At 36.3% G+C, this 144,179-nt stretch overlaps 1 long non-coding RNA gene and 1 pseudogene across 2 annotated transcripts; one reads left to right on the top strand and one right to left on the bottom strand.

Annotated features, from left to right (window-relative positions):
* Positions 1–18,073: 18,073 nt before the first annotated feature.
* LOC306666927 (large ribosomal subunit protein eL32-like) lies at positions 18,074–18,482 on the bottom strand (annotated as a pseudogene). Its single transcript has one exon. The product of its transcript is annotated as a large ribosomal subunit protein eL32-like (transcript).
* Positions 18,483–32,354: 13,872 nt separating this feature from the next.
* LOC306665209 lies at positions 32,355–83,715 on the top strand. Its single transcript, XR_013764942.1, has 3 exons — positions 32,355–32,423; positions 77,514–77,561; positions 83,411–83,715. It is a non-coding gene; the product is annotated as an uncharacterized lncRNA (long non-coding RNA).
* The last annotated feature ends 60,464 nt before the right edge of the window (positions 83,716–144,179 follow it).

Below are 144,179 nucleotides of genomic sequence, written 5' to 3'. Positions count from 1 at the left end.
GGAAATTGCAGTTAGTTTGAGGTATAAAAGCCAGAGGAGAACAGACCAATTGCAATTCATTGCTGTTGAAACTCTAGCTAAAAGTTGATGAAAATTCCAATCATAAAGAGACAATTGTGCTATATTACAGTATTTGAGAAAAAGAAGTAAATATATAAATAAAATTATTTTACTGACTCTGATAGTAAGTGCTAGAATTGGCTCAAGAACTCCAAGAAGAGGGGTGCCTTTCATTAGACGAGTAAAGACAAAGTCAGTTACATTGGGCAATACCACCGAGAGGCTAAAGGAGGCATAACACAGGATCGAAGGTGGCAGGCAGTGGCATCCAATACAACATGCTGCAGATATGGTACATGAAGTTACTCTGTAAGAGATGTTCAGACATCTTTCAGGCAAGACAAACTCTTCTCTGAAATGTTGAAGGCATTCAAAATTATTTTTAAAAATGCATCGTAGTCTTTAAATGAAACATGTTCTCTCTCATTCTCTACAGGGTGTTATTACTTTTAATTGAGAAGCTTCAGCAGATGATCACAGCTAGTCCATCATTTCTCACAATGTCAATGTCAAGTCTGATGTGAGTAGGGATTAATAACAAGCTAAAGAAAGGAGATGTCAGAAGAAATCATTGCTAACTTAAGAATTACTTCTGCATTTATCATATGAAACTAATGGGTAGCTTTGACAGGTGTTTTTAATGCTAGCTGTCAATAGCTGAATGGTAAGAGGGAGTAAATCACATTTGCATTAGTTTGGTAGTTCTTGAAGAAACACGTCAGATTCCAATATGAACTTTAATTGAGATAAAATTTTCTAGTGTATTCATTTCTTTTTCTAAAGATCTCAATTTTTTGAGACAATGAAAAAAATCTCAGATGCAGATAAAATGATATTTGAGGGATTGCTGATATTTCAGGAAATAGACCAAAGGGATAAAATATGAAAAATATATCAGGACAAGGAAAAATGTATCAGCATGGAAAGTAAGTGAAACAGAAGAAATAAAAAGGTTGATTAGTGTTCACTAAGAACACATGGAAGCAATATAAAATTCAATCAGCCTTTTGATACCAATGCATAAGGATACGTCATGATTTTGTTGTGCTCAGTGGTAGTTCAGCATATAACATCTCTACAACTGGCTCATTGGTTGGAATGTCATAGATATAATGTATGTACTAAGATCAAAAGACTATACTAATTCCATAGAGATTAAGAGATTAGACAGGTGGAAAAAAAGAGGTAATAAAACAGAATAAAGTCTAGCAAAATAGGATGGCATAATAAATATTGTTAAAAAAATCTTTTCTTCTAGTGAATTAAAAAAATAGAACTTGAGCAGATCACAGAGTGGTATTTCTATGTCCCCAAATTGAATGGAAAATAAATTTATCAATAAAATTATAAGCTTCCAAGCAATTATCATTAACAAAATATGACTTAAAATATGGGAAACTTAATTTCCAGTAAATGTAGATTATATCATTTAAATTAACCCTACCTGGGAAACAATAAAATGTAGACCAAATATTAATATTTTTTTAAAACTACATCAATAGTTTCAAAAAGCTTAAAAACCAAACAATTTGAAGTTAAGATCCCTTTATTAGAAGAACCAAAAATTTCAGTAAACTCTTAGAATTAATTTGAGTGCATAACAAGTTTACTAGATACAAAGTAAAATACTAAAATTAACCCTATCTTTGTACAACAGTAACAAAAAATTTAAGAGAAATTTCTTAAATGCATACAAATAAACTTAACAAAATGTGTAATGCCTTTACAGGAAAAATTATAAAATTCTATTGAGAAATTTCATGACAAATATAAAGATAGATTACATTCATAATTTGAAAAATTTGATGCTATAGATAGCAGTGCTATCCAAATTGATGTATAGAGTCAAAGTAACCTCAAGCAAAGTTCTGAATGTCTTTTTGAGGTAAAAGAGAGTAGTAGGCAGGGGGGGTTGGTTCTAAAATCTGGATAGAAATGAAAAGGCCAACAAAAGCCAAAAACACTCTTAAAGCAAAGAAATATTGGTGGGCTTGATGAAATAATTATCAAGATTTATTATAAAGACACGAGTCTCAAGTAGAAACAGAAAACATACAGAAGAGAGCCTGAAAACAGACCCACCTCTATAGGAACACAAAGCAGGACAGGGCTGACATAGCAGAGGAGGGGCAAGGGACCTTCTTCTCCATCAAAAGGACAGAGGGGCCTCGCTTTGAGCACTGGACAGTGACTCTCAGTTATACTGCCAAGTGCTACACTCCCTTCTTGATTAACTTTCTGTGGGGCTCTGCCTTTGAGAAGCACAGATGGAAGCTAGAAAGAAGAAAGGAAGTAGGCAGCATCTTTTTCTCATCCATAAATAAGGGACAGAGACAGTGGCAGGAAACATGAGCAGCAGCCGCAGGTCTCATCAGTATGGCAGGAGGTGGGCTCCTGGTGTCTTGCTCAATTCCAATATTGATGGTAGCAGGGAGCCTTCTTTAGGCCATTAATTATGGACTTTGGGCTGCAGCAGAGGGAATTTAGGCAGCTTCCTGAAGTTTGGTTTTAAATCCATTTTACTTTTGCTACACTAGAGACCTCCTTCCTTTTCCTCCTTCACTCCTTCTAAAATGTTTCTACTAGATCATATAGATAACTTCTGTATGGACATACCTGGAGTGATTTATAATTTTTATAATGAACACACACAATATTTTGGAACTAAAATGAAAATTAGTTATAGTTTAGTTTGAAGCTAAAACAAATATTAATTTTCCAAATGTGAAAGGAAACCCTATAAAGCTTTTAGAATACAAAGTAGGCTAATATTTTTATGACCTAAGGGAGGGAAGAATTTTTCAAATAAGACAGAGTGTTAAGTAAAAAGAAGAAGATTGATAGATTCTACTTTAATTAAATAAGAACTTCTATTTATCACCAGACACCAAAAAGGAACTAAAAGACAGATTAGGAAATGATATCCACAGCAACTGATAACTAAGAAAAAATACTAGTTTGAAGAATATATGAAGAACTTCTGTGTCCTGCAAAGTAATACAAAAAGATAGAAATTAAATAAAAAAGAAAGGCAAATTATTTGAATGCATCTCAGAGTCACAAAAATGAATCCAAATAATAAGTTAACATATGAAAGAACACTCCTTGGCACTTTCTGGTCTTTAAATATTTCTTTTTCCTCCTCTTCCTTCTTTCTCTTTTCCTTCTCCTCTTCCTTTCTTGCTCCTCCCTCCTTTCCCTCCTCCCTATCTTCTCCTTAATTCCTTCTCTCTCTCTTCCTGCTTTCCTTTCCTCTCTCCTCCTAGCCTCTCTCTTCTCCACCTCATCCCCTTCTTTCCCTCCCGCTCTTTGCCACTTCTCTCTCCTTCAACTCCAGCTCCCTCGCTCCTCCCTTTCTCCTCCTCCTCTTTCCCCTCTTTGACAGATGAGATGACGTAGCTGCTGTATTTCTACACACCAGAGGCCCCAGCTCCCTGTGATTCTGGGCAGGTCTCCTTCTCCTCCCTCCCCTGCTCCAGGTCACCTTCCTTTCCCTTTTCTCTTCTCCATCTTCTGACTCTTCTAAAACCAATCCCCTCTTTGAAATACTAACAGAGGTTCTGTCTTCCAAATTGTACCCGTAAGTTGATTGCTTTGATGAACTCCAATCATACTGGGGACTGACATGAAGTCAAACAAGTTTCTGTTAAAATTATAAATAAAGAAAAATGACAGTGATTTCTTCCAATGATTAACGTATTTATTCAACAGATATGTACTGAACAGTTGTGACAAGATTACATAGTAAGCTTGATAAACTTGGAAAGGAAGGAAGGAAGAAAGGAAGAGAGAGGTGGAGGAGGAAGGAAGAAAAAAATGTAGACAGACTTGAGTTAAGGATGAGTAAGGAACATAGAATCAAACAAACAGTAGTAACTGAAATTTGCCAAGCCTTAGCTTCTCTATCATTAATGTGAGAAAAAGTACAAGACAGCACAAGAACATTGTGAGCATTTTGTGTATTACAATTCCTCATTCTAGAAGGGCTTTGGCATCTCCTCCCGCCCTTATGCCTTCTCACATGTTAGTCCATCCTCCTAGATGACAGTCCTTTCTTCCACTGTTTCCGGTTAATTTTTTTTAAGGGTCAGATGAGGAATTACCTACTTAACATTTTCCTGTCTTCTCTAGGCAGTTTTAGGTGTTCTTTGGGTTTTTCTAACACTTTTTTAAATTATCTAACTCTGTTGCAAGACTTAACAGTTTACATTTTCAGTCCCTATCCATGCATCTGTCTTTCCCACAACCTAAGTGCCATTTGAGAACAGAAACTGTGTCTTATTCATCTCTATATTTCATACTATACCTTTCAAGTTGCCAGATATGTTAGCATTATATCTTACCTGAATAAACAGATAGATAGAATTTTTGGACTAAAAAAGGAAATGCAATCTTGATGAAATCATCAAGGAAACACTAGAAAATATTAAAGCTAATAACAAATTCACTGAGTTTTAGATTGAGAAGTAGTATAAAAAGGACAGCCAAGACCATGGTGAAAATGTAGAAATCCCAGAGGTTATCATCAGAATGGGTATAGGTTTTTCCACAGATTTCCCAAGCGATATAAATATTCTCTTTGGAAAAAAAATTGTTTCAAAGGGACTATTGCATGCATGTTTACTTGGGAGACAGTTCATTAATATTATAAGGTAGTAGCATATTTTGCTTGTTTGTTTTTTGTTTTGGTAGCAGGGATTGAACCCGGGGACACTTAACCACTGAATCACATCCCCATTATTTTTTATGTTGAGACAGGTTCTCAATAAGTTGCTTAAGGTCACTTGAAGTTGCTAAGGCTGGCTTTGGACTTGAGATGCTCCTCTCTTAGCCTCCTGAGCCGCTGAAATTAACAGGCTTGTGCCACCGCGCCCAGACACGCACATTTCTTATCACAGAAATCAGGGGAGAAGAATCAGAGGAACGTCAAACAAGATAAAAATATCAAGAGTGCTGAAATCAATCATTGTGAGTAAATATTGATCTTTAGTTTACTATTAATCTCTATGCCAAAAAAATAATTATCACATTTTCAGGAAAACTAGGTGAACACATTTTGTTTAGAAAGACACTTAATTTCAACATTTTTTTTAACTTTGTGTGTAGCACATAGAAGTTACATATTTTAAAAAAGTGAATCTTCTAGATAACCACCACACCATTGTTTGAACTGGAGATCTCCCTTGTCTTATGCTGCTATCATTCTGGTATTTTCTTTACACAGAAAATTTTCAAATCAAAGAGATTATATGGATATATGTTGAAGCACCATTTTCTCCTCTAATTCTAATATACATAGGGAGTGGCAAACTAAAAATTCCCTTATGTCACTCTCCACCCTTATCTCCTCCCTTCTTTCTTTTCTTCCTTCATTCATCCATTCTGCCTTTCCTTTCTTTCTTCTTTCTTTCACTCCCTCTTTCCCTTTTTTTTTTTTTTCTCTCCCTTTCCCTCTCATTCTTTCTTTAACAATTATTTGTAGATCACCAACCACAGATCTGTCACTGCTTCAAGTTCTAGAGATGTATCACGCACACTTGGGCTGGGGTGTAACTCAATGGTGGGAATTACCAACCACGGGCAGGGCTCTGCTTTCAATCATCAGTACTGCCACATGCCCAGGCACGTTCACGCACGTGCGCGCGCGCGCGCACACACACACACACACACACACACACACACACACACACACACACCTCTGCCCTTTTGTAGCTTACAACTTTTCCCATACCATAAAGATTATTGCCCAGAATAGGGATATGACAGGGGTTAGAGACTAATGGATATGGGGATTGTAATACAAAGCTGCTCCCCCATCCTTTCCATTGCATCACAACCTAGCTTGTCTCTCCCCGCCCTTTCCACTGCAGCCATTTCCCCGCATCCCAACTACTGTCAGTCTGTGAACATCCTAGCTAGCTATTGGTTCATCAGTCAGCTTGCAAGTATCCTTCTCCATTATTGGTCCCCTGTTAGCCCAGCAGAATTAAAATGTTTAAGGATAGCATCCCTGCCATCTTTTCTCATGCTTTCTCTCCCCCTGACTCACTTTCTTTCTCCTCCTCGCTTTTCACACTCTCTCTTGCATGTGCCCTTTCTCTTTTCCTCTCATTTTCTTACACTACAGGGAGACACTCTGTTTGCTTAATAAACTCCCTTGTGTGATTTCCTGTGTCAGGTGTGGTTTTCCTGGGATTTCTTACAGGGATATCTACCACATTATCCCAATATACTTCATAAGCAAAAATACCCAACATGGTTTTGGCACCATTATGTAAACACAAATAACTGGAACTGAAGCAGACCTCAAATGGATTGGCAAACTTTCCTTTATTCCACAGTGGAGTCAATCAATTGGGCACTGGAGGGGCTCATTTTCTGTGTAGGAAAATGACTGCTGGTTACAGAAGGAGTATGACTTTTACAGTTTGTAATGAGGGTGGTTTAATTATTGGAGACTGAAGCAGGATGTATTGGTTTGGACAGTCAGGAAAGAAGTTGTAAAAAGCCCGAAGCTCATTGTCACTGGGAAAAGTTCAGAACTTGGTGTTCACTGTTTATCTTCTTTCTCTGGGATTCACTGTTTCCCAGGCCTTCACTAGTTACAGTTCCCTCCTTTCAAGTCAGATTGACAATGGGGGATGGTTAAAGTCCAGGGCTGAGTGCTCAGTCCCTTTAGGGACTCATAAAGTCCAGGGCTGAGCACTCAGTCCCTTCAGGACTCATTGTTACTGGGGAGGGTTAATATTTGTCTTATTTCCCCTCCCTCCTCCTGGGCCACACTGCCCTTTTGTTCCCTTGGGGGATGTTATTTTCCATAACCCTTCATACTTCAAAATTCATGGCCCATTTCTGAATATGTATCTTATTTTCTGCTTCTCAAAGAAAGGAATTAGTTTTTTTATTGGTGTACATAGTCATTACCAGACATATTTGTTTATTTTATGTTAGAATATGTTGCCAGTAAAATTCAAGTTCGTTTTCTTTCTTCGGTTGTCATTTTAAAGTCCCAGACCTAATATTTATCTTGGCTTATTATGTTAACAATAACTTAGCACTTTAATCATATAGTACATGACATACTCTAATTTTAACCTTTAAATGCTCACTTTGTTAAATTTTTATGTTGCACACAAGACCTATAAGTCCCTGCTGCTACAGCAAGTCATTTTATAACTTTATCTAATAAAATATCTGGTAGTGGTTTTCAGTTAAATTGAGGCCCTCATAATGTATCAAAGTAAGTGAATCTGAGCCAAGATTTGCTGATTCCACTTATGGTGTAGCTTCACAATCATGTTGGAGTAGAAGCCACCTCAATTCCCATCTCATCCTGACTCCCAACAGAGTAAGCAAGATGTAAATATCCCATAAATAAACTAGAAGCTTTAAAAAAATTTTTTTAGTTATAGGTGGACACAGTGCCTTTATTTTATTTATTTTTATGTGGTGCTGTAATGGTTAATTTGAATGGTCAGTTTGAATAGATTAAGAGGATGCCAATGATCAAGAGGTTTCTGAGTGTGTCAGTGAGGGCCTGTCTAGGAATGATTGGAATGTGGGATAGCAAACTGAAGTGGAGACACCCCTAGGCTTGGGCAGCACCACCCAGTAGGATGGTGGCTTGGATGGAGTAAAGTTGGAAGAACAAGGAAGCTGATGTAGATACAAGTTCAACTCTTCTTGAAACAGGTTTTTGATTGCTGCTTCGATCATCTGAGGATGTCAGACTCTCACTTCTTTACTCTTCCAAAGCAAACTCTTCCAGTGCTTCTTTAGGTGGTTCCAGAAGCTTTGGTCTCAGACTAGGGTATCTCTGTGGCTTCTGCCTCTTGGACTGCACAGCTACTAGCTCTGCAGTTCTCTAGTTCTTCTAGCTCCTCAGCCTGCAGATGACCATCGTGGACTATCCAGCTTTTGGTCATGTAAGTCAATCTAATAAATCCCCTTTTTATAATCATACTTCCTATTGAGTCTGTTCCTCTAGAGAACCCTGACTAGTACAGGTGCTGAGGATCTAACCCAGTGCCTCACACATACTAGGTAAGTACTTTACCATTGGGCCAAAACCACAATGCAAACTAGAAGCTTTTTAAAAATAGAGTATTTCATCTATTTTATGCACATAAAGCATTAAAAAAAAAAAAAAAAAAACAGTCTATGCTCAGTACTCATGGACCAGTCTTGGATTCCAGTGACTTATTTATGTTGTGGTCAATCACACTCATCTTTTGTGGACTTCTTGGTCAAGGCAGAGAGAACTGAAAGGAATCTAAGGATGCTATATAATAATCTAAGAAAATTGATTAGTGACCTTACTTTGAAACATTTGTGAACTGCAAGTTAGTATCATGTTCTAACCTCTTTCCTGCCATTCACTTTCTTTTGCTGTCATATCATCAGATATTAGTGGAAGAGGACAGAATGTGGCATAGTCATATGATTACTCTCTCTCTCTAAGATACTTGCTATGTATTGAATCCTTACTACATTTTCTTACCAACTTAACCCTTACAGAAACCCTAAGTTGCTAACACCACTAAATTTATCTTAACTTACCAATGAGTTTTAGCTCACAGAGATTAAGAAACTTTCCCAAGAGCAGCACTGTTTTTCAGCCCCACATGCAGCAAAGAACACTCTCGTGTATGCTGTTTATTTCAAGAATTCACGTGCTTTGGATGGAACCACAAATCAATATGTTAAGTGGAGTAGGTAAGGCACGGAAAATCAAGTACTGAATGTCCTCTCTCAAATGTGGAATCTAAAAACCTTGATCTCATAATAATTGAGATAGAATAGTGGTTACCAGAGACACCAGGGAAGGGAGGGATATGGACAGGTTGGTCAATGGGTACTAAGGTACCCTTGGGGAGGAATAAGAATTTCTGGCATACTGTTACAGAGTAGTGAAGCTATTGACAACAAAGTACTGTGCCTTCCAAAAAGATAGAAGAGAGGATTTTGAAAGTTTTCACCATAAAAAAGATAAATGTTTGAGGAGATAGCTATGTTTAACTTAATTTAAATATTACACAATGTATACATGTATGGAAACATCACATGGTACCCCATTAATACACATAATTTTATTTTTTATGTCTCAGTTAAAAATAAATTCTTTTAAAATCCATATGGTAAATTAAAGGATCAATGGTTTACCTTAACAAGAAAATAGAAATTTTTCTCTTAAAGAAATCATAATAATAACTCAAGGTTTGTGAAAATGAAAATGAATAAAGGTAATAAAACTAGAAATTTAGGATTAAGTCTGAAATTTAATCATTTATTTAGACAATCAAAATTTTGAATTTGATATTTGTTTGAATTATTCTGCTTAATTTCAGTTATATGCACTAGAATATTAAAAAATCCTTATCCAGAATAGCAACACTATTTTGTAAAAGTATTATATGGAAAGAAAGAGTTTGTCATTTATAAAATAAGTACATGGGGAGGGGTGGTATTTGCACTGGATGGTCTCCATGGGTCCTTGCAGTTCTTTCTTTCCCATATGCAACAGAATTCCAAAATACCAGGGTAGTGTAGGAAAGTGGAATTGGATGACTTCTAAATTTCTTCTAGCAAAACCATATGAATATATAAAAGTTCTTAAAATTATTTTTATGACAATTAACAAAAGTCAAGTTGAGAAAAGCAATTAGTCTTTGTTCTAGAGGTAAGAAAGCAATCCAGGAAATAAACTCTGAAAATTAAAAGATAATAGATTCAGTCAATCACATGATATTGGGGGTTTTGCATTTGCCTTAATAATAAAACTGATAGTTAACCTCAAACACATATTAGTTATAACTCCAATGATGCTTTATATTCTATGAACAATTCAGTTTTCACACAAACTATTCACAGAAGAAGGCATGGAACAGTCAAATTGTTTCAAATAAATCCCTCAGAAGACTCACTGTATTGACTATTGTTTTTGTTATCACTCATTTTTGGAAAAAAAAGCATGCTGATATATGTGTAGACAGACATGACACTAAACAGATAAGATAACACAGCAGCAATTTCTCTTCTTATGGTTGGATATCTATTCTATACATTGACTCTCTGAGTGCTGTATAGATTGTTAAAAACTTTAAATATCATTCATGTATACATGTACTATTAAAAGCAATGCCTATTGTTTGTAATAACTGTGACAACAATTTATTGAAATACATTATTTAAATTTAAATCAGGGGCTGGGATGTAACTCAGTGGTAGAACTCTTCTTGCCTAGTATGCCTGAGTCTCTGGGTTCAATCCCCAGTTCTGGAATAAATAAAATTTAAATTAGACACTAAAATTTGTAATAAGATTAAAAATTTGAATTTCATGGAGATTTCAAAATTGAGAGACCACTTCAGTGTCAATTTTATTTCAATCTTTGTTGACTAGAGAATAAAAGTCACCACTTTTATCCTAGGGACTACTGGACATAGGTTGTGTATTAGCCTGCTTGGGCTGCTGTAACGAATGAAATGCCACAGGCAGAAAGGCTCAAATAACAGACACTTATTTTCCCAGAGTTTGGAGGTTGGAAATTTCAGATCAAGGTCCATTAGGATTCAGGTAATGGTCAGGGCTCAAATTCTGGCTGACACATATGGCTGCTATAGTCCTCATATGACCTTTCCTCAGAGCATTTACAGAGAAAGAAAGAGGTCTCTTTTTATTAGGACATCAATCCTAATAGGGTATATTTAACTTTAATTTCCTCCTAAAGGCCCTATCTCCAAGAAGTGTCACCCTGTGGGTAGGACATCAACATGTGGATTTTGAGATGATAAAGTTCAGTCCATGCAGGCCAACACATTCTATTCCATCAATGCAACCACAAATTCTGAACTGGAAACCAGAGCTTTGTGAAAACTATTTCATTAACTTAGCTAAAACCATATGATTGCATATTCAATTCATAAGTAAGGAGGCAATCTATGGGAAAATTTGTTGTTTTACATAAGATAAGATGACTACATAGATTTTGAGTGATGGGAGCCTGGTATCTATGTATCTGATAAAGTAATTAGAAATAAATAAAATTTACACTTCATTTTTATCAGTTACTATGCAGAGTTTAATAATCTTTCTAAAATCTTATACAATACTTATCCTTTCAATGCAGATTGATAGAGAATAATATGTTGAAATCTAATGTGTTTTAAAGTACAATAAACATCTGGATACAGTCATAATTTAGCAATATATCTGGAACTTGTAATAGACATTTGGCTATCCTAGCAAACAGATAAAAACGATATGGTAATTTATAGTACAAACATCCCATAAAACAAAATGAATATCACTTTCTAGGAGAGCTACCAAAGAAAATGTGAAAAATAAAACAAAATAAAACTGAAGCTACTGAATAATTCACCTTAGCTACTGAATAATTTCTCACAGATTCATTAGACATTGGTTGGACTACTTCCATCTCTTCCAAACAAGCCATAAAACACTCTTCTGGACATTTTCTGATTTAGTAATTATGTTTACTATTATATTAGCATGTCATTAATATAGTACTAAAATTAATACATATAGTTATATTTTAATATTATTCTTTAGTTTTTCTTTTAGATCTATAAGCTTGGGTGAAATAAGACAAAGAATAAAAATAAAATTGGGAGCAATTTGTCAATTTCATTGTGCAGTTTTCTTATTTTCGAGTATTGCATATGATTGTGAGCCCAAATTGTTAAAAATTGTAAACTATCAAAATAATTGGTCTTAGAAGAGATAACAGATGCAAGACAGAAGAAGTATGGGTATTTAAACCTACAATATGATAGAATATCAATATTCAGCGTTGCAGATTTTTGTGCTTTCTGCATCTGACAAGGGTGACTGAGAAAGACTTGTAACATTTTAGGAGGTACCTGAATTTAATATGAGTGTGGAATTGGTTCACAGCAGGGCACACACCTGCACCAGAAGTGAAGTTCCTATGAGCACACAAAGTAAATTCTTACTATAAGAAGAATAATAAAATAGTTATATTGTCCCCCAATAGTCTAACTTAAAACTTGGGTCCAGAATCACAGTTACTATAGAAGGAAGAAAGCTAGAGATAACAGTTTTTTGTTAACTAGGACATTTCAATTTCAGCAAAAATTATTACAATGAATGGTATAAATAATCATGTATTATTAAAAGATACTTTATACCATATTTTCAGTCATAAAATCATAATAGCAAAACTTACTCATGGAGAAAACAATAAATGATGTTGCAAATTAAATTAAATTCTTAAGCACAAGTTCATGAAAATAATAAAGAGAAAGCTTTCTAGAAAAATATGTTAGAAATCATTTCCAGTTCAATAAGAAACCTACCTTCTGGGAGTCATGGAAACCCATCCTTTCTCCAGATAGTCATGAGAAACATGTCATGGACTCTGTAAGCATGTGTCCATGCACCATGGGGATCTTATTATCCATCCATCTACACAAAGACTTCATACTGTCTCCTAAGAAATTAGCTCCTTTGCTCTGGATTATTATGGTCCTTGTCCACAAAGAATCTTTCATCTTCACCTTTTCTCTTCCCAATGCCCCATCCTCCCATTTTTCCTTCCGTGAGCTTCAACATATTACCACTGATAACTCAGTCTGAATTTTTCCACCATTCATCACATTCTTGCCTATGTTTGGTATAATTTGGTCCAATGGTAATAGTATTATCAAGATTTTCCAAGTTCACATTGTAATTCACTTATATACAGAAATGCTCAGAAAAATAGCCCAAAGATCATTCCAGAAGTATATATGAATAATGAATTAAAAGGTTTTCTGAAAACAATTTAAGAATTTATCTTAAAGGAAGACTCCATGTGCATAATCCTAAGACAGTACATTAACCTGTAAGAAAAGGGAAGAGAACTCCTATTCTAATGGAAATGTTTATTTCTGAGAATTTCATATACCAAGCTCCAAGTCCATGGATTTGAGCTTGATTCAGGGTATGACAAAAAAGAAATAAAGAAAAAGTAGCAAAAGGTATACCCTCCAAATTTCCAGGGAGGAAAACTGAAACTGATGGACAATGATGGACCCATCTAAATGTATGACATCAATTACCTAGCATATAAAACAACTCCCCCAGTTTCACATTTCATATATTAAACAGTATAAAACTTCACTATTGAGAAGAAGAGCATTGTCATGTGTACCTCATATCCTTAAATGCAGTGTTGTATTAAAATGTCACTGTGAGGAGTTGTTATTTTTAAAAATTCAAGAGAGTTTATCTTTGAGATATTGTGGGAGCTCCAGTGGTGCAATTGGTTAGCACGCGGGACTTATACAGCAGTACATGCAGAGATATTGTGACTATGGTTCACAGATCTTCATATTTGAACCAGGGAAAAGGGTGGCCAATTCCAATTATCAAAAGTTCCTGTTTACTATAGATACTTGAGAAGTTGGAAGCTGTGTCTATGTAGTCATTTGCCAATGCTGCTGTAACGACTATGATAAGTGGAATGTATTCTTTTGGTTCTAGAGGTCAGAAGACAGAAATGAGTCTTAAAGGTATAAAATCAAGGTGCCAAAAGCTTGACTTCTTCTGGGGGTTCCAGGCAAGAATCCATTCATGCCCTTCCCCAGTTTCAGAGTCTGCCAACATTACTTGACTCCATATCATTTTAATTGCTACTTCAATCATCAATTACCTTCTCCTCTGTGTCATTCTATCTTCTTCTGACTGTCTCTCATAAGGATATACAATTACATATGTGGCCCATCCAGATAATCCAATATAATCTCCACATCTCAAAATGCTTAATTTAATCACAACTACAAAGTCAATCTTGCCATTCAGAGTTTCCAGGGAGGAATATGCAGATATCTCTGAGGGCCATTTTTTAAGCTACCACAGCCCATATGCTAAAGCATACCATGGCTGTTCACAGAAAAAAAACATCTCCAGTGTCAGTGGCAATAGCAGGAAAGCCAGATATGCTGCTTTCTCAGAATGACTACATAGTAGGGACTCACTAGGTATTAATAAAAATGTGGGCCAGTATCAATGGCACTGGCAATGTGTTTGGCCATCCATACTCTGCAATCTGTTGTATCCTATTGAAATTTTGTTTTGGTGAGATTTCTTTGTCCTGCAACTAATAATTGCATGTCCTGCATCTACTATACTCAATTTCAGATGTGCCTTTTCATTCATTTCTTCTCATCTCGTGAAATTCCTTCCTTTTGATCTTCTACCTCTTCTAGTATTAGCTGTCCAAATTTCCAACATTCCCTTAGATATTATCTGCCTTTTACTCCACTTTCTGATTTGATCTCCTCATTCTCTAAATTTCTTATTTCTTAGAATCACCAACTTATAGTTTGTCATTTCTTATCAGTTTTTATTTTAGCTTCTTAGAATAGCGTATTTCTCAGTTACTTCTTTCTTTCTACAGAATGAAGTAGAAAACCAGACCAACAAATACCACATCATTCATTAGTTCAAATTTCTCATGAGATTAACTGAAGAAATGTGAAAACTTATAAAATTCCAAGAACACATATGATTTTGGAGAAATTGACCAATTGCCCATATAATAAAGTAAAATCATATGTATGTGGACTGTAAATAACAACATAATAGCAGTAATACTTATTACTTAATAGGTGAGACAGCAGCTCCACTTGGTACACTAATTTCAAAGGTTCAGGAAGATATCCTCCACAAAGTCCTTGATGAAACACTTGATTCTGACCTTGGAGAAGTTTCTATGTGGACCATGTAGACATTAGGTTAGATACTGAACCACCAAACTTTATTGTTCTTATCTTACTATACATAAAGTCATACTTCAGAATCTCTCAGACATGGGCTCCATTTGTTCAGGATAATTTCTTCCCCATGAGATAGCAACTTCTAGAATCATGTAGAATTTGCAATAAATAACTTCAAAAGCTGGTTAATAAACAAACATTATTTAACTTCTTTGAAACCAAATGAAATATTTTTCTCAATGAGAACCAAAAGGTGGGGAATTCTAAGTATGGATTTCATTTTATATCAAAGAGATTTCCTTTCATTATTTGTTCTAAGTACATAAAAGCTATTCTAGAAAGAGGCATTATTCTTGTTTTGTGGAAAATATAAAAAGAATAACCAAGGCTGGGGTTGTAGCTCAGTGGTAGTGCTTGCCTAGCACCCCTGAGGCATTGGGGTTCAATCCTTAGCACCACATAAAAATAAATAAAATAAAGGTTAAATTTTTTTTAAAAAAGATTGATTTACAAATCAGTTCATCCCCTCTATGGCCCTTACTTAAAAATAATCATTTATCCTTAATTTTGCCATTTTATCTTATAGGTTTTTCAATAATAGTTATTTTTCCTAAATACAACTACTTTTTGTGATCCTTTCTAAAAAGTAAGTATAAGAGCTTGCAAGAGTTATTCTACTTCATGTTTTTCTCAAATTGCATTTTTTAATGATTTGAATAGATTCTTCTCATTATCTAATAGATTTTTTAGAAAAGTACATTGAGAATTTTAACTGTTTCAAAAGAGTCTGTTGGATCTTTGATTCTAAAATGGGTCAATTCTGGAACTGAAAAACATGAAATATGAAGTGATGGGAAATATGCATATAGTAATATATGGGTGTATATAAATACTAATAACATAGCACTATATAAGTAGAAGATTATACAAGTGAACCAGAAGTAAAAATATTTTTATTATGTTACATGCATGTATGAGTATGCTACAATGAAAATTCATTAGTCTGTATAAGTATTATGAACCAATAAAAGTTTTAAAAGTCAAAAAACAATTTAAGATTACATATTCCCACAATATAGAGGCATAGATTATGGAGCTATGATCTGGGAACTTATTTTATCTCTTCACTCCATTGTTTACCATCACAAATTAAATATAAGAAAGCTTCTCTGAGGAGAAACCCACACATCTACAGTCATCTGATCCTTGATAAAGGTGTAAAGAACATACATTGGAGAAAAGACAGCCTTTTTAATAAATGTTGCTGGGACAACTGTATATCCATATATAAAAGAATGAGGCTAGATCTTTATCTCTCACCCTGCACTAAAGTCAACTCAAAATGGATCAAAGACTTAGGAATTAGAACAGAAACTATGCAACTCCTAGAAGAATATGTAGCAAATAGGCACAGGCAACAACTTTCTCAATAGGTCCCTTGAAGTTCAGGAAATAATGGCAAGAGTAAATAAATAGATGGTATCAAGTTAAAAAGTTTCTGCACAGCAAAGGAAGTAATTACGAATGTGAAGAATCTACAGAATGGGAGAGAATCTACAGAATGGAAAAAAATCTTTGCTAACTACTATTCTGCCAGAGAATTAATAGCTAGAGCATATAAAGAACTCAAAAACTTAAAACCAAGAAACCAAATAACCCTATTAACAAATGGACAGATGAAGTAAACAGTCACTTCTCAAACAAAGAAATATAAATGGTCAACAAATACAAGAAAAAGTGTTCAACATCACTAGCAATGAGGAAAATGCAAATCAAAACCACACTGAGATTTCATCTCATTCCAGTCAGAAACACAAATAATAAATGCTAGAGAGGATGTGAGAAAAAGGAACACTTCAACACTCTTGGTGGGATTGTAAATTAGTGAAACCACTGTGCTGTACTAATTCCTATTAGTACAATTGTACAATTCCTAAATAATTTAAGTCATCATACTCTAGTGATACACGCATACCCATATTTATAGCAACACAATCCACAATAGCCACATTGTGGAACCAGCCAAGTATCCCTCAATGGATAAATGGATAAATAAAACGTGGCATAAATACACAAGTTTATTTGGTGATAAAGAAAAAAGAAAATGGATTGTTTTCAGGAAAATAGATGAAACTAGAGACCATCATGTTAAGCAAAATAAACAAAACTCAGAAGGTTAATGGTCATGTGTTTTATCTCATATGTGGAAGCTAGAGAGGCAAAAGGAAAAGAAAAGTGGGAGACAGCAATCTCATAAAAATCAAAAGAAGATTGATAAAGGAAAGGGACTGAAAGTGGGAGGGAGGGAGGGAAGTGATAGGGATTGATATGGGCCAAATTATAATGTTACATTGTATGCATGTATGAATATGTAATAACAAATACCATTATTATGTACAACTATAAGACAATGATAAAATGCAGAAAGAGAAAAATAAACAAATGATTTTTTTAATGTTTTTTTTTTAAATCCTCTGAGAATGTTAAAAATAAAGTCTTAGAAATTGAAACCACAACCTTAAAAAAATAAACAAAAGATTATATACAATATAGTGCATGTCAGTATAGATATTAAAATATAGATGGTTAAGAAATGATTTAAGGAGAATTGCAGACTTTAGGACAGCAGTCCCCTGTTTCTCCCTTACTAGCAAAGCAATAAATCATCTTTTTTCTTTTGCTCAAAACTGTGTCCTCATTATTAGATTGGCATCTGGAATAAGGACTGAGCTTTTGGCAATAAATTTGGCACCCTAGATGGAACCTGAGAGCAGCCCTTGCTCCAACTTTCTTGATCAGGCTTCACCTTCAAGTGACTCCCAAATCCATGAAGAGAATACAAGATGACTGGTGAAACTGTTTTGCCTGGTGTTTAAACTTAAAAACATGATGAACAATGCAAAAAAGTAAAAGGGACAAGGAAAAAGCAGCCAGTATTTTGGCTTTTCAATCTAAAGTCATCCAGGATTCAAAGAATGACAGGACCCCTCTCTGGGCCCTGCACCTCTGACATCTTCATTTTTCTCCTATATGATGTCTGCAATGTGAAAAACCTGTGGCCAGCATGAAGTGAGAAAGAATGATCTACTTTTGGACACTTCCTGGTTGGAACTTCCTGCTCCCACTCAGGGAGCCCCAGGTTGCCCTGCTGTGCAGGGGCCGAATAACCGTAGGGAGAAGGACTGGCTCCTGAACACTCAGAAATGGAGGGTTTAGATTTCTTCTGCTGGAGTCATTCCTTGTTATAAACTGAACCAGGATTTTCCCAGGTCCTAGAGAAGAACCCCCAAAACAATCAGCCTGGCATTGGGATTGGTGACTCTGATGGCCAGTTGGGCTGCTCTTTCCACTATGGCTTTGCGATTCTTGGAGGAAACATGTGAGCAATCTCAGCACAGTAAGATTTGTTGCACATGAGCAGAACTTCCAGCTCCTTGACGTTGTGGACCAGGAACTTCCAGAAGCCACTGGGCAGCATGTGCTTTGTCTTCTTGTTGCTCCCATAACCAATGTTGGGCATCAAGATCTGGCCCTTGAATCTTCTCCGCACCCTGTTGTCAATACCTCTGGATTTCCGCCAGTTGCGCTTAATTTTGACATATCGGTCTGACTGGTGCCGGATGAACTTCTTGGTCCTCTTTTGACCATTTTGGGCTTCACGAGAGGTCTGAGGGCAGCCATCATGCCGAATACAGATGGCAGCCACCTCCGTAGGCAGCGCCGAGGAAGAGAGAGGAAGCCCGATAGAACTTTCTAAAGAATTTGTTTTTGGCTGGGTGCAATGACAAATGCATAAAATATCAGAGACTCAGTTGGCTAAGGCATAAAGATTGCAATTCCAAAGTCAACATCAGAAATTTAGGTTGAGCATAGGCAACTTAGAAAGACCCGTCTCAAATTTTTAAAACACAGATTGGGTATGTAGCTCATATTTAACATGACCCTGTGTTAAATCCCCAATACCATAGAAAAAGACAAAAGCAAAGACTTTTGTTGTTGTTATTATTTATGAGAATTTCACATGATAGAAAAGTAGAGAAAAATCTCTTGACCCTTGTAAAAATATGTGCTTGTATTCTTTTGTCTCTCCAAGGCCAGATACCTTGCTAAAATATCTTTTTCTTGAGAGTTCCCCTGATGGAATTCATGTGAGAAAGTTCTCCTTCCCTCTCTGATATTTTCCTGGTACTGTGTTTAAGAGCTGTCTGATATAAGGATCCCACAGCTGGCACATCTAATGTCTCTTGAGTGTCTAGCGAATATCAGTACTTGAGTCTTATCTTGTTAGACAGCAGACTTAATTTTGGTGGTACAGTTTTTCAGGGAAGTAGCTGAGTGCCCTAAAGCTGGAAGAAATCTCCTCGGGTACCCTTCATCCCAAATGCACATCAGTTGTTTCCTGACCTTGGCTACTGTGAATACTGCTACAGTGAGGATGAGAATGCAATCATTTATTTAACATACTGATTTCAAATACTTTGGAAACGCACCCAGAATTATTATTATTGTTTTACTTTTTAAAGAACTTTCAAGGCTTTTTAAAAATTGGTTTTAGTGAATTCATTTCTAGCAATTTAAAGTGTTTCTTTCTTACATATACATATAATTGGGGTACTTGTTATTCTTCCACTTTTTGAAATAATCATTCTAACAGCTGCATTCAGGTCACAGAAGCTCTTATAGTTGAATGGTGCACTATATTCATGATGCAAGTTTGTTAGAATCGAGGCTGCCTTATACTCATCAAAAGAAGGTGTTGTGATACTATTTTAGAAATAAACAGGGATCTGTACTTTTGTTCCCCTTTCTTCACTCCTGGTGGGGATTTTAGCACATGGAAATGCTTGTGTACAAATATGGAGTCTCTTCTTTGTGATATACTGAGATAGGCACATCTGTATTTGTCATTGCTCCCAAAGCATGGAGGTTTAGAATGTAGTCCATTGAATGGAAAAATTTGAATTTCAGACAAATTTCTTACGGAAAGAATTGCCTAGTCCTGAAGTTATTAATGAGGTGAGTTGAGGAAGAGGGGTCATAAAGTACTTCACTTCCACTTGGGCAGCCAGTCATGTACTGTATTTCCCTTGTTAACTCTTTGGTGCTGCATAGATAGGAGATCAACTGTTAGCAACAGACTTTTGCATATTATGCTGGCAAATGTCTTTTAGGGAAAATTGGGACCCTTGAGTTTTAACTCCTCTTCTTCCCTGGTTCCATGAAATAAAATCCAGGGTTCTTGCATTTTTCTAGAAAACCACTCCTTTTCTCTGATCTTTATACTCATGTATATCTAATCTTTTTCTCTGTGTGCACCAGTTAAATTAAAATTCAAATGACAGGAAATTTAGAATTAAATGTGCTATATTTATGACCCTGTTTTCCTCTACCCAGGGTGAGAGTGAATTTAAGTATCCCATCCCAGTTATAAGGATCATTGCTCAAGGAATGCTAATGTTCTAGTATAACCAAGCTTCCCTACTCATCTGATGGTAATATTTTGTTTTATATGCCTCTAATTAACTTATAAATTTAAGAAAGTTTCAAAACAGGATTAAAGATTGATTTGGTGTATCCATGAGTGGATCAAGAGTCAAGAGGTTCATATTTTGTATATTTTTATAATCATTCCTCTTAATATCTGCTTCCTGGTGGGTGGTGCTGGGGTATCATTCCAGTATTGTACACATTCTACACACAATCCCAACCAGTGGTCTGGGCCTCTAGTTTTAATATCTACCTTTTGGTGGGATTGTATCATTCATTCACAATAAATACTTTTCATGATATGATTGTATTTTATAGGCCCTTTATTGCACTTAACAATAAAAACCATATTTAGATACATATGGATTTACCTATCTAATTTTCTCTATTGTGATTTCTTTGTCTTTATATTACCACAATATTAAAATTTTATAACATATATTAGCATCAGGTAATGATAGCTGGTACTTTGCTTTTATATTTCAGAGTTCTTGGCTAATATATATGTATAAACTTCCTGGAGAATTTTGGATGTTTTTGCATTGTTCCCTTCTTTAATTTCATTGAGATATTTTATAGTTGACTTGGAGAAAATGGTCATCCTTATGATAGTTTTACCATCTATACATAAAGTGAACAATTGGTTCTTTGATGTAAAAAAAAAAAAAGGAAAAAGAAATAATTTAAGTGCTAACCAGAATAAAAGTGAACTTAATAAAATCAAAAACTAATTACTCGGTATTTTAAATATATTAATATGTGCAGTAGGTGTAACTTGCCAGAATTTTTCAATTTAATTAAAAAGGCAATTTTAAGTGTTTCTTTTCATAAATTAGCTAATAATTTATATTTTGTTAACCCATAATCAACATTTTATTGGAATATATTCAATTATAACAGTTTCAGACTAATTGTTGAGTCAAATCTCAGTGAAAAAGGAGGGAAAGACTTTAAAAATTTCACTAAATCATCTTGCCTGACTTCTTTATTTGTAAACTGAAAATACATCATAATCTGTACATATATAAAAGCAAATATAATTTAAATATCCAACCAGCAAATAAATGTGACTGACTGATTTCTCAATGAAAGTCTCTGAATGAACACATGCTTTATTTTTACTTCTTCCTAAAACTTGATTAAAACTTCAGTGGAGAATTTTTAAAGATATGAACCTATTACAACAAATTGAATGGGAAAAGAAGCAGAACAATATTTTTATAGGCTAGAAGGCAAATGGAAAAATGGTAACTAACTTAGCACACTGAGAAAGCAGAATCTTACATCAGTAGTACAAATTTCAAGAAGCAATTTCACTTAAAAATAGACCTTGAAACACCTGAGGAATTGGTGGAATAAGGTATTTTGGGGAATGGATTGAATGTGACACTAAAACATAAAAATTGGTTGAAAGCCTGCTTAAAGAGAAATAAAACCCACATATCCTTTTGTATCTCAAATTCTCTGGGTTACTATTTCTCTCTCATACTAGCAAAAGACTTTAGGTGTATGTTTCTAACAGTTTTGTTGAGATACAACTCACATATCATATAATTCATGCTTTTAAAGTATATAACTCAAGAATTTATGGTATACTCAGAGCTGTGCAAATATTACAACAATTTTGGAAGATTTTTATTACTCCATAAAGAAACCCCATACCTATTAGCTCTACCCCACAGGCTTGCATCCCACCCAGCTTTAGAAAATCATTATATAAATCTATCCCTATGAATTTAGCTATTCTGGATATTTCATATCAATTGATTAACACAGTACATGCCTTTTTATAACTAACATCTTCTTTTATTAGTGTAATGTTTAAAAAGTTCTGTGTTATAGCATGCAGTAGTACTTCATTCCTATTTATTTATTTATTTATTTATTTATTTATTTAGTGGTGCCGGGGATTGAACCCAGGGCCCTGTGCATGCAAGGCAAGCACTCTACCAACTAAGCTATATCCCCAGCCCACTTCATTCCTTTTTATTGTCAATTTTTCCATTGTATTCACAAAACATATTTTGCTTACTTATTTTTCATTGATGGACATTTGGACATTTAGGTAGTTTTTAATTTTTGGCTGTGATAAATACTGTTGCTATGAACATTTGTATACAAGTTTTAGTGCAGATAACGTTTTCATCTCTCATGGTTACATACACAGGAGTAGAATTGCTGGGGCTTATGATAACTCTGTGTTTGCCCTTTTAAGGAGCTAAGAGGCAGTTTTCAAATATGTATGCACCACTTTATATCCTAACCAAGGTATGATTTCTAATTTCTCCCCATCTTCCTTAAAGTTTAATACCTATCTTTTTCAATACAGATGTCCTACTGGATATGAAGTGATAGCCCTTTGGGACTTTGCATTTTACAGAGTTTTTTTATTTTTTAGGTAGTATCAAACATATCCTATCCTGGAAGATTCCACACATATACAGTGATTAAATAAAAGTTGACATAGGAAATATAGAGTCCTCAATCTACTGTCCCTTTATGCTCTGAAAATTCTGACAGCTGGATACATATAATCTACACAAGTAGAAAAAAATTTTAGGTGGTCTAAACAACTAAAGAGAAAAAGTCTAATATTCTGACACCAAATATTCCAAAAATAAATAGCCCACAAAATGTTCAAAATAGATGATCCCCATCTGTCCTCTCAGAGCTTCCAACCCACTTTCTAATGCACCACTTTTTTCACTTAACTATTGGTCAGTGGTTATCAGATACTTTAAGAAAGTCTCTAAATTCAAAGACAGAAACCAGACAACACAGAAAAGAATCAATTTACATTAAAAGTGAAAATTTTAAAGCTACTTAAGGAGAAAAAAGCTAAAAGACAATAAAAATAAATCCTAACCATTAATATCCTCAGAGAGAAAAGTCATTGCATCCATTAACCAGGACCAGATGATGGATACAACTTTCAGAAAACAAAAAGTTATAGTTCTCAGTATTTACACAAAGACGAGTAGATATGCAAAACTTGATGAATGTTTTGGAAGGAGGAATTGAGAAAACTTTCCTAGAAAGTATGCCAAAGAATACAAGAAAAGGAAAATAGGAGAGGGAAGTAAAATATAGAAGAAATCTTCAGTAAACTCAATATGCAAATAAAGAAAGATAACAGAAAACAGAAGGAAGGAAATCAATTAAATCATTTAAGGCATTTAAAAGTACATACAGACACAAATGTCCAGTTTGAGAGAATCCACAGAGTACCCAGGAAAAGTACAAATACAGACTCACCCAAAGGAATGCCATCATGAAATTTCAAGCCACTAGAAACAGAAGAGCCTTTACGTATTCAGGGGAAATAAATGCCAAGACAAGCTCTACAGGAAATAACAAGAAACAGACATACAGAGGCAATCAAGAGACTGCAGTATGTTCTGTGATCTCAAATGCTCTTATAGAACAACAGAGTAAAAAGACAAAGTGAAGGAATGGGAGAAGATGACCAAAGACAGGATGGGTAAAATTATTGATTATAAGGAATCCTCATGAACATTTAGGTGGGGACAAAATACCAGTACAGGTAAAGCAGCACCCATAGTTATACAGTGCTAAAGGTAAGAAAAATCTGGAAGGTATATGAGTCACAGCACTCAGTAGGCATCAATAAACACTCTCATGAAGTGAGAACCACAGGAACACTGAATGGAACCCTATATTAGTGTACTTGAAAATAGCCAAAGAAATTTGAAGTTCTCCTAAGCTCCAAATTAGATGTTAGTACACAAGGGCTCTAGACACTACTATGTCATGAGAAATTCATATATTGCATAAATGGTCAAATCACTGGTGGAGTCCAAAAATATCCAACAAACTCTCCCTCTTAGAAGGAAAGATCCACTCTGAAGTAAGACTGGCAGGATCAGAGGTAACTTTAGGAAAGCTGAGAACACTGGAGATCTGAGGGGAAGTTAAAGTTCAGATACTGTCTGGCAAGGAAACTAGAAGAGTGAAATATTTAATAATAAGACCACTGCCTAGGAAAGCAAGCTGGGGGAGTCTGCACTGCAGATATATATATAGAGAGAGAGGCTGGAAACTACCTGAATAGATCAGACAAAGCTCTGAGAGATGCCTAAGTGACTAAAGCAGATTGATTGATTAATTGATTGATAGACTGATAGACAGGTGGGCAGACATTGGATAGGTAAATAAAAAGAAAGAAAAGAAGGGAGGGAGAAGGGAATGAACTAGGAGTGAGGAAAATTGGCTTTGGCCTATTGGTGCTAATAATCCTAGAAATCTTATCTCAAACATGTGAGACAAACAATCCAATTACATTCAAAACCCATGTAAAGAAATTGTAATGAAAATAATCCAAATTATGTTTCAGCAGATAATGAACACACACTAAGAAAAATGTGACTGCAAAGAAAATGAAATTATCATAATACTTCAAAAAGGGATAAAAATTAAGAACACTATCAAAGCTCGAAAATAACAGCATGAATCAAAATTTAAAAATTAATATTTATTTCTCTCCTGTGTCCTTTCACTAGGATGTAAATGCCTTGAGGATAGGGTCTTAAGCACTTTTGTGCATTGCTCTATTTCAGAGATAGAACAGAGAATGGAAGATCAGGAAATATCCATTGAATTTGTAATCCTGAGGCACAGTGAATATTCTGTTCAATATTTTATAGATGAGAAAATCAACTTGAGACTCAAAGAATTTGTTCAATTGATCAAAATCATACAGTATCCACTAGAAAAATCCAGTAGTCTAGTAAAGATAGCTTCTTCCTTTTTTTTTTAATTTTGCCTTGAGCCAACTCTGCACAAATTGTCATTGCAAAAGACAGGAGGGAAAAATCATGTGAATAGTTTAACTGCTCTTAAGTTACTTTTCAAAATGCAAAGAAAATGAGGATAAATTGAAAGAACTGGGAAACTTTCCAAATATTAACAGCCTTTGTCCAATTTTGTGCTTATGATGAGTGTGTAAAATGAAATTCATACAAAGGAAGAGTTGTGTAGCCAACTGGTCTTGGTTTTTTCTCTTGCTTTTCTCCACATGACTTGCCTGATTCACTCCAGTGGAAGAGTACAGATAATTCACTGAACTATTTGATATGGATAATGAACAACTAACTCAGCTGAATTTTTCACAGGTTGAAAAATGAAAGGAAATTGCTTTGGTAGAGGAGACGAGTCCAAGCACCACATCAGCAAGCTGGGAGAATAGAGATAGGAGAGATATTTGGAATGCAAGTAGACATTCATGCCTGACAGATGCCTTGGAAATCAGTGTTATTATTGCCCCACTGAGATCCTGCACTGAAGAACACAGACCACTAGCCATTCTAAAACTAAAAATATCTAGGTTGTATCAGTAAGATCACTTTCATTATTTGATTCCATAGCATTATGAATTTTTGTTGAAAGTTTAAGTTTTGAATTTATCCATAGTACTCAATTATTTACCAGAGATTTGCTCAATAAATTTTCTACCTGAGGTAGGAGGCAGTTCTGCACTCATCCTCTACTTTAAATAGTTAATGCCATAACTGCCAACTCTAGGCTAATGATGTATTTAAGTAATGATTTCAAAACCACGAAGATGTTGCAAATGATTTCATTTTAGAAATTACCTTCATTATGGTTTTTGGTTTCATTTTCACTCTGATAGTGCTGACAGGACTACTTCATCTGTTCACCTTGCCAGCCCCTCACCACCTGATCTAATGGTAAGTTTCCTCTGACAGTGAAGAGACAGAGGGAAACAAGGAAGACTTTAAATATTGTGAAGTCCTATTAAAGCACAGGACTATGGACCAGTCCCATGAAAATGTCCAGAAGCTTGAAGAAAATGAGTAAGGAGTTCAAGAATAAGTCATCAAGATGGGAAAGAGTACAACCAATCTCAGCATAGTCTCTTTGGTGGTTAAAGAGTAAGCCCCACAGCTGGGCTGAGTCTATAAACCCAACTTGCAAATAATTATGGGTAATCAGTTCTCATTTCTATTCTGCAACTTTGAGTTCAGGAGCTGGCCTGGACCAGACTTTGTAAGTCTGGGGAGGAAAAACATTCATGTTTGAGTGTTCTGTTTTTGTTAGTGCTTACAGCATATATTGTATAACCCTAAAATTTTGAGACAGGTATACCCAGTTCAGTCAAGGTCCTCTCCTAGACATCCAGTCTACTTTAGGCATGGTCTATAGGATGTTCCAGCCTCATCTGTGGTATATAAGGCTGGCTCAGAAAGTGGAGTGTTGGCGGTTGTGATTTTGAGGTTTTGATAGGACATCAGGGAGCTAACGCCTCCATAAATAGTCCTGAGAACTGTTCCTGATTGCACCCACTTCCTTCTATGTCACTGAGAAAGCTATATCTTATTTGATTGATATTGATTGGTATTCACTGTCATTCTGTGAGTGCAAATCTGCTAGGACAATTGTCAATACAAAGCTTACATATTGCATTAGAGTTTTGGCTGACATGACAGGAAAACCCTGATTTAACCACTTCTACTTTATAAACACACAAAAGACACATATTAAATAAGTCAGGTAATCATATGCATGTAACTAATACATGAATATAAAATGAGTGTATTTAAGTTATAAATAAATGTGTACATATATATATGTGTAATTTATGATACATTCTAAAAGACTTTCCTAATTCCCTTATGTTGAGAATTCCCTTATGTTGAAGGAATTCGACTCAATCTTTATAATAAAAATGTCTTATTAAGCATTTTAGTTATAGGTTTTCATATTTTCTAATTTTTTTAGAAAAATTAGAAAATATGAAAACTTCACCTACACCAGATGTAGCTGGTGTAGGTGAATCCCCAAACTTTCTTAAATTTTATGTGAAACTGAGACAAGAGCCCCAAACTACTAATTCCAGATGTAAACTTTAACTCTGCTACTTATAAAATATCCAAGGAAGGTTTGCCAAATAATAAGGAATCTGAGCATCTGGATGAAATTAATAAAGATAATATATTTAGAAAACAGATTGAAGTTTTACACTAAGCTACACTGAGCTATTAAAGATCATTCACCTCAATAATTAATCAGCAAATGAGAGCTTGATCTATAAACACTGATTATTTAAGATGCAAGGAATTATCTCACAAATGGAATCAGAGGAACAGCACTAATTCTAGTCCTGTGTCCAGTTATAGATTTAAAAAAATTTTTGCCCCAGGATAAAACTCCTTCAGCATAGGTGTAGCTGACAGGCCAAGGGGAAAAAATGGAATGATCAGTCCTGCACAATAAGCCTAACAGGAAGGATTAGTTTGCCTCTGTTCCTAGGAGGATGTGATATACAGGGAGAGAGACAGGACAGCATTCTTGTTTGACTTGGCACATGTGTGGCACCTTGTGCCATTGTCCAAACCCCAGCAGAACCTTCTGCTACATCTTCCGATGCCTACTTGAGAGAAATACTACAAAAACTTCTTTAGCTACATTTCTTAGGCACAGAGATGCCCTCCGACCTCAGTATTCCACAGCTTGCTTTGCATTTCCATTTTCATAACGTCTTTCCCTTCACATCTGAAATCACTTCATCTGCATGATCACATCACAAGAAGTATGTGGTAGAAACTCTTGATAGCTCTTCTTCCTCCCTTAAGAGAGTCCACCTCCTCCTCACCTCCCTGTTCATCATACTGCTGCCTCTTGGGAAATGATGCACTATTTGCACATCCAACCTCATCTCCTGGAATGCCCAGTGCTCAGACCCTAGGAAGTGGGCTCAGATGGGCAGATGTGTATGAAGACCTTCAAAGCAAAGTTTTTCTTTATATACAGTATGTTTCTCAAAATAAAATAAAACTGTGAAAAGACTGAGTGCTGCATGAAGAATATCTAAAATTCTAATGGCATATTTCAAACATCAGTGTCTGCTCTTATTCCCCATTATTTCCCTGTGTTCCCCTTCTGTTCTTTTTCACAGTGTGTACGTGTGTGAGTGGATATGTGCACACCCTTCTTTGTTCCTATATTTTTGCTTTCCTCCTCCCTTCTCTTTTATCCGTTGAAGTCAACTGATTCTGGGGATCTGGAATGCATTTTCCATCCTCACAGTAAAGACTGTGATTCCTCCCATATAACAATGTACCACTTCCTTGGGATAAGATATGAACTAGTACTCCTGAATGCGATGAATCCTACACAATTCAGCCTCATGAATCATCCTCAGGCACTGTGTTGTCCTTGAGATGAACACTCAATCCTTTAACAACAAATTACAAACTTAGAAGTAAAACTATTCTCAGACATTCCCAATTAAATTATCAAAAAAGAAGCTTGTTATCTTGCAAAGTACACATCAAGTAATATTTTTAGTTACTGAACTGAACTGAAGATTACTTATTAAAAGAATTATGGTTTATTAATGTCATTGTCATATAGTATTATTTTAAAAGTCACTAAGTATGCCAAAAGGATGGCAAAGTCTACCTAAAAGAGGAGCACGATAATGCTTTCCAAATCAAACAAAGGCCATTAATTTGACACTCTTCTGGAGTGCTAATTAAGGCAGTGTTTTTGTAACAGTGAAGAAAAATGCTTTATATATTAATATATATGATAAAATAATTGTGGTTGATGATTTTTATGTTGTTAATAAAAACAGCACTGAGAACAGTTTCACATTGGTCTGCTCTATATTGCAGTGATAAGCTAAGTGAGGGACCAGAATCAGCAGTCTTCATTTCATAAATGTTCCAACACACAACTTTACACTTATATGTGTATTCTTTCTTTTAAGCCTTTGTTAAAATTTTCCTACTATGTGCCAAGTACTAGAAGGTATCCTAATTCTCATGAAAGTCTATGAAATAGGCCTGATTATTCTCATTTCTTAATGAGAATGATGAACCTTGGAACGAGCAGATAACTTGAAGTTCTCACACCTAGTGAGTGACAAAGTTGTAACTGAAACTCAAATGCTGGTTGTTTCAACACACCTGTTATTGTTATATACATGTATATATTTTATTTTGCATGACTATGGAGAATGAAAATAATATTTGGAAAGAGCAAATGTAGGGGTAAGTAAAACTGAGCGTGTCTCCTTTTCCCTCTGTGTCCCTAACTACCCTCTGCTGGCTAGGTATATCATTTGGCACTGAAAAATATTCACATTGCCCAGGATGAGGCACAGAAGCTGAAGGTGAACAATGAGGATTCTCCTATATCATTAAATACTTTCATAATAGCTCTGCTTGACTAGCAAATACAAAGAGGCTTTCCTGTGACATCCATCTCATTGCCTAGCACCGCTCCAAGCTTGGTCTCAGTGACAAATGCTTCAAGTTAATCATCCATTTGCCTCCACCTTTCCTGTGAGGACATTGATCAAACTGTGTTGACAGCCTGGATGAAATATTGGATTCTGGGAAATGCTGAGCTGGTTTTGAATCTACCATTATTTGAGCACAAGACAACAGCTTGAGAGACATCTGTCATTTTGCCTCGACATTAACTATCCTTTTTTATTTGAGATCACATGTGTTTGGTCAGAGTAGATTCAGTAAATGTTCTAATGTCTATTGTGAAACTTATGACTGACTATGGGCTAAAACAGACTTGCATGTTAAAAATAATATCATTTAAATAGCCAAAGGTCAAAGCACCATTAGGTTGGGAACATAGAAACTCATTTAGTGCTCTATTATCTAAACCAATAAAACATAACTCCTTTATATACTAAAATGTTTTCCATGTAATACAAAGCATCACATAGGTTGTTCTCTGAACAATTTGATGTTTTGGTTTTCAAATGTTTTTCAAAATCAATTTTTTCTTATGCCCTTAACCTAGTTATTCCCCTCTCCTAGGCATACGAGGAAGTGCACACAGTTTTTCAGACTGTGTGAACTGAGTCATGCTAGTAAGTCAGAATATTTAGACTAAGATATGATTTACACTGGACCCCTGGAGAAAAGACAGCTCCCACAACTTACATATACTAGAAAGAAAAATACCAGGAGTCAAGTGGTTGCTAGCTCTATGTAAACTCTCCCTAACTCTCAAACATACGACTTTTCACTTTGATCAAGCAAAATTTTTACAATGTAGAAAACATGTTGTAAGTATTGCTTAGGTTCTAAGACTTTAGAAAGGCAGTTATCCATAAAGTAGCAGTGTCACAACACTGAAAGACTCAATGGATTTCCAGATACTAGTATTTAAGGGCACATAACATTAGAAAGAAAAAAGAGAAAATGTCCTGGCCTTGTATTCATGTACAGAGCCATTCCCAGCTTAAAAAAAAAAAAAGTAGTAGGCAATGGATCTTTGCATTTCTCCCAATGTCCTCCTTCATTTATTGCCCTAACCTCTTTCCAGTTGTCCAGTGCCATCATGGTACCCTAAACCTTTCACACAATCCCAGTTCCCAGAATATTTAAAACTGAGAGTTCAAGTCAAGTTCTGCCTCCCAACATACATTCAACTTTATGAAAGTAAAATCAATCTTCTCACTGAAGATTCATACTAGTACGTGATATCTCTTCACCATTTCACAGTTGTATTTTTTAAGCAAATGCTTATTTACACACATGAAGCTCCAATTTTTGGACTTTCAAATGCTGAATTTAATTTAAATGAATTTCAATTATATTATAAGAGATTTTACAGCTCAGAGGCAGCCACCTGAACACATGGACTACTAGATCTAGCAAGCAACCCACCCATCTAGTTCTGCTCAGGAAGGTGGCTCTGTCCTTTATTCTTTTTCTTCTTTATCTTCTTATTCCTCACTTAATTCATTCACAGATATTTGATAAATGCAATAATTAAATAATACCAAAGAGCACATAATATGATTCTTACTTGTAATTTAAAATTGACTTGGGCACTGTTTCTCCTACCAATGGGTTCATGAGGAAAAATGAGATAAAACTATAAATGTGCTTTTTTCCTTATTTAGGATTTAGTGTGTTTTTAGCTAGCTTATTATGCTAAGCTCTTCTCAAAATAATTTCTCCTGAAAGTCAGTGGTCATATAAGATAACTAGACATGGATCAATATTTCTAAACTTGGAGTCAAGCCAATAAATACCTAGTAAAACGATAATAATCAAGAGTGAAAACTGTGAGAGAAAGGAACTACAGCAGGAGATATAGTCTATTTTGCTAGAATAGGAAGATATTTCCTCATGGAGCCAAAAGAGGATCCTCATGAAGAAGGAAGCATAATTAGGGAGGATATGAATTTCATAGGAAGCTGTGCAAAGGAAATACTCCTATACAAAAAAAAAGTTAAATATTTATACAGAAGTGGAGTGTTGTGGTTTGGATATGAGATGTCCCCAGAAGCTCCTGTGTTAACATGGGAAAGTGAATTGTGAGAACTGTCACCTGATCGGCCCATCCTGCTTTGATATACTGACTAGGTGGTAACTGTGGCGAGTGAGTTGTATCTAAACAGTGTGAGTCACTGGGGGTGTGCTCTGGATGGGTAGTTCTTTCTTGCAGTCCTTTCACACACATCCTATTTCCTGGCTGTCTTGAGAGGAGCAGCTTCCCTCCATGATGTGCTGCCTCATCTTGGGCCCAGAGCAATGGAGTTGGCAGTCTATGGACTGAGACTTGTGAAACCATGAGTCAAAATAACCTTTTCCTCCTCTAAGTTGTTCTTGTCAGATGTTCTGTTCACAACAGCGAACAAGCTGACAAAAATGTGGAGAAAAAAAAATTCCATGCCTGGGGACAAAAATGTTCAGAGAAAAGGTCATGAGCATCCAGGTCACAGACACACAAGTCTGCTGACAGTAGGGAAGTTAAGGAAGTAGCTTGACTTCTTTTAGTCTCTATTTTCTCTGCTGCAAAGTATATATGATGCTTCAAAGAGTGACTGCATGAACTAAATTACAGAAAGCAGTTGACATAGAGCATTTTGTAAGTTATTGTGTCTAGTCTTCAGAAATCATAGGAAATATATTTGAAAATAGAAAATAAATTTTAAAAAGTGACAGATTCAGATTGTAAGGATGTAAGGTGTTTGAGAACTTTTTTTCCTGTAAACTAATAAGACATTAAATACTTAAGGGTAACTTAATGTAGACTTTTATTTTGCAGTGCTACAAAATGTCCTGGGAGAACTGACTGCTGTAATACAAATAAAAGAGAAAACAAAAAGAAAAAGTAAGTGGAAAGTATTGGACTCAGGGTAGTTTTGTGGGTAGAGGGGGAAAGAAATCCAATGAGCAAATTCTGAATGAACTGATCCTGAAGTTTCCAAGAGTAACATAGAAACTGCAATGAGGCTTGCTGAAATAAGGTCCTAGAAAGTTGAAGGCAACTTATTAATTGTGTACTTGTAAATCAGAGACTCACTTTATGTTTACTTTCGTTTCCCAGTTAGAAATATTTTTGATCCAAATTCTACAAGTTCATTTCAGCCAAATTGTTATTAGCCAGAACTAGGAGTACCAACCAGCATATATTTTTATTATTCAAAATAATATTTGCAGTGAAAACAGAAAAATCATCAAAATTAATTTTGCTTGGGGCTTTATTAAAATATTAATACCCAGAATATTTTTATTTTGCTTAGAATTCATTTCCTATTGTGCCTTACCATGAAATTCCTACATAGACTGAGTTTATATTTGATTCAAACTCAGACTTACAAATTTAATCTGGAAAATTAAAATGATGCAAGAAGGCAAAGGTTTCAGGAAGATTGAAATAACCTTGGTCTTTCTGTATTTAATAAAATAAAATAGGGGTTTTCAAGATGGCAGAGTAGAGGGTGGCTGCATTTCATGTTGTTCCAGGACTCAGGATTCAAAAGAGGAGATATTGAGAGACTTGGGACCAACTCAAAGAAGCCGGGTGAGTCTCTTCCATTGGGGAGGCGTCCCAGAAGGGGTGGTAGTCCCTCAACACAGGGAACTTTGTGAAGTAGATCTGCCCAGCGAGACACCCCTCCCCCCACTGGAGCAGTGAACTCGGACAACTGGGAGCATCGTAGAGGAGGCTGCTCAGCACTGTGCTTGGACTCGGAGCAACCACTGGGGCTCCGGGTGGCTGCCCAGAGGAGGAGCTGTGAGGAGAGCTGTTTGAACTCAGAGCGACCACTCCTGAACACTGGGGCCTGCCCGGAGGAGGAGGGGGAGGAGCATGGTGGGTCGCTTGGACTGAGTGACTGCACCAGAGCCACAGGCAGTTGCCAGAAGAGGAGCTGCGTGGAGAGCTGTTTGGACTCAGAGAGACCACTTCTGAACACCAGGGGGCTGCCTGGGGGAGGAGGAGGAGGAGCATGTCAGGTCACTTGGACTGGGAGTGACAGCATCAGAGCTCCAAGAAGCTGCTCAGAGGAGGAGGCGAGTGGTGAGTTGTTTGGACTCAAAGTGACCACTCCTGAACACTGGGGGGGCTGCCCAGAGGAGGAGGAGGAACGGGGCCGGTCATTTGGACTCTGAGTGACTGCCCAGGGCTATAGGCGGTTGGCGGGAGGAGGAGGCACGCAGTGAGTTGCTTGGACTCCTAGTGACCACACCAGAACACCAGGCGGCTGTCCAGAGGAAGAGGCGTGTGGCGGATCGCTGGGACTCAGAGCTAAGGTACAGGGCTCCAGGTGTCTGCTCAGAGGAAGGGCCTCATAGCCAGGCAATTAGGTGCAGAGCAGGGTCCCAGGACCTAGGAGGCTTCCTGGTGGAAGCGCTGAACTGAGAAACGCTTAGGGGCAGAGTGAAGGTTCCAGGACTGCGGGCAGATTCTCTGAGGAGAGGCAGCCAAAGGAGACTCATCTGAGAAGGGTGAGGCTCCCAGGCCCAGGAGGTAGGTCCAGGCCCCTGGGAACTTTGCAGAGGAAGGCAGCCCAGCCCAGGCAGTAGTTGTAGATTGAAGGGAACCTCTAGGAGGGGAACTGACCAGCCAGACCTTCCCACCAGGTGAGTCTTCCCTGCCGAGTGAGGTTTTCCCACAAGGACGGTAAAACCAGAGACACAGGCCCAAACAGGCCTTGCCTCAGCCTGCAGCCTAGTTCCCCTTTGGATGACCACTGGTCAACAAGTGGAGGCACCTCTTTTCCACTAGCAGGGAATATACCCTACCTGAAGGCCACCACCCCTAGAGAGGCAGCTTCCTTGTGGAGCACCGCGCTATCAACTTCCTCCAGACTTCAGCCTACTGAAGGCTAAGAAGGGATATACTAGAAATCTTCAGGGACATTATAAGTCAATAGAGGAAATCTGCAATATCTCAGCAGTCCACTGAAACCTGAACAAGATAACGAGGGAAGAAAATGCTGCAAACAAATCTAGATGTTACATCAATAAAACCCAATGACAGCATGGCAGAAGAAATGACAGAAAAGGAGTTCAGAATGTACATAATTAAAATGATCAGGGAAGCAAACGATGAGATGAAAGAGCAAATGCAGGCATTGAATGATCGCACCAATCGACAGTTAAAAGAGCAAATACAGGAAGCAAAAGATCATTTCAATAAAGAGTTAGAGATATTGAAAAAAAAAACCCAAACAGAAATCCTTGAAATGAAGGAAACAATAAACCAAATTAAGAACTCCATAGAAGCATATCCAATAGGATACAACACCTGGAAGAGAGAACCTCAGACATTGAAGACAAAATATTTAACCTTGAAAACAAAGTTGAACAAACAGAGAAGATGGTAAGAAATCATGAACAGAATCCACAAGAACTATGGGATATCATGAAAAGGCCAAATTTAAGAATTATTGGAATTGAGGAAGGCCTAGAGAAACAAACCAAAGGAATGAACAATCTATTCAATGAAATAATATCAGAAAATTTCCCAAATCTGAAGAATGAAATGGAAAATAAAGTTCAAGAGGCTTATAGGACTCCAAATACACAAAATTACAACAGACCCACACCAAAGCACATTATAATGAAAATACCTAACATACAAAATAAAGACAAAATGCTAAAGGCCACGAGAGAAAAGAACCAAATTACATTCAGGGGGAAAGCAACACAGATATCAGCAGATTTTTCAATCCAGACCCTAAAAGCTAGAAGGGCCTGAAACAACATTTTTCAAGCCTTGAAAGAAAATGGATGCCAACCAAGAATCTTATAACCAGCAAAACTTACCTTCAAATTTGACGATGAAATAAAATCCTTCCATGATAAACAAAAGCTAAAAGAATTTACAATAAGAAAGCCAGCATTACAGAACATTGTCAGCAAAACATTCCATAAGGAAGAGATGAAAAACAAAGAAGCAAATCAGCAAAGGGAGGAATTATCCTAAAGGAATTGTCAAATAAAGGAGGAACCAAGTCATGTCAAATAAATAAATAAATAAATAAATAAATAAATAAATAAATAAAATTTTAAAAATGAACCAAATGACCGGGAAACCAAATCATATCTCAATAATAACCCTGAATGTTAATGGCCTGAATTCATGAATCAAAAGACATAGACAGGCAGATTGGATTAAAAAAGAAAGATCCAACAATATGTTGCCTGCAAGAGACTCACCTCATAGAAAAAGATACTCATAGACTAAAGGTGAAAGGATGGGGAAAAACATACCATGCACGTGGAATCAGCAAAAAAGCTGGAGTATCCATCCTCATTTCAGATAATGTGGACTTCAAGCCAAAGTTAGTCAGAAGGGATAAAGAAGGTCATTTCATACTGCTTAAGGGAAGCATAAATCAGCAAGATATAACAATCATAAACATCTATGCCCCAAACAGTGGCTCATCCATGTATGTCAAACAAATTCTTCTCAATTTCAGAAACCAAATAGACCTTAACACACTAATACTAGGTGATTTTAACACACCTCTCTCACCATTGGACAGATCTTCCAAACAAAAATTGAACAAAGAAACCATAAACCTCAATAACACAATCAATAATTTAGACTTAACAGACATTTATAGAATACACCATCCAACCAAGAGCGAATACACTTTCTTCTCAGCAGCACATGGATTGGTCTCTAAAATAGACCATATATTATGCCACAAGTTAATGTTAGCAAATACAAGAAGATAGAGACACTGCCTTGTATTCTATCAGATCATAATGGATTGAAGTTAGAAATAAATGAAAGAGTAAAAAACAGAAACTATACCAACACCTGGAGATTAAACAATATGCTATTATATGATGAATGGATAACAGAAGATATTAGTAAAGAAATTAAAAAATTCTTAGAGGTAAATGAGAACAAAGAAACATCATATCAAAATCTCTGGCACACGATGAAAGCAATACTTAGAGGAAAATTTATTTCATGGAGTGCATTTAATAAAAGAAGTAAAACTCAACAAATAAACGACCTAACACTACAGCTCAAAGCCCTAGAAAAAGAAGAACAGACCAGCACAAAAGTAGTAGAAGACAAGAAATAGTTAAATTCAGAGCTGAAATCAATGAAATTGAAACAAAAGAAACAATACAAAAAATTGACAAAATAAATAGTTGGTTCTTCGAAAAAATAAACAAAATTGATAAACCCTTAGCCACACTAACAAAGAGAAGACGAGAGAAAACCCAAATCACTAAAATTCCGAATGAACAAGGAAATATCACAACAGAAAGGATTGAAAAACAAAACATAATTAGAGGCTATTTTGAAAAACTATACTACAACAAAATAGAAAATTTCGACGACATCAACAGGTTTCTAGAGAAATATGAATTGCCTAAACTGAAGGAGGAGGACATACACAATTTAAGTAGACCAATTTCAAGTAATAAAATAGAAGAAGTCATCAAAAGCCTACCAACAAAGAGAAGTCCGGGACCAGATGGATTCTCAGCCGAGTTCTACAAAATCTTTAAAGAAGAGCTCATTCCAATACTTCTCAAAGTATTCCATATAATAGAAGAGGAGGGAATCCTCCCAAACTCGTTCTATGAAGCCAATCTCACACTGATACCTAAACCAGACAGAGACTCATCAAGGAAAGAAAATTTCAGACCAATATCCTTAATGAACATCGACGCAAAAATTCTCAACAAAATTGTAGCAAATCGCATACAAAAACATATTAAAAAGATAGTGCACCATGATCAAGTGGATTTCATCCCAAGGATGCAAGTTTGGTTCAACATGAGGAAATCAATAAATGTAATTCACCATATCAATAGACTTAAAGTCAAGAATCACATGATTATTTCAATAGATGCAGAAAAAGCATTTGATAAAATACAGCACCCCTTCATGCACAAACACTAGAAAAAATTGGGGTAGTGGGAACATTCCCTAACATTGTAAAGGCCATTTATGCTAAGCCCATGGCTAATATCATTCTAAATGGTGAAAAACTGAAAGCATTCCCCCTAAAAACTGGAACAAGGCAGGGATGCCCTCTTTCACCACTTCTATTCAATATTGTCCTTGAAACTCTAGCCAGAGCAATTAGACACACCAAAGAAATTAAAGGAATACGAATAGGAAAAGAAGAACTCAAACTATCCCTATTTGCTGATGATATGATTGTATACTTAGAGGAACCAAGAAATTCCACCAGGAAACTTTTAGAACTCATAAGTGAATTCAGTAAAGTAGCAGGTTAAAAGATCAATGCATATAAATCTAATGCATTTTTAAACATAAGTGATGAATCTTTGGAAAGAATAATTAGGAAAACTACCACATTCACAATAGCCTTGAAAAAAATAAAATACTTGGGAATCAATCTCACAAAAGAATAGAAATACCTCTTCAGTGAGAACTACAGAACACTAAAGAAAGAAATCGAAGAAAACCTTAGAAGATGGAAAGATCTCCCAGGTTCTTGGATAGGAAGAATGAATTTTGTCAAAATGGCCATACTACCAAAAGTGCTATACAGATTCAATGCAATTCCAATTAAAATCCCAATGACGTACCTTGCAGAAATAGAGCAAGCAATTATGAAATTCATCTGGAAGAATAAGAAAACCAGAATAGCTAAAGCAATCCTTAGCAGAAAGAGTGAAGCAGGGCGTATCGAAATACCAGATCTTCAACTCTACCACAAAGCAATAGTAACAAAAACGGCATAGTATTGGTACCAAATTAGAAAGGTAGATCAATGGTACAGAATAGAAGACATGGACACAAACCCAAATAAATACAATTTTCTCATACTAGACAAAGGGGCCAAAAATATGCAATGGAGAAAAGATAGCCTCTTCAATAAATGGTGCTGGGAGAATTGGAAATCCATATGCAACAGAATGAAACTAAACCCATATCTCTCACCATGCACGAAACTAAACTCAAAATGGATTAAGGACCTCAGAATCAGACCAGAGACCCTGCATCTTACAGAAGAAAAAGTAGGTCCAGATCTTCAACATGTCAGCTTAGGACCAGACTTCCTCAACAGGACTCCCATAGCACAAGAAATAAAAGCAAGAATCAATAACTGGGATAGATTCAAACTAAAAAGCTTTCTCTCAGCAAAGGAAACTATCAGCAATGTGAAGAAAGAGCCTACAGAGTGGGAGAAAATCTTTGCCAATCATACTTCAGATAGAGCACTAATCTCCAGAATCTATAAAGAACTCAAAAAACTTTACACCAAGAATACAAATAATCCAATTGACAAATGGGCTAAGGAAATGAATAGACACTTCACAGAAGAAGATCTATAAGCTATCAACAAACATATGGAAAAATGCTCAACATCTCTAGTAATAAGAGAAATGCAAATCAAAACCACCCTAAGATTCCATCTCACCCCAATTAGAATGGTGATTATCAAGAATACAAGCAACAACAGGTGTTGGCGAGGATGTGGGGAGAAAGGTACACTCATACATTGCTGGTGGGGCTGCATATTAGTGCAGCCACTCTGGAAAGCAGTGTGGAGATTCCTTAGAAAACATGGAATGGAACCACCATTTGACCCAGCTGTCCCACTCCTTGGCCTATACCCAAAAGACTTAAAATCAGCATACTACAGAGATACAGCCACATCAATGTTCATAGCTGCTCAATTCACAATAGCCAGATTGTGGAACCAACCTAGATGTCCTTCAATTGATGAATGGATTAAAGAAACTGTGGTACATATATACAATGGAATATTATTCAGCCGTAAAGAATGAGAAAATTATGGCATTTGCAGGCAAATGGATGAAATTGGAGAATATCATATAAGTGAGATAAGCCAATCTCAAAAATTCAAAGGACGAATGATATCGCTAATAAGTGGATGATGACACATAATGGGGGGAGGGAGGGGTTTGTGTTAGGGTTAGAGTTAGGGTTAGGGAGGGGGGCATGAATGGAGGAAGGAAGGACTGTATAGAGGGAAAAGAGGGGTGGGAGGGGTGGGGGGAAGGGAAAAAATAACAGAATGAATCAAACAACATTACCCTATGTAAATTTATGATTATGCAAATGGTATGCCTTTATGCCATGTACAAAGAGAGAAACAGCATGTATCCCATTTGTTTTCAATAAAAAAAGAAAATAAATAAATAAAATCATCCATAGTCATATGAAAAAATATTTATAAAACAGTAAAAAATATTAGAGTTAATCTTGTAAAAAATATATAGAGTAAAAAAATGAAAATTGCAAAATCTACACAGTAGCAAAAATATAGACTTGGGATCAGTTACCTCTCATGCATCAGGCTACTGAAAACTGGGAAGTTTCATTACTATATGACTGATATACTGTAGATTTTCTTTTTTCCCCTTATTGAAAAATTTTGTTTTTATTTCTTTACTTTTCTTGCTCTCTTTTCCTTTTGTTTACCTGTTCCCTTAGAGTCTCTTTCTCCCTTTTTTGCATGCTAACATCTAATTTCTTTTGATTACACTCTCACCCTTTCTATTATGTAGAACTTCTGTATATTCTTTTCTTATCCCATTAACAGCCACATTCTACATCCTTCTGCATCCTCTTTGTCCTCTATTAGAAACTGCAGACCTTATTGCAAATCTGTTTGGGTTTTACTGAAGATAATATTTGAACTCATTCTGATTATTATGTCAATTTTGTTATTGTCCTCATAGGGGCTATTTGGTCTAGGACTGCATAGTGTCTGAATTGGGCACTGCTAATACTGATCTCCCCTTAAATAAAAGGTTTTGGAAACCTATAGGGCCACTATAAGCCTATAGGGGGAAATCTGCAATATGCCAGATCTGCACTGCTAGAGGGGAAGATACATGAACAACATGAAAAAATAAGGGAAGAAAATGATCCAAACAAACCTAGATTCTATATTAATAAAATCCAATGACACTATGGTACAAGAAATGTCAGAGAAGGGCTTCATATTATACATGATTAAGATGATTCCTGAAGCAAAGGATGAGATAAGAGAGCAAATGCAGTCAATGAATGATAATACCAATAAGCTGACAGAGCAACTGCAGGAAGCAAAAGATCATTTCAACAAAGAGATAGAGATTCTCAAAAAAAACCTAACGGAAATCCTTGAAATGAAGGAAACAATAAACCAAATAAATAACTCAATGGAAAGCATCACCAAAAGACGAGACCACATGGAAGACAGAACCTCAGACAATGAAGACAAAATATTTAATCTTGAAAATAAAGTTGCCCAAATAGAGAAGATGGTAAGAAATCATGAACAGAATCTCCAAGAACTATGGGACATCATGAAAAGACCAAATTTAAGAATTATTGGGATTGAGGAAGGCACAGAGATACAAACCAAAGGAATGAACAATTTATTCAATGAAATAATATCAGAAAATTTCCCAAACCTGAAGAATGAAATGGAAAATCAATACAAGAGGCTTATAGAACACCAAATGCACAAAATCACAACAGATCCACACCAAGGCACATTATAATGAAAATGCCTAACATTCAAAATAAAGATAAGATTTTGAAGGCCTCAAGAGAAAAGGATCAGATTACATATAGGGGGAGACCAATATGGATAGCAGCAGACTTCTCAACCCAGACTCTAAAAGCTAAAAGGGCCTGGAACAACATATTTCAAGCTCTGAAAGAACATGGTTGCCAACCAAGAATCTTATATCCAGCAAAGCTAACCTTCAGATTTGAAGATGAAATGAAATCCTTCCATGATAAACAAAAGTTAAAAGAATTTATAAATAGAAAGCCTGTGCTACAGAATGTTCTCAACAAAATATTCCATGAGGAGGAAATGAAAAACAACAATGTAGGTCAGCAAAGGGAGGAACTACCTTAGAGAAAAACCACTCAATGGAGAAACTAAGCCAACTTAAAAACCAAAAATAATCCCAAATCACTGGGAATGCAAATCATATCTCAATAATTACCCTGAACGTTAATGGTCTAAACTCATCAATCAAAAGACATAGACCGGAAGAATGGATTAAAAAGAAAGACCCAACAATATGCTTTCTGCAAGAGACTCATCTCACAGAAATAGACATCCACAGACAAAAGGTGAAAGGATGGGAAAAAACCTACCATGCACATGGACTCAGTAAAAAAGCAGGGGTTTCCATTCTTATATCAGATGAAGTGGACTTCAAGCCAAAGTTAGTCAGAAGGAATAAAGAAGGACATTTCATACTGCTTTAGGGAACCATAAATCAGGAAGACATAACAATAGTAAATATTTATGCCCCAAACAATGGTGCATCCCTGTACATCAAACAAATTCTTCTCAATTTCAGGAATCACATAGACCACAACACAATAATTCTGGGTGACTTTAACACACCGCTATCACCACTAGATAGATCTTCCAAACAAAAACCAAACAAAGAAACCATAGTACTCAATAACACAATCAATAACCTAACTTAATAGACACATATAGAATATTCCATCCATCAATGAGTAGATTCACATTCTTCTCAGCTGCACATGGAACCTTCTCCAAAATAGACCTTATGTTATGCCACAAAGCAGCCCTTAGGAAATGCAAAAAAATAGAGATACTGCCTTGTGTTCTATCAGATCATAATGGACTGAGAGTAGAAATCAATGACAAAATAAAAAACAGAAATTACTCCAACACCTGGAGACTAACTAATATGCTACTGAATGAAACATGGAAAACAGAAAACACCAGGGAGGAGATAAAAAATTCTTAGAGGTCAATGAGAATGATGATACAACATATCAAAATCTCTGGGACACTATGAAAGCAATATTAAGAGGAAAATTCATTGTATGGAGCACATTCCAGAAAGAATGAAAAGTCAACAACTAACTGACCTAACATAACAGCTCACAGCCCTAGAAAAAGAGGAACAGAATAACAGCAAAAGTAGTAGAAGACAGGAAGGAAATAATTAAAATCAGAGTTGAAATCAATGAAATTGTAACAAAAGAAACAATTCAAAAAATTGACAAAACAAAAAGTTGGTTCTTGAAAAAGTTAACAAAATAGACAAACCCTTAACCACACTAACAAAGAGAAGGAGAGAGAAAACTCAAATTACTAAAACTCGTGATGCAAAGGAAATATCACGACAGACACCACTGAGATACAGAACATAATGAGAAGCTACTTTGAAAATCTGTATTCCAACAAAATAGAAACTACCAAAGACACTGACAAATTTCTAGAGACATATGCTCCTCCCAAACTGAACCAGGAGGACATACACAATTTAAACAGATCAATATCAAGCAATGAAATAGAAGAAGCCATTAAAAACCTACCATCCAAGAAAAACCCAGGACCAGACGGATTCTCAGCCGAGTTCTACAAGACCTTCAAAGAAGAACTCCTTCCAATACTGCTCAAAGTATTCCAGGACATAGAAAAGGAGGGTACCATACCAAACTCATTCTATGAAGCTAATATCACCCTCATACCCAAACCAGGAAAAGACACATAAAGGAAAGAAAATTTTAGACCAATATCCTTGATGAATATAGATACAAAGATCCTTAACAAAATATTGGCAAACCCTATCCAAAAACGTGTTAAGAAAATTGTGCACCACGATCAAGCGGGGTTCATCCCTGAAATGTAAGGATGGTTTAACATCTGTAAATCAATAAATGTAATCCATCATGTCAATAGACTTAAGGATAAGAATCATATGGTTATTTCGATTGACGGAGAAGAAGCATTCGACAAAGTACAACACCCCTTCATGCTCAAAACACTAGAAAAAAATAGGGATAGTAGGAACATACGTCAACATTGTAAAGGCTATTTATGCTAAGCCCATGGCCAACATCATTCTTAATGGAGAAAAACTGAAACCATTCCCTTTAAAAACAGGAACAAGACAGGGATGTCCTCTTTCACCACTTCTATTCAACATTGTCCTCAAAACTCTAGCCACAACACTTAGGCAGACTAAAGAAATTAAAGGGATACGGATAGGAAAAGAGGAACTTAAGCTGTCACTATTTGCTGATGACATGATTCTGTATTTAGAGGATCCAAAAACCTCCTCCAGAAAACTTCTAGACCTCATCAATGAATTCAGCAAAATAGCAGGCTATAAAATCAACACACATATATCTAAAGCATTTTTATACGCTAGCAAACGAAACATCTGAAAGGGAAATGAGGAAAACAACTCCATTTGCAATAGCCTCAAAAAAATAAAATACTTGGGAATCAATCTAACCAAAGAAGTAAAAGATCTCTCCAATGAAAACCACAAAATATTGAAGAAAGAGATTGAGAAAGACCTTAGAAGATGGAAAGATCTCCCATGTTCTTGGATAGGCAGAATTAATATTGTCAAAATGGCCATACTACCAAAAGTGCTATACAGATTCAATGCAATTCCAATTAAAATCCCAATGATGTACCTTACAGAGATAGAACAAGCAATCATGAAATTCATTGGGAAGAATAAGAAATCCAGAGTAGCTAAAGCAATCCTTAGCAGGAAGAATGAAACAGGGGGTATCACAATACCAGAACTTCAACTATACTACAAAGCAACAGTAACAAAAACAGCATGGTATTGGCACCAAAATAGGTAGATCAATGGTACAGAATAGAGGACACGGACACAAACACAAATAAATACAATTTTGTCATACTACACAAAGGTGCCAAAAATATACAATGGAGAAAAGATAGCCTTTTCAACAAATGGTGCTCGTAAAACTGGAAATCCATGTGCAACAGAATGAAACTAAACCCCTATCTCTCACGCAGCTCAAAAATCAACTCAAAATGGATCAAGGACCTTGAAATCAGACCAGAGACCCTGCATCTTATAGAAGAAAAAGTAGGTCCAAATCTTCAACTTGTTGGCTTAGGATCAGACTAGGACTCCCATAGCACAAGAAATAAAAGCAAGAATCAATAACTGGGACAGATTCAAACTAAATAGCTTTTTCTCAGCAAAGGAAACTATCAGCAATGCGAGGAGAGAGCCTACAGAGTGGGAGAAAATCTCTGCCACTCATACTTCAGATAAAGCACTAATTTCCAGAATATATAAAGAACTCAAAAAACTCTACATGAAGAATACAAATAACCCAATCATCCAATGGCCTAAGGATATGAACAGACGCTTCACAGAAGATCTACAAGCAATCAACAAACATATGAAAAAATGTTCAACATCTTTAGTAATAAGAGAAATGCAAATCAAAACCACCCTAAGATTCCATCTCACCCCAATTAGAATGGCAATTATCAAGAATACAAGCAACAACAGGTGTTGGTGAGGATGTGGGGAGAAAGGTACACTCATACATTGCTGGTGGGGCTGCAAATTAGTGCAGCCACTCTGAAAAGCAGTGTGGAGATTCATTAGAAAACTTGGAATGGAACCACCATTTGACCCAGCTATCTCACTCCTTGGCCTATACCCAAAGGACTGAAAAATCCTTGTAGAGATACAGCCACATCAATGTTCATAGCTGCTCAATTCACAATAGCCAGATTGTGGAACCAACCTAGATGTCCTTCAGTTGATGAATGGATAAAGAAACTGTGGTATATATGTACAATGGAATATTACTCAGCTATAAAGAATAATAAAATTATGGCATTTGCAGGCAAATGGATGAAATTGGAGAATATCATGCTAAGTAAGATAGGCCCATCTCAACAAACTAAAGGACAAATGATCTCACTGATAAACGGATGATGACACATAATGGGGGTGGGCAAGAATGGAGGAAGGAGGGACTGTATAGAGGGAAAAGAGGGGTGGGAGGGGTTGGGGGAAGGAAAAAGTAACTGAATGAATCAAACATAAAAAAAAGAAAACAAATAGACTTGGAAAAAGAGGAAAACTCTGTCTCCAGATAGACAACAGAATAAGAAAAAAATATTTTTAAATGTCCAGTGCATGTATATGCTTAATGTAATTATTATAGAAATCTTAGCAGTGGATTTTTTATCTAATCAATATTTCGAAGTTCCTTTCACTGTAAATAACTGACAAGCTCTAGGTATATATCTTTGAAAAAGGTAATTACTTGTCTTGAAGGATTTTATAAATGAAAAAAAAGAGAAAAGAAAGAAATGAGAAACACATAAAGTAACTACAAGCTATTTTAAGTGTTAATATGTAAATAATTGAGATGCAGAGATAGATACAAATAAGGAGTAGGCATTACCAGCCTTATTAGAATTGTGCAAAAAGTTCCTACAAGAAGATGCTTTTAAACTGATCCAAGGAATAAGGAGCATGAGTAGAAATGGAGAAATAGTGTTCAGGAAGATGATATAACATACAGAAAGACCCTTAGAATGAGTTTGGTGTATCTGAGAACTAGAGAGATCTTGTGACTGGATCATTGTAAATGAGGGAAAGAATGACATGAAGAGGTTTAGAAAAGTAGGTAGGCTATGGTAGATTTCACCAATATTTATTGTTATTCTTTCTGGGAACACAGATGGATTCTACTTCCTTCTCTGTTTCATTTAATTTATGCAAAACCATGTAGATTATCTGAGCAAACAACATGAGCAAAAGAAATGTACATCAAGTCCAGGAAAAATTGTTTAAGAATTCAAGATGTGGCTCTTCATGTGCCCTTTCCCCACCAAGGAAAACCTAGAGACCTCTGAAATGGAAGAGTCATAGGATGCTGGAGCCTCGGTGGGTCTCAATCCCTGAGTGAACATTAAGAGACTTATGTTGGGTATATAAAGAAATGAGAACCTTAACTTTGTTATTTTGAGTTACAGAGATCTGTAGATGCTTGTTAGCATAGCAACATCCATACCATTCTAATCACTTTGTTGACTGGTACAGAAGTCATATTTTTCCTAAGTGCAAGGAAAAGACTCACTGAATGGTGGCTGCAAGTTCAAATAGTGGCTGCCTTTGCAGAAAGGAACTAGGAAATGTTAATCTGTACTTAATATTTCTTGTGTTGACTCTAAGCTCAAAATGGCCCTGGAATGGTTTTTACTTCTGCAACAGTTTTCCCAATGGTTTGGGGGCTATATTTTTCACTTCTATTGTTTCTCTGAAACCCTCATACCATCTGCTTTCTAATTTTCAGGAATTCCTAAAAATGTCTTGTGAGCTGCTGACTTCTTTTCTTTTACAACTGTGTTGCTCTAGATTCATTTTTTTTTTAAATTTTCTGTTGTTTAAAGATTTTAAGTGAGGAAGGATGAAAACATATCAGTTCAGTCCCCCATACTGATCCAATTATTTAAAGAATGATTTTCGATATTTTATCAATGTAGTGAAATAAGAATTTGCATTGAGTGTTGGTGGAATGTAAACAAATGAACATAAATTTTGTAAAAATAGTTTCAAAAAACAAATGCAGCATATAATCATGCAGTTTTATAATACATGTAAACATGTGTTCAACATTGATACTCTTCAACTCAGTAATTTTTCTATGTATTTTTCTGATATTTTAAAAAACAGATTCATGAGCAAGGGTATTCACTCAAGCATCATTTATAAACTCTTTAACAGTTACCTCCAAGATACCCAACGTAAGAAAAATGGTTAAATAATATTTAGCATATGAATTTTTAATGTTGTGTGAAAATGTTTGTAATATAATTGTACTGTGTCAATTTAGTTACATATGCATATTCTTAAGGACCCGAAGGAAATATATTGAAATATGATTGGTACTTGGTGGTTGATTTGCTTTATCATTAGATTTTCTTTTTTCACGTATGAACCTTTCTAAAAAAAACCTTTCTAATTAGCATAAGCACATACTTTTATCGTCAGAAAACTTCACAAGCATGAAAAAATAATTTTAAGAGAAGATGTTTATCTTTAATAATTGACCAAAATAACCCATCCCCTAAGCTTCCAGATAATCAAGGCCTAGGTTTTATTTATTTTACTTATAATGAGAGCTATTCAGTCTCCCATTGTCAAAACTTGATTTCCAAAGTAATTTCTGGTTAGTTCTGTTTTGTCATGATGCTTATTATTGTCTCTGTATGGGGACTCCTTCAAAATGTCCCTCATGTTACACAGAAGGATTAAAACAAAGCAACTCCACAAATGTAGATTAATAATAACTGAGACCTTTGGATAAAGTCATTTTACACCCTTCATTTCAACCTCCTGCTTTACTAATGAGCTTTTGGAAACTTAAAACTGAAAGTCTTAGAATTGTGGCCCTTTGTGACTGTCGTGAATGATTAAGTGGCTTATTAAGACAATTAAGTTTGGACCTCTAACTAATCGTTTCAGGAGACATAATATCCTATTAGACATCCCTGAATCTTTTGGGGCTTTTCGTATTCAAAGCCTCTACTAAACTATGATAATGAGAACTGAGAAGCCATGGTAATTAATTATCAAGGATTAGCTCATTTAAAGTTGCATCTCTTTTCTTCGTTCTTCTACTGTTCATCTCTCTCATGCCAGAATCTGGATGTGGATAAAACACTGTGGTAAGAATTCAGTTTTGTCTGTTTCCATGCAAAAGATTAAATTAAATTTGATGTGGTTTCTAGAGAAAGATAGTTCCTCCTTAACCCTTACTCTGTATCTGGCCCAAATGCCACTCCCTAGGAAATTCTCTAAGCCCCCAGATCACGCTAACACCCACACTGAAGTGGTCATTTTTTTAATGATTGCATGCACAATGTCTTCCTCACTAAACTGTTGATTTTATGAGACGAGGTGTCCTATCTGCCTTGTACCCAACCTTACCTCCATTATCTAGTTCAGTATCTGACATAAGACAGGTTTCATGATAAAAAATTTCATGAACGGATTAACTTTAAATTATCTTTTCTCTCTCATCATTGTCTAATCAAAATGGGGATATTTTGTGAAAACTAGTTTTATTTAATCTTTGGATTTTGGAACCTTCTTAAAACTTTAATTCTCCATGCAAGGCAGAGTAACATAATCAGAAGGGCACTGGATTAATATTGGAGGGCATATCTACTTGTACTGGCTGTCATTTCTTAGTCAGCCAAGTTTCAAGTCAGGTGATCTTGCCTGAGCCACAATTTCTTAATCTACAAATTTAAAATAATAATATCTCCCTACATACTTCACAAGGTTATTGAAAAGCTCAAGGGAGAATTCATGTGATATTGCCTCACAAACTCTAAAATACTAACTCAAAGTAAGAGGTTGTCATTCTAACCGCTTTTATGTATGGAGAGTCTTTACTTTTATTGATTGCCTCTCCACACACATACAAAAATTACTTTAGGAGAAAATGAAAACCATTATAGCAGTCTGTTATAGCCCAACTCATTATTACATTGTTGAATCAACCACTGATCTTATCACCTAGATAAAAGATTGATTACAACAAAAGTATAATATACACAGAAGTTAGACCAAGTTTTGAGCAATGTTTCCCAATCCAGAACAATAAAAGACATTTCACTATGCTTTTATATGGGGAGTTTCAAAGGAAATTATCACACTGGGTTCCACTAGTGGAGAAAAAATCCCCATATTCTTTCTCTTTCTCTCTTTTTCTTTCTCTCTCTCTTCCCCTCCCATCACACACATGCACACACACACACACACACACACACACACACACACACACACACACACACAGTTTCCTCTTAGAGATCTTAGAGTTGCATTTATGGTGGTAAAATAACCCAGCAACTGGTTCTGACCATCAGATACATGAACTTAAAAATTTAAAAGTTAGCACACTGAGAGTGAATCTATCTTTCAGGAGTGGATTTCACCTAGGAAGAGAGAAAGCATATGAAATCAGAATGCCAATTTATAAATTATAAATAGAAATATGGGTGTTCTACCTCCTTAAACTCTCACAGCTCCCAAAGGGAGATTACCAGTGAAGGTTAACCTGTTATGGAAAGGCTCCTTGAAGAGCGCAGACCCTTCTTGTGCTCAGAATCACAACAAAAGTGACTTATATAATTCAGATAATGGCCTGTAGCATGAATATCTACAAAGAAACCATGGCCAATATATTTTTTCTGTATTTAGAGTGAACATGACCAATATTTGCTCCTTTGGGTCAATTTTCCCTTGACTTTATTGCTGAATTTTGTCTTCTTTGTTATTTTTCCCTGAGACTTATTTATGTATTCAGTTAAGTTTTGTTCTGGTCCTGCCAGTGAATCTATTTATTCTCCAAGTGACTGTATACCTCTACTCTGATCTACTATTTATTGATTTTATAATTTAATTCTCAGAAAACAATCTCATTACCCCTATTTACAAGTTCATATGATACTTCACAGCTACCCCCCAAATACTACCATCAATAAAATAAAGGAAAAAAATCAGTCAGACATGAAGTGAACTGTCTGTTGCTCAAAGGACATTGAATTATTAAGTCAGCACTAGAAGATAGAAAAAAAAGGTCAGCATTTAAAATAATAATTCTGTCTAAAATTATATTAAAACAAGACTAGTGAAGATCCCAAAGGATTTTTTTAATATGACCTGTCTTGGAAAATGATTCAACCAGATATAAAGGCACATGGAATAGCTTTTTCATTTACAGCATTAATGTGTTTAATGAAGTAGCAAAAGAAATGAAAAATCAATTTCTTACAGCTTATTAATTCATGTTAAGAGATTGATTTCCATTTATAATTAAATATTATTAGTCTCTTCATTGACATCTGACTGTACATTTATAATGCATCATCCTGATAAGCTAAGTATCATTAATTTTAATAACAGAAAAATATTGAAAATATACTTGAATTACCAACCACCACGTAAATAAGACTTCTGACAGTCACAAACCCTTTAAAAAATAAAATGGGCCATGGTACAATTAAAATATTTAATAATCTAGTGACTGGCATCAGAGGATAAGAAAAGAAGTTCTAGGAGCACAAAACTCAAGAAACAGCTTTTATTTTGTTGTGAATTTCCAAAGACAGTGCTGTTGGTGAAGGTTGGGATGAGAGGCACCAGAATGCACCATTAATGGAATCCAGGTTGTTGCCATTGAAGCTGCATTTACAGTCTAATTTTATAAATATCAATTTTTGGAAAACATACTCACATTCCTAACAAATACCCCCAAAAGAGAGTAGAATCTTTTCAATAAAAGACAAAAGTAAAAAACTATATCAACACAGTAGAGAAAGATATGCTTTTTTTTATTATTGTGAATTTGTGGATTTGTTTGCCTCTGTCTTAAGTTATATAGAATTCCAGTGACATTTTATAATTATTATCAGGCTTGTTGTAATAGGACCATATGGGCCAGATGACTGCCAACAGCATGCTTGCCTTTGAGCTGTTTAAATTCAAGCCCATTTCACTATTTATGTGTGCCCTGACTCATTCCAAAACAGATTTCTGTTTGGCTTTTGTGCCATTTTCAATGCATCAGAAGAAATCATGCAAGCATCCCAAATCTTGTACCTTAAATAAGAATTACTTTGCAGCAAGTTTGCAGCGTAGTTCTTAGACCAAGTGAAGCCAAAATTTTCACACCCTTCAAACCTATAATATAATTTTCTTTGGGTATGAGGGTGAGGAAGGGATTGGAGGTATTTGTGAAATGTAAGTTCCTGATCTCTAGATGTTTTCTCCTTGAAATCAAGCATATTTTTGGACTTTTACCCCACAATCCATTAGCTTCTGCTAATGGAATGTAACCTCATTTGACTAGTAATCCAAGTTGTCACCATCATGGATTAAGAAGTCCCATTTATAAATCTCACATTAGCTCTTTCTTGAGATTCTTGCTTTTATTATATCCACTAAAACTTTGCTAAGTGTTTGCCTCATGTTCTTGTGCTATGGCCTAGAATAAATAAATAAAAAATGATGTATTCTCTACCCTCAAGAAGCTCATCTGTTCAAAGAGTCTAATATAAAGCATGAAGAAGAGAAGGATAAATAGCACTGGTTAAATCCTTGCTATGGCCTAGACACTTTTCTAAGACTTTTACATCTATTACCTACTCAAATGAATAGATGATAATCATCTTATTTTATAATATAGGAATTGAGCAAGAAAGTGATTTGCCAGGGGCCACACAGCATAGAAAAATTAGAGGACCTATTTTCTTCCCATCTTGAGTCATAGATTAAAATACTTGAAATCATAGTGGATGGAACACTCTTTTTTAAATGGGCCAATCTCTTCCTTCACAGGTAAGTGTACCAGCTTTATCTTGTACATAAATGAGCTACATAAAACCTGTCCTTATGAAAGAAAAAAATGAATGAAATTCTCTCTGATGACCACAGCAAAACCAACAGAATTTTCAACACTCAAAACTATTTACTCAGCTTTACTTTACATCCATGGTTATAAATGTCCTTTAACCAAATTTCCATCTTTCCATCTGCTAGGAAGTGTCTTTTTTGTCACATACTTAGGCTCAGAAAAGTGATACCAAATCTGCCAGCTTGACCAGGTTGAAAGAGAAGACAAATGGAGTATAATTTTAAAAACCTTCTGAATAGAATAATATTGACCACTGTTTATTAATCTCTTCATTGGCCTTTTCCCTGAATAAGGATAAGGGACAGAATTTTAGAGCCCACCAAATATTTGTTTAGCTGTTGACTCACATTTACTCACATAAACTTCTCAAGTTTAAGAAATGGCATTTGGTGTATATTCTGGGACAAAATCTGCCATCTAGTAAGTGAGATTTCCCTGTATATATGGTGAAAGTGGACTTAATGTGAGCATTAGACACAGTATGCAGATCACAAGGAGGCATAATCATACTCTGTTTGTTTCCTTTGAGATAAAAGGCATAGAGGAGTAAGACAGGAAAAGGAAGCAAGCATACAAGGACCGCTGAGGAAGAACAGAACAAAATATTTCAGATTCATCCAGTTTATTCAGCTAAAGCCAAGGCATCAGTCATAACTGCTCTGCTCCTCCAGTGGGACTGGCACAGTGTAGGCAAATCTGACACGGGTATCATTGTCAAGCATCTAACTTTTAAAATGTATTTGAGAAAGATATCACTACCACTTAATTCTCATATGCAAAATTATATCAATAGAAACAGATGGTACCATATATCCTAATATGATCATATGGAGAACAGCCCACAGACCCTTTGCTTTCAACTTTATATGGTACCAACTAATTTCACCCATTTTTGCCTTTTGTAAAAGTAGTGGTACAAATAATACAAGTAAAATGGAATAAATGGCTTCATCTAAGAAATGTTTCCTCAGTGAAAATTTGACCGGTAAAAATATGATAGCTGGTATAGTATGCTGAAGAACTGATTTATCTTTTCATTCAATATTAACCATGGGACAGACATACATATAAAAACAGACTGGCCACAAAATTTCAGAGGCTATGTTTGGCAAAATAATTATCATTTTCCTTCTGAAATTATTTTCCTGGTATGCAGTGAGGTTGTTATAAAATTTTTCTCTCAATTGCTTCTGAGTAAATTTGTAATTTGTTTATACTCACTGTCCTAAAGAGACAATGCAGAAATCCTGAAGAACATGAAAGATTTTGAGAGCTTTGTGGATGTTTTGCAAATTAAGGTTTCAAACTTTGTCCCCAAGCTTTAGTTTCATTCCTATCTGTCCAAGAGAAAATATTTTGTTCAAATGTTCATTCTGCCTCTTAAAGTTCTCAGTTTGCTTTTTTCAGATCCCTATCATCAGCACCCTCTCTGCCTCCTCTCCCAACACAGTGCCTTCTGAATCATCTCACCGCCACCCTGTCCATACTCATAAGATACATTAGACAGGATGCTGAAGGCTCTTTGGGACACAGAAAAAAATGCCATCGTGTTAACACATAAAAACCTGCATAAAATCTATGCTTATTTTAGATTTAAGCTGATGATTCTGCATACAGACTGTTAAAATAAGCAGATACAGACTAAAGGGAGGAGTAACCACCAAAATGCATGACCAAGTAGAGCACCATGGCTTAAAGAACCAAAACTATAAAGTACCTATTCCAATGATACCAAGCAAATCAACTCTCTGCCAGTATCATAGGAAATATATAAGTAAAATCATTACATTTAAAGGAATGTGCCATAAAGGTATGCTAATTGAGTTTATGTTTTAAAAAGAATTCACCCATAGGATCCCCTTAAATAACAATTCCAAGTATCATGAAGGATTGGCTACAACTATGTTTATGAACTTGGCCATTACATGAAACTAAGGATATCTACCAAGCCCAGATTTCTGTCAGTCTTGAGTTTTTGCTTCATAATATATCTGTCATAACAGTGGAATGTTTGTATAATTAAAATCTTTTCATTTTGCTGTCATTTAGCAATAATCCTCCTCAATCCCTTTATTCTGAGAACTGCCACCACCTGCCTCTGGAGTACATTCATACTTCAGGCCCTTGCTCTATGACTATCTGACTGGTCAGTTTACAGAGGACCAGCAATCAAAAGATAGGACTGAGTCACTGAGAATCTCTCTACAGGGAATTTGAAATTCGATCAAAGAACAGAAAAGGTCAAGTAGTGGTGACTACTTCTCTGTTATGTAACCTATGCTCCTAGGTCAGAAGATCCCACTCTGATGAAGCCATGATAGAAACGCTAATTCAGAGTACAAAAAACTGTTATTTAGTAGGAAAAGGACAATGAAAATTTGTTGAAATGGCCCATGTATCATAAGAGAGAGGCACATGCTAAGAAAATCTGCCTGGTGAACTTCAGGCCTACCTCCTGTCACAGTGTCCCTTCTACACTTCTACCCCTGGTTCCATAGAAAAATCCTGTACCCTCATTAAGCCTCTGTCTTTATAAAGCAAAATAAATCACTATACACAGATGCATAATTATTTTATTGATTTGAGTACACACTTGACAGCTATCATATAAATATAGTAATTAGTATTGAATAGAATGTCAGATCACACTATAATTAGGTACCTTTTCATATTTAATAAGAGAAAACCTCTGAAATGAGCTCTTAATTAGTAAATTAAATATTCTACATCTTCAGGCCCATGGCAAAGTCTATGGGATAAACTAAGGAATTATACATTGATTTGAAAACTGGTAATGACAACTTGATCTTTAAAAAGCTTAAGAAATTCGGTTGTTTTAGTCAGCTATCCATTGTTGTGACAAAATACCTCAAAAAGTCAACTTAAAGGCTCATGGTTTCAGAGATAACAATGGCTCCAATGTTTCTGGGACCCTGATTAGGCAGAGTATCATGGTAGGTATCACATAGTGGAGCAAAACTGTCCACCTCTGGCTTCCAAGAAAACAGAGAAAGAGAAAGGAACCATGGACAAGATATACCCTTCAAGAACACACCCTGTGACCTATTTCCTTCAAGCAGGATTCCAGCTCCTAAAATTTCCACTGCCACCCAATAGCACCACCAGCTGGGGACTAAGCTCCACACATGAGCCTTTGGGGAACATTTCAGAGTTTAGTAATTTAGAAGGACAAAAGTTGATGACTTTTCTTGACTTTTTCACCTCCTCCTTTACTTCCAGAAATTATTTTTATGTAAATTAAAGCTCTAGCTCTCAGGGGACTAAAAAGAAATCAGAGTATGACTCACCCATAGAAAACATCTGGTCCTGGTGAAAGTCCCCTTGAGCTTTGCCCTTGGAGTAAGGGAACATTCTAAAGATGCATGTGCTGTGGGCAATGCTGAGATGGAGCAAGTATGTCTGTGGGCAAGTGTTTAAGCTGACACATATAATATCAATCCTGCAGTTAAGAGCCCACATGGAAATTAGATTACCAACTCAAAACAACTTGGAAAAATTATTATCAGCCCAGTGTGCATTTATGCTTAGGAATGTTTTATCTATTGTAAATGAGTTGTTTATATTACAACATTCCCAGATTTAGGGAATGATTCATATGAACTCATGTACTTCAAAGAATAAACCTGTTAGCATGGTATAGGATTACAGGACTATTTACTAATTGACTATATATAATGCATTTTCACACAACCACATAAAACAACAACAAAAATAATAAGCATTTGTAGAATATTGTATTAAATATCTTAAATATAATTTAACTTTTTTAAACTTTATAACAACCCTGTGATACACACCATAACTCACTAAAAAGGACTTTACGTTCAGAGACTTAGATGACTTGCTTAAGATAACACAGCTAAGAAATGGAAGAAATTTAACTCAACCCAATTATTCCTGTATCAAAATCTGTAGTTCTTTCACTATATATTAGAGCTATGCAAAGTAAATTTTTTTTTAATACAGCGAGGATATTTTCTAAGGGGGAATCATACTCTGAATTTTTTTTTTCAGAATGAAGTCACATGTGTAACATTGATCAATAACTAAACAACCATCATACCATAAAATATGAGACTGTGCACTACTCCCTGCTCTGCCCAGATGAAGTCCAGTTCTCCATGTCCAAAGCTCCCTTGAGGAGTTCTCTCATAGACTGCAGCAGTGTAGGCATGAGATCAGCTCCAAGGGCAATTGGTCATGAGGAACCAGGATTAGTAAACAGGAAAGCCACAAGAAGCTGGATCCAAGACAGAGTCCAACCAGAAGCAATGTGGTATCTGTCTATGTCACAGGCCCACAGACAGGAGCAGAAGAAGCAGTGAATGCTCAAAGAACACTTTGACAATAAATAATACACAACCTATGAATTACTCATCATACATCATACTTACTGTGCCTTTTCATTAAAAAAAAAAAAAAAAAGAATAAGAGAAGAAAAACAAAAGCAGACACAGGCCTGTCTTCTGTCCTCTCTCCTTGACCACAGGCAAGTTTCATTAACCATTCTTCCTGTGTCCTGTTACTTTTCTGTAAACATGAAATCCGAATATTTAAAAATAGCATGACTACAGAATACTTAGAACCATGGCTGGCAAGAAAATGGTCTCAATAAACGTAGCTACTGAGGGTTTCTTTTTAGTCACTATTATTGAGGACCAAAACCATATAGCCCAATATTAACAAAATTTTACTTTTCCAAAAAACTCTTGCCCAAGGTAAAAGTGCAAATAACTCTACACTATTTTTTGTTTTCAGGAACTTTCACCAAATCCAAACATCCAAACTTTTGAGTGGCCTCCCTTACCTCCTTTCTCAGGACAGTAGGCCCTTCAACTAGAATTACCAAGCAACTTAGTCTTCCACACTAGCTCAAATCTTTCCTCACTCACTCACTGCATCCACTGATTCTGTACTATTATGTCCAGACTACCCTTTCTTATTAAGGTTTCTGCATTCAAAGGCCTGTCTTAAACCAGACCCTAAAGCATCATAAGTGTCCTGACTTCTGCCTTTTACTAAGGCTTCAGTAAGACATTGATCTCTTTCACTGGGTCAAGAATACATGCAGTTTGTTTTATTTTGATGGTCTATTTCATGAATCAGCAGTTGACATTATTATCATTGTGTATATACTTCAACTCTATTACCTCATGATTTACAAATTATTATCCAAGGGACTCTGGGATACTACAATGAACTCACAGGGTACAGCAGAATATTTTAAATTTTTTTAGAAAAATGCAATAATCCCTGACATTTTCACATGATGTTCAACTACTAAATATTAGATGATTATGTTCCTTTTGAATCATCATATTTTTCTGGGTTTTCCATGGGGTTTCTATGATTGCTAGAATAAAAATCAAGTACCACATTAAAGTTAGTGTGAAATGAAAAATTATGTTGACAGTGATATCAAAGCTTTAGAAATTATGAAGTGCTTAAAAAGCATACTAATACCATTCTAAGCAATTATGTCTATTTCAGAATAAAATAAAAATCTTTTCTTCTTTTAATTTCTTTGTTTTTTTATACTAATGGCTACCAAGCTGTTAGAAATTAAATATTTATTAAGTTGTTAGGTCTAAACAACTGTTCAGAAATGAAACTGTTTACTTAGTGTCACTAAGACACTAAGGATGTTGGGAACAAAGAAAGTTTAAGAACTTCTAGCCTAACCTATTTACTGCCCTAACAGTTAATTGTATAGAATTTTAAAAACATCTCCCTAACTCCAGGACCATTTTTCTTCTCTGGCTTTATTCATTGTTCAACCTCACAATCCCTCTGTGAGTTCCTCCCTCCATTTGAATGTCCTCATATGAACTTCTGGATGTCCAGAACTCCCCCGATACCCTAATAAAAATTTTCATTTTAATTACTAGGGAAACTTTCTTGTCTATTGCTGCTGCTATTACAGAACATCCTAGGGACATTTATAAAGCACAGAAATGTATTTCTCATGATTCTGGAAAGTTGGAAGTACAAGATCAAGGTGCTAGTAAGTTCAGTCTCTGAATAGGGACCTGTCTTTGTTTTTAAGATGATACCTTAGACACTCTCCTCACTTGGCAGAAAAGCAAAAGGACTGAACTTACCTCCTCCTGCTCTTTTATAAGGATTAATCTCATCCATGAGTGCAGGGACTCATAGCCTAATCACCTCCTAAAGACCTCAGCTCTTACTACCACTACATTGAGATTAGGTTTTAACGTGAATTTCAGAGTGGATATAAGCTTTCAAACCAGCAGAGATTAAATTTATATATAAATGAAAGATGGCATTGCTTTTATCTGATAATTTAATTAATTCACTTAAAGAATATTTATCAAGTGCCTGGAACTATTCTAGGGTTGGAGAAACAATGGTTAGCATATTTATTACATTAATAGCTCTAATGCCCCAGCAGCTCATTCATAACTAGTTAGACATTTCTGAGCATAGATGCATACTGTAATACTAATTATTTTTAAAGTAGGTGATTAATCCAAATTGATACCAGAATTTTCAGCAAGAATATGGAGGACACACCACCTATTCCACCCACATTCAATTCGGATCAGAACTGGGACCTGTTAAGGAATCTTCAAATGTACTTTTGCAGGTTTGAGAGAAACAAAAAGATGAGTGGCCAGTTTTATTTTGTGCCATTTTCCTGCACTTCGTACACATTCTGAGAGTTTCATTAAAATGACCTACATCTTTCATAGAGTCTAAAATCAGTTGTGGATCATCAAGTTCTTCTCCCAGAAGCAAGTGATGGTATGTTACTCTGAACCCAGCTAATATTTTTTTGCTAAAACTCAAAAATTATTTTTCTAAGCACCTCTGGATACAGGCTCAAATTACCTTTGCTTTGAATGTACATATTCAGAATTACATTCTGAATTTTGCTTTTCCACACAAAAGACTCAAGAAATAAATTTTAAAAATTTATATAGAAATGTACTTCACAAATTAATAACAGCCTAGTAAAAATGTAAGTAAGTTAAATTCTTTCATGGAAGTTTCTAATTGCTCTGTCTATATTCTGCTTTCCTTGTTAAAAAAAATAATTAGAAAAATGGAGAGGAGTCTCCAAAATGATGTTTCATTGGCTCACCCCACCCTCTATCCAAAAAAAGAAAAAAAAATCATAGTTTTTGTATGAGGAGATTTTGCTTTGGTTTGACAATAAATACAGTTTTCAAATTCCAATAAGCTGAGTAGTGCCTTGTCTGATCATAGGACAATCTCAAATGTACTGAAGTACTATTATCATTATAATTTGAAAAGAAAAATAGAATAAAGCAAAACACCACTCCCTATGGAAGTCTGAACAAACTCTATTCCCTTTTCAGTCATTTTGCATATTACTTTCACATAGAGGTGAAGGACTCCCAAAATTCTTTGCCTTTAAAAATCCATACAAGGCCGAAGACAAGGCTGGAGTGTTAAGATCCACCTTTATTCCTCACCCTAAATTGGTGGGTACACAATAAGAATGACAGAGGGAGTAAAGGGAGTTGCCAAACCAGCAACTCCTTGTGACAACAAACCTTTCTTGCTTCCCCAGGGGAACTGTTAAATGGAGAGTACTGGGAAATGCAGCAATGTGAAGTCCTAAGGACCAGCGACTTATATTTTAAGCCCGGATGGACCCCGTGAAATTCTACCTGAATGATGCCCCAGAACCTTTAGGGACAAATTTGTAAAACCAGATATTGGATTTGTACTTCTGTCTCCTTGCTTAGCAACATGCTCTGCAAGCAGCACACACAGAAATGCTGCAAGAAGAGGCTAGGATGATAAAAAAGCTTCCTTCTCTCAATTTTTCCAATATGTTCAAGTCCTGAAAACTTATCTTAAAAATCACCAATGTCAAAGAAAATTGACACTCATATGCACCCAAGGTTAGCCCTGGACCATTTTCAAGTGAGGTGTTTTAATTTCCAGTATCCTAGGTCTTTGCTTCCAAAGCTTTTCCAACATATCAGACCTTATTTATATCATACCTTGATATAAATTCAAGTCCCTTTGCTACATGTCCCAGGGATTTAGGGGTTAAATTTTCTTTCCAAGAATAGAGTAAATGTCTGTGACCCCCACTGATGAGATGGTAGGCATAAATGAAACAGGTAAGAGTTACCAAAGTTTCTTTTCACCAGCGGCTTGTGAAAACAAAGATTTAGGGCTGAAGTTGTGGTTCAGTGGAAGAGCACTTGCTTAGCATGGGCAAGGTACGGGGTTTGAGCCTCAGCACCACATAAAAAACAACAAATAAAATAAAGGTATTTTGTCCATCTACAACTGAAAAAAAAAAAACAGTTAAAGTATCCTTTCTGTTCTTATCCTGCAGGGGAGTCTACAATTGAGAAATTACTTTGGACAAATATCCTTACACTTAACATTTATTTCCATATCTTAGTTTCAGATAAGAGTATTACTATTCAAAAAATTATTTTGTGGAAGAAATTAAAATCAAAGGACAAACTGGACTGAGGCACATAAAAAATATAGGCCAGGAAGACAGAAGAGACTTGAATCCAGCCACTTCTACCTCAGAGAACTTTGCATTCTATGCTAATGAACATCTCTTTCCCAGCATAGGCTGAAACCCTACCAAACAAAAAGTGGCTACATCCTGTAGCTTACATAATGAGAGCTATACTTTTCATTGCAGAGGAACATTTCAATCCTGCAGAGAGCCACCAGGGTCATCTGCCCCCTAATCCTCTCCTTTTCCAAGATTTTTTTCTTGTTCTTTCTCCCTCCTTTTCTGAAAACTGCCCTGTGTCTATTCTGCAAGTTACCCAATCCTTTTCCTTTTCCTACATAACAGCTTGCTACCCTGAACCAGTCTAAATTCTTGATAAAACCACTGGTGTAACACCCCTACCCACTTGTGGTTTTAGCCTTTAACACTTGTTTGAAATCTGTAAGACCCAGAGTACAAATCCAAGACTGCTCGAATCTGTCAGATCATACCATATAAACTCTCTATACTTCTTAATCAACATTTATTTCAGTTTCTCTTCAAGGCTAATACTTTAAAACACCCAAAACCTACCAAAACCTATGTTCACTTCAACCTTCAACCTTATTCTGAATTGACTTTTGGCAGATGCTACATGCCTAGAGGGAAGGCTGATTGAATTACATCTGAGATGGATGCCACCAGGTCATGATTGCTAGACAGGGTTCTGGCTAATTCTGTCTGTCTATAGACTTGCCACAGAAACAGCTGCTAATGATTGGTATAGTACCACAACAAGACAATTCATTCTGAAAAAGAGATGCTTATCCCTTACAATGTACCCAACACATTACCTGGAAGAAACTTAGAAAGTCCCTAGCAAATAGCACAATCCCATTACACATGACTATTACTCAGAGTTACATTGAGATTCAGAACACAGAGGTGTCTGAGACTCAAGCTTTACTGCCTTTCAGCCTAAGCCTTGTGCTCTCACAGGAGGCAGATTCAGTGTCAGCTTAGGTGCTATTAACTAAAGAAAGCCCTCAAGAAAATGTGACTTTTCATTTAATTCTCTTCAAACTCTCATACCAGGAGGTCAATTCCCATATCCCACAACTTTCCTGTATTTCCATGTTTATGTACCGCTGGAGGAGGACCCCTGAAAATACATTACATTACATCCTTCTGAGTGAGGGAAAAATCACAAGCAGTCTTTCTGACTTTTAAGCAACAAAAGGCATTTCCTTGAAGTTCAAGGCACTGCCACTTTCCAGAATGAAGGATGTGAAAATTGACCTTGTTGTAACCAGAAAGAATAACACAGACCTAAATGGTATGGTGTACATATTGGGTATTTCATCCTACGCAGGACCACAGCAAAGGGAATGCTGTGAGAGTGCCCTTAAAGCTTCTAGGCATATGTCCAGAAGAATTGAAAACAGGGATTCAAACAAACACTTGTGTACCAATATTCATAGCAGCCTAATAACAGTAGTAAAAAGGTTAAAAACAACCCAAATGAATGGATTTAAACAAAACATAGCATACACATACAACAGAATATCATTCAGCAATAGAAAGAATGCTACTACATAAAGGAACCTTGAGAATATTAGGCTAGATAAAATAAGCCAGACACAAAAGTCAAATATTGTATGATCTCACTTATATGAGCTATCTAGAATAAATAAATTTATAAAGCACAATAGAAATGACCCCATGGGAGGGAACTGAGTTAACATTTAATGTTCAGTTTCAGTATAGAATGATGTAAATGTTCGGGAAATAGATAGTGGTGATAGTTATGTAATATTGTGGATGTATTTCATGCCACTAAATTGTACACTTAAAAAAATCCCTAAACTGTTAAATTTCATGTTATGTATATTCACCACAATAAGAAAACAATCTAAATAGTGCTTCATGGTTTCAAAGACATCATTCACAGACATTCTATTGATCCAAAGCTAAGTTAAGACAGTTAAGAAGTCTTAAAGATTTGTTGTCATTTGTTGATGCTAGAAGTATTTTGGTTTTTGTCTGTTCATTTTGTATTATAGATATACTCAGCATTCTTTCATATCCACAGTTTAGTTTAAACCTTAATCACTTAATCATTGTCTTTTCTTTTTAATTACTGGGGATTGAACCAGGGGCATTTTTACCACTGAGCTACATTCCCAGGTCCTTTTTGTTTTATCCTTTATCTTTTGAGACAGCATCTTGCTAAGTTGCTGAGATTGGCCTCAAAGTTACCATCCTTCTGCCTCAACCTCCCAAGTTTGCTCTATGACAAAAATCTCTAATAGGTGTCCCTAATTCCATTCTTCATTTTATTATGTAGAAAACCACAAATTTGGTCTTCTCACACTTTGACTCTAATCCCTGCATTAGTTATCTCCAGTGGTCCCTATAGCCTAAATGATAGCAATCAAATACCTCAGACCAGTATTTAATTCTCACCACTCACTGGGCCTATCTCTTGACCATGAGTAGTAGCCTGTACTTGTCTCACCCATGTTCCTGCCAGGCTGGACAACTTGCTGACCTGCCCTCTCCATTCATGCCATTTCCTCTGTGTGAAATACCTTTCCCATATGGTACCCCTTATAATGGCATCAGACTGACAGCTTGAAACACCCACGTCCACAAGAATGACACCCTGGGCACTTGGCCCTGGAAGGTTTGTTTCTAGCTGAGGGCCCTCTCTGTGGAACAGTTAGACCTGCAGTATGTGCCTTGACTTGCACTATGACCTACCACTTCTACATTTCTTTTCCAGTCCATCTCCTTGGGTATTTGCTTTTACCTTCCTTCAGCTATAACAGGTTCAGTCAGGTTTCTGTCATGTGTTTCTCTCCTTTGGGAGATGGTCTGTCGTTTCCTTAGCTGTTTTTTGTTCCAATTCATGAGATATTGATTTTCAGTTTTACTTCTTGAGGACAACTGCACCCATGCTTTCTGGTCAGCTCACTGTCACGCAATTCAGCATCCTAGTCCTTGAAGTCTTTAATAAATTCTCCTGTACAAATTCTCCTAGGTTATTAGCTTCATGGAACACTGCCAGGTGATTTATTTTCCCATTTGTGGTACTTCTGAGAATAGCTGGAATATAGAATTTTGCCTTAATGTTATATTGAGAAATCTATTATAAAAAATATATATGTGTATGACATATATATATATTTCTAAAGAGTTTATTGATTTCTATGTAAACATTGAGAATTTTTAAATTCTTTAAAACTTAAACTGCATTATAACCAATATTGATTTTTATATATAAATTTTCCAAAATATAAATATATATATATATATAGAGAGAGAGAGAGTTAATTGATTGCTGTGTAAACACTGAGAATTATTAGATTACTAAAAACCTAAACTTCATTATAACCACTATTAATTTGCTTATTAATTTTAAAAACATTTTATTTAAGCACAAACTAGGTTTTGTACTCCATTTGGGGGCAACTGAAATAATTATGACATGGTTCCTGCCCTCAAGGAGCCCATGGTAGTAGAAGTAAAGAAAGACATACAATTCAATGTCTGAAGTGCAATTTCACAAAATACTAGGTGAATTGAGGATTGGTAAAGAAAAACTACTCAGGAAATCCAAGAAAATTCTCCCAGAGACAGTGATTCACAAAGTAATTCCTTGAGAATGAATAGTAATGTTAAATTAAATAAGTGTGAAATCACTAGTCTGAGGTTGTCTTCATACATTGAGTTCCTATACAACAAACTACAACCTAACTTCATATGTAAACAAATCAAAAACTTGTTTAAGAGTAAATTTTTCTGCAACAAATGGCAGGGTTTCAGCTGATCACAAACAACTGAGCTTCAGCAAATCATAGGCATCCAACTGATCAGAAATCAAAAGTAATTACTTTGTTTCCAAGTTCAGCCTATAGAAGTTCTCTGCCCAAGCTACTGGAATGAGGCTCATTGAACTGCTTCTGGTTCTGAGTGTTGCTCAATTCATGAAACATTCTTTGCTAAAATAAACTCTGCTGAGTTTAATTCATTTAAAATTTTTCTTTTAGTAGTGGTATAACATGATCATATTGAAACTTAGTATTCATTTTAAAAACTTCAATAATTTGTGAACATTTTACCCATAACCTCAATACCTTTGAATGTGTACCCTCCAAAATGCACACTGAGACTTAGCATTCATTGGGGGACACTAAAGGAGGAGCTTTGGGGAAAATCAATAAGCTGTGGAGGCTCCACTCCACAAGCTTAGATTCTCTTTAGTCCTAGCACTCTTTCATGCTTCTGTCATATGAGGACACTGCACTTACCATTCCTGACTCTGCCTTCTGCCACATGAGGATGTTGCTTCAAAAAGAAACCTTTAATGCAGCATGCCTTCACCAGACATTCAACTTGCTGGCCCCCTTGATTCTGGAATTCCCAGACTGTGAAAAACAAACTTCTGTTCTTTAAAAATTATCTGGTCTCAGATATTTTGTTATAACATATCAACAGGCTAAGACACACCCATATCCTAGCCTCTTCCCAGAGATCCTTTAGCAGAATACATGTAAATGGAGGGTTCCATGTTTTCTCCATTTTCAACTCATGGATCTTCTGGGGTCCAAAGGCATTTTTACAATTTCAGCATTCTGTGGGCAACAATAATGTTATAAAAGTAAGACTTTACATTTTCAGTACATAAAATCTAAGTAGTTTAGAATCCAAGTAATTTAAAACTTCAGGCCTGAAGGCACCATAAAATTTGACCATGGTCTACTTGAAATACAAAGGGATGAGACAAAGTCTTAGAAAAGATAATAACAAAAATATCTCTTTCTACTCATTGTCACTAAATGGGTTTTTTCTGGTAAGGAGAAGGTAGCCATTGGGGTAAAACTGGGAACGAATTCAAATTTCACTCATGTTGGACAAATGGAACATCATGTGGATCCTATAAATCTTATCATAGAATCTGCCTTAAAATGTTCAATGACTTCTTTATATTTTTTAAGTTACCCAAGAATTCCAAATGATCATGATCACCAAAACTTTTGAGATAGTTAGTAGACATAACAAGCAGATATCAGAAAAGGAGGTGAAGAAGAGAGGGCCTTTCAGGAAGAGCATAGGTGTAGAGGTGTAGGATCACATAGCTAACCACACACTCTTTCAGGTGCTAATTGGAGAAATCAGTAACTGGAAATAGGTAGAGAATGATGGTTTCCACTGAAAGGAAACCACAGTTAGACAATTAAACAATATTTAAGGTGTTAAGAAGGGTAGTGAACATCAGACTCAGGTATGAAGACTTTAGTCTGTTAGCTATTCAGAAAATAGAGTTGAAGGGAAAAGAAAACCAAGTGTCCAAAGATCACTTAGAAAGACATTACAAGCATTCACACAAAGTAAAGCAAAGATAATGGAAAAGGAGATGTGGAGACATATTGGAAAATACTTAGAAATTGATTGGCTATAGTAGGTGAAGAAGAAAAGAGTCTCAAGAATTGCTCCAAAGTTTGGGTTAGAAGAATTAAGTGGATGGTGATAAGTTGGTCTTGAAGGAAAGATTGGAAAAGGAACTATTTTGAAGGAGGAAATGAAGAGTTCTGCTCGGACTATACTGTGTTTTTAAGGGCATTTAAGACATAGAGCTGAAGGTGCTGAGTGAAGACTCTAGATACAAGAAAAAAGGCTTGTCAGAATCAAGCATGTAGATAATCCTTAAAGAACAAGGACAGAGGAGGAAGCTTAGGAGAGCACATAGATGGAACAGAGATATTGGCTATGAATAGATATGCAGAGACACAAATAGATTAAAGATCCAAAGGAGATCCTTTAATCACAGAAGTCAAGTTTTGAAACTAATTGTTGGAAGAACACAGATATTAGAACAATCAAGTTCAACAGAGCATCACAATTTGGTAATTAGGATGCCATTGCTGAATTTATGAAGAACAATTTCTGTGAAATAGTGTGAGCAGAAGCCAATTTGCAATGGGCAGAGAATACAGGGGAAATAAGGGAACAGAGTAATGTTTTGTCTACCAGTACATGAAAACTTTGAGCTTTGTTGCTTCTAAGCTCAGCAACCCAACATCCTAAGGCCTTCAATACAGGCACTAAGACTTGAAGACACTTAATTGATTTAGTTGTTATTATTGTGAATGTCTCCCTTCTCCATTTCTATTTTCACTCTCCATACCTCCTGTTAAACTGAACTGTAAGTCCTGAACTGTAAGTACCTTAGAAGACAGTAGATAACACATCTATTATCTGCCTTCATTTTTCTCAATGGAAGGCATTTCTGCAGCAAAGTCTTTCAGATTTTTCTGGAGAAAACAGTACTCAATTTCTTTCATAGTTTTCCATCACTACGGTTTTGATGTGGATGTCCTCCAAAGGCCCATATGTTGAAAGGCTCATGTTCAGTGTGCTGATGTTGGGAGATGGTGAAACCCTTAAGAGGTAGGACTCAATGGGAATTGGTTGTCACTAGGAGTGCTGCCCTCAGAAGGAATTAAAGGCAGTTTTTGTGAGACTCTGAGTTAATTCTCAAGACAGCAAGTCGTTGCATGAGTCCACCTGACTGAAGCATTTGTTTCTCCTTTCCTATACAGTGATGTGACCTCTCTTTCTTCTACCTCCTTTATGAAGTCCTCACCAGAACCAAACTGACGATGACACATGTCTTTAAATTTCTAAAACTAAATAAGCCTCTTTCCCTTAACTAGCCATTGTATTTCATTATATTAACAGAAAACTCATTAATACATTCATCATCTTGTTTTTTATTGTCTTTCTTGCTTTCATTACCATTCAAGGAGAAGAAGAAAAATGGAAAAAGAAAGAGAAAGAGAGAGAACATGCATCTTCCATTTCCTTGAGTCCTGTATAGACTTTTTGACACTCATGGGCTCAATATTCCCAGTACTATAGAAGTTGTCAATGTGTTCCTAACCAATTGAGAAGTTCTCAGTAATAAATGAATAAATAAGCTGCATCTCTGTAAGTGGATCTGGTTGCACATATTTTCATGACTGTAAAATTCTGGAAGGCAAGAGCTGCTTTATGTTTTGTAGGAATATTTGTGCCTTATAGAGCAGTCAAATGTGAACTAGATATTGAAAGAACATTTTTTTGGTCCTTGAATGAATTCACGCAATAGTATGAGAAACAGAAGAAGTACTCAGCACTGTGAAACATATGCCCAAAGAATAAAAAATGTTCAGCCTTTGAGTAATTGGAAGAATTAAATTAATATACCTGGAAACTTTTAGGGGAAATGATATCACAATCAGAATCTGGGTATAAAAATGTTCATAGAGATGGTAGATATATGAATGAGAAGAAGTTTAGCAGAACTTTGAGAAGGTGTTATCTTAAATAAGTGGCAGTGCCAAATTTCAAGAGAATGAAGGATGAATCCAGCATAATGTGGTACAAAGGACAGGAGAGCCTGGGTGGACAGAACAGGAAAGGGTTTGCAGTCTACACAAGGACACAGCTCTTCTTTTTGTAAGAGAGGTAAGAAAAGAAGAATAGACTCTGAATTTACTTCAAGCTCACACTCCTTTCTGCCAAACATGGTGTAATGAAAATACTTTGTACAGACAATTGGCTGGTTTGAAATCCAAGTTCCTCCTCAGGGTGTCATGGTAGAGCTGGTGCCACAGTCTTGGCAGGGACCTCATGATTTTTCCAGTCAAGCGTGCTATTGCTGGTGATGAAGTTGGCACAGCAGCCTGCACAAAAGACACAGGAGATTTATTTTTCAGTAACATTTATTTCCTCTTGTCTCATCAATATTGATACAACTGATAAAACACCACAAGAAAAGGCAGAGAAGTCCTTCTTCTCTCTAAAGAGAGGGGAAGGGATAGAAGGTAACTGAGCAAAGGACTGAATTTTTAAAGTGGAAATACAGTACAGTAAACTCTGGTTTCCTACAGAGGGAAGATAAAATAATACTTCTGAAATAACTCTAAAAGAAGTTGCTTCATGAATAAGGTGATGAAAAATCAGTGCTTTTCTCATGTTTTTTTTAAAGAATAAAATCCTCTTCTGTTATAATATTAAAAAATCTTAATTATGTTATCTATAGTGCATGTCTGTATTTGTCCTAGTTTAAAGGTTCACCTATAAATTCCATTTTGGCAGTTAGTGAAATTTTAAAAGATGATCACTCGCATAAATATATTCTTCACAATTTTAGTTTGCAATGCCCATTGTATGGGAAAAAGAAATTACTGCCACTCATCCTAAGAGCACCAACAGTGCTTGGCATGTAGTAGATGCCTCATAAATATTCATCCAGTTCAATTATCAGATTTACTTACTTTGCAGGTAAACATATAATATAAAATGACTAATTCCTAAACAAACATGTTTTCCCCAGACTCTCAAATTCCAGAGCTTAGAATTTGTTTTGTTGTTTGCAATAACAGTAAGATATAATCATAGCAATTTATTCTCTCCTATTGTAGATTGTACATTCTGTGACAGCATAAATCTTATCTGTTTTGTTAGCTCCCAGGAATATAATAGATTCTCAATAAGAATTTGTTAATGAATTTACAAACAAAACTGACCTACTTGAAATTTGTGTGCACATACATGATAAGCATATGTGTGTGTGTGTGTGTGTATGTGTGTGTATGTTGCTGTGGAACAAATACATGACCTCAAGCGTGTTAGACAACTCTCTACCTCTAAGCTATATCCCCTACCCCCTGTATGCATAATTTAGTGGGGATACCTATTTTGATTGTCTTGCTTCAAAACTACTCAAAATGTTTTGGCTACCAGAAATGGACAGGATTAGGAAGTATCTAATTCTGTATGAACTGAACATAATTCAGAACATTTAGGAATTAAGCATTTTAAAAATTTATTTTTTTCACTTATTGACCTTTCTAAAAGGTTTTAAAGGATATCCAAATTAAAAGCAAAACACAGTACCAATAAAATAAACTTTAGTTCTGATTTAATAATATAAGTTTTTTTGTATCAGGGATTGAACCCAGAGGTGCTTAACCACTGAACCACTGAGCCACATTCCCAGGTCCCTTTTTAATTGTTTTTTTTTTTTTTTTTAATTTGAGACAGGTTCTCCCTAAGTTACATAGGACCTCACTAGGTTGCTAACGCTGGCTTTGAACTTGCAATCCTTCTGCCTCAGCCTGAGCTGCTGGGATTATAGGCATGCACCCAGATGATTTGATAATATTCTTAATCAGACTAAATTTAGTAAGAGAAAATGTTATGCTTAAATACAATATGAAAATCTTATTTGGGAGCAATTGAATACATAAGTTTGAAATAAAATCCAAATATAATAAAATAGATAGTGTTTTTCCAGAAGTGTTTCATCACGATTCTTTTATTATATAACCTTTCATTGGCTCTTCATTATTTGTGGCAGTTTGGAAACTTTTTAAAACTTTAGCATAATTCCTTCAGAGAAAGTGCTTGTAAACCTGCAGTATGTAAAACAGATTACAAATGGGAATCACTCAGATGAAAAGTCGGGGTGGTAAGGGCCCTGAGAATCTAGGGAACCTTGCTCTCCACACTTGTGGAGAAAAAGAACTTGTTTCTAAGTACAGGCCTCCATTAACTAGGCTGATCAGTTGACTTTCCAAGCTTGAGAATTCTTATCTGTAAAATAGAAAAGATTCTCAGAGTTGTGGAATTGATATGAGAATTAAATTAGATGATTATTAAAAGTACATAGTTTAAAGCCTGAGATGAAATAAGAGGTCAGCAAATGAGCTGTTGCAGCAAATTCACTTGTAAGAAAATATTGCAAGAATCCAATACCCCTTCCCATTGGTTCTTCATTGACCATTTTAGGATACTTCACCCATCCCTCCAACCCCTTGCAGTCAGCACCTATACCTGTTTTTGGAAAACCCAGGTGGAAGTGCTAGAGTACCTGGAAATTTACATCACCAGTTCATCCCATGCCCCTTCCTCAGTGACCAACAGGTCCAGATATGGGAGTTTTGGGGGAGTTTCCTTCACTCTCTGGTGCCCTCTGCAGAATCAAGATGAAGCCACCCAGAACTGCTGAAGAAACAAGATCCTCTTGCCTTCTTGCTCTTCCATTTCCTGATGCCTTCAACCTTATAGATCTTCCTGGGTGTGCTTCCTTATCACAGCATTTACACATAAACACTCTTCTCAAGGTTTACCTCTGGAGAACACAACCTAAGTGGGGAATCAACTGGTAGTAATTAGTATGCAAAGTATTAAGCAATAATCTTCATCTTGTTTTCCAACATTCAGCCCTATATACCATCTTTTCCATGTCCTATTAAACTACAAAGGAACTGTGAAACCTACAATATGCCTCTCTTCTTTCTGTTAGAACAGTTTTTCCTGTGAGAAATACCAGTCATCTTTCAGGACCCAGTACAAACATTCCCTCCTGTTTTAGTCAACTTTTTCCCTGCTGTGACTAAATGATCTTACCAGCACAATTATAAAGGAGAAAAGGTTTATTTGAGGACTCACAGTGCAGAGGTCTTAGTTCATAGAAGGCCAGCTCCATTCCTCGGGGCTCGAAGTGAGGCAGAACATCATGGTGAAAGAGTGTGGCAGAGGGAAGCAGAGAGTCTCCACTCTCCAGGTACAAAATATATACCCCATAGCCACGTCCCAATTCCAATCTCCTCCAGCCACATCCTACCACTTCAATTAATCCCACCAGGCATTAATTCACTGATTGGTTTAAGACTCTCACAACCCAATCTTTCTCCTCTGAACCTTCCTGCATTGTTTCACATGTGAGTTTCTGGGGGACACCTCGAATCCAGTGATATGCCGTTGCTTCCTCCCTTAAACTTCATCCACATCTCTTCTATAAAACAAAACAAATTGTGCTGATGATATGGCTGGAAACTCTTTGAGGACAGTGACTTTGTCCTATTTACCTTTGTATTTCACTTATTTCCCTCTGACCATCCTCCTGCCCTCACTCTTGTCACATGCACATCAAAAATCCTTTAATCCCTGCAACCCAATAAGCTTTTTGAATTTGAAGCTTTTCAAAGTTAAAACAGTATTATAGGTCCACGTACCACAGGTATTGCATGTATTATGTGTATTGCAGATCTCCACTAACTAGGCTAGTCAGTTGACCTTCCAAGCTTGAGAATTCTTATCTGTAAAATAGAAAATATTCTATTTTATAATATTCTATTGCCATGGGTTCTAGGGTGGCACTCTAGAAAATGAAGCTTCTTCTGTGGATAAATGAGCATTCACACTTTTTTACATCATGAATGAAGAAACGCATATAGCTTTATATTCATTCACATCAGGTTTTGCCACTAACTGAATTCAAAATCTTAGAAGTTTTTATTTTTTATTTCAAATGTATAGCCAAGAGGTTGTAGACCTTTATTTAATAGAAGTTCAAAATGTGTATTGAATCGTATTCAAGAAAACATCTTTTTATTGATTTTTTCGTTTCTGCTTAAAAAATTAAGACCAACTCTTTTTAAAGCTCCTGAATACAGTTGCTTCTTTTTAGAAGTCAAGATGAATTGCCCAAATCACCAGATTTCGTCACCTAAGTTCTGGAGTAATTTGCTGCTTCTCTGAGTGCCTGACTTATGAAGCAAGGTCTTCTACATCAATACACAAAAATTGCAGATTTTGGCATCTACTAATTGCACCAAACCCAAGTCTAGCAAATCACTTAAATGTACATTTCCCTTGTTTTGCACTTGGCTAATAATAATCCCCAAAAGAAAAGCCCCAAAAATTAAATCCCCCAAAGAGATAGAATCATATTGGCTCACTGGAAGCAACTTAGAAGCACCTAATTCACTACCTTAACTTTATAGATAGTGAAACCAAGGTTCAGAGAGGTTAACTGACTTTCCTGAGTTACCACAGTATGTTGTAGCAAGGCTGACCCTAGAATCCAGGTCTCCAGGATTAATCCTCTTTTCTCCACTCGACTGCCTCAAAAGAATAGGAGTTCTTCTGACCCTGACTCTTCAAGTTCTACTTTTCCAAGAGAACAACTAGTCCATTCTATTATCTGCATAACCATTATAAGCATAGTGTGCTTCTGAGTTGTATATATCAAGACTGTCATTCCCAAACAGTGACAATAGTAGCTCCACCATACGGAATAAAATATTACTATAGGTAATTATGGTTCTAACAAGCATATATTAAAGATCTAATAAAATTATTTTTAAATATGCTTGGTTTTTTGAAATTATAAATATATTTATAGTAAAACAAACCACATGAGGTTCATTAATCAAATTTTTAATATGAAACTATTCCAGAATTCAAGACCCTTATACGACTTTATTGAAATATTTTCACTCAATTAAATGCTACATAGATTTTAATTTTCTGGCTCTACAGTATCACTTAAACAGGGATCTTTGAATTAAATGCACATCATGACATCATGAAATTTAAACATGAAAACAATATTTCAAGGAAATAGCTGTTTTTTTAGTGCATATCATAAAACATCAACATGATTTTAAAGATTATATCTTTATTTAAAGAATTTTAGGTGTTTCCCCAAGCCTTAGGTAGCATTAAACTTTATAAACTTTAGAAAGACGTGGTAATTTTTTTTTAGCTGTGTTTCATCTATACAAATGCTGAATTGCAGGGAGAGAAGAAAGAAATATGCATCCTGTTTCCTGTCATACCACAGTAGCTATATGATTCCTCTCTCCATTAATCAACTTCCTCCTTCGTCTTTTGGGAAAGGTGAAGAGAAAGAGAAAGAGGGCAAGGAACAGTCATGCCTCTACAGCTGCCCAGAAAGCGTGAAGCACAGATGTGGGAAAAGAAAGAAACGAAAAGTTTAGAACAGCAGAGCCCTTCCACCTCAGGTCTTTTGGATTACAAAAATAAAGAAATAAATAAATATTCTTCCTTAAGTTTATTTCTTTTAAAAAAAAAAAAAAGCACTGATGATTATGTAGTAAAAACAAGTTCTCCTCAGATGAGTGAAAGCTGCTGCTTACTTGGATAAAATAAACAACTGACCATCATAAAAGACCCTATTAAAATGCCCTGTCATCAAAACTATCCTGATGACAGAGTAGTTCTTTTTATAACTAGAAAATCAAAGCTCCAAATACATGCAGTAAAATTTACCCACAAGAACATATTGCAAGAATCCAAGAGGTAAGGCCCTGCCCCGCTGAGTCCTCTGTGGTCAGGAGGTAATCATAGCATTGATTCTTTCAGAGAATAAGCTATTTCATTTGAGTTTCTTAAGAGATTGGTATAGCTTGCATGTTTCATTTCACTAATGATCAAATTTCCCAGCCAGAGTAATTAGAACAACCAGGTCACTGAGAACTCTTAATTAATGAGAAATTCAAAGCCAATTCTGCATACTGCCTCAGTCTCATTTTCCATTCACCTGTTCCTAATTCATTTGAAGCTAGTAAAATATCTTTGAAATGTTCGTTCAAAAGTAAGCTGTTTTCACTTAAAGATATCTTCAAAACGGCTGGTTTCACATAACCTGGGGCTTCGAACTCCTGAACGCACAGAGAATTCTAGTACCTTTCTCTGTAACCGCATTATGTAAAATATAAAATACAAAATAAACAGTATGAAGTGAGAAGCACTGACTTGAAGTGTTAGGCAGGCATGAAGTGTTAGATTAGCATGAAGAAGAAGAGATCTAACTACAAACAAATGTAGGTATTTTGTTTTTCTGTTTAAAACCCCCACCCCAACACACACATACTACTTCCTCAGAACCTAGGGCAGTACCCAGGATAGTAACCACTGCATAATAGGCACTCCGTACATACTGAACAAATTGTCTTGATTATTACTCACATATATCACTCTTCTCCAGGTATTGCTTTTCAGACCTTAAATTGCTCTCTCTGCCTCCCAGGGAGGGCCTGCCCCAAAGGATTCTCTCATAGAACACCCATCTGCAGACCATCTCTAACACCACCCATAGCCTGAAATGTCTGCTGACCTGAAACAGACACCACATTCCGAATACACATAGATGTTAAAGACAAGTGAATAGGAATGGATTAATTCTCCCCTCTTAGGCTGGGGATCAGACCTCACTGAAAAAGGTATACTGCAGTACAAAGGAGACAGTAAAGTTTGCTGATTTGTCCAGCCTAGTCTACGGTCTAGTCTATAGTCACTGGGAATGCAGTAAACAAATCTTTAAAATGGGAGCTAAGAGCCGGTAATCAGCAACCAGTGGTGTGGGTATACAGAAAGGATCAGATCCCTCCAGGCTACAGAGGGAATCTGGGAGTCAATGAGGTTTGTATGATGTTAGGCATATCAGGAAGACCTGATTCAAGATGGACATAGATTATCACCAGTTTGAGGTTGCAATGTGACCAAAGACTCCAGATGTATGACTGGGACAGACCTCCACCAGATGTTTTTGCTCCAACACTGAAGAGACCACCCCTCCCTACGTCCCAGTGCCACAAGAGAAGACAGCAGGAGAGCCCCTTCCTCCTGCAGTATTTCTTCAGTCCTCTCCACTGAAATAGCGTAGCATCACACCATCTATTATCATAGGACCCATGTTATAGTGAATTATTCCATCCCCATTCACTGCCTTTGATATTGATGCATATCCTGAAGTTGTCAAGGAAACCTTATTTTTCCCCAAACATACACACCATCACTTTCATAACTTTTTTTTGTTACTCACCTATGAGAGTCTCACACATATCATGCCAACCTACCTGCTTTACTCATTTCAGTGAAAGAAACTCCCTTCTTTGTCTTGACCTTTAGCCTTCAATTGCTGGCATGTAGAAAGCACACATGCCTCCAACAAAAATAACATCAAGCATTATGATCTATTCAGTATTGGCAAACTCTCCAATGAGTTTCCACATATCTGAAACTATTATAAGTAGAAATAATATGAACATTTTTATTTCTAGAAGTTCTTCCCATCTCCAGATCTTAGAAATAGACTCTTCAGGTAGTCATTTTAACCTTTAGCATACTACCCTTGGCATTCCTATAAGTGAAAACTAAAAATTCCATAACTGCTCCAAAATGCTAAGGATAGAAACAGAAAATAAAAGTTTACATTTGCTTCTTAATGTAACCCAAATGTAGCACCTGTACATTTATTAATCTTTCCCAAAAAGAAGTAAATAAGAAAGAAACTTGTCCTTCAAAACTATGGGAGTACTCAGGTCAGAGTCATAAAATCTAGTGCTTTTCCCCTGAAAAGGAAAAGCATCTTGAAAGAAAATCATCTGCTAATAAGAATAGGCTACCATCTTGAATTTTCTAAACTAATCCTGATTATATTATGCCTTCTCAAGTATCCCCTTAGCTCATTTATAAAGATATTTGTTTTTAAACAATTCTCACTTAGATTGTTCAGGCACAATTCATGGAGAAAGATTTGAATTTTCCTTGACAAGAGGTTTGATAATTTTTTTTTTTTTTACCACTCAATTCAGGTCTGAAAAAAATCTTGTGAAAGTAAACTATTTTCTCAGTTGGTAAATTTTTATATTTTCAACTATTAATTTATTAAATTATTGTTAAAACTTCCATTTTCTTATGTGCAAATGCCTAAAACAGGTAACAATTAATGTGAAGCCAGAGGCAGAGAACTTATGTTTTGAGTAGTCATACCATGTTTATAGCTTAAATTCAGCTATGTAGCTGGGGAAAAGTCTGCTACTTAGTGGCCTAACCTTTAATTGTGTTCATCTCTACTACTCAAACCCCAAACTCTTGTCGATAAACTAACAAAGAACAGTTTCTCCTGTTGATTTCTCACTATCAAGTAACTAATGAGCATGACCATTGAATGTACATTTCTTGATAATCAAATAATGGCTTAAACTGTGAAGCTCGCTGGAGGATTAGGTCATAGTCAAGTTTAAGAGTTCAAGAAGAATTATTGAATACCTAGTCACTTAGTCACCACATGGGTTAAGTCTATTTACATGAATGTAATAAGGTGTTAAATTTGACTTTTCCTGTCCTCTCAGTGTTTCTACAGAATAATCAGTGGGATATCACTTATGGAAGACACGTTAGACTGTTGGGAATCAATTTGGCACCCGTGGCTATCACCTATCTTGAGTTTCCTATCTTCCAATAACAAAGAAAAGGGTCATTTCTCATACTCAAAGCTAAGGAAAATAGCTTCAGAGAACCATGCAGAAAATAGAACTTGGGGAAAACAGAGTTTTGTGACTGTTACCTAGAAATGTCTAGATTTATGAGACCTTCCCCCCAAAGATAAGAGGAGGAGAGAGCTAGGGTGGTAATGGGTCTGAGCAACACTTCCACTGCCAGCAAGGTATTGAGACAAGAACCCAACAAAAAGTACACCTAGAGCAATTTATCTCCAAGGTGATCCCAACAGAATGGTGGGATTGGTCTCTGCAGAAGAGTACTAAACATTGGGGGAACTATCCACAACAGAGTTCTATAAGTTGAACAACCCAGAAAAATTCTGACAGGAGAAAGTCAGCATTTGGAAACCTGACCCAATTAGCATTTTAACAGCCAAGAGAAACTTCAAATCGCCCTACTAAAATAAATGTCTTGCTTCCTTTACTAACCATTTTTCACCCTCCCCAATCTCCAAAGACCCAGACCAGTGAATGAAGGGAGAATATCAGAGACAAGTGAGAAAAATAAACTATATTTTTTAATGACACAGCAAACCTTGGAACTTCAGTCAAGCATGACCTGGAGGAGAGAAAATGCCAAACTGCATGAGACTGTGGAACTGATATTATACTGGACCCATTTTTTAATTTCTGAAATCTGAGATAGTTATATTTGTTATACAATCATGCATAACTTAACAGTAGAAATACATTATAAAAAAGGATCATTAGGCTATTTTGTCTTTGTGCAAACTTCATAAGAGTAGACTTACACAAACCTATATAGTAGACTACACCTAGATTATATGCTGTTGAAGGCTTGGTGCCCAGTGTAGCAGTGTTCAGAGGTAGGGCTTCTGGAAAGTGATAAGATCATGAGGGTTCTGACCTTGTAAGTGGATTATTTCCTTAATAGGTCTATAGTTTGACAGCATTATTGGGAGGTCATAGAAACTGTAGGAGTTTGGACTTAGTTGGAAAAAGTGGGTCACTCAGAGCATACACTGGAAAGATGTATCTTATCCTTGGCCCTTTGATCTTTATCTGATTTCCAGCTGCCAGGAGGTGAGCAGTTTTCCTTTGCCACACCCTTCTACCATGAGTTTTGTCTCTCCTCAGGCCCAAAGCAATGGAGCCAGACAACCAGGGACTGAAACCTCTGAAACTGTGAGTCAAAATAAATCTTTCTCCTCTAAGTTGTTTCTCTCAGGCATTTTGTCCCAGTGATGAAAAGTTGACTAATGCACATTCCTAGAACCATGATGAAAAAAAAACAAAATAACATGAGATTAAATCAAACAAAAGACAAAACTGCAATCAGGAGACACAGTCAAAAAAAATTGTAAGATTCCTGCCTGCATAACATGGCAAACTGTTTTATAATAAACTTCATGTATAAGTAGAAGTAGGATCTAAAATAATGATTAAAAGTATATTAAGTAAATACATAAACCAGTAACATAGTTATTGTCATTATCCATTATCAAATATAATATACTCTATATAATTGTATGTGCTATATATGACTGGCAGCACAGTGGGTTTGTTTACACCACCATCGCCACAAACAACTGAGTAATGTGCCAAAATAAGACAGCTACAGTGTCACTCAGAAATAGTAAATATTTTTAGGTCCATTAGGATCTTATGAACCATTGTCATGTATGTGGTCTGCCACTGAATGAGATATTATTATGCAGTATATGACTATGCATGAAAATAATTGGGAAATGAATCCAAACAAAGAAATAAGACCATTAAGGAGAACAAAGTGCCAGTTTTGTTAACAGCTTCACGAAGACGATTAAATACTCAAACGAATAGTCTAATGAATGCTGGATGGAGTCCATCACTCAAACTGGAATCCCTAAATGAGGTTTCTCATGTCCTCCCCACCTGTCCAGTGAATCTGTACGTGCAGCACCCCCAATCTGAAAGTGAAATCTTACTTTTGTAATCTAAGTAAAGTTCAACATAAAACAAATGTACACACTTGTGCAAAAGAAAAAAAGAAAGAAAAGGACCTCATTTACCTCCAGCACCCAGCACTATGGGCATGTCTGGTCTATGTCAGGTAAATAGGCCAGTATGAGCTGCTAGGTGGAAAAGAAAGAAACTGAGGAATTTCCTACAGATATAAAGGCCCTGGGGCAAAGTGAAAGAGTAAAAGAGAATTCAAGACTGACTAAGGCTGTAGGTACTGAGAAGCCTAGTCCCATGTCAGATTTCAGGAAGTGGAAGGAGTGCCAGTTGATCAACCCACTTCACACTTTATTATGGGGGTACTTCACCACATTTCCTCAGGCTATCTGACCAATCAGAATATTCCTTCCTCCTACTCGGCAAAGCTTGGAAAAAAGTGGAAGTTGGGGAAAGTATTTTCTCCTGAGGGGCAGAAAGAGCTCACACACCCTTACTTGATAGCTTTTTGTAGAACAGCTTATAGGAATAGACATTGCTCCTTGGAAGAAATCACACTGACGAGAGTGGATGATTTGTCTGAGCTCACCAAAATTAATAGCTCTACTCCTGCTTCCCATTTTTCTGTGAACACCTTATGTTAACTAAGAATGAAATTCCATCACTTACTATGACTGCCACGTTCTGCAATCCAGATCTTGTCACCATGTCTTCTGATTCACTCTGGGAAGACTCAAACAGTAAGACAGCTCTTCACAGATATCTAGTCCACAGACAAAGCTTAGAGAAGGAAACAAGTACATTCTAATTCAGGGTGATACTACACTAAATCTTATCAAATGACATCTGAATGAAATTCATTATGGTCAAAATGACATAAAACTGAAGCAAAAACTTTTGGATTCCTCACACATATCAATGATAATGACAATGACAACACACCTTTACAGAGTGATTAACATTAACCAAGCACTAGAACTAAGCACTCTACATATTCCATTCTCTATGCATACTTTATGTACTCACAATGACCCTAGAATTCATTCTTTAATATTTTTAGGAGATAAAAGTTTAGCAATTATAATCATGCATCCAAGGACTTGGCACTACAAAGTGGTGGAGAAAAGATTCCAGTCCAGTTCCTTAAGATTTTCAGCAAAATGCCTCTTAGTAGGATACAGATGATCCTAGGTTTTTCACTCGTACACTGCTCCTGCAAGTGTCTTAAATAAAACAGGTTCTCGGGGGTGTAGCTCAGTGGTATAGTGCTTGCCTAGCATATGCAAGCCCAGGATTTAGTCTCTAGCACTAAAAACCGAAAGAAAGAAAATATTTTGTATTTGTGATATACATGGGCATGCAGGTCTGAACCAGTTGTTTTCTTATTGGCAATTACTAACCTAAATGTAAGGGTCTATATTGAGATATCATAAATCATGGAATAAATAAAAATTACTATATCAATAGGCTTTTTTCAAACTTCAGGAAATTTTTGGTGAATAAAATTTGAAGGCAACTGTTTTTTAAATTTTATTCATTATATTAGATATGTACTTCTGTTTAGGCACTATGGTTTTATCTTCTTTCAAATGTTTAATAGAAATTTTACTTGAATTAGAAAGATGGAGAAAAGATTTTAGGAGGTAATACTTTGTGCATATGCCTTTCTATCAGGTATTACATATTTAAATCCAATGATAGCAGGATGTGTTTTGCTTTTTTGTTGTATATATTTATTTGTCCTGTTTTTCCATCAAGATCTTGAGAATAACTTTGCATGTGTCCTTCATGATGCCTGACTTAGAATAATCTTAGAGGATGTTAAATAAATCCTTAAGAGACAGCCCTGGAGAGGGTTAGCAGGGCCAGAGGACCCCAAGATATATTGCAGAGCTAGCCCATGGACTCACAAATTGATTACCCACTCCCTTTATTTCCACTTAGCTTCCATTCAGCTTCAGAGAGGACACTAGAAATCAGAGCCATACTCAGCTTCACAGGACACAAGCCAGTCGTGAGGAGCTATGTCAAAACTGGCATATGACCCTCTATTCTGGAGCTCAGAGTAACCTCAGAACTCAGATACCCTGAGCCAATTCCTATCTCCACTTCAAGCACTGAGCAAGCATTGGACCCCCAAAGAAAAAGAAGAGATAGTTTTCTTGTGAGGATATTCCCCAAGTCCCCACAAGGTATTTTCCCACTGGTGCCTCAGTGAAATGTCAACAGGATTCAAGGCGTGTGCCAACACTGAGCACACAGCTGAGTTTCCAAGGTACTTTTCCATACCAGAACTTTCCTCCTTGGTTTTATTATTATACCTGAAGTTGGTTCAGAAAGTAGGAGACCTGACACACACTGGACTCTAGTGTGGTTCCCAAGGCACTCTCCTTGTACATGTAAAAGTGAACGGAATTTAGCTGAGCTGTCAAGTTTATGTCAATTCCACCGCAACCCCAGGCATCAGCACATCTTGCAAAACCTGCCAGACTCTTCCTTTTCCAGGCACATGAGTATGAAACACACAATCACATGTAAAGGCTGGGCCCTGGAGAAGTAAGTGAACATCAGTTTACATTTCAAAGGCATTTTTTTATGTTTTGGAAGACGTATCATCAGCTCATTACACATCCACCTACAGTCAGTTCGGATGCAGAGCGGACCTTGATCCACCTCTCACAAATTTGCTTGAGAGCTGTAAGCCTTCCTAATCTCAGACCGGTTCACATTTGACTGCTAAGGTCTTAACTGAGCAGCTGCAATCACCATTTCGTTTGATAATTCAAATAGAGGAATGCGTTTTTTTTCTTGCTCTTCTTTAATCTTTTCCTTATTAACAATAAAAGGCCTTAGGTCAGAAGGTGGATAGGGATATGAAGCAAATTACTGATCCCTTTGGAGGAAAGCTCTGTACAAACAGGCATTATTGCATCTGACCCTTCTGAAACTGAGCTTCCTGCCCTTTACAAAATTTTCACCTCCTTTAGAGCTTTACAAATAATTGAAAACACTGATGTTGATGTCTTCTTAAGCACGTTCTACTTTTTTTTTTTTTTTTTTTTTTTTTTTTAATTTTTGAAAGACAGGCTACTGGAGTAGAGACAGATCAGATGCACACATATTCCAGCTCCAGTAATTCAGTTTCTTACTCTTTCTGTTCTTCCGTCTGCTCATTCATAAAATGATCATATAATGGTGCTTCCTTAATATGATATGATGCAGAATGAATCACTGTATGTAAACCAGAACAATTGCTGACATAAGATTTGGGCTGTATGTTAGCTATTATCTCTGAAAACAATCTTCCTTCAATGATATATTTTTAAAAATCAAAACTTGGGTTAAACTCTACATTTTTATTCTCTTTGTAGTTATTCATAATCAAGATGCATCTACCTCAGCAATAAGTTCCAAGTATATCACCTTCTTAAGCTTTGGTTTCCTTAGTCTGTAAAATTGAGACATTAATAATGATTGCATCATTGGATTATTTTCTAGCAAATAGGAGCAAAGAACAGAAACCTGTATGTTGAGATTCTAAGGCCCTTCTTGTAGTCCAAGACAGAAAGAATATCTGCCCACTCCATAGAGACTGGCCTTCAGCAAAAGAGTTCACACACTTTCAACCTCAGTAGCAATGGGGGTGGGAGCTTACAACTCCCTATGTCTCACTAGCTCCCAGGTGATGCCACTGTTGTTCCATGGATCACACTTGGTAGAGCAGGGGTCTAATCCTGTAGGTATGTCCCTCAGAGATAAAGTTTGTGGACTGGAAAATGACCGCAATATGAGAGGTTTTATAAGAGGTAAGAGCCCATTTATTGCTAGGTCGCTTTGGAATTCTCTGACGGTTGAAAGGGTGTGAACCCTTTTGCCTAGGTTTAGTCTCTAAAGAGTGGGTAGATTATTCTCCTTCTATCCAGTTTAATGTTGGTAATTAATATGTTAGGCTTCCCAGCAGTTTTTCCTGAATGCCCTGTCTACTTAAGACCCCAAAGCTACTTTAAATGTGTCTTCCAGGTAAGTTAGAGTTGGCCCTTGTAGGATAACATCACCCTTTCTACATGTTGGAGGTATCAGATCAACCTCAGGGGGCAGATCAGCCTCTGGGTCAGAGCCAAAACAGATGTGACATAATGGGTGTGATTTAATAATCCCTGAGTACACGTCCTTCTCTATCATGGCATGATTCTAGGTTCTAGTTTCTTTTTGTCTTTTTTACTATTTGTTTTAATCAGAGTAAATGAACAGTACTCAGAACAAAAGGGGGGAATGTAAATAAACATGCTCACCCAGAAGTTGAGGAGATGACAACCTGTCTTGAGACATCTGATTGTAATAAGTAGTTTAAATAAGATAGGCAGTTAACTAAGAGACTCCTGCAAAGCCTGCTTTAAGAACTTCCACACAAATACTCATGTGAATTCATCCATTTTCTATGACATAGACAAAATTTTCCTTTTTTACCTTGAACACTAGAAAATGATTGTTTTTAACAAAAAAGATGCCATCTATCTCTAACTTTTTTCAAGTCTCTGCTCTTTTTGTTTTCCCAGTAGTAACTGCTCTCTTTTAGCAGACTAGATCAGGTGATTCTTGTTTGTGGTTTATTGTCTGTCACTGCGCTAAGGTGGGCCACCACCTCAAAAGGGGGAAATTTTTTTTTCTTTTTTGTTCACTGAAAAACTTAGAAAATAATTTGTTATACACAAGACAATCAGAAAAAAAAAGACATCTTAAATCTTCCAAATCCAAAATAAATGATTGAAATACCACAGGATGAAGAAAATAAGATGGATAAAAAGAGGGAAAAGAGACAAATCTGTGCATGCAGATCAAATTTTCTCACTATGCATTGCACCTGCTAGATGAATAAAGGCTTCAAAGTTTTAGAATAAGCATTACTAGTTAGTCGTGCTAACTATTATGGATGGTTTCACTGGAAAGATGTTTAGAATTCAAACAAAAAAATGGAGTTGTAGTAAAGCAGCTTCATTCAAACTATTTAATGATAGAGGAGCAGAGGCAAATTAGGATAAATCTCCTATGTTTTTCCATGTTAACTAAAGATGTCTGCCTTATTCTTTACTTACTAGCATTTCTCCATCTCTGAAGACAACAAAATCTCAACAGCCTTCCAAGTACTAACAAAACAAATGGCATAGCATCAAGGGCTCTCACATACCCACAAAGAGGCAATGGCAGAAATAAAAGGGACGAAAGATCTTAGCAGCAAAAGAAGCTGGCAGCACCCGCAGGATAAGTACCTACATGGCACCATTATTGTCTCTGCTGTCTTCTCCAATTGAAGACTTTGTAAGTTCAAGCTGCCTTGTCCCAGGCCTTCTTCAATTCTCTGCTACAAAGTCCTCCACTGAATTATGTCCATGTGCTAGTGCCTTAGGAATGTTCTCTTCATGCAGAATACATCAGTTTAGGTAGCTGGAAAAATGTTCTTTTTATTACTGCATTCATCTCTGAGTAACCCATTTAATAATAACAATTATAATAACATCTTGAATTTAAATAGTGCCTTTAGCACTACTTTCTCATCTGTCAGTTGCTATTTCTTTGAGAGTTTTCCTCTCAATGACTACATATAAAATGGAGAAATGTCGAGGACAGAATTTTTGAATTACAAATATTACTTTACAGAATCATTTAGTCAAATATGGCAATGCCCAGAAAAAATTACTGCAGACTGTTTTGTGATTTATAGCTTGTGTGCCAAACTGCTCATAAAATCCAGGCTTAATAAAAGCCAGAAGGCCTTTGAGAAGAGATCATCTGCCACAAAAACAGGCCATCAAGAGAATACAGGGCACACATTTTCCATGTGGCACATGGCACAGAAGAAAGAGCATTAACTTCAGAGTCAGAGAGGCTGACAGTGAAACTGAAATTCCAATTCTGCCTTTAGTAGCCATGTGAACTTCAGCAAGTTTCTTAACCCTTTAAAAAGTCAGTTTTTTTTTCTGCAGAAATTTGGAGTGTAGATTACATTAGATAATATAAGCATATAGGTTTCCTATTGCATTTGGAATAAAATCCATTTACCCCAGCTCACCAGGCCCTACAGAACTGTGCCTATCTCCTGTTGTGACATTATCACCTCCTATTATATCTCCCACCTTTCACTAGCTTCATTTCCTACCAGATTCCCTAAGCTCAATAAGACTTCCCTCCAGCTGTATAATCTTTGCATTGAGGGACCCACCAACAAACCCAAACCCCATTTTTGCATGGCTATCTCCTTGTTACTCAGATTTTGAAATATATGCCATTTCCATACAGGTCTTTTTGACTACCCAATCAATAGTTGTCACTGGATCATTCTCTGTGACATTACTGGATGTTGATTTTCTGCATAGTTCTTATCTCTTTCTGGTTTTTGTCATGTTTAATTATGCATTTGTTATTGTCCTCTATCTCTCCTCACTCTCTCTTTCTCTCTCTCTCTCTCTCTCTCTCTCTCTCTCTCTCTCTCTCTCTCTCTCATACACACACACACACACACACACACACACACACACACATGCACAGCAACCCCAGGGCCCTCAAGAACCTTGACAGTTTTGTTTCCCTCTGTACCCCAGTTCCTAGAGTGCTTTCTGGTACATATCAGATGCTCATAAATATGGTTGTCTGATTGGATGAATACATAAATGATCTTATCATTTAGATGTTTAGAAGGTTTTCCTTGTGTCTAGGTAAATGTAAATTGAAATCACTTCTTCTGTTTTGATTATCTATAGATATGGAGAACAAGCAATGCAACTCATGCGTCAAAGTACTTTATTTGCTCAAGCATAGCAATTAACTTGCCCCTTAGACATTTGAACAAAAATATTGAAAATATTTCCTAGTATATATACTGGAGAGAGAGAGAGAGAGAGAGAGAGAGAGAGAGAGAGAGAGTCCTTCTCCAGTGACTAGGTTAGTTATATCCTAGAGGTATTGCATCAGTTCCAGTCTTGGTTTAGACCAAGGGCCTCTTTTAATCTCAAACTCACCATGGACAGCACCACTGCTGCTTGAATGCATCCTGTGCTTCTTTGAAGCCCACATCAGGAGGATGCCCAGCACTAATAGAAACACGATTCCACCCCAGCCTCTGTGTGTTGTTCCTGAACTTCCCAGTCTGGTCAGCAGTGTCTCTGAGTAATGTCTCTCTAGTGTTACCTCCTGAGAGAAAATTTATTCTACCAGTTATAGAGGAAATTAAATGAGGTAATGAATGCAGGGTGCCTGTGAACCCTAAAAATTGTATCTTATTTTGTATATGTTTCTGTGAAAAGATGAATGTCAAGGAATAAAAAACTTCTTAAAGTTTCAAAAAAGCAAATGGTTTTCTGATATGCACAGACTTTTTCTAAAGCCTAGGGCTCTCTAATAAATAATTAAGCTTGAAACTGTCTGCTTATAACAAAAAGAGGAAAACTGTCAGTAGCAATAAATTAGTGCTATAATATAGGGAATAAAACAGAAAATGGTTTGTATTTTCAAAGATATGTATTTTAGATATTCCCCCTGCAAAAAAAAAAAAAAAAAATCCAGTCAACTTGTGAAGAGACTATCTTAAATTTCCACACACAATGAGCCCTTCAGAACACACTGCTAAATGCAGCCAAGAAGCATCAGCCATAGAAACAAAAATATAGGCTATGGAGGCAACTCCATGGTAGGGTGTTACTTCTCTTGTGTCAAGCTAGCTCATACACAGGGTAAGTGGCGCAGAGTCAAGACCCAGACTCCGGGAATTGGGTAGAAGCAAGCTTGTGGTGAGCAGCTTGCAAACTCCTTTATTGCAGGGGCAGCTATACATTTTATAGGTTTCTTGCCCAATCACAATGTGCCATGGGGGATCAGACCATCACATTCCTACACAGGTTCCCTTGGTAACATTTGGGGGAGTTGTGTACTTTCCTAGGTGGCTGACGCGGTATGCTCCTCCCTGAAGGTTTACACACTTGAGACGTTCACTGCTGCCAGCCAAGAACTAGGATTTCTCCCAACAGTAAAGCACTTGGCCTAGCATGTGTAAGGCCCTGGGTTCAATCCCCAGAACAATGAAAAGAAAAGAGATACAGTAATAAAGAGAGCAAGATCAATGCATTGACATTCTTGTGTGCAAGGCTCTCTGCAGTAAAGTGGCATGGTTACAAATTAGAGGATTTGTGGTAATTATAAGTACTACTAATTTGTAATCAACTAAAATTATCACAGAATATAGGACAGTTTTCAGTGTACAAAATTGAGAGCATCAAGAGGCATATAAATAGAAAATAATCCAGAAGCAAATCCCTTTCAGTTCGTTTCCATGCACTCCCATTAGAGAAGTTAAATGTGGGTCAATGCAGAAATTAGATAATTTAAAAAAAACTGGAAGTAGACATGTAAGTGTTATCTCTGAAAAATTATCCAAACATAATTTCTTTATTCAGTTCAGTTAATGCCTATTTAGTACCAGCTATACTTACCTATATACCTGCTCCTCCATCATGTATCTTGTGATTCCCAAGACCTCACTCAGTGTAAACTTCCACAAATTGTTCTCAGCTTCCAATTTTAGCTCAATAGCTTTTATGCATTGATTTTTGTATAGGAGTTTCAATATTTGATAAATAATGAAATTTGAAAGAAAATTCAACTAACTTTGCTAAAAGTAAGGCTTGCTCTTATCTTTTCCCTTGCTAAGGTGATAATTTGTCTCTTTTCATTCAAAAATTGTGATAGTTCTATAAAACACTCCCTTTCCCACTATTATGATATAATTATGCTTGATACTTGGAAACCTCATTTGAACTTATACAAAAAGTTGAAAGAATAGCAATGAAGTTTATTATTTACAATGGAGATCACTTTAAAAAAGAATTCATCCAGACATTTGCTCTGGAATGTAAATAATTTCTGTCCAATTAATTGAATTGGGGCTGGGGAAAAGAGAAATTGTTTACATTCCAGAGCAAATGTCTCTATGTCTCCTAATGGGAGGATGCATATACATGACAGACACTCTATAAAAAAATCCAAGATGCATAATTTTGGGGTTACCTTCCTAGGGTACATGCATACAGTCTTCAGTCCTTCATTGTTCCACCCTGTGAAAAAAATGGAGCCCAAGGAACTAACAACAAAATGCTCTGCCACTCACCCTGTACAAAAGTCAACTCAAAGTGGATAAAGACCTAGGAATTAGATCAGAAATTCTGCATCTGAAAGAATTCTGCACCTAGAAGAAAATGTAGGCTCAACCCTCCAACATATTGGCATAGCCATGGACTTCCTTAATAAGACTCTAGCTAAAGTTCAAGAAATAAAACCAAGAATCAATATGTGCATGGCATCAAATTAAAAATGCACACAACAAAGGAAATTATTAAGAACATGAAGAGAGAGCCTACAGAATGAGAGAATAACTTTTGTCAACTGCTCCTCAGGTAGGGGATTAATATCCAGAATATATAAAGATCTCAAAAAACACCAAAAAAACCAAATGACCCAATTAATAAATAGACAAAAGAAATAAAGAGATATTTCTCAAAAGAAGAGATTAAAAATATCCAAAAAGTATATGAAAAAATGTTCAACATCTTTGGTTATCAGAGAAATGCAAAAATCAAAACTACATTGAAATTTCATCTCACCCTAATTAGGATGGCAATTATCAAGAATACAAATAATAATAAATGTTGATGAGGACATAAAGAAAAAGGTACACTCATACACTGTTGGTAAGACAGCAAATTAGTACAACTACTCTGAAAAGCAGCATGGAGATTCATCATAAAATGAACACGGAACCACCATATGACCAGCTATTCAATTCCCAAAGAACTAAAATCAGCATATATAGTGATACAGCCACATCAATGTGTACAGCAGCATAATTCACAATAACCAAGTTATAGAACCAACCTAGATGCCCTTAAACAGATGAATAGGTAAAGAAAATGTGGTATATGCACACAATGGAGTCTTAATTTGCCATGAAGTAGAATAAAATTATGCCATTTGCCAGTAATGGATGGAACTGGAGAATATCATGCTAAATAAAGAAAACCAGATTCAGAAAGTCAAAGGTTGACTTATGTGTGGAAGTGAGACAAAAAATAAAGAAAAATAAGTGGGGGAGGAGGGTCTCATGAAAATAGGAGATCAGTAGCATAGAGGAAGAGGGCTAAGGGTAGATAAATAAATATACACAGATATTTTTAAATAAGAGATAAAAGGGAATTGGTGGATAAGGACGAGTAAAGGAAATAATATTGGAGTTGTTGGGGGAAGAGTCCATTTATTAGAGTACAGAATTTCTCAACTTTGGCACTACTAATATTTTGAACCAGAAAATTATTTGCTGTGAGAGACCATCTTGTGCATGATAGGATTAATAGCCATGGACTCTACTTACTAATTTTCAGTAGCAACCCCTCCACCCCTGACACCCAGAAATATTTCTAAACATTACCAAATAACTGCTGGGGTACAAAAGAACCCTTGCTTCAGAACTACTAACAAGGAATGATTGTCATCAACTATAAACTCAAATTTATTAGGCCTCAAATATATCCTATTAAGTGGTCCCAGTGCAACTGGCTTTCTCCTTCGAACTTAGTAGGTATTACTTCATTCAAAATTAGTTTGGATTATTACATTTAAGTCACCAGCCCTAAAAACAATGCTTTAGGGGATTATCTTATTTAGAATGGTAGCTCTTTTACGACGAATTATGGAATAATTCATGAGATTTACTAGAGAGAATAATTCAATTAATTGTTCAATAGTAAGTCTATTTAAAAAATACCACAATGTATACATGTATTGAACATTACATAGTACCCCAATATGTTCAATTTTTATGTATCAGTTAAAATTCTTTCTCAAAAATAATATTTGTTTAAATACTCATACTAAAATACTTTGGTCATCTGCAGAATTTCAAGATTAGCAGATACCTAATTTCTTATCACCTCTTAATTTAATCTTTCCACAATATCTCCACTGACAGGAAGTTCTCTCTCTCTTCCTAAAAAGTCCCATTGATTTATAGAAAACTTGGATTTTAGAATTTTCTCCTTTAAATTAAGAAGAAATTTTTTTTTTAAATTTTAGCTTCCAGTCATTGATACAGTAGATTATCAAAAACAGATGTGAATCTATTCCCACATGAAAGAATATTACATATTTATATTCAATAACATGTTTCTTCATGTCCTTTTGTGGATTAAAGACCCATAATTCCGTCCATCTTTTGTTAGGCAGGACTCTGAGTCCTTCCATCCAGCTGGTCATTCTATAAAAGGTTTACAACTTGTTCATATTAATTTCATCAACATGCTTTCCAAATTGAATGCCATGCTACAAATATCAGAATGTTACACACAGGTTACAGAAACTCTCACTTCCCATCTAGACATCGTATTCCTTTTAACGACTCTCTCATGGTTGTACTTGATAATAAAGCAAACAATAAAGAGCTGGAAAGACTACTGAAGTCAATGGTGTCATTACGATGAATAAGAAAGCAAACTGAGTTTGTGTTATGCTTTTACCTTCTATAACAAAGAAAACTATCTCATAGAAGAGAGTGATAAAAGGGAAAATGGCAACATTCCATTTTTTCAGACAACCATATCATTGGTCCATATTGAATTTATTTTCAGTTTCAATTCTGAAATTTCCCCCCTCATATGTGATGATACCAAATTCTCTCCTATCTTTTTGTGAAGTTAGTATTTGGATCCATGTTAAAATCTTACAATTACTTTCATGTGAGTGAATCTCTATGATAATGTTTTCAGATTTTTAATTTAATATTTGTTGTGGTTTGGATGTGAGGCGCCCCCCAAAAGCTCACGTGTGAGACAATGAAGGAAGGTTTGGAGGATAAATGATTGGGTTGTAAGAGTCTTAACCCAATCAGTGAATTAATCCCTGATGGGATTAATTGAAGTGGCATGGTATGGCTGGAGGAGGTAGGAATCGGGGTGTGGCTATGGGGTATATATTTTATATCTGGAAAGTGGGTTCTGTCTCTGCTTCCTGATGATGTGAGATGTTTCCCTCTGCCACACTCTTCCACCATGATGTTCAGCCTCACTTGAGCCCCTAGAAATGGAGCCGGCCTTCTATGGACTCTGAAGCCATGAGCCTCCAAATAAACTTTTCCTTCTAAAATTGTTCTGGTCAGATCTTTTAGTCACAGCAGCAAAAAAGCCAACTAAAACAATATTAAACTCACGAGTCCATAGTTTTGAACCCTGCATCTTTGTGCTTTTACACAAATGTAAAGCTTTGCCTGTGTGTGTCCTCTAGAAATTCCTACTGTTGTTTCCAGTTTAATACATATTCAGCTTCACAGCCTATTTCTGCAGTGTTATCCTCTAAAATGAATGAACCACCTCAAGAGGGGATGAACTTCACATCAATGTGTTTTTTCAAATACAGGTTAGATCATCTGTTACTAAGAACTCTCTTTCAGAAAATAATTCATCTCATTACAAAAGACAGAAGTAAAATATCTACTTTATAAGTAATTAGAATTATACCATTGATATCAAGTATCTCTTCTTTCTGCTTAACCTATTGCTAATATGAGAAATTAAAAGTCTATTTTAATGTTCTTCCCCCTCCAACACCATTTTTTTTTCCTTGTGAGCTTCAGCTTCTCAATTTCAAACAAGGTCACATTGACCTAAGATGTTTTGTGAGGTGTGAATATGAAGGAAGCCTGAAAGCAGAAGGTGTTCAAGAATCTAAATAGGTTAACTTCTAGCACAGCATAGATTTTACTGGATAACTGACTTTGTCTTCACCAACTGTAATACATAAACTTAAAGTTCTATACAACTTTATCAGAAATACTTTAGAAGGCTTAGAGCAGTTCCAGAATTAATAGTTTCAACCATAGGAAAAATTAAAATATCCTAGGAGCTTAGAAATTTCTGATAGGATTATGGCTCCTTTTCACTTCCCCCACCCTTTTCCTCAGAGTCACATACAAATATTGGAAACCTATCACAAAAATTATAATATGAAGTCACCATTCACTTTCTATGTATCTTTTTCCTATTCTTTAAAAGGAAATAAAGGGCCTGGAGATGGAACTCAGTGGTAGAGAGCTTGCCTAGCATTCTCAAGGTCCTGGGTTCTATCTCCAGTACCACAGGGGTGGAAAAAGCAGTTAAGGCCCATCAGTAGTTTGAAACATAGAAACTTCCTGAGCAATCCTGTCATTCCTATAACATTTTCATGTTAATTGCTTAATATTCTGTCTTATCTTCCTAATACACTGTAATTTGTGGATACAGGAATGTTATCTGTTCTTTCATAAGTACTTCCAAACAACTAAAAAGAATTGATAAATTTACTGAACTGAATCCTCTGCCAAAAGTTATGCTTAGAATATATATTCAAAAGATATATTATATATTATATATAATATATATTCAAAAGTTATTTTATGCACAAGTATGTTTATGGTATTAAAAATCTGCAAATTTAGCAAACAGTATTTTTCCTAATTCATTTTTGTCCCTGATAGCCTTTTAATTAGGTAGCTTGTTTGTCAAATGCTAGTTTTCTATGCTGTTCTTCTTCATGGATTCAATAATCAAGGCAGGTGTTACATAAATTGTATAGGATGACATGCTGTCATGATCAATTGCTAATTGATTTCAGATTTTTTCTGCTCCTGTGAGGTGGTGCAATTTTTCAAATGAAAAACAATAAACAATCATTACACATTTTGTTAAAGCACTTCATAATTGATAGCAGAAATGGGATTAATTTTCATCCAAGTATCTTAGCAAAGACTCTGTTGTCTAGAAACTATTACAGATTTTCTTTTTCTTTTTCTTTTTTTAAATTAGAGCCTTATAGTTGTACATAGTAGTTGGGTTCATTTTGTCAAAGTTGTACAACTGTGGAACTTGATTTCAATCCTTGTTGCCCCCTCCCCTTCCCCACCCCATTCTCTTTCTACTCTATTGATCTTCCTTTCACTCATTTATTTTTTTAATTTTTTTATTGGTACTTTCTACATACACCCATGACTGTTTCTAGGCAATATATGAATGTATGGAAAGAAAAAAATATCCACCCTGGGTAGAACTCACATGTACTACTAAAAATAAGGCTTTTTAAAGAGAAGTCAACAAACATCAAGGGCACTTGTTTACATTTTGAATAGCAGAAATACCATTCATATTTGACTCCATTCTGTGTACCAGGTGCTTACTGTGTGTTTTGCCACTTAACATTCACACTAACTAAATATCCTTGGTACTACCATGACAGAGATGAGGAGTCTATTGTGCCAGGTGGACCAGTATCATGTACCAGGTTTAGGATGAGTTCTGAATAACCACACAGCATTGGCTAAGCAGTTGGCTTTACTAGAGAAAGGGGAAATTGTCAAAAGAGAGAAGCACAGAGAAGGCCTTGGTTCCCATTTGCTCTTTCTCTCATAGTAATGTATGCTGGGCAGCACTGGTCAAGCATCAAACCAGTAAAGAAAAATACTCTACTGAATTCTAATGTGACTCCATCTTCCTTGTATTTTACAGAATAGTAGAATATAGCAGTTGAGTCAGGGGAAATAATCAGAGTGCTTTGGGTGCAGCCTGTTTTGAGGTACTTGCAGTCACAAAGCTGACTAGAATGCCAGCTTCCAGACCCTAGAAACCCTGAGGCCCATGAGACAGTCCCCACCTTTCCTGTAATTAAAGAGACACAGGCCCAATGATAGAGAGGAAGCCTGGGTTTCAAGAAGTTTTGTCTAGGTTAACCAGAGTGGATACCCTACAGTTACATGTGGTTATTTCATTCATTGAGCCATTGGCATCAAATATTAGAGAGACTATATTACTTACTCAGAAGACAGTTGAATACTATCATTAGAATGTTGAAAAGTCAACCTAGAATTGTGAACCTGAAAAACTATTTGTTGAAACAAGATAGTCAAGAACTGAGAATTTTCCATAATGAAGAACTACCAAGATGTGCTCCAATGAGAAAGAAAGCGACAGCAAAAATAAGTGCGAGATGCAAGAGAAAATGATGCACAAAATAATTGGTGAATGTAGAGAGAATTCCCAGCATACTGTTTGAATTAAGGAAAACAGAAAAACAATTTATAATGTGCATAATTTAAAAAATAAATAAATATCCATAACACAGATTAAAAAGAGGATGTTTGGAATAAATCCCTTCTATAGTCTGTGTTTTCTTTGAGAGAAGGATTTTTACATAATGTTTAGACTCATATTTGCATAATCGTAATTGCATAAGTAACTACTTAAAAATAAGAACATGTTTAATGTGCTGTGCCAGGTATTAAAATCACAGGCAGGAAAGACAAAGATTCCACTGAAAGAGAGAATTAAAAACCTACTACAATAAGGAGCCATAGCACAAACATAACCTGATAATTGACTAGTCTAGACTGTATTAGGGAGAGTTTTCAGAAAGAAATGATATCTTATTTGAACTTTAAAATGTGGACAAGAGTTATCTAGGCTTAGCAGGACGATGTGTGCAAATGCCTGAAGAAAAAAGACTGTAGAAAATTTTGGAAACTCAAAAGTTCTCCAAGTTGAGTGAGGGGTATATATTCTAGAGTGAAACACAGTGAATGTTGAGCTCAGTTCCAATTTTATTCAAAAAGGAATTTTTAAATATACACATACACAAAAAGGAAATTGATGCTTGTTGGAGAATTTTAGGTAGTACAGTAATATATATATGTACTGTTTTAGAAAAATTAGCATGACAATAAAGTAGAGGGTAGACTGGAAAGCAAAGACAAGAACCAGGGATACTAAAATAGGAAATTATTGAATGAACCTAGATCAACCTAATCTGGTTATTATGGGTAGAAAAGTGAGTGGTTTTTCTCTTGGATGAGGAATCACATAATTGCCCCCCCCCCCAAAAAAAAAGAATATATTTGGGGAGAAGTTTCTTATAAAAGATCCACAAAGTCAATAAATATGTTCAAGATTTTATGTTTTCATGTATATATCAATTAAAAATAAATTTAAAAAATACTTTTGAAAGGATTCACTGAGGTGTCTGGAAGGGTCATCATGGGAACCTTTCCTCATTACCTGTTCTTCAAAGATCGTTCCAGATTCTGTTCTTGGGAAATGAATTTACCTCCTTGTATTTATTGCCTGCATGATTTATCAATCCTTGTTATGATGTTCATGATTTATTTAGTCACATTAGTCTATGACCTTGGGAGGTTTGGAAAAATTGAATCATTTTTACTTTTCACAGAGCTAAAGTAGACCTGAGAGCATAACAGAGTGCTCAACAAATAGTGAATTAAAAAAAGACTCAATGTATGGGAAATATTTACCAGGGCAGAAGACTGTAATATACCCTGGTGGTTCCCCTACTGAGAGAAGGGAAACATAATTGACTGTTTTAACATTAAGAAAAAGCAAAAGCAATGATCTCTTTCCCTCCCTTTCTCTTTGATCGAGAAACAGAGATAGATAGATAGATAGATAGATAGATAGATAGATAGATAGATAGATGATAGAGAATTAAAGTCACAACGTAAAAGAGGAACTGTATTTTTAATAACAAGAATTAGTATTTATTGAGCACCTACCATGTACTAGCACAGTACCAAGTACATTATTTATGCTATTTGACTCATTCAATAAGCATTAGTTACATGGTTGAATGAATGGTCTACATGATATCCTAGACATCAGGAATGCAATAGTAAACAAAAGAGACAGTCTGTGCCCTCATGGTTGGGAGGACTGTGGGGACTATGGATAGTAAACAAAGGTAACCAGTAATAAGCTAAATTCAGATTATATAGACTGAACTGTAATAAAAGAAATAAACTGGAATGTTTCATAACAGAACTTGGAGGCAGGTGACACAGGTTAGGTTGAAAGGTCTTTTTGAGAAGATGGCAGTTAGTCTAAAACCTGGAGAAAATTGGTTTGTTTGAGAACACAAAAAGAGATGATGGAGGCTAGAGTATGATTTGGCATGAAGAGGCAGGCAACACTTAGACAGATAAGGAAGTCCAGTCATGGAGGGCCTAGTGTCCATGATAAGGAAACCAGTGATCTTGAACTTTTAATGGAAAGACATTGGAGTGTTTTTCAGCAAAAGAATAACATGATTGAGGTGTATGATCTGGATGCAAGGTGGAAATAGATTTGAAAGGGTGTTCAAGAATAGACACAGAAGACTCTCCCCAGTAATGTGGGAAGAGATGAGTAAAAGTACATGGAATATTGAAAATATAATTTTGAAACAGAACATGCAAACCTTAAGGGTCAACTGGGAATGAGTAATGAAAAGAAGACAAGAATCAAGGGTAATTCTAGATTGTTGGTTTAGCAACTGAAAGCATGATGGTTTCATCTACTAATAAGAAATAGAATGAAAGAACAAGGTAAGTACAAAGAATCAAGTCAAATGTCTTGAGCAATAAGGCAAGATATATAATTCTGAGCGTGTAATGTATATTTCTAAGTTATATATTCATCCAGCAGCTAAACTTATTAATCTGAACTTCAGGCAGGAGAAAAATATTAAGAGCTTATTAGATAATAGGAATTTATTTTAAAAAATGAAAAATGTTTCAACTTCCAAAGGACAAAATAGAAGAACAGAAATAGGAGTGAAGGGAAAAGAAAGATCAGGGAAAGGAAAGAAAGAAAAAGAATAAATTTAGTTTGTGAACATGTTATTATTAGAATTTGAATACAAGTAGGCAAGGGCTGAGTAAATGGGAAGAAAACATGGACAATAGCCTATTTTCAAAGTTAATGGATGAAAGTGTTTTAAGGATAAAGTATATAAAATGCCTTAGAGAGACTGAATAATTTAAGAACAATTAAATATTCACAAAGAACTTTCCACAGTACCCCTGAAATAATTGTCACTAGTATTCCTAAAGTTGAGAAAACAAGAGTCTTGGGAAGATATCACTTAGGAAGTTATGGAAACAAGGTTCTAAGTGAGGTTTTCTGTTAATGCACAAGAAGTTTATTATAAAGAAGTAGAAGCTGAAAAAATATTCATAAAAGGTATAATTTGGGAGAAGTGATATATAGAGCCAATTTATGATTCTGGAAGTGAGCATTACTCAACTGCACTCAATGAGAGTGTTTCACATACTCACCAGCTCCTCTCCGCCTCCACTCTGCCATATACTGTTTCAGGCTCCAGACAGAACAACTGTCACCAAGATCCTGCTCCTGATTGCTTACATACTAGCAAAGAAGACAATAATAAGCAGCAAACAAATAAATAAAATTATAGTTTTAGGCAGCAACTAATGTTAGAAAAAAAAATTAGGGGATGAGAACGATGAAGAAACCCAGACTTTTAACAGGCCAGCAAAAGCCTCCCTAAGGAGAGAGTATTTGAGCAGATAGTTAAGTGACATGCAGGAGTAAGCTGTGTGCAGATCTGAAGGCAGATCTAATAGCAAGGGTGAAAGGCTAGGAATGAATTGAAGTTTGGTCTGTGTTGCAGAAGCCAGAGTTAGTTGCAAAAGAAGTTTGGTCTGTGGGAAGGCACGGTATGGCATGCAGCCTAATAAGCCATGGCAAGGAGGTTTTTGTTGTATTCTAACTGCAACCTCTTGGAGGAATTCTGAACAGAGAGGACTTGGTGTGACTTCTATTTTCGAAAGTTTATTCTACCTGCTATGTGAGAAATAGTCTGAGTAAAAAAGAAAAAAATGGATGCAGGGAGATCAGAAGGCTAAGGCAGTTACCCAAGTGAGAGATTTGGTATAGTCTTCCAGATATAAGCCAAAGTTTAAATTATTATAGATTCTTATGCTGAGGGTCAAGATATGCTGATATATGATTGGCATGTGTTAATTAAGAAGTGAGATTAAAATGAGCTTGCCACCACTACCAAGAGCATTTCAGTCACAATTAACTTATGCTATGAACTAAACCTTTGTCTATCAAAATCCGTTTATGAAAACCTAACCAGCAATGTGATGGTATTAGGAGTTGGTGACTTTGGGAGCAATTTAGGTCTTGAGCTGGAGCCTTCATGAATGGGAATAGTGACTTTATAAAAAGAGGAGACATACAAACAATTTCTCTGTTTCAGTCTCTCTTTTCACCTTGTGAGGATACAATGAGAAAACAACCACATGCAAACCAGGAAGAGGGACCCCATCTCAAAAGATGAGGCTGGTACCTTGACCTCAGAATTCTCAGTATGCAGAAATGTTAACAAATTAATTTCTGTGGTTTAAGCCACCCAGACTGTGGAATCCTGTTAAAGCCGCCTGGACAAACTGTTTTGGTTTTATGGAAATTGATCTGGACCCTACCTATGAGCTTTATCAGCTCCATTTTATATTTTCATAAAATCTAGTAGAGTGAAATGTTTTATTCTGTTGAGAGACTTAATTTTCAAATATCTTATAAATCATAATCATCATTTACATGTATTAAGAAGGAAAGAGAAATATGATGAATCATTTAAATATTTCATATAACAATTGCATTTCAGTGTTAAAAGAAAATATAAATATTAAAACATATGGAATAACACAATATGTTACAGAATAACCTGATAAAAGTCAAATGCATTTCAAAAACTAGATTCTACCATTAGCTTCATGCTATTTGTTTTCTACCGAAATAGCTTCATGCTATTTGTTTTTCTATAAGGGAAAAAAGTGACTAGACATAAATAAGCTTCTTTACAGAAAATCAGAAAATGTGTGTGTCTTTGTGCCTAGGACTATAAGCTATTAAAAGTCCAGATAGCTTAACTGAAACTAATAAAAACTTATCTGAAATTCTATTTTGTACTTAGGTATTTTGAATAGCATTTTAGGTAAGAGGATTATTCCTGAATATGGCTATCAACTAGTTTCTCTTCAGATTGTATAAATCTTTCACTTTTTTACTAATATGGCTATTATCACATATTTTTATTGACATGGGAATGTTCTTTGAGTTTGTACAATGGTTTTTTGCCTTAAGCTGACTGAAAATAGTTTCAAAAGAGGCAAATGAGCTTAAAGGAATATCATAGGTTATTTTCAACATCCTGTTCATGGAGGATGCACTCAGCAATGGAGAGAAACTAAATCCTTGTAATCTTCATCTCTCAGTGGATGGAGAAAATAGAGGGTGTTGAGAAAACCCCGGGGGAACTTCTGCACATTTACTGTGGAGTGTAGAATCCAGATCACCTAGTTAAATGAAATTTGAACATATCTCAAAGGGCATGGGAGAGATTTTGTTAAGCATTTTCTTTGATTATCCAATTATTTTGCATCAGTTTGAGCAATGGAACTAGAAATTAATATCTCCCCCAAATATTCTTGGTTTCTTTATATTTCAACCACTGCATTGATCAGAGCTTCCCAATTAGTCAGTCATGCAACAGAGTGAAAACTCACTAGTTCAAACAAAGGGTACAGCCCCTCTAAATTTGCAAAGTGGAACTCAGGATATTTTCAAGCAAAGTAATTTTAATGTTTCCAGATAAAGCAAAAACATGAAGTCATTTATATTTTAGAAGTTCTTGAGTAATTTGATTTAATCAATAAAATAATATTTGTATTGACATCATTCTATGAAAATATGTACATTAAAAATGTTCAAAAAACATAGAAAGTTGATTATACATCTAAAGCGATTTAAATTTACCCTGAGCAATCCTTTTTTACACTATTAATTTAGAAAATTGGCATTTTGATTCTATGGTGCAAAGAGGCAATATAATAAAAAACAATAGATACCTGCCTTGGGAGTCACATGGGTCACTAAGTTATTTAATATTTTGAGCCTCAATATTTACATCTGAAAAACAGAAATAATAATGCCTAATTCATTATATTTTAATAAAATAAGGTTAAACAGAGTATAAATCTTAGTGTTAGAGAGTGAGTTCTCTCCCAATCCTGTCCAATCATTGAAATAACATAAACCTACAAAAGTATAATTTGTATTTAAAAAAAAAAAAACATTGTCTTGTATGAAATGCTATTAATGAAAGTTGACTTCATGTTTGCATAAACTAACAAAAGAATGTTCTATGTCACAAACAGATGAAATAAATATGCAAAAGATATAAACTATGAAAAGGCAGGAAACAAAATTAGTGGAAACAAAAATCTAAGGAACTCAAAAAGAAGAGAACTGAAGGTGAAATTAATTTCATACAGTAGAAATACTTTCCACTGTCAGAACCCAGAGACTTGAAGAAAGAGAAATGCAAAGATAATGCCAGATACAGCAAAGAAATGACATGTAATATATGTGAAGAACTATTATAGATCAATATAAAAAATTTAACTTCTGTGGAAATATGCCGAAAATACAAATAGCTTAAAGGAAAATAAATATAAATGGCCATAAATATGTTAATAAGTGTTCGGCTTTTAGAGGAATAAATTGACCCAATGCGTCCTTTTTTGCCTATCAAAATAGCAAACCACTTAAAGTAGTAAGGCTCAGTGCCTATTGGGAAGAAACCATTGTGTCATCAGCTGCCAAAGTGAGTGTAAACATGTATACTTACTTACTCTAGACAGCAAGTTTGGGCATATCTATGGTGAGCTGTTGAAAGAGTTTGTGTTCCTAAATAATTCCATGTAATCAGGCCTGGTGTGGTGGTGCACACCTATAATCCCAGCTGCTTTGGAGGCTAAAGAAGGAAGGTCAAGAGTTAAGAGTCAGCCTCAGCAACTTAGTGAGACCCTCAGCAATTTAGCAAGACTCCATCTCAAAATACAAAATATAAAGGGCTGCAACGCGGCTCAGTGGTTAAAGCCCCTTGGTTCTGATGTAGAATAGATGAGGTTGGACACCCAAGAATTTTCAGGAAGCAGGTTTATATTAGCTGTAGGGGTTCAGAGGGGCTAATGCCTAAAAATCTCTGGATCCCAAGTCTCTAAATTCTTTAAACTTTATATTCATTGGGGTGATTACATGTCAGTGGGTAGGTACATAGTTATTCTTTGTCCCGTATTCTTAGACTAAACAGAGGTTTTATAAGTTTTTACCAAGAAAACAGCGATAATATCTTTTCGCACAACAAACCTGATTGCAGACTCTAACTGCATCACAACTTTTGTATGCAAACTTGGTATTTACAAGAAAAAGGAAACTTCAAACCACAATATTCTCTGCAGACATACTGCTAATACACTTTATAAAAATCTTTTTGACAAGAGCAGCTTAATTATTGCAAAGGTCTTTTGGATAGGGGTAGCTGGTCTGCTTCCGTTCAGTTTCTGGTGCCAAAAATGTAATAAGATGCAAAATAAAATATAAGGTGTTTGTTATTTTGAGCATTGATTCATAATACCTAGAAACTTAGAGTAATCTGAATATCTAAACAACAGATTGAATAGAAAAATGATAAGTTAGCTATGGTCAGCTATATGGTAGACTATTAGAGAACAAATAAATATATCCCTCTGAATCTTTAAGAAATGATTATTGCTTTCTTTATCCATGAAAATATAGCTGAAGAATAATACGCTGATGTAGCTTAGGAAATTTTAGGATCCAAGGATTTCTCATTCATAAAATATAGGGAGATATAATGTAACCTTTGGTTTAAGAATCTGAGCTTTGAGTTCGTATGGAAATGAAAAGGCGGCCTATTCTGTTTTCTGATAGTTGTTGACTTAGGGATGTTGACTCTTCTATGATAATTAACGTTATGTGTCAATTTGATTGGGCTAAGAGATGCCCAGATAGCTTCTAAAAAATTACTTCTTAATATATGTTTTAGTCAGCTTTCTCACTTCTATAATTAAAGGACCCAACCAGAACAAAAGGAGAAAAAGTTATTTAATTTAAGAATTCACAATTTCAGAGGTCTTAGTCCATAGAAGGCGGGCCTCCATTCCTCTGAGCTCCAGGTGAGGCAGAACACCACCATTGAAGAGTGTGGCAGAGAGAAACAGCTCACATGTTGATCAGGAAGTACAGAGAGAGGTCTCCACTCGCCAAATACAAATATATAAACCAAAACCACAGCCCAATTCCCACCTCCTCCAGTCATACCCTACCACTTCAGTTACTATTCAGTTAATCCCTATCAGGTGATTAAATCACTGATTGGGTTGAGGCTCTCATAATCCAATCATTTCTTCTCTGAACCTTTTTGCATTTTCTCACACATGAACTTTTGGGAGACAACATATCTAAACCATAACAGTCCATCTCTGTGTGTTTCTAGAATAGATTAGCATGTGAATCACACTGAATAAAGATCTTTACCGGTATGACCAGGCATTATACAAATAATAACAATAAAACAGAAGTGGAACGACGGGAAATTCACTGTCTCCTGGATTTAGACATCCTTCTTCTCCTGCCCTCAGAAATCTGAACTAAATTTCACAACAAGTTTTCCATAGTTTTTAACTCACAGATGGCAGATTATGGGATTCTTTTTTCAGGCTCCATGATTATATTAACCAATTCCCATAATAAATCTCTCTCTGGAAATCCCTGACTAACACAAGGTCCTAGTTTTGCCTATTAGTATTAGGATGAGGTTTGGATTAAAGTCAAGTTACAGGTAAAGTTCCTAGTTTAATACTGGAGATATGGTAGTGATTGCTAATATAGTTTTAGAGTTTTCCTTATTACTCAAGCCCCAAAATGTCCTAATAGAACCTCTTTTTAAAAACTTTTGGCTCATCAAGGTCATCCACAATTCTTTTTTTTAATTTTTTTGTGGTGTCAGGGATTGAACCCAGGGCCTTGTGCTTGCAAGGCAAGCACTCTACTGACTGAGCTATCTCCCTGGCCCTCATCCACAACTCTTAAAGTCCACCTTGTGCCAGAAGTTATGTGCTCATCTCTATGATAAATGGGCCACAACCTTTGTGCACCATTCGCATTGTGTGATGGTGCAATAAACCACACAGTAAATGATGTTACATGATACCTTACCTTAAATCCCCAAATCTAAAAGAATAGCTATTGAACTATAATAAAATATAAAGAATGCCATTGAAGAATGATGTGAAAATGGCTTTAGAGGTACAGAACAAGAAATGGAAAACCACCTTGATGGTGAAAAAACTCTTGAAAGTTGAAAGCAAGGCTTACCTAAAATATTCACTATGAAAGAATTTTCTACTCCTCCCTATGACTGAAAATACCATAATCTGTCTTTTCAAAAAATATAAGAAATAAATTTATGATGAAATAATTGGTTTATTTTGGAAGCATGAAGAAAATAGCAACAGCATTTTGAATTGAACATTGTGTATAAAAATAAAGGAAACATCTGATGTTCTGGGATTGTGAACCTCCCTAAACAAATTTCCATTCAAATTACCAAAATATAGATAAATGGAGAAGTCAGTGAAAAGGAATGAGAACATGTCCAGGTTTGACAAGTATCTGAAGCACTATTGTTGTGATACAGTCATATACAATCTCATCTGTGCCATTCATCAAATCCAACTGCAATTATCTAGACAAAAAGGCTGCTAGGGAGGGAAGGAGGGAGATATTTCAATGCTCCATTCTATCCTTACAATTACTTTGCCATAGAAAAATCCCTAGTTTTCAGCAGGGGTGGTAAAAGGAGAAGTGATAAGAGTTAGTATTAAAAGCATAAGTGAAGGATAACTTTTAACAAAGAAAATCCTCAAGTCATAAGAAACTGATTTAAGTATGTTGTTAAACCAAATGACTTTGCAAGCCTAAAGATCTTGGACTCAGTCTTGGGAGTATAGATATACAAATGGTCAGATATGGCAGGTAGAACCCAGTGGTGAACAAGGGAAAAAGGGAGTGAAGAGAGGCAAATTTACCTCTGGTGTAAAGCAGGGCTTCAATCCATGGTGAAAACAAGAACAAGGGAGTTTAGCTCATAGAAAGAAAGAGTTGGCAAACACTAGCAAATTTCTCAGGCTTGAACAAGGGGGATATTAAAGTTAGCAATCTTAGGCCTGCTCTACTCATGGGTATTTCAAACTGTACTCACAAACATCACGTAATGAGGGTATTACTAAGCACTGTTCCAGTTTAGGGTCCTGCCTAGAGCTTTGCTCTTCTGACCTCATTTGTTTTCCATCCCTCTTTGCACTTATGGAGATCCTGTGGAATTACAGTGGCTTGATGACAAATCGAGAGTGGGAGAGAGAAATGTGCTATTGGAAATGCACAAAGATGAACAGGTCAGAGCATAGCATACTGAGGCTAAAAAAGGAGTTGATGCTGCAAAGATAACCTAAGACATAGTTAAGAAGGGCCTTGTTTGGACTTAATTGTTCTAAAGGCAATTGTGAGCTACTAGAAGAATTTCTGCAACAGAGTCACAAATTTGAACAAGGCATTTTAAAAAAATGTAACCATAGAGGGTATTTTGAAGAAGCAAGGATTTAAGATGGAGACATCAGTAAGGGGATTATAATACTAGTTAGAGAATGTGATAACAATGATGACCCAAGAATGGACAGAAGTAATGACATGCAGAAAGAAAGGGAAGAAAATTAAGGCAGAGAGAGCCCTTAAGTGAGGGACAGGGAGAAAGTGACAAAGACTAATGCTCCTGATCTAGGCAAATAGGAAGCTGTGGTGCCATCCATACAGGAAAAGGGAAGGATGTTGGGGAAAGAGGGGGCAGATTATGAATTTGGCTTGAGGAATGTAGAGTATGGAGTATCAAGAGAAATATTTAAAAATATTAACATGAAAATCTTGTTACGGTCATTTTTTTAATTCTCTTTGGGAAAATGAATAGAGAAAATCTTGACGTTTTGAGACCTAAAAATTCAGTGGTGATGTCTCACGTTAAAAAGGGATTCTTAACTCTATTTAAATGACTCAAGTAGATTCTTTCAAATAATGACTTTTACCAAAACATGGAAACCATGATAGGATTTTTTAATTGTAGGTCTGGAAGTAAACGAGAAGAGTTGTTTAGGATAGGCTAATGAAAACACAAGTAAGTATTCTCAAGAGTAGAGATAAGGAGAAGAGATAAGAAGAGAAACAGAAGGAAGGGGGAAGACAAAAGTGAGGAGAAAAGCAGGGGAAAATACAAAGGGAAAAGAAGAATATGACTATAAGGGCAAGAGTTGCCACCACAGTAAGAGTAAAAAGGTGAAGCATGTGAGCTTTGTTGCAGAGTGAAGAATCAGACATAAAGAACAAAAAGGAAATACTCTGATGTGAATGATGAAGGGCAGTATCTCTTTCTCAGAGTCTGACATCAATTAGCCTGGAGTGCTGGTCTGCTCTGGAGGGTGGCAGGAAAACCTCTCCTTAAAGGAAGAGCTTTAAACTAGTTCTGCTATCTCTGAAGCCCTGTATTCTGCTTGTTAGTACTGTGACCTTAGACCAAGTTAAGCTCAGCCTCAGAGTCTGTATCTGTGAAATGCAAGTAACACATATATGATAGAGACATCAGTAAGAAGATTATAAAGTAGAAATTAAATGAAATCATGTGGCATGGTACCTGACAGATAGAAAGCATTCAGTGAAGGGTACTTATTATTGTTAACAATAGGCAACAAGTACATGAGTTCCAAACAGTTTAATATTTCATCACAAAGTATTAATTCATTCACTTTTCCAGCAGCTTAGGACCAAAACAGAGGTTCACACTTGGAAGGGTAAACGATTTCACTCACTAACACTGATTGTGAAATCCTTAAATGCATCCCATCGTCTAAATTAAAGCAGGGATTTAGGGCAGCATGATTAAAAAGTAGTATATAGAGTACTAAAAAATAGCAGAGAAAGGGAAAAAACATCACTTTACAATGTGGCATGGCCTCTTCTGAGTTCAGTCATAGGAGAAAGTATTACATGATCCTGGCTTTCTCTAAATATGGTTCTCATATGTTATTTCTTTGCAAAAAAATTTCAAAGAAAGTGTTAACCATGAGGAAGTACAGCAAAAAAGATAGGATTATAACTGAGCAAGAAATGCCAAAAAGAGAATAAAGCATGTAGTTTGAAATAAAATCTTGACATGGTTTTCAGGGTTCCCACTGATGAGCAAGCAAAGATGCTGGAGATAGGATAGGGTGAAGGTCCTCAAGAATGAGGAAAAAGTCTGGGTCTATATACCATGGGACACAGAAGCAAAGGAATTCGAGAGAGGGTAGAGAGTAATGAAGAGATCATCCAAGTTCCAGTAGAGAGTGATACCTACTAGATTTCTCATCTAGTATTATATTACTTTGTTTACATGTCATTTTCAATTTTTTAAATATTAAATGATGCATAATATATAGAGATATTATGGGGCACAGTATGACAAGTCAGTACACATATAAGATATGTAATAATCAAATCAGGTGATTAGCATTACAATACTTATCTCTCAATGTTGAGTCATGTTACTAGATAAATAATTTTTTAAATTTTACCACATTAATAACTCTTTCTCAGATCCCACCATGATGAAAATGAATAATGTGTTACTTTACTTTTTTAAAAATTCAACTTTAAGAGAATATCACTTTAAAAAGAAAATAATTATAAAAATAAAATGTCATAAATTTATCATATAGGGCATGCCCATTTTTCATTTTATGAGTGACTAAGTTAATTCATGAGCTGATGGGATACAAAAATCAAGATACTAATATCATGTCCTATGTCCTTCTTACTAGGACAGAGTTATTGTTTTCTTTACAAATACATCTCAAATATGATTGTAAATTACATGTTCGTACATTCACACACATTGTATCAGACTGATCATACTGTCAGTCCCAATTCTTTCTCAAGATATTCCTCCCCAGTCCTTGACTCTGACCTTGGTCATGTTTGCATTCACTTGCTTTGGCCAATGGAACACTGGCAGACATGATGCAGGGTAGAGCTTGTAAAGACCTTGAGCATTTCCTCTGGCCATTCTCACAACTCTGTTCTCTTAACCATGAGGACAGGTGAAGCAGAACTACATCTTCCTGCTTAGCTGAAGCAGTCCTACTATACCCATCAGCTAGCTGACCATCAGATATGAGTAAACCCAACCAAAACCTGCAATCCACCGCTGATCAAGAATGCAAGTGAGGTCAGACCAGATAAGCAGAACTGGCCAGCCAACCTAAAGACTTGATTGTAATAAGTTCATGTTGCTTTAAGGCATTAGTTTTATAGTATTATTATGCCAGTAACTACTTGATTCATGCTACACACACACACACACACACACACACACACACACACACACAAATACACACTGGTTTCCTCAACAGAACTAAAATCCTTAAGGTTTCTGCACTTCTACCTTAGTACCATTTACCATGAACATAGTTAATAGTGTTTTAAAATATTCATTAAATAGTGGATTATAGATTAGTGTGTTTACCAAATTTTGAAATGTATTCAAGTGTCCTAGCAGCAATTATTTCTCTCTCCCTCCCTCCCTCTCTCCCTCCCTCTCTCTCTCTCTCTCTCTCTCTCTCTCTCTCTCTCTCCTCCCTCTCTCTCTCTCTCACCTCCCTCTCTCTCCCTGTCTCTCTCTCTCTCTCTGTATGTGTGTGTGTGTGTGTGTGTGTGTGTGTGTTACTCTGGATTGAACTCAGGACTCAGGACCTCACGTGTGCTAGGAGAAGCACTCCTTCACTGAGTTACATCCCCAGCTGTAAAAGTGATTTTTTTTTTTAATCTTAGAACTCTTCTTAACTTTTAAAAATTATTGTGAACCCCCCCAAAGCTATTATTTAGGTATATGTCTGTTGATATCTACTATGTAAGAAATTAATACTGAGAAAAATTTAAAATGCAAGGATAACAAGCACACACTCAATTAGCCATCAGAGTGGCAATGTCATCACAAGTTATGTTTTTCATGGGAAACTCTACTGTAGACTATGAAAGAAAGAGTATAAAAATCAACTGAGTTAATATTTGTAAATAACTTAAAAATAGTACCTGGCAAATTGTAAGTGATAAATGAATGTCAAATAAATGTTATGACATGGCTATCCTGTTTGTTCTCTGAATATCACTATTATATAGGTTTAAAATTATCAAATGTGAAATTATTTACACTTATATGCCTGTCATGGAAGATATTTAATAGTTTTTAGTAGGAAGTATTACAGCATTCGCATTTCTGCATAATGAGAGATTTTTATCCAATGCCAATTTAATCAGGTTGTTACTTTTCTCAACAAAAAACAAGTCTATTAAAAATCCCTTCATTTCAGTGACAAAACACAGAGGCAGCTGAGTGAGACAACACCCAGACATTGCACAAATCCACAGCATGACACAAATAAAGAAATAAGCTCTCCTTTATAATAATTGATTAGCAGCCTGCATTTTGCAGATTATGTGGAGGGATACAGAGCCTATTGGTTCCCACCCAATATCCATTATTTCTTTCTCTTTTAATTATAAAACCCTGGTTCAACTCCCTTAATTATTAAACTCTGACAATGTTCTCTTTTTTAATTTCCTGGTGCTTGGGAGGTGGATGTGAGGGTTAGAACCCCAAATGCCATATCAGAGCATAAGAGGACAAAGCAGAAGCATGAAACCTAAAGCAAAGGCCAGAGCTGAGGGATCAGAGCATGGCTGGAAGCCATGAGGGACCACTGGACAAGGCTAAATTTCTCTGTATCTTTTATATGAGAGTGAAAGAAACTTCTATTGCACTCAAGTCACTCTTACTTTAGGGTGCTTCTTTAATCACATAGGTGCAACCAATTTAGTCCCAGATGATGTGATATATAAGTGGTAATTATAATAATTGTTTTAAGATGGACTTATGAAAGGCACGGATGTAAAGACTGGTAATTTAAAAGAAAAAGAAAAACCAGACATACAAATGCTATGGATCAGGACATTCTAAACATCAAAGGAATGAAACATGGAAAAGGACAAAAAAAATTTCCTGACAAATTTGACAGAAAAATTTCAATTATTTTAATTGATGTGAGTTGAGAATTAGTGGCTAATACATTCCCAATATGTGTCATTTGGAGCAATATATATAAATGTGACTTATATAACCATACATTACATGTATTTGTCAACCCTAGTGCTTTTTCAATTAGTCTACATTAAAATGTTTGTTGTCTCTAGAATGGTTGATACTTTACATAGACAAATTTTTCTGTGATGTGTAAGTTAGGAATCAAAGTAAATAAAATAATTTGTTAACAATGGTCAATTATGGAGAATAAGTACAAGATTGTTTAAGGTAGACTTTTTTGTTTGTTTTCTATTGTTGCTTGTTTTCCTATATGTAAGAAGGGTTTCAAAATTAAACAATTTAAGACCCTCTCTAAATTTTCACATACATAAATATGTGGAATGCTTGGATTCCTATAGAAAAGTAATGTTCAGTGAGAAGAACCAAGAACTAGATTCAACTCTGGGAACATTACTTTCTCAAGGATTTTTCTTGCCTTGGTATAGTGTATATTTAATACCTGTAATTTACTGTTTTAGTCAGTTTTGCATAATTATTGTGACCAAAATACCTGACAAAAATCACTTAGCAGAGGGAAAGTTTATTTTGTCTCCTGGTTTCAGAGTTCTCAGTCTATAGATAGCCCAAGTCCATTGCTCTGGGTCCAAGATGAGTCAGAACATCAAGAGGAAGGTGTGGCAGAGGGAGAATGTTCCCCTCATGGCAGCAAGGTAGCAAGAGGTGGAAGGTGGGAAGGGGCCACAGAGGAGGACGAATCCTTCCAGGGCATGCCTCCAGTGGCCCTCCTGCAGTCATGTCACACCTGCCTACAGTTACTACCCAGTCAATCCATTCAAACAAGAATAAATCAATTAGTTATAGCTCTAACAATCTTATCATTTTTCCTATGAATATTCCTGCATTAGCAGGAATTTTTGGGTGTCACTTCATATCTAAACCATAACATTTCACCCCTAGTCTCCAAAAACTCATGTCCATCTCACAATGAAAAATGGAAGAGTCCCATCTCTTAACAGTTTTTGTATTGCCCAAGTCCAAAGTCTTTTCTGAGGCCCAAGGCAAACTCTTGGCTGTAAGTCCCTATAAAACTCAAAAGCAAGTTACATGTATCCAATATATAGTGGCACAGAGTGAACATTCCAATTCCAAAAGGGAAGAATAGGGGCATAGAAAGAAACAAAAGGCCAAAGCATGACCAAAACAGTTGAACAAATAGGTCCTGTAACTTTGCATACATTATCTGGGACACATGGCTCTGAAATGTGCTCTCCATAGGGCCTGGGCAGCCCCACCCACTTGGTCTTGCGGGTTGCAGTGCACACGACCTCTCTTTTAGCTTGGTTCTCTCTATAGCCAGCTTTCCTCACCAGACTGTCTACATTACTGACATCTCTTAATTTCTGGGGTCTCCATTCCAATTTCCACTTTACTTTCATAGCTTCATTGCATTCCCCCTCAGGGGAAGCTTGCAGGAACTGTGACCATGTTATATTTTTATGGCCTCCCAGGCCTTCCTCTCAAATCTCACTGGAAACCTCCGCGATTCCTTAAATTAGCTTCCTATATTCCCTGCAGAACCAGCACAACAAGAAGAATGCCAAGGTCCTTTGCCAGCTTGTGCAATACCTGGGGCCCCTGGAATCATGGCTGCAGTTGCCTCTGAGTGTCTGTATGACTCAGCATGGTGAAATAACTTCCTAGGTCTCCCTGTGTGAGCAGGCACTACCATGCTCTCTTCTCAAAGAACTTTTCTCTAATGTACTATGGAACCTGTAGTGGGTGTGGTCTTGAAAGTTCCTGAGATGACATCAAGGCATCTTTCCTATTGTCTCTTTCCAAAGTACTTAGCATCTCTTTAGTAGCTGCAATGTCTTCAACAACCACACATTACATGGTTCCAGCTTTACATGAACTTTTCCAGCTAAACAATAAGTTTTTAAAGTTCTTTAGCCCTGTTTTCTGTTCCTTATTATCACAATGAACTTGGCTAAAAGATGCCAGCAAGGGGCTGGGGATATAGCTCATTGGTACAGTGCTTGCCTCGCATGCACAAGGCCCTGGGTTCGATCCCCAACACCACCAAAACAAAAAAAGATGCCAGTAATATCGCAGTATCTATGCCTCAGACTGAATGCTGTGCTGCCTTGACAATTCCTTCACCAGATTAACTAGTTCCTTACCTTTAAATTCAGTCTCACATAGTGTCTCAGGACATGGGCAAAATGTAGTCACATTCTTTGCCAGAATATGAATGGCCTCTAGTTCAATTCCCAAGAGTCCTTACTTTACTCTGAATCACATGAGCATGGTTCCTATTGGCCTTCTGGTCTTGTAAGCTCCCAACGGAATCACCCATTAAACTCTGCTTACAATATTCTAAAGCTTTTATAGCTTGTATCTCTAAACTTTTAACATTCCTCCTGCAAACTGGTTTCAAAGGTTTCAGAACCTCATAGTCAGCAATGACCTCACTTCCGAGTACCAATTTCTGTTTAGTCATTCCTGTGACCAAAATACCTGACAAGAACAACTTAGAGGAGGGAAGGTTTATTTTGGCTCAAGGTTTCAGATGTCTTAGTCCACCAACAGCCAGCCCCATTTCTTTGAGCCCAAGGTGACACACAACATCATAGGGAAAGGGCATGGCAGAGGGAAAATGCTCCCCATCATGGCAGCAAGGAAGCAGGAGGGTGGAAGGTGTGCAGGGAAGATGACCCCTTCCAGGGCATGCTTCCAGTGACCCACTCTCACAATCATGCCCCACTTGCCTATAGTTCCCATTAATCCATTCAAACTAGGATGGACTGATTAGGTCATAGCTCTCAACCTCACCATTTCACCCATGAATATTCCTGCATTAACAGGAGTTTGGGGGAACTTCATATCCAAACCATAATAGTTACATTGGCAAAAAAATGTCTCAAAACACCCTTTTTTCCACTAATCATAAATCCCCTCAGATCAAGACATTAAAAATCACAAAATTATACAACAGGGATGGAAGAAAACTAGACCATTCCTAAAATTCTGTAGCCTTAAAAATATCACTTGCTTCAACCACTAAACAATCCTGTAATTGTTAGTTTTGCAAATCAATTTTATTATAGATTACACAATCTTAAGAACAGTTTTTATTTTGTTCTTCTATTTTGTTATTCCTTATGAAATATTTTCAAATGCTGCCAACATTTTTTTTTTTTTTTTTTTTGGTTAAGAACATCAGTTCAAAACATTTTATGGGGGTATAATTCACATAACATAAAATTAATCATTTGAAGTATACAACACAGGCATCTAGAATACTCAGGATGTATGCAACCCACAGACTATTTTAAGTCTGCATATTCTCATAACCTCCAAAGAAAACTCCATACCCATTGAGGAGTCAGCTCCATTTTCCCCTGCCCCAGTTCCTGTGTACCACAAGCCTGCTTTATATGGAGTTATACAGTGAGTGACCTTCTGTGTCTGGCTTATTTCACTTGTCATAATGTTTTTGAGGTTCATTCACATCCATTCATGCATTCTAAACATTTTTAAAGTGGGAAAACAAAGGTTAAAGTAGAAAAATATGTGAAAAATCTTGGTTTTATTTATATTTTCGCAATGAATTGGGCAGGGAGAAGAATATTTGAATAAAAAAATACAATCTAGCACCAAATAAAACTTCATTCTAACAGGTAGATATTAACAAGTGCAGAGGCAGGAAGTCAGTGTATATTTGTTTCTTTGATCTATCTTAAAATTTCTCCATCCTTTAGTCTCTATCTGAAAGATGAGAGCAATAATGCAAGCTCTGTCTTGCCTCAGCTGAAGGATACTTGATGAAAGTACAAGCACAGAAAATATGAGCTGTGTCATGGACATTTGCACGGAGCAGAAATCTTCATTGATTTTGTAAGAACAGCCTTTACAGGAAGTGGCATAAAAAGAAACATTTTGTGAGTAGACTTTAAGTAAATTAACTCCAAAAAGTTACTGTTTTTGGGGGGTGTTCCCTTGGTCATTTAGGTCATTTAGTCCTAGATGATATAATATATAAATGATAATACAGTAAATGCTTTATGATTAACTAAAAAAACCTGGATTAAAAGACTGGTAATTTAAAAAGGAAAATGTCCCCCAAAATTATTAAACCAGGAAATTTTAACATAAATTTAATACAAATTATTAATATCAAAATTTAATGCAAATTATTGATATTAAAATTCAATACAAATTATTAATATTAAAATTTAATATATATTTATATATTTATAATGCTCTAACCCTATGAAGTCACTATTATTTATTTATTTCAAACATGAGTAAACTAAAGCTTTCAAGCATTAGGTAATCCGCTCTTGGTCACACCTCAATTAATTTGAACACAAGTTCTGCAAATGCAAATATTGTTCTGTTACTATATTAAACACAGAGTGTAGCTGTGTTACCCACAAGGAGCAACAGGGGCTACCCCTGGGAGGAAGAAGACACTACATACAAGCAGAAGGTGGTGGCAGCAGAAGTGAAAATCTAGCACAGTAGAGAGGGAAGAGGTGGAATAAAAAACTGCAGTAGACATGTTTGGGTAACCCTAAGATGGCGGCTGGCGTTGGGCTAAGAGGTGGTGCATAATTAATGTTAACACTGCGTGATCTACCTTTGCCTAATTAGTTAATGTCTGCTTCGTGCTAGTGGTCAACAGATATTCCTCATTCTTTCTTGATTGGTACCGTGGCACATGCTCCAACCGTGCTACTTAATCCTAAGCTGATTGGCTGCCTTAGGTATATACGACATACCTATAGGAAGCACCATGGATAACCGGATAAGCCACACCTCTAGGTCGCTGGGCGGGGTATAAGCAGCACCTCTGATAGATCCCAGAAGGCAGATGGCAGATCACAGAAGAAGCACCTCTGATAGCACACACCTTTAGTTTGCAGGATGCAGGACTTTAAGAAGATATAGATCTCTGAAAGTGTAGCCTCTCTGATAAGCAAAGATTCTCTCTTAAGTAAAGTCTCTCTCTCTTATGCAAAGCCTTTCTCTCTCTCTCCTCCTAAAGCCTCTCTTCCTCTATAAGCTAGGGAGTAAACAAGCAAGAAAGCAGCGCATTAAACAGAAAGACAGTAGAAGTAGTTCATTTCCAGTCCACCTCCGATAAATACCCGTGCAATTGTTGCTTCAGGCGGTAAAACAATATCTGTGGGACTGTTGCGGCGGGCGGCGACAACAAACCACCAGGGTGGAGTGGGTGAGTCTAGAAATACAGTGGGGTTAGGGGATGGGTTCTGAACAGAGTCTTGAAGGATGAGTTCTAAGCAGTGGAAATGGGAGGCTTACTGGGTAAAGAAGACACTAGGAATGAACAGAGGTACAAAAGAGCATTTACATGAAGTCTTCTTCAACCAATAACTATCCAAAGTGCCTTACATATAGCAACTCATTCATTTAGTTCTCATTATAATCCTATGAGATAGGCATTGTAACTATCTATTCCCATTACAAAGAAGAAGAAACTGAAGCCCAGAAAGGTTAAGTAATTTGAACAAAATTACACAGCTAATAATAAGCAGAGTCAGAATTTAAACCTTAGGTGTCCGGCCCCAAAGTCTGGAATTTTTGCTTCCTCCCAGTAGCAAACTTGTTATTTCATTGGAACTGACAAATTGTCAGGGTTGGTGAAGTAGAGAATGAATGAAAAAATGAAATTGGTAGATTGGAGCTGGAGGATGGGAACCTTGAGTGTCATTCTAAGAGTTCAATTTTCATTGTGTAAGCAGTGCCCAAAGTTCTTCAAAAGGAAAACACCACGGTGAGAACTGTTCCTGGATAGTTCTGTGAAAAAATAGACTGCAAATAGGATAATAGGGGCAGAAAGTTTCAGAAAAATCATTGGAAGTTTCTTTGACAGTTGAAGAAGAAATTAAGGAACTGAGCCAATCTCAGTTAAGAAACAAGAGACATCATACCCAAGATTTCTCACTGAAGTTGCACCTCCCTTTGGGATCTGGAAAAGAACTCACTAGAAAAAAATACTCTTGTTGCCATTTTCTACAGTTTTCTCTCATAGCTCAGGATTCCATTCTGGATCCATTGTCGTTTTGTTGTAGGTTTTTAGAAAGAAGGCCAAACAAAAAAAACTTTACTAGTAAAATCAGAGAACTTCACTCAGTAGTGTAGTTTACTTTTCCCTGTGAAAGAGCACAGGTGTAACAAATTACTAAGTGATTTTTCTAAGGACAGAATGAATAAATATCATGAAAAGTGCTTAAGAACACTACCTTACATGTTACAAGAACTTAAAAACCATCCTCTGCCATATTATTGATATATTATGAGAGTTCCACCACCATTCTGCTTCTTCACCCCTAACTCCTGCCAAGGAGTGCTGTGGTGCCCGCCTCACCATAGAGCAACTTAAAGTCACTGGGACCTACTGCAGAACTCCCTGTCCTTACGGTGTCTCTGGTATTGGTGTGGACTCTTCTATCAGAGTAAGACCCATATTCCCTAGAATATGGCAGGTAATCAATAACTACAAAGTAATCCCCCAGCTGGATAAATAAAGGTATATTCCTCCCTCATTCATTGGCCAGGTAGACAGGCAGAGGAAAGGGAGAAACAAAAAATGAATCTGGAACAGCAATTTTGTTTAAAATAGAAAATAATTATTAAAATGATTTCATAGTTACTGCTCAACACACAAAAAGTATGTAAAGCAAAGAAGTGTTTTTACAGAAGAGAGTCCAAATGAGGTTTGTTTACTTGTTTGGTCCAAAAATAAGACAAAATATAAAAAGAAAAATATACAGATTTTTCTTTCTTTCCCTCTCTTTTTTTTTTTTTTTTTTTTTTTTCAGTACTAGATATTGAACCCAGGGGACCATTACTTACCATTGAGCCACATCCTCAGCCCTTTTTAATTTTTATTTTGAGAGGGGTTCAGCAATTCTCCTGCTTCAGCCTCCTGTGTAGCTTAGATTACAGATATGCACCACTATGCCCTACAAGAGATATTCTTAATAAGCCCTTTTGAAACTAGATATAATGGATTATTTTCAAAGAATGCTATGTCAGAGCCCCTGTAGGGTTTGCAAAAAGCATAGTAAGATACATTATACGCCATTATTGTAGGTGGCATTTAAGGACATCATTTCAATGAAGATAGTTTACTTTTTTTATGCATTAAAGGATTATATTCTACAAAAGAATCTAGTCATATGTGGTAATTAAAGAGAGCACCCCACCCAAATTCAATAGTACTAGAAATATTTAGCCTCAACTGTCAAGTTGATAAATTATTAAGTGAAAAATTCTAAATTTGAATTAAAAAAATAGATTAGTATAATTTTTCAGAAGACCAGAGTAATTGCTTCTCACATTATGTATTGAATTCTTTATGACCAGCTTCTATTTGGATTACATTTCCTCAATTATAATTTTCTCCATAACTGACCTAGGTGTTTACCTGAGTCTTCCTTCCTTTCTTAAATTCTGTTGTGATTCATTAGTGATTTCACAACCTTGCTTTAATATCTAATTAAAATAATTGTTTAAAATTTTAATATAATCTAACTCATAAGTATGAGCTTAATTAGAGACAATAAATAATGTTATAAGCAATGAGACAAAAAATCAAGTTAACATTGCACATTAAGACTGAGCTATTTAATTATACCTCTAAAGATATCAGGTAATTCTCAACTTTGCAGAACCACTGGTTTAAAATAGACTGTTAGAAACTGGAAGCAAACTTGTGCCAATTAGACCATAAAATTATGACATTCTCTACATCAATTCTAAGGTTAAAAATAAATATCATCTTGGAGGTAAAATTGTTTATCACTGAGCTTCTGTTTTCACAGTTGAAAACTTTTTTCTCTAAAATTTAAAACTGTATAATGGATTTCAAAACCTCCGATAAAATTGCATAACTATTGACATGAAGTAATGCAAAAGCCCTAGTGACAAGTGAAATTTATAACAACCAAACTTTAAGACTAAAAGAGCCAATAAATCCACAAGTATTTACTAAGATCTTACTATGCTACAATGTTAGGTGGAGAGAAGTCTTAATGGACAGTGTCTATAGCTGAGGAAGCTGCACTCCAACATTGGTAGTTGGGATACACATTCTAAGTTTAATAGTAACAGTTATCTAAAGACATAAAATACCTGCAATCATAGTGGTTAAAAGAAACTGGAGGAGAAGGAATAAGCAGGAAGGGTTTATGAAGAATGTTTGAAAGTGAGGTATTCAGACAACATCTTGAGAACAAGTATTAGATCTTCTCATCTCTGCAGCAGAATGCATATCATATTGTATTCTTTAAAATAAATGTTCTGAAACTAAATTCATTGCTAGTCTTAGGGGAAACATTTTGCTTAGAAGTACCACACACACACTGTGACTGGAGAAATGGGAGAAAGAAGAATATATGTGCAAAGAAAGCTAGCCCAGGAAGACAACTAGCATTTTGTCAGAGTGAAAAGTAAGGTTGGAAATGGCAGTTTTTACTCATTTCTTCTTCCTCGTATGTTCCTATCTGTCCATATCTAAGTTTCCTGACATTTCCTTCCTGGGGTCTGGGGTAGACCCCAAGCCAGACTTAACTACTGCAAGAAGTACATCGATGATACCAGTCCTTCTACCTGGCAGGTACTAAAATTAAATCACTTTCAAAACCAGACCAAAAATCAATGACTTTTCCTAACACTGTGGTTTCAGTCGGATTCTGAACCTAGCCTTCAGATGAAATTCAAGCCCCTCTTCTGACCATTTGCACTTTGAGGGGCATTTCCTGATTCTGTTATTTCTGATTGGCTACTTCCACACTAGTTTTTTTCTGTAAACAGAAACCTGATGTTTTTCTCAAGTCCCTGGCATGAACCAGTTCTCACCCCTCTGCCTGAGTTTTCAGTATTGACCACTGGATTCTCTGCAAAAAGGTCCTGCCCAGTCAATTCTTCCACCACTTGCTTCAGCACTGTGAGTGAGATAGTCAGGCATCCTCTAAGGCTGCCTGGCTACCCAGCACAATGCCTCAGTGCAGGCTGTGCTTTCCTCTCTCTAGAACTGTGTTAACATTAAGCCAGGTCTCAGGTCCCTCCATTCCCCACCACCTGCAGTGTGCTTCTATAAGCAGGCATTTATGTTTTGTCCCTAAGTAGTGAGGTTTGGAAGGTACACTGCATTTCAGAAAATCTCGAATGAGTCATTAAAAGAATCTGAGTAAGTTCATAATCAAAGGATAGTCTTTGAATAATTTTGAGTGGAAATATGATACAGAGAACTAGGATTTTAACATAATTATTCTGGAAACTGATTATAGTTAAAAAAAAAAAAAAAAAAAAAAAAGAGGTCACCAGGAATTGGTATACACAGACTCATTGAGCAAGAAGAATAAATTATGTTCCTGTGACTTAAGTCGTTACAATGATGGCCATCTTCTTTTGTACTTAATAAAAAAGTTCTTAAATGACTAAAGTTATCTGTGAAAAGTTGAAAAATTATTCTAGAGGAATCTCCAATAAGCATACTATTATTTTGGTTGGAAATAAAAAATCACATATATGGAGAGTTAAATAACTAATGAACCAATAAGTGCTTTAGGAGAGTTCAAGAAAACTTTTCCAAAACTTATTCCAGAAGAAAATATTTTAGAAAAATAAATCAATTAGACATCTTCATCAGGAAAATCATCATGTCAACTTAATATAAGTTTGCAGCAATATTTTTTAATAGACGCACTATGTTCTACCTTACAAATCAATTTGTCATGCAAATGAACACTTACAAATTTTTCTTAAGAGAGTAGATTTCAGATTATGTGTTTTTTCCACAACAAAAAATTAATTTCTCTCTTATACTTTGGAATAAGCCATATTAATATTTTCTTCTGCTAACAGAAAAATTATAATTTGTGCCAGAGAATGTTTTCTTCCAATCACATTATATATAACACTTTTTCTTCTGAAATGGCTTTACTTTTATTTTCAAACAAAGCAAACATTTTCATTATGCATAGTATTTCTTGGTATCATGACCAAAAACCTAAACTATTAAATTAACAGTTTTCTGTTTTAAACAATCCAAATGACGAAAGGACACATATTTTAAACTATTTATCAGAGTATCAATGTTTATCTTATTGAAAGACATACTTTTAAATAGCAGAAATTTTTAATACTTTAAAAGGTAATACTTTTAAATTACAGGCAGAAAATGTCCTAATGTGCCCTTTGTTAATTAGCTGGTCTTGATAACTTGTTTATTCTTTCTGTTTATTAATTAAAATTGATCCATTTTAGATATGATGCTAATTATTAGGAAAAATGAAAAATACCTTCATCTTTTTCCTAGATTTATTTAATATAGGATTGGAGTGTATAATTCCCTCTTTCCATCTTACCCAAGCAAGTTACAAATAGATTCCAGATAGTTATAAATACAAGAACTTACTGTGCAGTGTATATGAAAGTAGTATTTATGGAAACCATGCTAACAATAATAAAGGATTTTTATCAAAACCCCATGTCATTATTTTGAAGTGTTAAATAAGTTCAAAGGTAGAAGTATTCATATGATCCTCTTCCCAATATGGTCCTGCAGAGTGGAAGGGTGAGAAAAATGCATTTCTCCTTGAAGCTGTTGATTGCTAAAACCAAAGAGAAAGGGAATCTATGAGTTAGGCCAGGAAGATCTAGAAAGGTAAGAAATAATACCATTTGCTCTGAAGACTGGAAAGGCAATTAAAACCATCATTTGGGTTTACCAGGTTCATTCATTGCTCCTCACCTGTACACAAAGTGTCAGGTTCTATATTTTATGTATCTTTGACCAAGTTTCTAACATAATGCCTCAAATAAAGTAATGTTCAACACGTTTACTTAATTAATTACACAAATATATTAGACTGGATATTACAAGACCAAATTGTATCTTTGAATCTTTGCAATTATAAATTATAAATTTATTAGATATAAATACAGATATAGTTAGATATATGTGTGAGTACACATAAAAAATTCACAAATTCAAACTATGATGACATTGATCATCAGTTCCTCCTCAAGAAGTAACAAATATCTTAACCAGTATTTTTTGAGGTGTAGACCAAACTAATACTAATCTAGAGCCTCGTCATTTAGCATTGCTTTATTTTTATCTTCTGATCTTTTCTATACTGAACCCATTTTAGTCTGTATTGCTCTAACATATTTCTACTATCAATGCTGATGTTCATATACTTGTGCTGCTGGTTATGTCCAACCCTTTCTGCTACTGCACAAGCATATACAATAAAGAAAATTCTAGCTATAACAAACCTCTAATAAATGCCCTCGCAGGCCCTCCAAATGATTTCTCAACACCGGAGGTACTTACTCCTCATCTTCTAGTGATAACAAATTACCTCCATATTCTGTGCTAATTTCACATTTCTGTGCTTTTGTACAGAATTTGCTTGCTAAACCACCTTTTCAACCATTTTTCATTCAGCACACCCTATTTATCTTTCTATTATAACCCCAGAAGTCTTTTTTCATGAGTACTGTTATTTTCAACTTAAACTCAGAAATGTTATCATTTCCTATTATTTTTTCTGCATGATTCTGTTATTGTCTTGATATATGTATATATCAAAATACATAAAATGATAGGTAAGTAAACATATGTAATGATATATAGATATGTAAGTTTCCATGTATGAATAAGTATCAGACTCTGAATTCTTTATAGAATTCATCTCTCTAGAATTCCCATTGATTTAAAATATACCTAAACACTTTATTTTTTAACTTGTATACATATAGTGATACATGGATAGGATACTGTAATGCTGTATAACTGGTATTTTAGGCCTGATCACTATTTCTTAAGTTGATTTCTTGATGGTTATAGCCATTAATGAGATTTAATGTTGATGAATTTCTTCCTTGAAAGATGGTGTCTGACCTTGCCGTTTATCATTCTCTGCCTTGACAAGTAGTAGATCACACAAAATTTTTTATCTCACTGGAATCTCAACTCCTAAGTTCTTTACCTATGTTTTGTATGAAATGCCTAAAATACCGTAAGTCCTAAATGATTTTTGAATGATTAATTGAATAGAACTAATATTTATTGTGTGCCTCCATATATTATCAATTTTTCAAATTAAGACAAAATTGGGCTGGGGCTGTAGCCCAGTGGTAGAGCGCTTGCCTCGCATGTGTGAGGCACTGGGTTCGATCCCCAGCACCACGTAAAAATAATAATAAATGAATAAAGATATTGTGTCCATCTACAACTAAAAAATATTTAAAAACAAAAATATTTTTTAAAAAAATTAAGACAAAATCGTTATAACCTTTGATTTAAGATGGAGATGGATCAGAACTCTGTTCCTGGTTTTACAACTGTCTATGTATTCTTGGGAAATTAATTTGTTTTTCTTTCCAATTAAATGCAGATGATAACATCCTCAATAAAGTGAAAACTGTATTAAATAACATAAGAAAAGCATTTAGCATGATTTCCAGTTGATCCGTGAATGAATGAATCCCCACAGAACTACTATGAGGTGGGTACTGTACAAGGGCAAGGAAACCGAGATCCAGAAAAGTGGAGAAAGTGGTAGAGAAAATAAGGGGAAGAACTGGGATCCAAATCCAGTTGAGTTTGCCTGCAATTTTAAGGAAGTTTCCACTATTGCTGTAAGAAGGTTTAGTGGCATTTTCCACTCCAGTGATTCCTTAAAGGATATATGCTTGTGAACTCCAGCTCATTTGTCAATTCTGTCTCCCCCAAAATCTTCTTAGGTTACAGTTAGCATCATTCTTTGGCTTTCCACCCCCTGCCTAACATGTTTATAATTGAATAGTCTGATAAATGATGCTGCAGGAGCCAGCACACTAACATCTTTGACCTTCCTCTGTCACTTCCTAGGCAGAATTCCTCTTAAGTGCCTCAGATACCATTTGATGTGCCCTCTTTTGAAGTGGATATGGATTGGTCCGGACATTCTCAGTGTCTTAACTACTACCTGGCTATAAATTAGCTAAAATTAACTTTTAGAACCTGTGCTATCATCACTTTATCCATGTCACTATTAGAACAGGTGCCTCATTTTTATCTGACTTTTTCTTTTTTAATGTGTGTCTTTTTAGCTTGATTATAAGCCTTTTGTAGATGAAAACAATTTCTTCTTCATTTTTTAAAAATATTTTTAGTTGTAGATGAACACAATACCTTTGTTTTATTTATTTATATGTGGTGCCAAGCAAGCGCTCTATCACTGAACTACTTACAACCCCAGCCCCAATTTCATTTTCTTATGTGTAATATTTAGAATGGTGTTTGGCATATATATGGTGCCACTTAAAATATTTAAACACAACCAAAATAGTCTCTAATAGTTATGATTTGTTATTCTTCATTAAGAATACTAATCAGTAATGATTATCTTTATTTTCATTATCCTGTCAATTGTGTAATCTCTCATCTAGAGATTTTGTTTTCCTATCTCATTAAAGAAACATTAACTATTCCCAAGCAGTTATTGTAAAGATCATTTGGAGTTTAATATACATTTTCTTTACCAGGTAAATTAATAAGCATGGATTCCCTGTATTTATTTGAATTTCCAATCATTATAAAACACACTGCTTTGTCAAGAATTCTTCTTTTGGAATTTTTAGTCTGGAGGGGACCAGGCAAGAGTCATTTGGGGTCAAGAAGTACATATGCATTCAAAGAGAGGAAACCCAAAGTCCTCATTGTAGTCCTGTGGATGAGCTACAGATAGAACGTTTCACAACTTTTCTGGACTGTCTTTTCTGATGTTCCTGAGGCAATTTTGACCACTTTATCACATTGAAATCTGTATTTTTCACTTACTATGATTGCCTATAGAATAACATCCTTAATTGTATGGAAATGTGCTAAGACATTTAAAAAAATAAAATATTTAAAAATTTAAGAACCAATGGAAACATTATGCAAAATAGGGGAGGCATGGACCAAACATAAGTAATTTATTACAGAGAACTTACATTTCACTAGATTTTACTATACTCAACAAATATTGCATAGGAAAATTATCCCTCTAAGTTCTGCACAGGAAAATATGTGAAATTATTTATAAATTCTAAAGCCTAAGCACATATAAAGTTGAATATCATGATTAAATAAAACAGAATAAAATTACTCTTGCACTTATTTTTTCTGATAATTGAGAATTAATAATAAAGGATAGAGATTTCCTAGTTGACCATTAAGATTGCTCAGCTCTTAACCCAATATACCTAAATGTGTTCCCTACTAGCTTCCAACAGAACTGATAAATAGATTCTTTTAAGTCGTATGGATTGTGATCTCCAAAAAAGTGTGCCTGGCACTCAGCACTCTACCAATACACAGTGCTCTGCATTTTCTGTCCATTTTCTACAGTACACATTTTAATCCTTTGGTAAAAAAATGTGTTTGCTAAGATTACTTTGCTAATACATGTCACTAATGGAAAAATGGGTACATCCTTGGTCTGCCACTCCCTGACAACCCAGTGGTAGAATCAGCCTACTGTTCTTTGCCTCCTCCATCTTTTTGTTTCTCCTCTTCTTTTGTCTGCTGCTGGAGGTAGAAGTCTTTATGTATAAGACTACATTAAAATTATTCTATGAAAGGAATCCATAAACAGAGAATCATCTGCTTATTTTGTAGATGTTCCAAGCTAAAGAATTTAAAGATACAGGGTATGTGGAAATTCTTAGAGATGAATGAGTTTGACTAGAGGAAGATAAAAGAGGTGGGAAGCCAGTGTTGAGTGCCTGTAATACCAGTAGCTTGGGAGGCTGAGGCAGGAGGATTGCAAGTTCAAACTCAGACTCAATAGCTTAGTGAAACCCGTGTCTAAATAAAACATAAAAGTGTTGTGGGGGGCTAGAGATATGGTTCAGTGGTTAAGTGCCCCTGGGTTCAATCCCCACCCCCGCCCCCATTTGTTCTGGCTTCCTGACTTGCAATTTGATCTCTTGCTCTTGAATGCACTCCCAACTTTGTGGTACCATCCATCAAGTAAAAATGCAAATCGGGGGCCCTTAACTAACAGGGCCTGCATTATACTCGTTGAACTTTCAACCTCCAAAACTGTGAGATAAATAAACCCTTCTTTCTTCTTTATAAGGACCCAAACTCAGGTATTTCATTATGGCAACAAAAAATAAACTAGTACAAATTAAATCAATAGCTTTTTATGTTGCATTCAGCACAATTTCATGCATGAACTCTATAGGTCAGGGTGTTACTTGCCTACAACAATTAGTATAGGAAAAAAGTCAAGATTTGAATATAGGGTCTATATAAATTCTAAGTTTCCATCATTTATCTAAATATCTTGCTGTAAATGAAGGGGAAAGGGGACCCAAGGAGGAGAGTAAAGTAAGAGCTAATTAACTAACTTAAACTTTACCAAAAGGAGTAGACCTGGCTAAAGCTCAAAGTTAGAGTTTCTTGAGAGGAGGAGAAATTTGCAGGGAGCCAAGAACCAGAATGAAAACTCACTATGCTAAAAGAGACAGCATAACACAAAGATAAAAAGATCTTAAATGCATATTATTCTTTTGAATTTTCCTTGAATTTGGAGCTGTCCCTATCTCCCTTCCAAGTCTAATAGAAGCTTTCCCAAATGCTTTGCCTCCCCTCAGCTCCTTCTCTTGAGTCTGCCTAAAGAAAGGTTTCCAGCAAGATAGCTGTAATTTCCTCCCAATTACAATGACACATTTTATACAGATGTCATTAGGGAAAACCCTTCAGGACAGTAAGGAATTCAACAACTAAACTAGTTTATGACAATACAAATATCCCTCTATGCAAGACATTGCTCCCCAAAGCATGTATCATCTTGGATTTTCAAAATCTGTTCAAGAAAGCAAACTTCCTCAGTCCTACCACAACTGTAGTTAATTATTTAATACCTTCCAATTTAAGAATTTTACAGAGTCTTGGGCAATCCACACACAATAAAAATAAATCTACCAATTGTAGTAAAATTTGCAAGGCAAACAAAGGATGTATATTATAATCTTTTTTTTTTTTTTTTTTTGATGAACCATGAACTTTATTTTTTTTTTTATTGTAAACAAATGGGATACATGTTGTTTCTCTGTTTGTACATGGCGTAAAGGCATACCATTTGTGTAATCATAAATTTACATAGAGTAATGTTCTTTGATTCATTCTGTTATTTTTTCCCTTCCCCCCCACCCCTCCCACCCCTCTTTACCCTCTATACAGTCCTTCCTTCCTCCATACTTGCCCCCCTCCCTAACCCTAACTCTAACCCTAACACTAACCCTTCCCTCCCCCCCATTTTGTGTCATCCTCCACTTATTAGCGATATCATTCGTCCCTTGGCTTTTTGAGATTGGCTTATCTCACTTAGCATGATATTCTCCAATTTCATCCATTTGCCTGCAAATGCCATAATTTTATCATTCTTTCTGGCTGAGTAATATTCCATTGTATATATATACCACAGTTTCTTTATCCACTCATCAATTGAAGGGCATCTAGGTTGGTTCCACAGTCTGGCTATTGTGAATTGAGCAGCTATGAACATTGATGTGGCTGTGTCTCTGTAGTATGCTGATTTTAAGTCCTTTGGGTATAGGCCAAGGAGTGGGATAGCTGGGTCAAATGGAGGGTCCATTCCGAGTTTTCTAAGGAATCTCCACACTGCTTTCCAGAGTGGCTGCACTAATTTGCAGCCCCACCAGCAATGTAAGAGTGTACCTTTCTCCCCACATCCTCGCCAACACCTGTTGTTGCTCGTATTCTTGATAATCGCCATTCTAATTGGGGTGAGATGGAATCTTAGGGTAGTTTTGATTTGCATTTCTCTTATTACTAGAGATGTTGAACATTTTTCCATATGTTTGTTGATTGCCTGTAGATCTTCTTCTGTGAAGTGGCTATTCATTTCCTTAGCCCATTAGTTGATTGGGTTATTTGTATTCTTCGTGTAGAGTTTTTTGAGTTCTTTATAGATTCTGGAGATTAGCGCTCTATCTGAAGTATGATTGGCAAAGATATTCTCCCACTCTGTAGGCTCTTTCTTCGCATTGCTGATAGTTTCCTTTGCTGAGAGAAAGCTTTTTAGTTTGAATCTATCCCAGTGGTTGATTCTAGCTTTTATTTCTTGTGCTATGGGAGTCCTGTTAAGGAAGTCTGGTCCTAGACCAACAAGGTGAAGATTTGGACCTACTTTTTCTTCTATAATCTGCAGGGTCTCTGGTCTGATTCCGAGGTCCTTAATCCATTTTGAGTTTAGTTTCGTGCATGGTGAGAGATATGGGTTTAGTTTCATTCTGTTGCATATGGATTTCCAATTCTCCCAGCACCATTTGTTGAAGAGGCTATCTTTTCTCCATTGCATATTTTTGGCCCCTTTGTCTAGTATGAGAAAATTGTATTTATTTGGGTTTGTGTCCGTGTCCTCTATTCTGTACCATTGATCTACCTTTCTATTTTGGTACCAATACCATGCCGTTTTTGTTACTATTGCTTTGTAGTAGAGTTGAAGATCTGGTATTGCAATACCCCCTGTTTCACTCTTCCTGCTAAGGATTGCTTTAGCTATTCTGGGTTTCTTATTCTTCCAGATGAATTTCATGATTGCTTGCTCTATTTCTGTAAGGTACGTCATTGGGATTTTAATTGGAATTGCATTGAATTTGTATAGCACTTTAGGTAGTATGGCCATTTTGACAATATTAATTCTTCCTATCCAAGAACATGGAAGATCTTTCCATCTTCTAAGGTGTTCTTTAATTTCTTTCTTTAGTGTTGTATAGTTCTCATTGTAGAGGTCTTTCACCTCTTTTGTGAGATTGATTCCCAAGTATTTTATTTTTTTCGAGGCTATTGTGAATGGGGTAGTTTTCCTAATTTCTCTTTCCGAAGATTCATCACTTATGTATAAAAATGCGTTGGATTTATGGGCATTGATCTTGTAACCTGCTACTTTACTGAATTCACTTATGAGTTCTAAGAGTTTTCTGGTGGAATTTCCAGGTTCCTCTAAATATATAATCATGTCATCAGCGAACAGGGATAGTTTGAGTTCTTCTTTTCCAATTCGTATCCCTTTAATTTCTTTGGTTTGTCTAATTGCTCTGGCCAGAGTCTCAAGAACGATGTTGAATAGAAGTGGTGAAAGAGGGCATCTCTGCCTTGTTCCAGTTTTTAGGGGGAATGCTTTCAGTTTTACACCATTTAGAATGATATTAGCCATGGGCTTAGCATAAATGGCCTTTACAATGTTAAGGAATGTTCCCACTATCCCTATTTTTCCTAGTGTTTTGAGCATGAAGGGGTGCTGTATTTTATCAAATGCTTTTTCTGCATCTATTGAAATAATCATGTGATTCTTGACTTTAAGTCTATTAATATGGTGAATTACGTTTATTGATTTCCTGATGTTGAACCAACCTTGCATACCTGGGATGAAGCCCACTTGATCATGGTGCACTATCTTTTTAATATGTTTTTGTATGCGATTTGCTAAAATTTTGTTGAGAATTTTTGCGTCGATGTTCATTAAGGATATTGGTCTGAAATTTTCTTTCCTTGATGAGTCTCTGTCTGGTTTAGGTATCAGTGTGATATTGGCTTCATAGAATGAGTTTGGGAGGGTTCCCTCCTCTTCTATTTTATGGAATACTTTGAGAAGTATTGGAATGAGCTCTTCTTTAAAGGTTTTGTAGAACTCGGCTGAGAACCCATCTGGTCCCGGACTTTTCTTTGTTGGAAGGCTTTTGATGACTTCTTTTATTTCAGTACTTGAAATTGGTCTATTTAAATTGTTTATGTCCTCCTCGTTCAGTTTAGGCAATTCATATGTCTCTAGAAACCTGTTGATGTCTTCGAAATTTTCTATTTTGTTGGAGTATAGATTTTCAAAATAGCTTCTAATTATGTTTTGTATTTCAATCCTGTCTGTTGTGATATTTCCTTGTTCATTCCGAATTTTAGTGATTTGGGTTTTCTCTCGTCTTCTCTTTGTTAGTGTGGCTAAAGTTTAAAATTTTGTTTATTTTTTCGAAGAACCAACTATTTATTTTGTCAATTTTTTGTATTGTTTCATTTGTTTCAATTTCATTGATTTCAGCTCTGAGTTTAACTATTTCCTGTCTTCTACTACTTTTGGTGTTGGTCTGTTCTTCTTTTTCTAGGGCTTTGAGCTGTAGCGTTAGGTCGTTTATTTGTTGAGTTTTACTTCTTTTATTAAATGCGCTCCATGAAATAAATTTCCCTCTAAGTACTGCTTTCATAGTGTCCCAGAGATTTTGATATGATGTTTCTTTGTTCTCATTTACCTCTAAGAATTTTTTTAATTTCCTTCCTAATATCTTCTGTTATCCATTCATCATATAATAGCATATTGTTTAATCTCCAGATGTTGGAATAGTTTCTGTGTTTTACTCTTTCATTTATTTCTAACTTCAATCCATTATGATCTGATAGAATACATGCTAGTGTCTCTATCTTCTTGTATTTGCTAACATTAGCTTTGTGGCATAATATATGGTCTATTTTAGAGAAGGATCCATGTGCTGCTGAGAAGAAAGTGTATTCGCTATTGGTTGGATGGTATATTCTATAAATGTCCGTTAAGTCTAAATTATTGATTGTGTTATTGAGATCTATGGTTTCTTTGTTCAATTTTTGTCTGGAAGATCTGTCCAGTGGTGAGAGAGGCGTGTTAAAATCACCTAGTATTATTGTGTTATGGTCTATTTGTTTTCTGAAATTGAGAAGGATTTGTTTGACATACATGGATGAGCCACTGTTTGGGGCATAGATGTTTATGATTGTTATATCTTGCTGATTTATGCTTCCCTTAAGCAGTATGAAATGACCTTCTTTATCCCTTCTGACTAACTTTGGCTTGAAGTCCACACTATCGGAAATGAGGATGGATACTCCAGCTTTTTTGCTGAGTCCATGCGCATGGTATGTTTTTCCCCATCCTTTCACCTTTAGTCTATGGGTATCTTTTTCTATGAGGTGAGTCTCTTGCAGGCAACATATTGTTGGATCTTTCTTTTTAATCCAATCTGCCAGTCTATGTCTTTTGATTGATGAATTCAGACCATTAACATTCAGGGTTATTATAGAGATATGATTTGGTTTCCCGGTCATTTGGTTCATTTTTTAAATTTTATTTATTTATTTCTTTGACACAACTTGTTTCCTCCTTTATTTGACAATTCTTTTAGGATAATTCCTCCCTTTGCTGATTTGCTGCTTTGTTTTTCATCTCTTCCTCATGGAATATTTTGCTGAGAATGTTTTGTAATGCTGGCTTTCTTTTTGTAAATTCTTTTAGCTTTTGTTTATCATGGAAGGATTTTATTTCATCATCAAATTTGAAGGTAAGTTTTGCTGGGTATAAGATTCTTGGTTGGCATCCATTTTCTTTCAGGGCTTGAAAAATGTTGTTCCAGGCCCTTCTAGCTTTTAGGGTCTGGATTGAAAAGTCTGCTGATATCCGTATTGGTTTCCCCCTGAATGTAATTTGGTTCTTTTCTCTCACAGCTTTTAAAATTCTGTCTTTATTTTGTATGTTAGGTATTTTCATTATAATGTGCCTTGGTGTGGGTCTGTTGTAATTTTGTGTATTTGGAGTCCTATAAGCCTCTTGAACTTGATTTTCCATTTCATTCTTCAGATTTGGGAAATTTTCTGATATTATTTCATTGAATAAATTGTTCATTCCTTTGGCTTGTTTCTCTAGGCCTTCCTCAATCCCAATAATTCTTAAATTTGGCCTTTTCATGATATCCCATAGTTCTTGTAGATTCTGTTCATGATTTCTTACCATCTTCTCTGTTTGTTCAACTTTGTTTTCAAGGTTAAATATTTTGTCTTCAATGTCTGAGGTTCTGTCTTCCAGGTGTTCTATCCTATTGGATATGCTTTCTATGGAGTTCTTAATTTGGTTTATTGTTTCCTTCATGTCAAGGATTTCTGTTTGGTTTTTTTTCAATATCTCTAACTCTTTATTGAAATGATCTTTTGCTTCCTGTATTTGCTCTTTTAACTGTCGATTGGTGCGATCATTCAATGCTTGCATTTGCTCTTTCATCTCATCGTTTGCTTCTCTGATCATTTTAATTATGTACATTCTGAACTCCTTTTCTGTCATTTCTTCTGCCATGCTGTCATTGGGTTTTATTGATGTAACATCTAGATTTGTTTGCAGCATTTTCTTTCCTTGTTTTCTCATATTGTTCAGGTATCAGTTGACCGCTGAGATATTGCAGATTTCCTCTATTGACTTACAATGTCCCTGAAGATTTCTATATATATCCCCCCTTAGCCTTCAGTAGGCTGAAGTCTTGGAGGAAGTTGATAATGCGGAGCTCCACAAGGAAGCTGCCTCTCTAGGAGTGGTGGCCTTCAGGAGGGGTATAATCCCTGCTAGTGGGCAGAGGTGCCTCCACTTGTTGACCAATGGTCATCCAAAGGGGACCTAGGCTGTGGGCTGAGGCAAGGCCTGTTTGGGCCTGAGTCTCTGGTTTTACCGTCCTTGTGGGGAAACCTCACCCGGCAGGGAAGACTCACCCGGTGGGGAGGTCTCGCTGGTCAGTACCCTCCTAGAGGTTCCCCTCAATTACAGCTACCGCCTGGGCTGGGCTGCCTTCCTCTGCAAAGTTCTCAGGGGCCCGGCCCTACCTCCTGGGCCTGGGAGCCTCACCCTTCGCAGATGAATCTCCTTAGGCTGCCCCTCCTCAGGGAATATGCCCGCAGGCCTGGAACCTTCGCTCCGCCCTAAGCCTGTCTCTGTGCGGCTCTTCCACCCAGAAGCCTCCTAGATCCTGGGACCCTGCTCTGCACCTAATCCCTGGCTATGCGGCCCCTCCTCTGAGCAGCCACCTGGGGCCCCAAACAATCGCTCTAAGTCCCAGAGACGCGCCACACGCCTCTTCCTCCAGACAGCCGCCCAGTATTCTGGTGCGGTCACTAGGAGTCCAAGAAACTCACTTCGTGCCTACTCCTCCCACCAACCACCCGTAGCCCTGGGCAATCAATCACTCCGAGTCGAAGTGACCCTCCCCGTTCCTCCTCCTTCTCCAGATAATCCCCCGAGTGTTCAGGAGTGGTCGCTCTGAGTGGCTCTGAATCCACGTGACCCGCTGCACGGGTCCTATAGGCAACCGCCTGGAGCTCTTGGTGCGGCCACTCAAGACCAAGCGACCCACCACGCTTCCTCTCCAGGCAGCCCCCCTGTGTTCAGGCGCTGTCACTTTAAGTCCAAACAACTCACCACTCGCCTTCTCCTCTGAGCAGCCGCCTGGAGCGCTAATGCAGTCACTGCGAGTCCAAAGGACCCGCCGCGCTTCTCCTCCTCCTCCGGGCAGGCCCCGGGGTTCAGAAGTGGTCAGAGTCCAAACAGCTTGCCACGCAACCTCTCCTCTGGCAACCGCCTGAAGCTCTGGTGTAGTCACCCCGAATCCAAGCGGCCGCGTTCCTCTTCCTCCTCCTCGTCCTCAGGGCAGGCCCCGGGGTTCAGAAGCGTCGTTCTGAGTCCAAACAGCTCGCCGCGGAGCTTCTCTTCTGGCAACCGCCTGTGTATATTATAATCTTAAAAAAAAAAAAAAAAAAAGCTACTCCCTCAAAGAGGGAGGGAGCAACTTAGTTTGTTAGTTTTTGCCCTTCTAGGAAACAAATGTTTAAAGTTCAGAAGAGGGAGGATTTGTATTTACTAAGAAAACTTCAGATATCCCGTCGCAGAGGTTCCCCTCTCATCATTAATTGGAACTCTTTTAAAAATAGACATTGAATATCTGCAGAGCTTTATTGGGTTAAGGAATGTGGGGACAAAATAACCAAGAGAGAAATGAGTAGGAATCAAGCAATAATTCAAAATCACCATTGAAAGTAAACTTTACAGTCAACACTTGACTGGCTAGAGGTAGTTTATGAAAGTTTTATACATTGCAGGATATGAGAGGGACTCACTTCCTCATGGATAAGAATCCATTAAGGAGCCATTAATTATAGATTTCCAAAAAATACCAACACCCTATTACTAATTGGACAGATCTCTGCCAAATATATATATTTAGCACCATTTGGTACTTATCTAATAGACTAATGTGACATGGCCAAAAATACTTTGAATTCTTTTATTTAAAATGAGTACCCTGTGGTAAAAGAAAGAAGAAAAAGTATAAGGATCAGGTTTGTATTCCTCAAAGGTAAGGATGCTAAGATAAGTATAAAACATGAATTTTGACATCTTAAAGAATTCCTTTTACAACATAATACCACATAATTCCAGCAATCTATTTAGATATTTTTACACTGCATCTAATGCTTCTTTCTTAAGTACACAAAACTAACAATAAGTGTTTCCTGTAATAAGAGATTTAACTTTTGAATAATTGAGGAAGTAAAAAAATCAGCAGTTTTTGCTAAAAATGTCATCATAATCCAAAGAGCTATTTCTCATTTTAAATCACTATGTGCCAATGGTTTTTACAAAAGAAAGTATGGCTTGTTAGCCTCTATAAGACAATATTAAATCCTCCCATGTGAGCAACCTAAATAAAATCTGGCTTTTTTAATCCATTGGCTCATTGTTGGCAGTTAAAATTATGTGCATGGATAAGTCACCAGAGACATTGAGCAGCAGGAAAAAAAAAAAAAAAAAAAAAAAAAAAACAGAATGTAAAAGAGAAGTATCTGTGACCAGGGTCAAGCAAACTAGATTCAACTGAAATTTGAGTGAACCAACTGAAAGCTTTAGCTGACCTCATACCCCAAATAACATAAGCAAAATTGTCCCCAAAGTATCCATTAATTTTGATGAATAAATTCATAAATTTTAAAACACCCAAATTTTGTTCCACATATTAGTATCATTTTGGTTTCTTAAATAACAAGATTTAAAGTAAAACAATAAATCAGAAATATATATAAAGACAGTTTCTACAATGCAGCTGAGGCTGTTTGGATTTAAAAAATACATCCTATCCTTGCTTCCAATAGAAAACTTGTGATCCTGCCATAAGTTTCCCTGCTTCCCATGATGGATGCTTTCTGCATTTCATTACTGCTTATCAAGGCTGGAACAGCCATGCAGGGATGAGAAGGGGGACAAGCAATCCAAGAGAGAAAGGTTTAACAAATATTATTTTCACAAATAAGTGGTAAGTCTTCCTGATGTATAGGGCAAGGATATATATTTTTTCTACTTAGGGATAAACAATGACTCTAAAAGGTTCTTCTCTTTCTCCTTTTCTCTCCTTTCTGAAGAAAAGCCTCTATTCATTTACAGGTACACATTAGTTTGTACACTGACAAAACAAGAAGCACAATACTGAACCCTCAATAAAGTAGGTTTCTATTCTTGTCCTGTGTAATTTTTCTTTGATCTGTACAATAGGCATCCATAACAAAGTCTAAAGTCTGCCTTATGTAATTTTAAATATGTAAAAGAATATGAGAAGAACTAGGGAATAAGGCAGACAATTCTCTTCAGTGGACAAATGAAGAATAAGTGGTTGGGCCAAATACCCTTTACAAACCTTCTCCAGCTCTGTGCTGCTGCTATTCAGCACAAAATAATATTTTATCAAGTGCTAGGCAAGAACTTCTGATTCCAATCAATACAAGAAGAGCATACTAACAGGCCTTTACTTCAGCTACACTGACTAAATTTAAAACTGCTTATGATCTTTTTAGATTTGTCTTCTAGGACTCAGAAACAATTCACAAGGTGAGAAGTTTCTCCAGAAATGCATGGGGCATTATTATGCTTAGCAAAATACGAATCAGTTGATAAGTTTATCTCCATGAAGAGCCACTTTAAAATCTCAGCAATCACAGTAAATGTCAAATGATAGAAATTTCTTTCAAATATGGCTGAAGATACTATGGCTTAAATTATCTGAAATGCATATGTCTGATGTCAGCAAGATGGAAGGAACAATGAATTGGCAACAATCTACAACAAAAGTGACTTTATGGAAGTCTTAAAACAGGTAGGAGGTTGTGACTTCCAATTGAATTCCAAGACAGAGGAAATCTTCTTTGAGATGTGTCTTGGTAGCAGGCCTATCATCAGGAATCTGACTCAGACCTGCTTGTCCATGATTTTGGAGGTTCTATTTGTCCAGGAACCCCATAGCAGCCATGCCCACTCATGCCCTTGATAACAGGCCCAGCAACGTCTAGATACAGGAGCAGTCCTGTGACCAGCTTCAGCCTTGCTCAACCACCATCCCAGAGGAAGTCTCAACAGTGAACACAATAAAGACTATTTATAACACACTCATAATATCATCACATTCAAAACCGAAAAGCCAAAAACTTTTCTTCTAAGATCCAAAGGGAAGCAAGGATACCCACTCTCACCTCTCCTAGTCCACATATTATTACAAGTTCTTGCCAAAGAAGCTGAGCAAGAAAAAGAAATCAAAAGCACCCAAATCAGAAAGGAATAAGCAACATTATCTTCTTTTGCAGATGATACGATCCTATAAGTAGAAAACCCTAAAGATGGTACACTCCTGTAACCCAGCCTCTCAAGAGGCTAAGCAGGAAATGAATTTCTTATAGAAACAGAAAAAAATGTTTAAATTCATTAAGAATCACAAAAGAAATGAAATTAAAGTGTAGATGTTGGACAGGTGAATGGTAAATTAGGTTAACCCACAAATACCTAGAACTGTTTTTTGTGGGTGTCAGTAAATTAGTAAATTACAAAGGACTGTGAATCTTTTGTTTGCATTATGCCTTGTCAAAACCACAAGTGTCAAAATCATGATTTCCTAGGATATAAAATCCTTCTAGTGTATCCACAAAGCCATATTCATAGCTTCAGAAACTATCATTTCAATAACATGAAATAGGTTTACAATATTCTCAGGACAATATCAGCAGATGAAAAAGTGACTTTTTTTAATGTGAGTGGATTTTCATAATTATTTTATCCATTTGTGTTCTGAGATTTTAATTTTCAGTAAATTTTTATCTGAACCCAGCATTCTCTTTATTAGTTCTGTTAATAGGAACCATACTTTATAAGTCCATCAATCAATCAAATCTATTTATGGTATAAACAATTACTTTAGCCTTTTATTTTTATCTTTTCTTTCACCATCTCTTAAAAGTTGTAACAAAGGTATTAGTTTTATACATAGGTATGTATGTATATATGTTCATACATATATATATATATATATAAACAAATCTTATTAACTTTCTAAGAGAATTTCAGTTAGCATCACCAAAAGTAAAATTTGATGTGAAAACCTAAACCCTTGTTTATAATTCAATATTTAAACAGTGCTAGAGTGTACATTATGATTTTGGCATCAGCTTAATGTTAAATTTATAAGGCACATATTTTAGAAAGTTTCTAGATTTTTCTCTACATAATTTGTGCATAAAATTCTAACATCTTATGATGGTGAGAAGACCTATTTGTAGATTCTCCAGTTAGATCTTGCCACTTGAGTCTCTGGGTTTTTTGCCTATCTCAACAACCAAATTATACTCTTCCACAATAAGCTTAGAAAATAGAAAATAGAAAATACTTCTCTAGATACAAAGAAAGAGAAATTACTAAGCATCTAATATAACCTTTTCTGTACAGTTATTTTTTTTCTCCTTAATATAATCATAAGTCTAGAAAATGCATTTTAAGGAAGTAAATAAACCAAGACACATATATAGGGAGACATGGGAAATAGAAAGAATTGTCTAAATTACCTCTCTTATGCTTTCTCTGATACTGACTCATTTTAAAACATGCATATTATTTAAAACATTTTTCCCTTTTGCATTCAAACTGAAGTTTATAGTCTCCTTAATAGACACTATATTACTTTTAATGCTGATTAACCCCTGATAGACTCCAAGATGTGAAAAATGTCAAATTTTTGCTATGATATATCTTTATTTTACTTCTTTGGTCCACACTGCCACACACCAATGCCCTTCTCTGTGCCTATGGAAATACAGAAATACACAGAACAGGGTGTGGTGGGAGGAATTTCCTCAGACAATAATAAAATTTAAAAACTTAAAACACTGGTAGTTTCTTCTTTTGCATTACAATGATAGATTTTTCTCCTCTACCCTCCTCTAAAGAAAAAAAGTATATACATATATGTGTATATGTTTAAGAATTCATGTGATCATTCAATAGTCCTCTTGGATTTCATGTCACTAGATCACAATACTCAGTGGTTTACTGACCACCTTCCTTCTTTGTGAAAACTTGTTCTACTAGCAAGTAATTCATTGTTTTATGTAAAGAAAAGCCCATTCTTATGTAGAGAAAGCCTACTCTCAAGTAGAAATTCTCTGCAAGATGCACTAAAAGAGACAGTGGAATTTTTGTTTTTATTCTGTTTCTTAAATATTTTCATATCAATGAGTTAAAATATAATAATTACTACTCTAGGAGGCATCTATTTCGGGGCATGCATTGAGTTAGGTGCTATATATACTTCAATGCATTCCAAATGTTTTTAGGCATAAGGATAATTGTGAGCATTTATTTAAAATGAAGATTCTTGAACCCCACTCTCAGAGAATATGATCTGGTAGACAGAGCTAGGCCAGAAAGTATCCCAAAAGCCACTAGACAATCCTAATGCAACTCATTTTCAAAAATCCTAATAATTATAGTTAGAATAGCAGTAAATGGGGTTTTAGAAACAGAAGGGTACTTCTAATCTTGGGCAGACAGAAATCAAATAAAGGATTGATAGTATCAGTACTTTAAAAGAGCCTGTTTTTTAAATTCTGTTCCTCTGAGCTATGGGCAGAGGCTCAAGTACAGGAACTGAAGACTTGGGAAGGGATTCAGTTTTCGGCAGAAGCTTTTAGGAAATCACTGGCTTCTCTGATTTCAAAAGTGATATGAGTCCCCTTTTGTCTGTCAGGAAGGGCTGAGTAGGAAGACAGGCAGCCCCTGAGAGCACTTGGTACATTTTACTCTGAATCACTGTCTTCTCAGGTGGATGACCACAGTGCTGCAGCAACACTTCCAGAGACTAAAAAGGCAAGTGAGGAAGTAATTCCAGAGACAGCACTCCTGGCTTACCTTGCATTATTGAGCTGGAGGCTGGGAGCTCCGGAACAAAGGGCAGCAGGCCTGGCAGCTCAAACAGAAGTGTCAGCTGCAGCTATCCAGGCCACAGACCAAGAACAGTCTGATGCACCACAGCTGATCTGGAACAAGAAAAGACTGCCTATTGTCAGAGCCAAATTTCTGCTCTTTTAATTAATTAAAACTAAATTTAAAATCACAAATGAGGACCAACCTTTCAGTCTGTGCATGAGGCAAACTTGCTTACTCCCAGAAACTCCTTGGTGTGGGAAGGTGGACAACTTCTCCATTTAAATCATATTATTTCAGGTATTCTGTGCCTCATTAATAATACTATGTAGCAAGAGCTTCCACCGTCACAGCTAATGTTATTAAGGCTCATCAGTGTGTTAGTTAAAGGCATTTGAAAAATAAAATCAGCTACCAATGTTTTGAAGCTACTGGGGTGGAAACATAAAGTACAAAACACTTGCTGAAAGAGTTCGCAAATCTATTTACTTATGAGCAGTCTTGCTTGCACAGCTACATGCTTCACAAGTCTCTATTTCATTAAACTCATTCCTTCTTGAACTTCTACAACAAAATGTGCATCAGTGGCCTTCCTGCCTCATTCTCAGTAACTTGTCAGCATTTTTTTCAACTATAACCACAGCAAAATCTAGCACCACCAACCATCTTACTGAAGCAGAAGCCCTGCCACACCCCCACCTCTCCATTCATTTCAGTAGAGTGCTGACTTCCAACACAAGTTACAAAACATCTGATGGGTAGACAGATGGAGGAGAGCTCTTCTCACTCTTATGGAGTGCCCATGTTTCCCCAGTATGCCACCACGCGTGTGTCAGGCCTCGCCTGTTGGACCTGTAATTTAATGGAGAACTAGTCAAAAGAAATAGCTCTCAACTGGGATTCACAGGCTTTTAAGCACTGAAATTGTTATGTTCCCTGGCAAGTTTAATGTTCCACATGCATCTCTGCTCTGCCATCCAGCCCTCTAACTGAAGAAAGTGCAAATAAGAGAAAAAGAAAAAAACACTCAGAGACATTTCTCTTTGAAATGAACTTCAGTGAAAATCCACTTATTAAACAGCAGCTGAAGAACTACCATGTTTTTGATTCTATGGAAGACACCAGTTTTACAATGATCAGGAAGGGAAAAAAATTACATGGTCCTTTAGGTTAGGAATGGTGACAAGCCCTCTGATGATAATAATGGTATAGTGTTAAGTATGTGGACTAACCAACTAGATGGTGAAGGACAGCCTCTCTGTGCAGGGACATTTAGGTTAAGACCTGCTGAATAATAAACTGTGAAGCATGGGAAAGAGGCTTCAAGACCAAGTGAATGGCATGTGGGAAATCCTGAGTGGAATGTACTTAGGGAACTGAAATGAAGGACCAGCATAGTTAGAATATAGCATGCAAGTTGGGGAGAGGTAAGTTGTGAGGTCTGCAAGTTCAAAATGGATCAGATCAAGTAGGACTTTTAAGACTTTGGATTTCATCAAAAGTATCACACGAGCCATTGCAAGATTTTTAAAAAGAGGAATAACATGAAGTGAGTCATTTTTAAAGGCCACATGGCTGACCATGTACAGAGAGTACAAGAATAGAATAAAAGAAACAAACACAGAAGACAAGTAGATATGGAAGGATGATAACAGCAGAAATGGAGATAGATAATAGGGGATAGTTAGAAAATTGATGATAGATAGATAAATGATAGATGATGGGAGAAAGAAAAATGGAAGAAAGAAAGAAAGAAAGAAAGAAAGAAAGAAAGAAAGAAAGAAAGAAAGAAAGAAAGAAAGAAAGAAAGAAAGAAAGAAAGAAAGAAAAGAAATGTAACTTTAAAAAATCTTTCCAAACGCCCCAAAATCCTCTCCACAATGGTAGGCAAGAAAGAAAATTATTTTAATATTGAAAAAGCATCAAACCAAAATGTGATCACAGGCAATCTGCTAAAAAATTGTAAATAGAGAAAAAAAATTTGCCCTTTTATGTAACTAATTCAACACTAACTATTACACAAATATTATTAAGATTGACAATAACTAGTGCTCAAGTAGGACTTGACTACACAGGTTCTTATTGGTAGTTTATTCTTGATTCACTAGCAATTAGAGCAGCCATCTGTGTTTGCTAATTGGCTTTGTCCAAACGAAAAAAATGCATTTCTCCTATCTGTATAACCGGAAGTGGTGTTTCCACTTGGAGTGGTACACGGCAAAACTCGGCTCCCATCCTCCCACAGAGATGGAAGATAAAGATGCTGCTTCTCTTGATATTTACATCCCAAAGGGACAGTTTCCAGATTCTAGAAAAAGACATACCTGGGTCCTAAAGATGATAAAAGATTATTTGGTTCTTTTAAAGATTTACATACATCTCATAGAGACAGAAAGAATTTATAATTGCAAGTTTTCTAAAGTAAATGCTCTAAGAAAGGGGATGAGAGTAGTGTTTTCCTTTAATTTCAGCAGGGAGAATTAAATTTCTCATTTTTAATCTGTATTTGTCCTTAAAATAGTGACAGATTTCTGATTAATACACATTGTGCTAGATGAGAGTTTTGAAGGAGGAGGAATTAAAATAAGGACCAGGAGTTGTAATGATTATGTCAGTTATACTGAAAAGAAAGTGGTTCTCTCTTCTAAAAGACATGAAATGCATGTCTTCAGGTTTGTGGTGAATGTTCCACAAGAATGTGTTGAAAATTATATTAAGTATATGCAGCATTCTCAGGAAACTAATTTCATAAAGTTCTCTCCAAGAGCATTTGAAACCAAGAAAGGAAGAAAGAAATAAAAAGGAAAAAAACAAAGTGCTCAATTCAGTATTCATGTGCAGAAGACATGTTTGGTAACCCTAAGATGGCGGCTGGTGTTGAGCTAAGAGGTGGCGCATAATTAATGTTAACACAGCGTGATCTACTTTTGCCTGATTAGTTAATGTCTCCTTTGTGCTAGTGGTCAACAGATATTCCTCATTCTTTCTTGATTGGTACCGAGGGGCGTGCTTCAATTGTGCTAATCCTAAGCTGATTGGCTGCCTTAGGTATATAAGACACACCTATAGGAAGCACCGGGAATAACCGGATAAGCAGCTAGCAAAGAGGATAAGCAACGGTTAAGCAGCACCTTTGAATGATGGCAGAATGCAGGTTGCAGATTGCAGAACGGAGATGTAAAGCCAACACCTCTAGATAGCCGAGTGAAGGATGCAGGATGTAGGATGCACCTTTAAGAAGAAGCAGCAGAACTAAGAATATATAGATCTCTGAAAGTGTAGTCTCTCTCTTAAGCAAAGTCTCTCTTTCTTTAGGCAAAGCTTCTCTCTCTCTCTCTCTCTCTCTCCTCTCAAAGCAAGTAAGCCTCATTTCCTTTGTCCTCTGTAAACAAGCAAGAAAGCAGCCCACTAAAGAGAAAGATAGTAGAAGTAGCTCAGTTTCCAGTCTACCTCCGATAAATATCCATGCAATTGTTGCTGCAGGCAGTAACAAATTGCCACGGGCGGCGACATTCATGCCATCAGCCAGTGCCCAGGCAGAGCAGTCACACATTTGAGAGATCTGGGCACATCTGTGGACCTATCCTTTAGCAGCAAAGGAGCTGTTGCAGTTATTAAACAATTTTCTCTCAGCAACAAACCCACTCCTCCACAATCTGCATTGTGAAGCTGAGGTCAGGACTTGGCAGACTTCATCACACCTCTGACAGTAGCCTCCTCTGTCATCATAAGGGCACTGGAGGAGACTGGAAGACTGGAGGAGCAGGAACAGACATGTTCTTGCTTTGCTTCCTCTCAAATCGCTTCAGCAATGGCCCTTCAGGGCCAATTTTCAGCCTACCATATCCCCCAAAGAGGCTCACGCAGCCCTCATTCACAGCAGAGGACAGTGACTCTTCCCTGAGTTCTGCACCTGGTACCACAGGGCCCCTTCCTTCTGTTCCCCATCCTGAGGGTGGTAGCTGTTTGCTTCAGTTATTTATACCAGAATCTCCTCCACGTCCTTTTTTGCTTTGTCAGTACTCCAGCCCTTAGTCAATTTCCTACCTTGTAACTTCTCTTCATCAAAATACCTAGTGTGGCTTTTGTTTTCCTGATTGATAAAGAACAAGAATGGAGACTCCTGTTAATCACAGAAGTGACAGAATATCCTTAGACTTTATCTTCAAAAGTTTAGCTGGGTGGATCTCATCTCAAAAACAGTAAGAAACAAGCATTTAAGTACTTGGAAAAAACTCATCTTGAGTAATTTCTAAGTAATAAAAGTTTTTTTTCTACCGTTGCCTTGTTTTTTAACGTTTTATTCACGTGTGTGTGTTGTGTGTGTGTGTGTGTGTGTGTGTGTGTGTGTGTGTGTTGCTGGGGATAGAACTCAGGGCCTCATTGTATATTGGACAAGTGCTGTACCACTGGTCACATCAGCTCTTTAAGTAAATTTAGAAGCTAAAATCCAATGGAAATCCGAAGCTTACTTCAGAGTCATCAAACTTAGGGAAGGTGAGGCAGGGAGATGCGGTTCTCAGCTCGGAGAGACAGTCCTGGGAAAAGCATTAATAGAAGCTTAAGTTATAGGACAGTGATGTTGATATGCTCATACCATCTGTACAGGTGAAGCTTTGAGTGTTGACCAGATTTTTTGGCTACCCTCAAACCATCCACTATAATGAAAGCTCAGGAACAAATGACCTAAAGGAGTCACCACGATCCATGTCATCTTTAGCCACAACTATCCATGTCATCTTTAGCCACAACTGAGCTTCCACTGAGCAACATGGGAAAAACAGAGAAAGGAAAAGTGGATAATGCTGTAGTTCCCTTTTTGGCCTAACTAGGGCCTATCTCATTGAATGTTGTGAGAATTTATTTGGTTGAGTCCTTTGGGTGGGTAGGTACTACTTATGATCAGCTGTTCCTCCACCAGCAACAGTTGCTGTCCAATGAACTCAGCTTCAGCTCTAACAAGAGTAATTATAATTATAATAGCAATACTATTTTTTAGGTTTTAATGTCTTAGTATTCTCTAAACATTACATAGATTAGCTTATTTATTCCTTTACACAAAGTGAGGCAGAAACCCATTTCACAAATTAGGAAAATAAGGTTTTGAAAGGTTACACAGTACACAGTCAGGATTTAAAGTTAAGTCATATTGCTTCTCACACTTTACCCAAAGTTCTTTAGTCTTCATGGACTTAGCAGACAGTCCTCCTCCTGCCTGGGGACTTCTGTAGATGCTGCTCTCCCAGTGCCCCATGGGATCATGGCCCCTGTGTGCCAGAAGACTGAAACCTCTATGGGTAGATCTGGCTCTATTGTCTCCCCTTGGTCTTATACAAAACCTAGCACATAGCAGACACTCAAAATATATGTGATAAATGAATCCATTATACATTTTAAATGTCGCCTCCACAGTTACTTATCTCATCACTTTAAGCATTTTGTTTCCCCCATGTTATTCAACTATGGCTAATTCAAATTTCAAAAGAATCATTTAGGACTATAGGATGTTCGAGTTCTCCATCCAGGAAGGATGAAGTCACTGCATGAAACTAGACTTAAACATTGTATTTAAATGATAATCTGACATCTTTGTCCAAAGACATTCCTGCCTTTAACTTTTCCAGTGAAAATAGGAGCCTACTATTACTGTTGCTTAAATGTAAAGAATGTGAAATATAAAGAAGTCACTTTCCAAACTCCTCAGCCATGTCTGGCAATTAAACAGAGCGAGAAAGGGGTGTGGTGCTGTGGCTAAAACTTACGGTTTGAAGTCTGATTGCCTTGATTAAAACCTTGGTTCTCTTCCTCCTACTAGCTGTGTGACCTTGGGAATGTTACTGAACTCTTTGGTACCTTAGCTTCTTCAACTCTGCAATAGCAGTGTTACAATAACAGACCTTAACAATCCTATAAGCTTGTTCACTAAATAAATTATCATATATAAAGCAATTATTGCTTGGCACACTAGCAGTGCTTATTATTTTTACCTAAAAGAAGAGATAACAAAATAGCTCATTAGTATCTAATACAAATGTCATGAAGGTACTTTGTGACTACTGTATTAGGAAGAGATACCTTTTGGAATTAAACCAACATTTGAGAAATCTAGCAGTTGTGTGAACTCAGAATGTTAGCTTAAGCTCCCTGGGTCTCTGGTTTTTCATCTATAAAATGCAGATGATAAAAATATTTATCTTGAAGTATAATTGTGAAGCCTAGAAATAAAGTATTTAAACAATTAGTCTAGGATTTAGGAGGTGCTGAATAAGCTGCAGCTGTTATTAGCAAAGATGAACTTCTCATCTCCTGAGAAGAATATGTGGGACCTGTGGGAACAGGAGGGAAGATCAGATGCAATCATTGGACAGAGTGGCAGAGTCAGCATTGAAGCTCAGTTCTGAGCCGAACATGTGGATTGGACAGGGCAGTAAACACACAGTGGAATAAAAGCCATGAAAGGGGAGTATATGAATAAGAAGGGCAGAAACCTGGTCCCACCCACATCATTCACAGCCCCTAGCACTAATCACCAACCAAGAGCTAAAGGAAAACCCTGAAAAGCAGACCAGCAGGGAGACATAGGAGGACCAGGGACAGGTGGTGCAACTGAACTAGAGAGAAGAAAGGGTTAAGAAGGGAGGGGTGATCTGGCTGGTGATGGCCAAAGCTGCAGGTTAAAGACAAGTCCTGTGGAGCCTCTATTGAGTTTTGTAGAATGAAGGTCACAGTGACCTTGGGGAGAACAGATTCCAATCTGGGTTGGCTCAGGGTCAACTACATAATTTGTGTGGCTAAGTGCAAAATGAAGTACTAACAGTCAAAGATGGAGAAATTTCCCCCTTTCAAACTCCAATCCACAGGATACTGGCAATGCCAAAGAACTGTAATCTTCATGTTTGGATGTACTGTGTACCTGCAGCCTGAGTTAGCTAGGGGTCCCAGCTGATTCAATCTCCCACTCCCAACTCACCTAAGTGCTCTCAGCACAAGGTCAAAAGGCTGCTGCCTTACCTGTTCTTTGTGCTCCTGCCCAGATGATCATTAGGGGTGGAGGGCAGCAACAAATGTAACACCTCTACCTCTGAATCAACCCCCCTCCAAACAACCTTGTCACTGCCAGGGACAGAGGGTGACTAGGCAGAGACAGAGGGCCATCTGCAGCCATTGAACAGTGAGAGCAAAGTACCAAGATCCTACTGTCAACTGTCCAAGAAATTTTGCTGAAGGGAAAGGTCCAATATAGGGAGATATGTGGAAGTAAGGCAAAGGGATAGTGTTTAAATTCATTTTGTTGATGCTGACTTAATATGGGAAAGATCAGGGTAGAGTCTCAGGCTTTTGTGAAGAAAGCCCTATTAAGAATGATGCTGCAGAAATAGTAGAAAGTGATAAAAATGGACTAAATTCCCAAGGAGGCAGGAGAACAAAGAACCCAGAGTCCAGGTGGTGGACTGGCCTTGGTTACAGACTCAGGAGTCATCAGTGGAAATTTCAGTAGATGGAAATAGAACTTCTAGAGCTGATGGAGGAGACAGAAACAGGGGCACCAATATTTGCATCTAAGAACACTCAAATACTACCATACTAAAAGATTGGCAAAGACAAAAAGTAATATTGGTTAGGACCAAAGTCCCATAGGGACTTAACCTGATTTAATAGGTCAATTAAGAAGTATTCTGAACATGGCAGTGGACTTTATTTGTGTTGATATTGCCTCTCTCAATATTCTATTCATAAAAGCAGCTCCAATTCTTTTCCAATAATTTCCCCTCCAACTAAGTGCACTGCCTGCCAACTTCTGAAATGTAGTTTCTTGGGCAGGCCCTTTATTCAGTGCCCTAGCTGTAAAGTTGAA

Source organism: Sciurus vulgaris (assembly GCF_902686455.1).
Source record: "Sciurus vulgaris genome assembly, chromosome: 7".
Classification (NCBI taxonomy): Eukaryota; Metazoa; Chordata; class Mammalia; order Rodentia; family Sciuridae; genus Sciurus; species Sciurus vulgaris.
The sequence above is the reverse complement of the archived record's forward strand: the minus strand, read 5'-3'. Positions and strand labels throughout refer to the sequence as shown.